Source organism: Rhipicephalus sanguineus, chromosome 10, assembly GCF_013339695.2.
Source record: "Rhipicephalus sanguineus isolate Rsan-2018 chromosome 10, BIME_Rsan_1.4, whole genome shotgun sequence".
NCBI lineage: Eukaryota > Metazoa > Arthropoda > Arachnida > Ixodida > Ixodidae > Rhipicephalus > Rhipicephalus sanguineus.
The window spans coordinates 23,227,078-23,347,828 of record NC_051185.1 but is presented as its reverse complement, the minus strand read 5'-3'; the positions used below and the strand labels follow the sequence as shown (position 1 = coordinate 23,347,828).

The 120,751-nt window shown below is 45.6% G+C and overlaps 5 protein-coding genes across 13 annotated transcripts; 2 read left to right on the top strand and 3 right to left on the bottom strand.

The window, feature by feature from the left end:
- Positions 1 to 7,627: 7,627 nt before the first annotated feature.
- LOC119372404 (post-GPI attachment to proteins factor 2-like) lies at positions 7,628 to 9,409 on the bottom strand. Its single transcript, XM_037642876.2, has 2 exons — positions 9,219 to 9,409; positions 7,628 to 8,050 (listed from the first exon to the last, which is right to left on the bottom strand). The coding sequence occupies exons 1-2, from the start codon at positions 9,375 to 9,377 to the stop codon at positions 7,628 to 7,630; spliced, it is 582 nt and encodes a 193-aa protein (XP_037498804.1). The 5' UTR covers positions 9,378 to 9,409.
- A 3,873-nt stretch (positions 9,410 to 13,282) lies between these two features.
- Positions 13,283 to 31,819, top strand: LOC125760065 (uncharacterized). Its single transcript, XM_049419705.1, has 5 exons — positions 13,283 to 13,523; positions 22,942 to 24,567; positions 27,460 to 27,605; positions 29,090 to 29,127; positions 30,835 to 31,819. The coding sequence occupies exons 2-5, from the start codon at positions 23,012 to 23,014 to the stop codon at positions 30,946 to 30,948; spliced, it is 1,854 nt and encodes a 617-aa protein (XP_049275662.1). The 5' UTR covers positions 13,283 to 13,523; positions 22,942 to 23,011; the 3' UTR covers positions 30,949 to 31,819.
- Positions 31,820 to 32,895: 1,076 nt separating this feature from the next.
- LOC119407252 (uncharacterized) lies at positions 32,896 to 46,382 on the top strand. Of its 6 annotated transcripts, XM_037674135.2 has the most exons (5): positions 32,896 to 33,067; positions 33,499 to 35,333; positions 38,893 to 39,122; positions 43,906 to 43,946; positions 44,574 to 46,381. In XM_037674135.2, exons 2-5 carry the CDS (start codon positions 33,688 to 33,690, stop codon positions 44,796 to 44,798), a joined length of 2,142 nt encoding a protein of 713 aa, XP_037530063.1. In that variant the 5' UTR covers positions 32,896 to 33,067; positions 33,499 to 33,687; the 3' UTR covers positions 44,799 to 46,381. The 6 variants fall into 6 exon arrangements, with proteins under 6 accessions (XP_037530063.1, XP_049275593.1, XP_037530060.1 ...); XM_049419636.1 differs by lacking the exon at positions 32,896 to 33,067 and having other exon boundaries at positions 33,099 to 35,333; positions 38,899 to 39,122; positions 44,574 to 46,382; XM_037674132.2 differs by lacking the exon at positions 32,896 to 33,067 and having other exon boundaries at positions 33,099 to 35,333.
- Positions 46,383 to 50,653: 4,271 nt separating this feature from the next.
- Positions 50,654 to 68,205, bottom strand: LOC119407255 (ubiquitin-conjugating enzyme E2 H). Its single transcript, XM_037674137.2, has 7 exons — positions 67,998 to 68,205; positions 63,024 to 63,100; positions 60,890 to 60,964; positions 58,961 to 59,000; positions 58,081 to 58,133; positions 56,388 to 56,516; positions 50,654 to 54,981 (listed from the first exon to the last, which is right to left on the bottom strand). The coding sequence occupies exons 1-7, from the start codon at positions 68,048 to 68,050 to the stop codon at positions 54,863 to 54,865; spliced, it is 546 nt and encodes a 181-aa protein (XP_037530065.1). The 5' UTR covers positions 68,051 to 68,205; the 3' UTR covers positions 50,654 to 54,862.
- A 1,115-nt stretch (positions 68,206 to 69,320) lies between these two features.
- On the bottom strand, positions 69,321 to 120,297 carry LOC119407250 (FYVE, RhoGEF and PH domain-containing protein 5). 4 transcript variants are annotated; one of them, XM_037674128.2, is made up of 18 exons: positions 120,107 to 120,297; positions 108,614 to 108,791; positions 103,232 to 103,435; positions 99,614 to 102,402; positions 96,276 to 96,376; positions 93,554 to 93,721; positions 92,399 to 92,550; positions 88,764 to 88,920; positions 87,537 to 87,734; positions 83,191 to 83,262; positions 83,016 to 83,084; positions 82,083 to 82,246; positions 80,483 to 80,576; positions 79,555 to 79,804; positions 78,286 to 78,368; positions 77,364 to 77,549; positions 73,915 to 74,012; positions 69,321 to 70,931 (listed from the first exon to the last, which is right to left on the bottom strand). In XM_037674128.2, exons 1-18 carry the CDS (start codon positions 120,114 to 120,116, stop codon positions 70,892 to 70,894), a joined length of 5,013 nt encoding a protein of 1,670 aa, XP_037530056.1. In that variant the 5' UTR covers positions 120,117 to 120,297; the 3' UTR covers positions 69,321 to 70,891. The 4 variants fall into 4 exon arrangements, with proteins under 4 accessions (XP_037530056.1, XP_049275882.1, XP_037530054.1 ...); XM_049419925.1 differs by lacking the exon at positions 120,107 to 120,297 and adding an exon at positions 114,713 to 114,896 and having other exon boundaries at positions 96,276 to 96,369; positions 99,610 to 102,402; XM_037674126.2 differs by lacking the exon at positions 120,107 to 120,297 and adding an exon at positions 114,713 to 114,895.
- Between the last annotated feature and the right edge of the window lie 454 nt (positions 120,298 to 120,751).

Below are 120,751 nucleotides of genomic sequence, written 5' to 3'. Positions count from 1 at the left end.
AAATTCGGCCGTGAAATCCGAAAACAATGCAGTGAGCAAAAACAAGAGGCATACGCCGCCACCTTCAAATATTTTTTTGGCGCGCTGGGAGCGTTTCTTGGAAATAAAATTTTCAGTTCCGTGCACTTTGAATGTGCCCACACAACATATAAAAAACCCAGGCAAAACAAAAAATGCGACCGGACAGGCATGTTCGATCTCTCGTGGAATCACCCTTATGACACTCGTCTTCGAACAGTGAGGGCCGAAGTTCGAACCCCACCTCGCCGAGGATGTTAATTTTGTTTTAATTTTTATTCCCTCCGCTTCAATTGCACCTCCTCTCCTCTGTTGATAACGTGACCTTCTTCCTTTTCCTTTCCCACTGGTCACTTGACCTGTCAGCGAAGGCCGGACAACACAGGCGCTGGGTCCGCCAAGACAGCTTCTATGTAAAATACGCGCAGTAGGTCCGTCGTTGCAATGTGTGACGTCAGACAAAAGTTGAGCCTTATCATAGGTGATAAGGGCCTCAACTTTTTCGACTCGTTTTCGACATGTATTGCGGTGAATCTAACACATCAGGAGAACCTTCAGCTCCGCGGAAAGCTTTCATATAGGTATGTTTAGTCCATCGTTGCAATGTGTGACGTCAGACAAAAGTTGAGCCTTATCATGGGTTATAAGGGCCTCAACTTTTTCGACTGGTTTTCGAGATATATTGCGGTGAAGCAAACGCATCAGGGGAACCTTCAGCTCGGAAAGCTTTCATATAGGTATGTTTCGTCCATCGTTGCAATGTGTGACGTCAGACAAAAGTTGAGCCTTATCATGGGTGATAAGGGCCTCAACTTTTTCGACTGGTTTTCGACATATATTGCGGTGAAGCAAACGCATCAGGGAACCTTCAGCTCGGAAAGCTCGTTCTATGGGCATGTTTCGTCCGTTGTTGCAATGTGTGACGTCAGACAAAAGTTGAGCCTTATCATGGGTGATAAGGGCCTCAACTTTTTCGACTGGTTTTCGACATATATTGCGGTGAAGCAAACGCATCAGGGAACCTGCAGCTCGGAAAGCTCTTTCTTATGGGCATGTTTCGTCCATCGTTACAATGTGTGACGTCAGACAAAAGTTGAGGCGTATCGCAGGTGATAAATGTCTGAACGTTTTCGACTGGTTTTCGACATTTATTACGATGAAGCAACATATGAATAGCCCACTTTGTGGATAATTACTGGCATGGCCCCCTTTTCTATTAGAAACAAAAAAAAGAGGGGGATATTTTTAGGCATGTCGGGCCGCTTTTATGTGTTTACAAGTGCACATAAGAGTAACGAAAGTTAAATAAATTTGGGGCTCGCCCCTCGGTAACTTCATCGCTGTACAACTTTCTCGTTTCTCAGCAATGCCGGCGCTGAGATTCGAACCACCACCCTTTCGGGTATGAAGTGAGTACCATGCGCACTCACCTACCGACACTGCGCGGGAAGTCGTGTTTAGAAGTTGGTCTGCACATTATTATAGCCCGTCCTTAAAAATTAAACGGCGCATCTGTGCATTCTAGCCATTGTTTCCACATCTTTTATGGCGTTCTATTTTTTTTTCCATCAAGTCCTACAGCAGGACTCGAACCACCGACGTTTGGGTTGCCAAGCGAACACTTTACCCCATCGGCTATCGGAAAGGCAGAGTGCACATTGTCTGCATGTTGGTCTGTACATTATGCCATTCACTTAAAAATTAAGTGCTGTGGTTGTGTGACAGAAGTTTCGTCGCTGCGCGCACCACTTCATAACAAATTTTGATGTTCACAACAACTGTTTCGATTTTTCAATGTTTTGTACAATTTTCGCAGAAGCGATTGTGCGTCCATTTTTGACCAAAAAGGTAAGCCTATAGCATCTGAAAATCTTGTATTTTCCATTTTTTCAGTTTTGTCAAATTTAAGTAGAAGTGACTGTTGCTCCTCTTTTGACCAATAGGATGAGCCTACAGTCTTTGCAAATCTTTTTTTTTATGTGTTGTCGAATTTCGGCAGAAGTCATTGTGGCTCCACGTTTCACCAAAAAAGTAAACCTATAAGCCTTTGAAAATCTTGTATTTTTCGATTTTTCAATGTTTTGTACAATTTCGATAGAAACAATTGTGCCTCTATTTTGACCAAAAAGGTAAGCCTATAGCCTTTGGAAATCTTGTTTTTTTTATTTTTCTATGTGTTGTCGAGTTTTGGCAGAAGCTATTGTGGCTCCACGTTTGACAAAAAAGTAAGCCTTTGGAAATCTTGTATTTTTCGATTTTTGAGTCTTGCCGAATTTAACCATTAGTGATTGTGGCTCCTCCTCTGCCCATAGGATCCTTTTTTATTTTTTATGTGTTCTCGAATTTTGACAGAAGTGATTGTGGCTCCACGTTCGACCAAGAAGGTAACCCTGTAGTTCTTTAGCCTTTGAATTTTTCGATTTTTAATGCTTCATCGAAGTATGGTAAAATTGAATGTGTGTCCGTTTCTGACCAAAAAATTAAGCCTTTGGAAATCTTGTATATGTCGATTTTTCAATGTTTCGTCGAAGTTTGGTAGAATTAATTGCGGCATCATTTTTGTCCAATAAGGTAAGCTTATAGCCTTTAAAAATCTTTTATTTTTCGATTTTTCTTTGATCGGAATTAGGTAGAAGAGATTGTGGCCCCATCTTTTATCAAAAAGCACGCGTTTCGAAATCTTGTACTTTTCGATTTTTCAATGTTTTTTCGAATTTTGGTAGAAGTGAATGTGCCTCCATTTATGACCACAAAGGTAGCCTACTGCATTTGGAAACATTTTATTTATTTTTTTTTGCAATGTTTCGTCGAATTTCGGTAGAAGTGACACATGTTCCACTTTTCACCGAAAAGGTAAGCCTGTAGCCTCTGGCAATATTACATTTTTTTAGTTTGCAATGTTTCGTCGGATTTTAGTAGAACTGACTGTGGGCGAATTTTTAATCAAACGGTTTTCGATTCACATAGATACATGTATCTATGCACCCAAAATAAACTCTTTCAAGTTCGACGACAGCTTCAAAAAACTGAAAATTTTGAGAGTTCCAAAGGCTACGTGCTTACCATTTTGACCGTAACTGGACCCGAAATAATTTTGGCCATAGTCGGTGAAAGCTTTAAAAAATTCAACACTTCCAAAGGTTACTTACTGCTTTACCAATTTGGCCGATAATGGAGGCAAAATAAATTTTCTCCAAATTGGACGAAAGCTTGAAAAATAAAATACTCCCGATTTTCAAAAGTATAGACTTACCATTTCGGTCAAAAAGAAATTTTCGGTTCTTAATGGTCAACCCATCATTTCATCTCATTTATTGTTTTCAACAAGTAACATGTGAAGGGAAGGTACGACCAAAGACAGATTACACTGCCTGACAATGGACTTACCACCCATGCACTGCTCAGTAGTTGCGTGAACATTTATGAAGAAATTATACAATAAAAAGCGGATGCATTGAACGCGGGAACAAAAAGTCACAGTTTCACCGCAAAGGCGAAGCAATGAATGCGATGCCAACAAGTTTTAGTGCTACACGAAGTGAGGCTGTTTTGTATCCAATCTCGCGAAACTACAAAACGCTGGTGGAAGAGAATACGGCCGCTCCAGGGAGAGATGATCTCTGCATAGTGACTTCGCGTTGAGAGCGCAGCACGTAGAAGGGTATACGAGCCGCCCGCTCTGATGGCTTTCGAGATAGCGCGCGCGCCAGCGATCGCGACCGCGCCCTCTGGTTCAAAGTTCAAAGAGGCTGCTCGTGCGACAACCCCTCCCCCGCCTCCCTCCCCCTCCCTCAACCTCGCGTCTTTTTTCATGGTCGTTAAAGACGGACGGGGCGTTTCCTGTCTGCTTCGACGGCAGGCCTTCCGAGCGGGGTGATGTTATCACATGCACCCTCCGAGCGCCGGAAATGGGCCGGCTCGTTTGATCTCTGCTTCGGCCGCGTTCGTCGCCCTCGCTCGCGCGCTTTTACCCGCGGTAGAACATACAATTCGCGAGGGGATCTTATCAATTTGGACTTCATACCGGAAGGACATGACGGCAACGGCGACGGCAAAAACCCGTCGAGACTGTCCATATAATTGCTGTCGAAATAAAAGCGTGGTATGATTATTCATCAGCAGCAGGAGCAACAGCATCAAAGTGTGAAGCTGCGTACGTGTGCATAATGCCTTACGGACGCGTGGTGGGTACACTTCGTTAATTCGCAAAGTAATTACGGCGTAGTAGGCACTTCGCAACTATACCTGCAATGAGTCAGCATCCCGGGACCGTTTACAACGGCCAATGTTACGCGCATAGACGTTCCTTTGTTGGCGGCATAGTTGGTGCCCACCGAGAATCAAACCCTGGCAAGTGAATGAGAAGGCGATGCGAACGGTACCCGATTACGCTGTGGTGTCCTGTTCTTGAAGGCGAAGTTCAAGCGTCAGCCAAGTTTTAGAATATTACGTCATATAATAATAAAGTTCGCCATGGGTACATTCGTGCCAAAAATGGTAAGCGTACAACCTTTGACAATCTAGCATTTTTCGATTTTAGAATATTTCGTCGCATTTTAATAAAGGTGGACGTGGGTGCATTTCTGCCAGAAAAGGTAACCCTGCAGTTCTTGGTGAGCTAGTATTTTTCCTCTTTGGGATGTTTCATCCCATTGTAATAAAACTGGTCGTTAGTGCATTTCTACAAAAAAGGTAAGCTTTTTGGAGGTCTAGTATTCTTCGGTTTGAGAACGCTTCGTCGCATTCCAGTAAGTTCTATCGCAATAAAATGCAAAAAGAACACTTTTATAAGGAGGCTTTGTTGAAATATTTCGTAATGGTGGGATCGAAGCCCTATCTAGGAGAACATCTAAAGTTGGCATGGAACGTTGTGGACGTCTGGAAAATTCCTACTTTGAGAAAACTTAATACCAGGTACGTGTTTCGATGATGACGGGATGAGCCTTTCGTTGGGCGGTTCCAGACGCTGGCAACGCCATACACAAGAAGACCGATGTCGGTACAGGCCGTACCGATGTCGCCTAAAAACACAGTTCCAGTAAAAGCCGAAACCTTGGACATTCCTATTGTAATACTAATGTCTATTCTCGCCGTTTCTGGGTAGCTATAAAATGTAAATTACCTGTGGTGCATACCCGTGTACCACGGCCCGTGGTACACGGGTACGTACCACACGTGTCTGGAGGAAAGGGTTTGACGACGTACGCGACAGGATTTTCACTTTATCCATGTCATGACCAGACAGTCATATTCGTCAAATCCTCTTACCCTCCCATGACAATTTTGGTCTACACTAAGTCAAGGGGGCGATCACGAGAGCACCCAGGCGCAGGCGGATAGATAGATAGATAGATAGATAGATAGATAGATAGATAGATAGATAGATAGATAGATAGATAGATAGATAGATAGATAGATAGATAGATAGATAGATAGATAGATAGATAGATAGATAGATAGATAGATAGATAGATAGATAGATAGATAGATAGATAGATAGATAGATAGATAGATAGCCTTGGTTTCGCTAAGAAATGCTTCGCACTTAAAACTCAACACTTATACGCATCACTTAGACAACACCCAAAGAAGATTCTGCGTGGAGTTTTCAATTACCCATGCATTTATATGCCGACTCATCGAGAGAACTAATATAAGAACATGAAACAAAGAAAATGAGGCTTCCTATCTGTGCTGGGTTTTGAAACCACGCCCCCAAGCCGTGAAGGCAAGTGTCGTAACCCGCATGCATGCATGCAAGTGGCTACCCACGCATGCATGATTATGTGTCGTATGACACAGCTATATGCAATCTGTACCGTATGAACATATCTTCGTCGTATGAATGCATAGTTATGGCGATACAAAAAGAGGAGGTGTCCTTCGCTGCGCTTAAAGGGACATTAAAGTTAAATAAATTAGTTTATACTAATAAGTTGTACTCTGAAAACTCTAGTGTCGTTAACTGCACTACCACACGTTAATAATACGTGAGAAAACCAATGTCAAAAGTTTCACTCTTAAATTTCCCGCCGAAATCTCAGATGGTAACATCGCGGATTTCAGTGTTTTTTTTGCTTGTTTGTTTTTTATTCGTATATTGGCCACATTGGATCCTTGGATCAACGAAATTTCTCCTGAAACTTAGTATGTGAAGTCTCTGGTTCCCTGGTTAGAGTAATTTGTGACGTCATGGGATGGCGTCATCGTGGCGTCACATGATGACGTAGTGACGTTACTGACGTGCTTTCCACTTCATCAACCTGCCGTGTTTCGCTCAAGGGGCCGCTCAACGAGTCACTCAAGGGTTTCGCCTTAAATTCGTGTCACGCTCTCAGCATTTCTTTTCCGGCGTCATCTTTCAGTTGAGAAGAAATTAAACATCGAGGTTCAATCATGCGCGACGTAAAAGCCGTGGTATATACCCGGGGCCTCACCTTTTCCGGAGCAGTTCGTACGGTGCTCGTTGACGTATACGAGCATGGCCGCAGCCACGACCCCTGCCAGGGTCACGAGGCACAGCTTCAGACGTAACGACCGGCGCGCCTGCGCAGGTTGTCAAGCCGAGCGTCAATAAGTGCAACATCTCATCTGCGCAAGCTCCTTCATGTGGGTGTATTACTTCACTCAGAAGCACCTTTTCTCTGGGTGTAAGGCGGTGAGTTGTTGCCGCAACAAAAATATGGGAAACGAAGTATACGGGGTGTTCCAAGAAACGTGTCCGAAAATCCTCAAAGCTAAGGAAAGTGTAATATTTGCTCGCTGCCTTCAATATTACTTTTTCTGCAGCGGCAGGCACCTCAAGGTGATTAGAGACATCAAATACGGCAGTAACTAAAAAAAACTAAATTATTTGCTTTTTAATTAGAGAAGACATGTAGGTGATCAGGTCAAGTGTGAGAATTTTAGTCGTTCCTGAGAAGAGCCTATCACCGCTTGGAGATTTCAAAAAAGCGGCCTCTGATAATTATTGCGCAGTAATGAATTTCGAGCGAATTCCCCGGCGAAACCAAAACCAAATCGCAGATGAGCGCAAGTAGCAGAGTACTAGAATGACGTCAGTGTTCGCGACAACGAATGAAATGGTATTAGCTCTTTTGCATTCGTTAACGTGTGCGCCGTGCCTGTTATAATCGCAAGCACAGCCCTCGCGTGAACCCACGAAGCGATGTCGATTGATGGTTGATTCTACGATGCTCACTCATTCTAGACGTATCGGAAGCGTATGGCAGTATCGCGCTTTCGTGTTTCGGTTTCGGTTTAACCGGCGAAATTTTCTTGCCTTCATAACCCGGTAACAATTACGAGATGCCCTTTTCTAGAAACCTCAAAGCGGGAATGGGCTCCTCGCAGGAATGACTTCATTTTTCCCATTTGATCCAATCGGCTGTGTCCACTAATTAACAAGTTAATTGATGGCGTAATTGATGTCTCTAGTCATCTTAAATTGTCTGGCGCTACAGAAAGAGTAATCATGAAGGTAGCGAGCAAATACTGCATTTCCCTTGTTCTTTGGGATTTTCGGACACATTTCTTGAAACACCCTGCCTGCTGGCAGAGTCCTACTGGTATAGTAACTAGTACCAGAGTCCTTCTCTGCTAGTACATACTAGTGAGGGGTATTTGCTAGTTTACTTCCCGTACGTCGCGTTTTGACACTCGCCTTGTGCCCCTGCTCGTGCTGGCACATGCGCAGCGACAGGCACGCGCTCAGCATGAACATCAGCGAGGAGACGACGAAGTGGGTGTAGATGCTTTCGTGCGCCGGGTACTCCTGGTAGTTGCGCAGTCCGGACACCAGGCTCAGCGACAGCGTCTCGGCCACGTGCAGCGCCAGGCCCCCGTGCGTCACGAGCCTGAAGAGGGAGCGCTCCTGCGGAGCCACCAGCACGTAGCGCCGGCCCAGGTAGTGCCAGTGCAGAAAGGCGAGTACCAGCCGCGGGTTCAGGTCCAGCAACAGGGCCAGACTCCAGACGTGGCGCTGCGGCGCCACTCCCGTCACCAGGTCCACTGAGGGCAGCAGGTCGTAGACCTGCGTTGCGAGGAACGGGTAGGACCGTTAGGCGAACAGCGATACTTCTACCGTTAAGTAGCAAAATAGCTAAAGAAAGTCAATCAGAGCCGACTCAGGTTATTGTGCCTATCCAATGGAATCAGGGAGTTCAAACTTCCCATTAAATATTGCAGTTTTCATGTGTGTGTGTGTGTGTGTCTGTGCACGCACGTACAAATACATGCACGAACATACAAAAAGGGCGGCTGAACCCCTCCCCTGCCCCACAAAAAATTGAGGCACTAGTGATGAGAAGACTAAAGAAATAGCGTAGCTATGGAAAGCATAGCATATACTTGTATAGTATGGTATAACAATGGTTGGGAAATGGAAGTGAGGTGGAGGGAAGGCAGGAGGGGAGAGGGTGAAGTAGAGCATAGCCATGTGTAGTATAATGTATCAAGGTAGTGGTAAATATAAGTGAGGGTGAGGAGGAGGGGAGAGGGTGAATCATAGCATAGTCTTCGTATAGTATAGTATAGCAAGGGGTGAGAAATAGAGTTACTGTATATGCTACCCTTAGGTAGCAGAGTTGCGCATAGGTCTGGCTAGCAACCACACCTATGCGGTGAAGTTGCACTCCATTTCTGCAGGCGACATGCCTGCCATGTCGCCGATTAACATGTCTGCTATGTCGAATACCGGCGATAAACATTGACTATCCATGACTAGTGTTAATTCAGTTCGCTGAGCGGCGGCGTCGAAAAATAAAAAAAAATTGGCCCGAGCGTAAGCTTTTCCGCAATGCATGGTTGCTAGCGGCGTTTGGAAAACAGATGCGCAACTCTGCTATAACATATACGGTAACTCTACCCCCAAAAAGTGCGTGCCGCTCCCTGGGGGCCGATCTAGTTAGTTGGCAAACCGAAACCAAAACACCACACAAAGTAAGTTGCAGCAGTCGGAAATGTTTAGAATGCCTTTCCCGTGACGGAGAAGGCAGACATTGTGCTTATGTCATTTCCACTCGTACTAAACCATTACAATAATGTTTCACCATGTGTTTCGGTAATATATTTCTTTGTGTCACATCACTCGTTCCACAGCGTTTCTGTTTTGAGACCGAAGGTGGTTCAGAGCTTCGTCGCTGGGAGTCAATATATACGAATCAATCGGCCACAGGTGAGACAAGTATGGAATCGCTTACCACGCAAGTGTTCGTGCTCTCCGCGGCACCCCAGAGCAGTATGGGTGTGGCGAAGCTGAGCAGGAGACCGAAGAAGCGGAGCCCGAAGGACAGGTACACGATGGTGTGCATCCGGAACCGGAGCATGATGTCATCCATGGGAATCGCCACTGCTTCCATTTGTCCAATGGCGCCGGGGTTCTTCGTCCCAGGTCTTTTCAGATTGTGGCGCGGGCTGAGGGTGATGACGACAACAGGACAGCACAAAAAGCACGGCGCAGCACCGAGTAGTCGACCTTTTCGAATCTTCTTGCCACGCGCGCTCGAGAAAGTTCACGCGTATCGTGCCACGCAGCTGGCATTCGAGATTCGGTAAAAATGTGCCAGTATATTTTGCTTGTTTGTTTGTTCGTTTGTTTTGTTAGTTTGTTAGTTAGCTTGTTAGTTTGTTTGTTTGTTTGTTTGTTTGTTTGTTTGTTTGTTTGTTTGTTTGTTTGTTTGTTTCCTCAACACTATAACACATACCCATACTGGGGGCACCTTAACATTTAGACGATAACTTGAAGAATGCATGTTGCCAGTTGTTGTTTTTGTTGTTGTTGTTGATTATTATTATGATGATGATGATGATGATGGCCTCTGGCCATGGCCCATACCCAATGCAGGCGATTGGCCGCGCAGTGGGTGGATTTTTCCGTTAAGTTCTATAGGATAACATTACTAGATGCTATAGTTAAATATATGTTGACCTGAATTGCCTATTATGAGCAATGAAATATTTAAAGAAGGCAGAATTTAGCAAGGCATTCTTTTTAGTCTCACTGATGAATTCCTCAATGGCGAAGAAAACATCCCTGTGGCTGTACCCAGAGTAGCGGCCCCTAATGAAATAATAACTGGGTCAGTGTTAATACCAGGTAAAAAGGAAGCATGCGAAAATTTTGCGGGGATGGAGAGTGGGGAAAAGGGGGGGGGGGGGGCAGTCCCCTCGGGCTCCCCTGGCGCCGCCACTGCTCACCTCTGGTCGACTAAGAAGGGAACACGTTTAGCCTTCTTGTGTCACACAATGTTGGGCAAATCCCACCACTCGCCGCTGGTGCACTAAAATATCGTCGAACGGAAAATGCGGCAAAAAGAAAAAAAGAAAGGATTCCTCTTACTCAAATAAAAAACTTTTAAAAATGCATGCGCGAAATTCAAAAGGGACTTCCTGTACCTTTCATGAAAATTCTGTGGCTTTCTGCACCTTTCGCCAAAATTCTGTGTCGCCTCTGTGCCGTGTGCTACAACACAGCATCTCAGGGCATCCCCCTTCACAAAGTGCAATGGGTCGCCATCTTTCCTCTAAGCCAATACAGTAAACGTACATTGTTTGTCTCAACCGCTAACCAGTTGCTACCACCTCCAATTGCTTTGAATATCAGGGCCTCTGAGGGGTGGTCGCCTTCTGCGGTTCCTGCTGGGTGATTAGCAGAGACCGGATTTTAGGCAAATGCCTATTTTGTTCCTTGCGTTCCTATCCCACCACTTTGATATATGAGCATGAATTAGAGGCTAAGAAGGGCTTTTGTAGTGTTCTTATAGTGCCTATAAATGTCTATTTTCGGCGTTTGTGCCTAAATTCGTATAACTGCCTATAAATGCCTATTTTCGAAATCGGCGCTTATATGAGCAGTATTTAACCTCAAATTTCGCTTTCGAGTGCAGTTTGAGACCGTTGTTCACGTTACCGGGCAACAATGACTGTTCAGAACTCCATGGGGTTCAACATCGTCCTCTAGTTCGACCTAAGGCTCCTCTATTTTTGAAAGGTAGCGACAACTACATGCGCGGCTTCTCGAGGGGTCCAAGGAGTAGCGCTAGCAGACAACGCGCCGCTTGCTCCCGTGCATCTTGTAGACGCGTGAAACCAAATTGACTGCGCACTTGAAAAGCTCAGTTATTAACTGCTGGGGCCTAAGATACTCAGCAAATATAAAACTACAGGGACAATAACTTGGACGAGCCCGGAGCACGTTAAACGTTGAAATAAAACGCGTGCGTTTCCGAAGCCGCTTCTGAGCAGTTTCCCACAGCAGCTGTCATGCAGGGCATTTGTTTTTGCGTTCTGTGCACGTTTTGAAATTCAGTTTACCTTGAAGTAGAGGTGATATTTCGGTGAGCTTGTTTTCTAGTTCGAAAAGAAAAAGATAGGCATTTTGGGAGCTTACTCCTACTTTGGGAAACCTCACTGGGTACCTAGCGCTTTTGTAGTGCGCAGTGCAAAATAGGCACTAATTTTGGTTTCATTGCATTTGTCAGCGTTCAGAAGTGTTCCTATGGCTACACGGTATTTTTAACTAAGCTTATTGCGTTTTTAAACTATTCTAATAGGTTTACTTTGGAGAAAGAGTTGCACTGCATGTGTGGAATGTCAGCAACCAGAGTACATTTCAAGATCTAGCAAATATAGCATGCCCACTAGTGTCTCGCCCATTTTAACATTAAACTGTTTTTAAAGAAATGCATTTATTCAAATCCGTCCCCATTTTAGTGCCTCCGCCGTCTCTATGTCCTGCAGATATAAAGGTATGTTGCAATGTTACCCAATGGAATTTCGAATACATTTGGGGTATCTATACACCTACAGGCCCTAAACCCGGGCTATGACCAGAAAAGCTCTGTTAGGTGTCTTTTTGTAGAGATGCAAGATAGTAATCGAGCACTTATTTAAAAGTGGGTTTTATTGCAGTAATTCATAGCAAACTTTTTCTTTGGAACGTCTGTTGTCTTTGGAAGCCCGGCACGCTAGCCCGTCACGTTCCAAGCATTCGATTCAAACACAAAATTCCCGCGTCCACTCAAGCATCAGGTACATAGGCACATCCAGTTTGCAACAGCAATGCGAGAGGTGCGTGAGGTACTCCCTGCTTCCTAAAATGGTCCAACTCTACGCTTGAAAACACAGACACCCTACCTAACACCGGCACAGTGCTGCCGCCGCTGGACCCTTAGGGCGGGGCGCAAAGATGAAACGGTCATGTGTTGCCAACTGGCCTATCGCAGGGCGCGGCGGCTGGATAACCTTTCGCTAGTTTTGAAAGATAGAGGGGCTTTAGGCTCAACGAACGTCCGGAAAACAACCGCTAGCAGCGACGAAATGGGACGCGCCGGCCACCACACGCCGTCGCGCTGACATGGCGCGATCGGTTGGCGAATGCGAAACCGTGGAGGGCCGTCAGGGGAAACGAGAGTGAAGATCAAAAGAAAGAAAAATGTGACGCGCACGCGGCTTTTGTTTTGTTTGTAATTTACTTCTTGAGGTGCTCACCGACATGGGAGAAATTGACCCCACGCAATTAGAACCGTCCAATACGAGGCATCCCTCCCTTCAAGTCTTTTAGCATTTTGGCTATCTGCTCCTGTGCTGCCCTTCTTATCCATGCCGAAAAGACAGAGACCCAGCAGTGTGTTTACTCGACAGTGTACACTAGATTCACCATGCTAGAGAATAAAAGGAGAGACCGTTTTCTGCGAACCGTGCGAGACAAAGGACAGTGGCACGGCTATGTTCAACTGTTGGCACCTTTGCGGCATCATAAGCAATAACATGTTTCTGCTTTCCTGTCGTAGATACAGGTCGCGCACATCTTTGTTTTGAAATTCTTTCCATTTATGTAAAAATTTATTGTGCCTACATTTATGACGTTGGAGGCCTAAAGCGCGTTTGCCTGCCAATTTTTGGCGCCTAAAACGTTGTATTGCCTGCCTATTTTTGGCGCCTAAAATGCGTTTTCTTTAGTGCCTAAAGATCTGGCCTCCAATTATCAGTATTACAAATATCTTAGCATATTCAAATGCCGCGCCACAAAATAAACAACTCGAACAATGCACCTAGCGCCGTCTGCGGAGACACACACAAAGTTCGTGCTGACGCCGAGACTGCCGAGACAGCAATCGGCGCGTCGCCGCTATCTCGGAGGCCATTTCACACGTTACGTTAGAGTTACGTCATTGGCAGTCGAGTCGACGCGCGAAGACGCAGACTGCGCCGACGGCTGACGGCTCGTTGTTTACGTGAACGGGATATGCAGGGATGTTTCGCTTTTTTTTTTTTTTTTCAACGTCGCGAGCCAGTCGGTCTCTGCGACTTGAACACTGCTGAAGCGTATTGCGCCTGGGTGTCCGTAGATAGATAGTTTGCGTTTTGCAGTCGTTCTCGACCTTCGTGACGTGTGCATCGTGCTCGATCGCCGAACTTTCATGTTTGCCTGGCGAACGGGAAGCGGCACATGCTTGGGAAGCGAAACTTCTGCCGCCAACTCCGCCAGCGCTTGCACGGGTGAGGTAAGAGCTCTTGCGTACGTGTCGGGGACCTTTCGAGAGGCGTTCGTGTTGGCAACGGAGCGCAGTAATTGTAAAGAGAATCGTTGTAAAACTTATAACTGCTGCCCAGTGGCATGCGTTAAACAACATCGACTTGCATAACCTCTTTGTCGAGCAATGTAATTATTCGGTCTACACGTTGTGTCAAAATTTACCGCACTATGAGGTCGCGGGTTCAATACCCGGCGCTACCGTGGCCGCATTTCGATGGGAGTCAAATGTGGTGCACGTTCAGGGAATCCATGCGGTCAGAGTGATCCCGGCCGGGTCCCCCATTAAGGCGCGCACTATAATAATGACCTGGTTTTGACACGTTAGATAATAACTTAGTTTTTAACTAACTGTAAAGCTACGTCGGTATATTCAGTGACCGTAACTGATGGAGTGAAGTGGGTAGTGCAAACGATATGCACGGCAAGCATTAGCTTAGGGACTAGTATCGATAACAATATGCATAAGCAGGAATCGGCTTTCTTAACTATTACGGCTGCGCCTAATTCGATTACGTTTGTTGCCTTTAAGAGATGAGGTTAAAACCTAGCAGAGAGCGGGTTTTAAAAAGTTAGGCCGTCGATTATTTACGACACCACTTGCGTGGAAATTTGAGCAATTTTGGAAAACGAAACTACCAGTTAAGTTTACTACTTTACAAGTCAGCAGCGAAGAATCATATATCACAGGTTTGGAAAACTAAACTTAATAATATGCATGTAATGCAGACAAAAAAAATGATGTGTTGTAAACCGCCGTAAGATATTACTTTAGTACTCGTATGCTAATGTGCACAACCCTTGTCAAGAAAGAAATAAATTTCAACGTAAGCCGTAAATTCATATATCAACTATTTTTCTCCTATACACACGCAGTTTTACAGGCTGCGATGTGTTGCCAGTTCCGCTTATAAGCGGATTTGGGCTTCTTATTTCCCCGAGTCGCTTGTAGAATTTTCCAGTCGCAAGTCGCGTTTTTTTTTTTTTTTTGCTTATTTGAATTTCTCTAGTAAACGTAGTTATTTTAGTGATCATCACGTTCATTAATACAGCGTTTGTCGTTCTCTAATAGCGCGTTTGACGATAACATTGAGTAGTCGAGTGTTGAAGTCAAACGTTCGCTGGGGGAAATCAACAAGCAGCGTTAATCATGCACTGGCAAACGTGCATTCAACCGAATGGAGACTACCCTGGAGGCAATGTTAAAAAGTAAATATGTGCTTTCGTTCATAGTTGCGCATATTTTTGCTGTGCATAATAATGAAAGTGATTTTTTTCAACTTTGTTTAATTATAATTAAAAATATTTTCAAGAATGCGAGAATTAATTAATTTCGCGCTTCTTTTGAACATCTTCCCGTAAGTCGCGAAGGTGTTCTTTTGTGATGATTATTTGCTTGTTAACTCGGTAGAATCTGGCAACTCTGCATGGGTGTGTGTGGGTGGGGGGGGGGGGGGGGTTGTGCTGTTTTGTGCGATTTGGCAGAAACTGTAATAGTACTAGTACACACGTCGCCGGCGCAGACACAACAGAACCTGAACGTCAGATGTTCCGCTCAGGTTGCGTTGTATGACAATGAATATTGAAAAAAATATGTCATCGCCAAGTCTGTCTCCCAAAGAGGCCGTGTGTGCTATCCCCTGGCTGCGCCACTGGCTTCCATGTTGCGCCCTCGTGCCGCCTTTGTCAGATACCAATCGCGAAGGAGCATCGCGTAGTTTAAGTAATTAACGGAGATAAGGCTAATCGTTATCGCCACCGTTGCAAATGAGGGCAAGCGTCTTGTTGAAAATAAGCCGGAAAAGTGAACATCGCGACATCAATATACGTTACAGTTACTATTACTACATCCACTTCGCACATTTCAGCGCTGGATATGTTTACCACGCGTGCTTACTGCATTTATTGCATTTTGAACGGTGACTGTTTTAAAGGGACACGGTTAAATAAATAGGAACTGCACTCGCATTGTCAAATAACCCTTCTACGATATCGCAGCACCCCAGGTGGCGACGCCACCTTGAAGTTCCAGCAACAGATCGCCGTGACGTCATAGGTTTTGGAAGCCGCCTGCTAATACTCATATATTCATCCTTATCTTTAAATTTATTTGCGTTCTGTTGTGAGGGAGGTTAAGGCATTATATCGCAAGTTTAATTAAGGAAGTTTTATTGAGCAAGCGAGCACGAAACGCGTAAAAAAAGAAAAGTCTTCGAAGTCAGTGACGTCACACTTTCATAGCTGAGGTAACGACGCTAAATTCGAGAGCGAAACTTTGACCTTCAGTTTCGCTTTTGCACCTATGATCGCGGAGGTAGGTACAGTAGATGATGTAATAATTGCTGGGTTTTAAGTCCCCCAAAAAAGAACCACGATATTTAAGTACAGCAGAATGCACAAAGAACAATTTATCAGTCCAAACTGATTTAAAGGGGCCCTGCAACACTTTTCGAGCATGCTCAAAAAGCGCTGCCGATCGGTAGTCGAGGCTCCTGAGAACACGCGAGCCAAATATTATAGCGATGCGCACGGCCTGGAATTTACAATAAATTCTCAAAGTCAGCTGAAAATCGCTCCCTCTTCTCTCAACAAATGATGTATTAGTCCGCAAAATATGACGCGATTGTCGGCAGTTCCACCATTGGCTGATGTTATAATCACGATAACACCCTCATTATTACTTTCGTTGTTAATTTTGAGTTCAATAAGTAGATAATATGTATGTTTATATTCTGTTATCGCGTTAAAAACACATTAATATTAGCACTTCCGGTCTCACCGACAGCTCGTCTGCTCGTAGTTGCGTGGTTCCGTTTTCTTCGCCATGCGCAGTGCCGAAAACGTGAATATTTCTGTGCTTTTGACCATCGCCGGTTGCCGTTGAGAGTGGCAGCCGTTCGAGTGTTGCCTCGTCAGCTGGGAACTGCATCGTCGGCACGTTCTCACGACCGACCGAGGCAGCCGTGCAGCATGTCTCCGATAACAATGCTGGCGTCGGGTAATGGCGGCGCTTCGGGGTCGTCTGCCAGTGCCGTCTTACGAGGCGGTGTATCGGAGTATGGGCCGAAACCGATCTCAGCTGTCATTCGTTCCAAACGCGCGCGCAGGTTTGCTTCCATGGTTGGCAGAGCGATGAAAACACTACGGCGTTCGAGGTGCACATCCAACATTACCAAACCGACGCGCAGTTTTCAAGCACGCGCGATACACATCGGCTCCGCTCGACGAGAACGACGCAAGCCGACCGGAAGTGGCGGCACAGACCACGTGGTTGCGCCCAGACGTCAGAGAGAAAAAAATGAAGAAAAAATTTCCGCCGGCGCTCTTGGGCGGAGCCTCGCTCGTCTGCGCTCCCTCCCTCGAGTCGCTGCCTAGCTCTCCGCGCGCTCGCGGCGTTGAGTTGAGGGAGAAAGCTGCGGAACGTGATCTCTATAATTTGGTAACACCACTTAGACTTGACGGATTCGAAAAATTTTTGCGGCATATGACTCGTGAAGAGTCATGTCATACGTCAATAATGAGACTATTTCAATATAACTAAGAAAGGTGTTGCAGGGCCCCTTTAATGTTTCCATTTAGTGGACCTTTGATTCGTGAGCATTAGTACGGGGAAAGCGGTTAAAAAGTTTTTCAGTTTGTGTGAAACCCGATAGGCTGATTGGGGCTGGCCTATGGCTCACGTAATAGCTGAACTCTCGGCTGTCATTGTGATTGATGGTAATTACATGTAATTCATCGCAATGATAACGCATCTGTCTCGCAGTTACTGCTAAATCGTACTCTTAGCCGATGAATTAATGAAAAAAAAATTCTACTGTCTAAAATGTTTCTGGGCGAGTGGTTGGGGTCCTCAGTCCAGTCCAGGACTCCACTAGTCTTTGCGGCTCGCTAGACTTGGTCGAGCAGAGCCAGCTGGCTCTCCCGATTCTTGTTAATGTTACAGAGCTATTCGCTCGACGCCCCTGCGGGTGTCTAAAATTGGCTGCACGTTGTCGACAATTCTATCTAATCACATTCCGCATGCCATGCGAGTGGTAGTCGAATATTATCGAGCCTGCACTTGTGCACTGCCGATTATGCTGGACCTGCCATGTGTAAATAGCGATCGAACGCGTTTAATTAGCGCACTAGATATCGACGACCGACCATTGTGCTCGCTGATGCCAATTTTACCTTTTCTTTTTCTTTTTTTCCGGCAAAAGAAAGTGCGGCCAATGAAGAGTTAAATTCGAACCTACGCCGTCCTGGATCTCCGTATACTTTTCCAACGCCACTGCTGCCGGAAACAGAGTCGACAGCGATGTGCCGTCACACGTACTTACACCTGTTAGCAAAAGTTTACGGGGCGCAGGCCGCAATGCGAATTTCTGCGCTGTTGTCGCGCAACACTTCTGCTCGAGCTGGTGACTCTGTCGTTTGCAATCCGAACTACAGGCTGCAGTATTTGTTAGGATTTCATGTTCCCAGAAAAAGCGAAAATATAGCTTTTTTTTTTAATTTCGCGTCGCGTAAACTTTTGCTGACGGTTGTACGTGACGTTTCTGCTGAGCCTGATGTTCCGCTGTCAAGCGCTTTAGGATATATGAAGCACGCCGCGTCGTCTCGTGCTCATCTGAGCGTTTTCTTACTTGGATATAGGGCCTATAGACGATTTTATGTTAGACACATGGGCGACACCACCTTGGGCTGTGAAAGGAAGGTTTGTACTTTTTCTATCTCGTGACGTGAATTGCTAAGGTCATTGAACGCCGAATGCACCAACCCATCCGTTTTCATGCGTATGCGTCTGCCGTGGTACCGCTTGTTTATTTTTCATGATACAAAATGTTCAAGGTTGACAGCTCACAATATGGCGGCACCGAAACCAATCCTTAAAACAGTCTATAGTGTAAATGAATGAGCATGAAGGAGCGTGGTTGCATGTAGATTCAAAACAGGGCGCGTTAGATGTTCTTTTTTTTTAACAGCCGAGATGTTTAAGCTTTTCGTTTCTCCGTATCGCTGACCAGAAACGTCGTCTGGCTATGACATCACTGCGCGTTGCCTAGTAACCACTTGGCAAAGCTGTGCCTCGCTTCGCGCAGCTCCACCAACGTTCTGCACCGCCGTGCCGAGCTCCGCGCACCGGCTCCGTCTAGCCATGACGTCACTCCGCGTCGCCTAGCATAGCTGCGCCTCGCTTCGCCTAGGCATGTTATCCCACGGTCCGAAGGTGAACGTCGTAACCACTCGGCTATCCAGGCACGCTAGCTCAACAAGTATTTATGGTAACCATATGATTATGTTGCTACGGTTGCGAGAACGAGAAAAAGAGAGAGAAAAGGAAAGAAAGAAAAAGAGAAAAATAAAGAGAGAAAGAAGCACTGAGAAAGAGAGAGAAAGAAATAGAGAGATAGAGAAAGAAACAGAAAGAGAGAAAGAAAGCATAGCATAGCATATTAAGTGTAGCAAGGGGGTGGCATAGGGAAGTGAGAGTGAAGAGGAGGGAGAGGAGGAAGGGAGAGCCTAAAGCATAACATAGTCATGCATACTACAGTATAGCAAGGGGTGAGAATAATAATAATATCTGGGGTTTAACGTCCCAAAACCACCATATGATTATGAGAGACGCCGTAGTGGAGGGCTCCGGAAATTTCGACCACCTGGGGTTCTTTAACGTGCACCTAAATCTAAGTACACGGGCCTCAAACATTTTCGCCTCCATCGAAAATGCAGCCGCCGCGGCCGGGATTCGATCCCGCGACCTTCGGGTCAGCAGTCGAGTGCCATAACCACTAGACCACCGTGGCGGGGCAAGGGGGGTGAGAAACGGAAGTAATGGTGAGGAGGAGGGTAATGCCACCAACTCCGCTGTTTCCAGTCTTAATTCGCACCATTTCTTTTTTGTCATTATTATGCGAGCGATTAAGGCCATCCATGTCCTGCTGTTCATCGAAGTCTGTTCGCGAAACGCTCGAAACGTGTTACAAACACGCGCATTCTCGTACAAACAAGGATTTAAAAAGAAAAGAAAAAAAAAAGACGGGACGACGTACGCGGTGGCAGTAAACACATCGTTCGCGAGCCTTTGACCCTTGCAGGTTTCACAGTGAGTCGGCGATAAGAGCTTACGCTCGACCGCTATACAACATATACAGCCGATAAAAAACACCTTTTCGGAAGGGGAAGAGGCAAAATGGCTGCGAGCCGCGACAGATATGGCATATCGATCGGGGCGACGCTTTTGAGGCCTTTGCGCAAACGCTGCTTTTGTTCGTCGCAGATTATAATCGGACTACAGTGCATGTCGCGAGTAACAGCGAATGCGCATGCGAGAACCACGGCTCCTGGTGCGTGAAGGCCAACGGGCACAGGTCAGGTGACTCGGGTAAGCAACGCTGCTTGGTCAAATACCGTGCCGACTGTACCGCGACGTAGTTATCTGTATTAGCCTGTATGTATGACGTACACTTCGTTTGTGTAGAGGCAGTGGAGTGTACACATCACGGTGGTCTAGCGGTTATGGTGACAACAGGCATAATTAATTAGCGCAAAAAAAAAAATCAACGGACAATGTGAAGACAACAGACAGAACGCGTCCTGTCTGTGGTCTTCACCTTGTCCGTTGATTTTTTTATTTTTATTTTTGCGCTAATTAATTACGCCTGTTGTCAATACGCAAGCCCAGCTCGCTTCTCTAATACTAGTTATGGTGTTCACGAAGATGGCTTGGTGGGCTAGTTGGCGCTGTAACCTTTTATGATGGTTATGGTGCGCGACTGCTGACGCGAAGGTCGAGGGATCGAATCCCGGCCGCGCCGGCCGCATTTCGATGGAGGCGAAAGTGCTAGAGGTCCGTGTACTTAGATTTAGGTGCACGTTAAAGAACACGAGATGGTCAAAATTTCCGGAGTCCTCCACTATGGCGTCCCTCATAATCACAACGTGGCTTTGGGACGTAAAATCCCAACAGTTATATTGTATAGAGACAGGAGAGCACATATTACTTGAATTCACCGCGTATATCGCGACGTGAGATAATTGTTTGAGCGACAAATGAACATGGCTTACCACGATCCGTTAACGTTACGCAGCATATATCAGGTCCAACGCCCGGCCCTTCCAAAGAGCGACGGGTTTTAGAATCACTATTCAATTACCTGTCATAAATCGGCCTAATCGGAAAGCTTTAACGATTCACTATATCATATAGAAAAGCCTAAACTTACCTGACATCCTAGTTGTAAATATTATAATCAGGTTCACTTGTGCGTTTCATATTCGTTTATATATTCTTATTATTATTTTTGCTCTCTTCTGGAATCTTTTACTCCCATTCCCCATCCCTATACAAAGTAGCATGCCAGCGGTTATATGCATGCCGGAAAAAAAAATATATGTTTTTCCAATAAAGACCTTATCTCTCTCTCTCTCTCGTATTCTCTCGCTTCTGTATCAGGCCAATTAGCACCGTATAGTCCGAGTCATCGGTAGCCGTTGGCGTTTCCAGTGTGTAGCCCCTTTTATGCGTGACTGATGTGTGTGCCACGAGGAGTGAGTGGCCAGATAGTGTCGCGAAGTGCCGGGAGGCTGAGCGGTATACAGCTCTTTCGGGAATGCAGATAGGAAAGTGGAATTTGAGGACTCGATCTTAATCACGTTCTCCAGTGATGGGCGCTCGAAGGCAGCTCCAGACGTATGCAGGGCAAATAAAGGGTTACTGTTCTTGCAATGGGGGTTTCTTTCTTTCTTTTTTTTTCGAAAGCCTGCCCTTAGGCATAGTAATTAGTGGTGCCAAAAATACACATGCAAATTTGCTTCGTGTATGAAGTGTAATAGTGATCGGTGATAAGGTCTACGGATCCATCAGTCGAGGTCGGATCGTCGGCCAGGCCTGAGGCCCCTTGCACGGAGGTGGCGAAGACGGCTTATATAGTTGTAAGATTGTGCAAGTCCACAACAAGTGTGTGGCAGTCACATCGCGGATTGGGGCGTCACAAAATGAGCACGATGTACCATACGAGCCGCGGTAACGTTGCGCCCAAAGAATGGTCACAGATGTGGTAAGCGCGACCCCGACACGCTTACAAGCTGAAGGGAAGTGTTTATCTGCGTTTGGCATGCGCACTGGATCGAGCGGCCGTGGCACTGGTGTGGCTGACTCCCTGTATATGTGTGAAAATACGGCTCTAATAAATCATTGTAAGTCAGCGCTGCAGTGTGTTCCCGTTCTGTGCCCTGGTCGTTCAGGTGCGCTGTTTGATTCGTAATGTATGCAGAGAATTCGCATAGAGACATCAAATAAGCAGGGCTGCGTGCATTTGTTTAATGCCCATTCGCAGTTTTTGTGTGTGTGAAAAGGATGCGCGGACATTCGCACTCACGATGTCTTGAACGACACGCCGACGGTCATTCGGGTTGAACCAGCCGCTTTATAGATATGCAAGTTGGACAGCAATGAAAGAATCGTTAGTGAAGTCCACAGTTCCATTTTTTTTTAAAGACGATAGTCTTTCTTGGGGAACTTAAACGCAGAAATTTTGGTCTGTCTGTCTGTCTGTCTTTCTGTTTGTCGGCACGTCCCTTGATTCAGCCAATCGGCCAAAGTTGAACCCCTTGCACAAGGGCCAGCCATCGTGAACGGCTCACTAGGTTCATACTTGTCTACATGGTTGATCAAAAAGCAAACATTACGCATATCTGAGGCGCAACATCACTAGGTAAGTATTAGGTGGTGTGTTCCTTTAATAGAAAATACATAGATACGTAATTCTAGAGACCCTAGTTTCTTAAGCTGCGCTGAAAATGCGACTGCGCCGAAACTTGGCTTCCTTTGTGCCCTCTGCGCGAGCTCATTGTTGTGTTTCGGTTTCAGTTCAGTATCGCACTGTACGAGTGCCATGGGGCGCCGCTCTGGCATTCCTGCTTTACCCAGGCGACGTGAATATAAAAGAGTGTGTGGAGAGTACTCGTTGAGTGCGGACGTTTCTTCTGCTTCGGCGCTTCGCGCCAAACCGCGTGTTCGGGCTGGCTGGCGTCCCCGCCGGTCTTGCCTGCTGCTGCGCCGGGACTACCAGCCCGCAACACAGCATTCACGTTTCCCGACGTATTGCCAGATGGCGTTCATATCTCACGCAGCGCCTCTTCTATCGTCTTTACACGACATTTGCAGCGAAGCACGCAGATACGCGGCCATTTTTTACTACATCGCGTTTCATTCACTCTTGTGTATCGTGTTACTGTGTGACACGTTATACGGCGTGCTGTACAATCATACGGGCGTGCTGCCTGTGTCCGCTTGTTTTACTTGAAACACTAAAAGCACTGAAACCGGTTAGCAGTCTATAGACACATTGTTGTCATGCACGCGTTTGGTAACCTTCAGCACTCCTTTCTCTTTTCACTCCCAGGATCCCAAGTTAACGGCGTCTGCGCCAAGATCGCGTTTACCAGAAGAGCCAGACGGTATACTAAAACACTATGGCCACAAGCAAGGCGAACAGTGCGACGAACAAATATCAGAACGTCAAAGGTCGAATCTACAGCGTCCACCGTGTCTATGGCTTCATAGCAGCGGACATTTCCCTAAAAGACAATGTATACTTCAATCAGGAGACGTTTGAAGACGGCAGGTACGCCGACCTTCTCGACTCGGGCCTAAAGGCCGGCGACTTGGTCATCCTGGACTTCATCCAGAGACCCGGCACTGAGCTCTACCGCGCGCTGAGCGTTCGACGCGTGGGTTACGTCCCTCAGCGACAGAAGACAATCGAAGAGAAGATTCCTTCGTACTTGGACAACGAAGAGGGCGTCGTGTGCGTGCTCAGGGACTCTCACGCGTTCGTGAGGGTCTCCAGGTTCCGTGGAGTGACGGGGAGCTTTCAGAAGAGCGACCTCGAAGCGTACATGGGAAGGCGAGTCGCCACGTTGCGAGACGTGCTCGAGCTAGGCGTAAAGCTTCGCTTCGATGCGATGTGCAACCCGGACGATCGGTCGAAGACCAAGTGGATCGTCGAGAAACTGCGTTCGGTCGAAGGCGTCCCGCCGGCTGCTCCTAGGAGCGCGGTCCCGGCGCGCGACTCCAAACCCAACAGCCCTGCAGCGTCAGGAACGCTAGTCGGACGCTGCGGTCGCGTCCAAGAAATCTTCCTGGACCACGCCGTTGTCAGGTACGGCGCGCGTCGTTCAGACACTGCTTACCTGCACGCCAGCGTGGTCGAGAAGTCCCTGGAAATCGACATCGAAGACCTGCGTAACGTTTTGGAGGAAGGCAGCAAGGTACGCTTCGACGCTGACGCGAACGGTTTCCAATATGGCCGCGGGAAGTGGCACGTGACGCGCGTGGAGCTACTGGGCTCGAGCTCTTGCGCGAGTCTTTACTCCGCGCCGTCGTCCGCCGTTAGCCTCGAGGCGCTCACGATGAGCAAACTGTTCGCGGACGGGTTTTCGGGTGAAGCTGACGCCGACGAACTCCACGAGTTGTGCCTGGAACCGCGCTCTCGCCTGTGCTCGGAGGAGGAACGTTGTGACGTCACAAGCGAGCGGACCGACGTCACGAACACCCGCAGCAGACGAAACGTCGCCGACGAACGCAGACAATCGCCGTACCTTTTCAACGACGACGACGAATTTCCGGCGCTACCGTCGCGTGAGCCTGAGAGTAAAGAAGCGCCGTCGGTATCCATCTACGAGAACGTGGCAGCCGTTGTGGCGAGAATCACGTCGAGCGCGGCGACCTGCTACGTCAAGCAGTCGGGTGCGACGAGGACGGTGCAGTTCGGAGCTGGCTGCTTCTACAGGGACGGCGAAGCCGTTTCTGGTAGCCTGGACCGAACGCTCGGCGAAGGGGACCTGTTAACGCTGGACTACATGGTGGGGACCCGACGCGAAGGTGACGACATTGTTCACTGCGACCTCGCCTGGCAGGGAGACAAACCTCGCGGAGTGCCCAGGATGAGCGCCGAGGAGTTGCTGGAGAGACTCGACGTCAACGGGCAGCTGGTCAAGAGCGAGGACGAAAGATTTCTGCACGAAATGTGAGTTGCAGGTTTTATGCTGAACCACAATTGGCTTTTCTTTTATTTTTTTAATGCATTAACAAATGGAGTGTCACAGTGGAAACGATGTTAATGAAGTATAGTCGCATGCACTCATTCGAAGCCTCTAACCTCTCGTTAATTGTAGACCAAGTGAAAGTCAACTATATTCCAAAGGGATCAACCATGCAGAGGTGGCCAAGGTCAGTAGTGAATGCCGAAAGTTGCGATTGGAAGTGAAATTATTGGCTACCATGGGGTCAAGTGACGGACTGGAAGTGTTATAATGGTAGTTTGGTAGGACCCGGAAGTCACGTGATAGAAGTGGGAGTTGACGTCAAGGGGAGAGGGAAACTCGGACCCTTGACGTAACCCGTGTTTCTCTCCCCCTTGACGTTATCCAGAGCTGGAAATTTGTGCTCTTTCGCTCTGCCTGTGTTTTTTTTTTCTCCGTGGCATGTGTGCCTTGTAAGCGCCATCAGAGAGAGAGAGAAAGCAAGACGACGAAAGTCAGGGTGGTTAACTAGACGAACGTCCGGTTTGCTACCCTGCACTGGGGATAAGGCAATGGGGAATAGAAAGAGGAAGAGAGAGGGGAGACGAGCACTGTATGCGATGCATCATTAACAACGTCCTATGCAGTTTCATTCTGCCTTTGCACCCTATACATGGGTGGGGCTCCAGATATGCGTGTTGGAACCTCAATTTAAGCCGCAGTTGCAAATGCATTCGAACCTGAGACATGGAGAGGTGTGTATCTTTAATTGAGTTTATTCTTCTCAACCTAATGAATGAACCCATTCAGTTTTTACGTCATTAATGAAAGCTGGAGGTACGTGCCTTTATATAGTGGACGGCACGATACTCCAGGTGTTGAATGAAAGATGTCATATACCTATAGTGATCGCGCAAGCACAAAAATGTTAACGCGTACGTGCGTACATCAACAACACTTAAAGTAGGAGCGGTATCACATGCAGTGCGCAAGCAGTTCTTTCTTCAACAAGCCAGGAACGTCCAGCAGTCTTGAGTTTTGTTACAAATGCTACGCGGCCATCAAACATTCTCTCTTGATTATGAATATTCCACTGCAGACACAAGTAAAACGGTGCTTGCCCACAGCAACGCGTCATACTTAAAGGGTCACTAAAGGCAAACATTAAGTCGACGTTGATTGTTGAAATAGCGGTCCAGAAACCTCGTAGTGCTACTTTTGTGCCAAGGAAGTGCTTATTTTGAAATAAAATCACGTTTTAGTGGTCCGCATCGCGTTAGCGCACTTCAAATCACCTGCCTGAAAGCGGTCTTTCTCACGTCACTGTTGCCGTGCCCAACGTTGCCCGCCTTTACTGCGCGGCGGCGTGCACTGGCTACGTGCACCATTCGGGCATCCGACAACATCACATGCGTGCGGCATTTTGTCGAACTTTCTGTCAGAGCGACTTTCACGAGCGCGCAAAACACACGCGGCAGTACGCGATACCGAAACTACCACTGAGACGCGACCGCGTGGGCGAAGCAGGGCGCCGGGCGAAGCGCAGTTCGGCGAAAACGGAACCTTTGAACCAAGCGCGCCGTTCCCCATGGCAACGCCAAAGAGCTTCTTTTTTCCACGAATCAAACAGAAACGAACAGGCTGATTTTATTTTTTATTGCAGCTAGTTTGATTACGAGTGATTAATTGTAGTCGGACTCTCTCACGTCATCGGCATCATTTCCAAAATATCCCGCTCGTGGCGCTCATCGTGTGATGCATTTAGCTTAATTTCTCTGTAAGTAGGGCACTGCTGTTGATAATACTGCCGTTTTAGACGTTGTCATACACTGAGCTTTCACTCCGACATAAATTGTTATTTGCCTTTAGTGTCCCTTTAACACGTCGGCGTATGTATATAGTAACTGGAGTTTTGCGTGTAAAGCATCGTGTTAGTGAAATCGCCTTGTGCGGTAAATCGCTTTATCCGGGATATCACTCGATTTGGAGTTTTTCGCGGTCCCAACCGTCAATGAACCAACTTTCAGACCGGATCACTCGCACTGCAGTGCCGCCGGGCTTCGGTTCGTGTTAAGCGGGAAACCCATATGGTTTCGTAATATAATAATTGTTGCGGTTTGACGTCCCAAAGCCATGATCTGATTATGAGAGACGCCGTAGTGGAAGGCTCCGGAAATTTTGACCACCTGGGGTTCTTTAACGTGCACCTAAATCTAAGTACACGGGCCTCTAGCATTTTCGCCTCCATCGAAAATGCGGCCGCGCGGCCGGGATTCCATCCCGCGACCTGCGGGTCAGCAGTCGAGCACCTTAACCCAGGGGCGTAGGCAGAAATTTTTTTTTGGGGGGGAGGGGGGGCACGGGCCCGGTGTGCCACCCCCTGGCTACGTCACTGCCTTAACTATTACACCACCGTGGCGGGTGCATGGTTTCGTAATAAGAGTGTCTGTATACGTGGGCTCTCTCCCACTCTCTTCGGGCGCACCTTCCGAGAGAGAGAGGTCGCGCGCGGCCTTTTATTTTAAGCAAAAAGAAAAACGATTTTTCTCGTATTATTAACTTACTCTTTCACGATACCCAAAACACCACGCTTGCTGCGAGGAGACTCTCGGTAAGCCAGAAAACGCGCAAAAATAAAATGCGGGTGGCGCACCGGTCCCGGTGACGTCAGAGATCGTAGGCCTATGTAGTTCCTGATCGGTAAAAATGAGGTACATTGCCTTATAGGGAGCCAGGTACTTAACATACTAAGTTTCGGGAAATTTCATTGAGCCAATGTGGCCAAAATACGAAAAAAACACTTTGAAATTCGTGACATCACCATCGGAGGTTTCAGCGGGAAATTTAAAAGTGAAACGTTTGATGATCTTCTCCTCTTTTTTTTTTTTTTTTTACAGGATTGGTGATGACGAACTGAGTGAACTGTTGGGCGAATCGTTTGTGCCTGATAGCGACAAGCAGAGCAGTGCGAACGGAGCCACTGAGGAAGACTCTAATGTCAAGGCCCCTCACCGTTCCAAAGCTTCAGTGAACGGCATGCAAAGTAAGCCCACATGTTGCACGAGCGTGTCGTCTGGGGCACTGTAATAGAGTGTTTTAGCAAGTTACGGAAATACGGTACGCAAATACGCTAAGACAGTACGGTAGTGCTCCTCCTTTCTCGCGCGTTGTGCTTAAGCCGCTCCTAGTTCCAGTGACTGTGCGTCCCTCGAACGACAGGTTCCTGCGTAGGCTGACAGGCAACAATGAGGCGTGACAACTCCACAGTAACATTTTTTAAAAAGATTTCGTGGTGTTGGGGTGCCTTTACTGGCAAAAGCACAACGACCGGGAATTGAGGAGCGGTACCGTCATACCGCGTATTTGCGTACCGTATTTCCGTAACTTGCTAAAAGACTCTAATCGCATCGGACGCGTTATTCGAAAGTCGCAGGTTCGGTCCCTGCCCGCGGCAAGCTGTCTTTTCGTCCACTTTTCTTTCTTCACATTTATATTACATTTACTACTAATAACGTCCCCTATACTTTCCTTAGCATTATTGTCTGTTAGTGCTCATTAATATTGCCTCTAATATTCAGGGTGTCATATACTGTGTGTTATGTTATGTTTCAATAGTATTTAACGATATTGATGATGGTTTCTTCAGCATTCGTTCTTTCAGCAACGCGCCCACAACATAGCCGATCGCCCGTCGCACACAGTCCGTGATTGATTCTCTAGCTGTTTCTAACGCCAGCGTTGCAGTGATGTTATCTTGTAGTATTGGATGCGAACGCCACAGTTAGACTGATGAATTTCCCCATCTTCATCGACAGGATATATAGGAGATAAATGCTTTAGCACTACGTCCAACCTACAGGTGGCTTGCACTGACTTCACTGAAGCCGCCATGTTGGAGTACCAACATAACGGGACGCGCCGTTTGTGATGTCACGTTTAATGCTATCAGTAAATTGCGTGCACCTTCTTTCGTTATAGATGCCGTAGGCCAGAGACATTCCAGCGACGTCGTTATCACATTGAAGCATGGTTAACCACCACGTGATTGACTTTACATCATTCAAGCCGCCATCTTGGAGTACCGTTACGCTAGTTACACTAAGAACCTGCGTCCATGACGTCACGTGCACGCTATCAATTTAGCTTCGATATTCGCTGCGTGGCAGCCCTCACGAGCAGTGCAGACGTGACCTTCGTCGCTTGTTCGATGGAGATCGCATAGACGTTCGGACGTTCGCTCTGCACGTTGGTTCAAAACTCCTATCATCCTTTCTTTTCTATGTCCCTATCTTCCTTCCCTGTGGCTCTGAGTCGTGCTATGTTAAGAGCTGTAGGAAGTATAGTACCACTTTTCTATCAATAGTGCTTCTTTACAAGCTCGGATTACTGAAACATTCGATCATCTTAACTTCAGCAGGGAAGTGCAGGATGTCAATGGGACGACAAAGTGGCATACGTGATGTCAGATAACCTAACGTAACAGGGACACCTGAGTTGTGTTTACTTACATGTATTTTCTTTTCGCAGGGACGACCATCGGCAGCCACAAGCGATACATGCTCACGGTACGTTTGTGTTATTTTCGTGAGGCGTCACCCGCGCGAGTACCTTGAATTGTGTGGTTGCTACAGCACGTGAGAGCGAAATGAGATGTAGAGGAGGAAAAAAGGTGGGCGGAGTTGCCACGCACAGCGTTTCGATAAAATAATTGTGGGGGTTTAACGTCCCAAAACCACGATATGATTATGAGAGACGCCGTAGTGGAGGACTCCGGAAGTTTCGGCCGCCTGGGGTTCTTTAAAGCGCACCTAAATCTAAGCACACAGGCCTCAAGCATTTTCGCCTCCATCGAAAATGCGGCCGCCGAGGCCGGGATTCGAACCTGCGACCTGCGTGTCAGCAGTCGAGCACCATTACCACTAGACCACCGTGGCGGGTGAGAAAGACAGATGAGAATGATAATTTATTTTTCGCAGATAATATATACACCACACGTGGTGGTGTTTTTTTAGTATACGCTGTTAAAGGGGCCATGAAACGATCACCCAACAAATTGCGTTTTTCAGCGAAAAATAGAAGTAGCGTGTCTATTATGCCTATGCATGTATGAAAAATGGACTGTAAAAGAATATTTCAGTGCAAAATAAGCCATAGAATTCGCCGGCTATAAGCCCCGCCTACCGCCGACGACGACCATTTTGCCTTGGCGTTGTGACTACTATATATCAAGAGCAATATGAACTGGAACATCGAGTTCATGTTCATTCAACGATTACTTGTAATCTACTGACATGACTGCGACGTATTGAATTGTAAAAGAAACCTTTATGCTTGAGCATTTAGTCTCATGAACAGTTTGCGCTTGCCAACTGCTTTTAGCCGCTATGACCTCCAAAAGGTATTTTCAGCGTTCCAGCTCATATTGCTCACGACTGTACATCATGTGCTACATGGAGCCGAGCCGTGCTCTTCTACCAAGGTTTGTGCCGACGCAAATCGTTTAATTTCAATGTCAAGCTGAAGAAAGCTGAAATAGCTCGACTTGCACGCGCAGCTGACCTCGGAACGAAATGGTTCGCCCGAATGCAGACGCTCGCACAGCAAGCGGCTCGTTACGTCTCGGCTCACGAGTGCGCCAGTGTTGCCCTGCTCTCAGGCCGCTCACGTGTTTATATAAAAAAGTCTTGGTGGACCCCGGCATAAAACACTTTCGTATTAAAAAAATAAATTATAAGTGCTCGACCACATGCGCTAAAATTTCGCCAGCCTATCAGTAAACACGCAAGGATTAACTCGCATAACATATGATCGAAAATTGGGTGTCATGACCCCTTGAAGTGACAGGTGCAGCCTTTGGGGCGTGTTTTTGTCCCGCTACAGTAATCATCTGTCCAACGTGCCTGTATACATTCGCTCACGAATGGCATACGCGCTATCAGCGTGACGTAGCGTTAATTGTTATGGAAAAGTGGGCAAGCGCAGAGTTTTCGAGAAAGGAAACCTAAGCAAGCCGCAGATGATCACCATAGAAAAAAAAAAAAGAAGAAAAAAAAACTCCCCAAGAGGTGTAAACTGTTTTTGACGTTTCACGGTTTAAACTGCAACGCGCGAAGTAGGTATACGCTTATAGATAGACGCATATTGATATGTGTTCTGGCATAGTCGTGTATAACACAAACGAGGAAGCCAGAGGATAAACTCGTTATAACACCCGTGACGGTAACCTTGCGCGCTGGTGAAGCCAAATCTGTTGTCATTCTTTCTTTTCTCAGGAGGAGCAAGTGCCAGCCTTCGCACGGTTGATCCTTCAGCAGCTTGAAGCGAGCCGCAAGTCGAACAGTCGAGTCATCCTTCGGCACGCCAGCACCCAGACCGAAGAACAATAATCCCTGCGTCAATGCGGCTTCGAGTTTAAAATCGATCGCGAGTGAATATTCTTCTTCGAACATTCCAGTCAGCACGCGCACGAAACAGGCCTGTTTTGTAACGTGTACAGGGGACGATTCTGCGATAGGTATTTTAGGTAGGGGAAGTTTAGAGACCGCGACGAAACTTACAGTAATTGTTATAGCGGTCATTTTATTGATTGATTATTGATAGGATAGAGTAATCAAATTGATTGCTACAGCCGTCTACTACGCAAAAGATACCCAAGTCAAACTCGGATCCGTCCGCTCACAGCTAAGGTCATCAAGTCTTTGGGCGCAGGCCGCGTGTTCTCCGACGTCACAATGGCGTAAGGCTCGTTTTTTTATTATTTCATCGGTCTCCCAGTGCAATGAACGCTCCACGTCAATCGCAGTGTGCGATACTTCACCTGAGTTCACCCCCCCCCCCTTTCCACACGCACTCACACCCCTTTTTTTTTTGCGTAGTACTACGTGCAGTCTCGAAACCTTTGCTCTCAATTGCATAGCGCAGTGCTCAATTAAGCGGTCCGAATGGATACAACAACGAATATTTGTCAAGAAATTAGCTAGTTGGCCAAAAAGTATGTTCCGCGAACCTTTGGCTAGTCGACTGTACTGGGGACACATTGAAGCAGTGAATGAGCTTAGCCGTAATAAAGTGCACTTCAGAAGGTTCCCAAAAGGTTCATCACTTGAACAAATGACAGTCATTTCGAGCTAGCGCCGAAACCCGAATGCCGATATGGGTTCTGCGACGTGACGTATCTCAAAGTGTTTTCTCGTCATATGTGGACCGCCAAGGAACACGGGTTATCAGAACGCGGAGGATGTGGATGAATGCCTCTCTTCAGGGATGGGGGGGGGGGGGGGGGGGGGAGCATAAATGACTGATTGTAAGGACACTAATCTCCTGACACTGCCATGGTTCGGTACATTTCGCGAAGGTTGAATTGACAGCACGATGAAAGGGCTAAGTGAAGAAATGTGGCCCCAACATCTCCGGCCTTTCAGAGTTAACTACTTTCTATACATAACATATGTTGCATGGCTGCCAGGCCAACATCTCCCAGCTTTCTATTAAAACATTTCTTTTTTTCTCTCTCCTTCCCAAACTGAGCCATACAGTTGGTAGTTAATGCACAGCCCGCAAGACAAAACGGCTCTGCGCTACAGCGAATGGAGTGAGAGAAAATAAAAGAAGACGTAGAACATTTTTAACGAATTACTTATCATGCGGAGGGGGTGTGCGCACTTGGGTCACAAGAGTGGACTTTTGAATGCATTCCACAAGTGCGCGCGTCCTAGACGCGCCCTGCGTTGTGCAGGCATACAACACAGAACCGCCGCAGATGGCCGGAGCATTCGCCGGATAAAAAAAGAGCTCCGTAGGACCGTCATCCGGTTTCTCCGTCCGATCGTATTGCATAACTCCGTGCCTTATCTCGACGCGGCATGCAGACCGCAACGCGCGAATGCAACCAGGCAGAACCAAGCGCTAAAACCGGAAGTTGACGAATCAGCTGCATCCGCTTAGTTACAGTGTACGCTATGTACGCTTAGTAGAGCGCGCCACTCGTCGAGTTCTTCGGTACGACACGATGCGAAACCCCGTAAATCCAGACCACCACGGACCACTAAATAACCCGATTGTGGCGTTACCTGTTGGCGAAGGAACAAACTTATAATTGACATTTTCTTACACTTCGTTCACTCAGAGCTTCAAGCTTGATGAAGCGAGTAGTGTGCTTACGGCTGCAGCTTACGTTTGGCAGACTTATTCGCAAATTCATTCAACCTCTCTTGCCAGTACCGGTTACTCGCTCTCGGCTAAGTTGCGGTAATTGGCGCAAAAACGGCGAAGACTGCGGCGATGCGGTGCGTTTTATGTCGTTGCTCCCAGGTGGCTCGCCGGCTCGCTAATCTAAACGACATGTTTGGATTCCGGAGCACAGTTTCGCAACCAGTCTTGTTGAGGAGCTGTGAATCATCGAGCATGTCGAGCCGGCTGACCCAGCCGGCGGGCAGCGGGTAACAGAAACTAAGTCTCGCCGGTTGTTGATCGCTGTCGGGTCGACGACGTCGGATCGCTACATGGGTACGTGGCCATATGTGGCGGGATCGCGTTTATTAGCGCGTCTTTTCGCTCCCATTGTTCCGCGATTTAATAACGGCACTAGCTACCGCGTCTCGCGACGTACCGGTAGCGATGTGGGTGCCTGCTTTGCCGCGTGATTTCAATGCATGCACCGTGAGCGCGCATGGCTTGCGCTTTCGGCCGCGCCTGTGGCTCGGTGCAGATGCTCTGGCTCGGTTGCTGCGCTCTTTCCTCGAGATTTCACCGCTTCTAGGCTGTGCTTTCCTGTCTCTTCTGCTCTAACCCTCTTTGTCCCCCTGCTGTGTCTTTCCTGTCTGTCGCTTCGCGGCATCAGCGCGCAAGCCATGTCTAGGCAACGGAGCAACTCTAGCGAGGCTATGGTGAAGTTTCTGAAGGACCGAGTAGAGTCTAACCAGGGAATCTCGCTTCAGAAGCTGACGGGCCACCTGTCCCAGCTGCCGTCCGACCTGCGCACCAAGTACGGCTGCTCCGTCAAGTCGCTCAAGATCTTCCTGCAGCAGTTCCCCAAGGTGTTCGTCATTCGCAACCAGAGTAACGTGTATGTGCGTACCAGAAGCCGACGCGCGACGACCGAGGAGGTGACCTCGCTGGAAGGCAGCATGGAGAGCTTCCAGACCTCCGCCTCGGACCGCGACGACGACGACGTGACGAGCCTGAGCAACGTCGTGGGCACTGTGTACCGGATCTTCAACGTGTACGGCTTCATCTCGGTCAAATACCCGATCAAGACGAGCGTCTACTTCGACGTCCAGGCCTTCGAGAACGCCGAGCACAGCAACTTGCCGTCGTCGGGGCTCCAGGTCAACGACACCGTCGTCCTGGACGCCAAGGCGGGACCCCGGGAGTGTGAGGCCAAGTTCAGGGCGAGCCGCGTTGCACGCGTCAGACAGACGTCGTCAAATTGCTCTTCACCGGCTCCCAACAGCGTCACCGGCAGCTGCGGTGGTGGTGGCAACTTGGGGTTGCCGATCGTCAACCAAAACGGCGTCATAGAGACTGTCAAGGCGAACTACGGATTCATCAAGTTCGGCCGCAACCAGAGGGAGCGCGCCTTCTTTCATGCCAACAACGTGGACAGGTCTCTGGGCAGGTCCATCAAGAACCTGCCAGACGTGTTCACCGTTGACGACAAAGTACGCTTCAATGCCAAGCCCAGCAAGAAGCCGTCCGATAAGGTCAAGTGGGAAGCCACTACGGTGTATCTGAGCCAGAAGTCGGGGCGGGAAGGGACCTTTGAGGATGATGAAAGTGGCAACGAGGTCTTCATGTCCGACGACGAGTCGGATATCCACGATATGCTTCACGACAAAGATACTAGCAGCTGTGACAGAGACATAGACGAATCTCCTGCCTTGGATTACCCGGACTGGGACTCATGCTCAACCAGGGCAGATTTCAGCGACACTACATCTACTCAAGGAAAGTTGGATCTAGTTAACTCGCCCCTGTCGGGATGGGAAGCCAGGCAGAAAGTTTCCAGCGAACGTGGCTTCTTTTACCCAGTATCCGAGACCGAAGGAACCATAAAGTTTGGCGTCAACAAGGCAAACACGGCTAGTGCGACAGTGGCCGTGACCTTCCGTGACAAGGAGCCGCTCGAAAATCTACTCTGGGAAGTTAGTGACGGGCAAGAAGTTAGCTTTGACGCCGTCGATGCAGGAGATAATGAGTGGGTTGCGACACTAGTGTGGATAGGGCAGAGGCCTGCACTGCCACACGTGGGCGACAGCGAAGACATTTTCAACAAGATTGTCAACAAAGGCACAGATGTTGACGGAGAAGACGCCAACAGTGTGCAGGAGCCTGCAGACGATTTTGGCCAACAGCCAGACTTCGGGCGGTCTTCCTCGCTATCCCCACCCCGTTCGGTCCAGCCGTCCGTCTCCATATACGAGAACGCCGAGGCTACGGTATTGAAAAGCATGGAGTGCATCGCGACATGCAAGGTCAACGAGTCTGGAGTCTTTAGGAAGATAGACTTTACAAGTGATTGTTTTTACAAAGATGGAACCATCTTCTTTGGTGACCTGAATGAAGTGCTTCATCAGGGGAGCATTGTCTGTCTCGACTATATGGTTGGTGTTAACAGAGGAGGCAAGGAAATCGTGCACTTTGACGTTGTCTGGCAAGGAAGGAGGCCGAGAGGCGTCCCACAGCTGAGTCCCGAAGAGTTCCGCAAGAGGCTCCGAAGGGATGGCGACACCACTAACAGCATCAACACTTTCGGAGACTTCGAGCCTGAAGCGTAAGTATCTAACCAAATTAAAGTATTAACAAAGGGTTACTGAGAAGGTTGTAGCAGAACCAGGCCCGTAGCCAGGAATTTTTTGGGGGGAGGGGGCACTTGCTGAAAACCTTGACTATTTGAGAAAAACACCTATTTTCTTTATTTTCTGCAAAACACCCCCTTCATAAATATTTTAAGTGGTAGGGGGGGCTAGGGCCCTCTCTCTGGCTACGGGCCTGAGCAGAACAGCACAAAATACAGGACAGTGAATGAAACACACAGGACATAGCGCTATCAACTCGTCTCGTGCATTGTGCAGTTCTGCCATAACATTCATTAATGAACTAGCCCACCTAAGTTTTGCCAATCCTACGGACTGCCAATTGAACAGATGTCACAGTCATTAGGGAAATCAATCCTTACTATTTTTACGAATCAGCGGTCCTAAAAATTGCACATTACTATGTTATGTGAGCTATTGATTCAATGGAGTAACATTTCACATCACTCAGTCGTGCATGTTCACTTGTGCCTTTAGGTTTTTGCTTGCTATTCACACTTGGATGATTGCAGATGGTGCCTAAACAGCTAGAGACAGTATGTGTCATCAAAACAAAAGTGTCGTGTACAACTGCATTATGCATGTTCTATTGGATAGTGTGAAAAATTTTGGGCGAGAATTAGTGAAGGTGACTAACACGAGTGGTAAAAGTTATCCCTGATATTAAGTAGTAGCGTGAAGTATTTTTCGCCTTAATACCCAACATGATGGATTACCAACTCGTCCGATCTTGCACCTAGCTAAGGTTGCGATTATTCCTTCACCATATATACGTGCACAGTGCAGTTGCTCGTGCAGGCATTCAGGCAGTTGAGAATTTTATTTCCCTTCCACGAACCTTCCCTACACCTTGTTGCCTTCCGCACAATTGATTTGCCACATTTTCTCTCTACTGTGAAGGAAAGTGTTGTTACAGCTGTTTCACAGAGCTGCGCAATACCCAAAATGCAGTGCATTTGCATAGGTCATTTGATGTGGCCATATGACGGAGCTAGTTGCCTCGATAACGCAGCACCACTGATATGCCACGTCTTCGACCGCAGATGCAACATACCCCGATCCAAGGCACGCACAAGTCGACCGGCAGATAGTACTTACGAGTTTCAGTAGGAAGCACAGAGAGTACTACTACCCGGTGCCACACTCGTTATCCATTTACAGATCTGAGGCCCGTACATGAGCATGCAAAAGCAAGACATCCTACTGCCCCCTGCTTCTTGAACTGCATTTTCTTGGGGCCAGCAAGTTCCTTTCTGTTTAAAATAAAGCAGTGAGAAAAAATTGTGGAAGAAAGTTCATTGCAAATTATGCACTGTCATTCTACACACTGGATAACATCTGTAGGTGATGTTTTGGGGATAGTTGTGTGAATGCAGCGCAGTTAAGGCCAACAAAGAATGCCTTGAGAGTTGGCAGCATAAAGTTAGGCAAGACACAGATACAGAAATAAACATCCTCTTTTTGTGTGCGTTAAAGACTTACCAGACTCCGTAGCATGTAGCAATGCTCAACCAGTGAAGTTAAATGGCAAGAATACACACAGCAAGGAGGTTAAAAGAATGCGAGATTGGTGGTACTAGTTACGACTTTAAGAAAAGTGCTCATGAAGTGCACCCCTTCAGCACCCTTTGTCAAGGATTAAGTACAGCCACTGCAGTGTAATTACTCACTGATCACTAATTGCAGACCTTACTTTTGCACAAACTACAAAGCAATGGAACGAAAAAACCAGACTTATTGCTTTAAAGTCCAAATGGAACAATAGTTTGTTCTGTGTAAAAAAACCTTAGTTTTATGTAATGTACGCATAGAGCAGCATATTTTTGTACATACTGTGGGCCCTTGTGCCTAAGGTTCAAAGTCGCAGCCATAATACAAAAAAGCAGCAGGAGAACCTGTTACAAGATTATAGTGTAATATCAGACATAACACAAGGCTGAACAACATAGGAATATGTCTCTGGAAATGTGTGATAACAGCTTTACAACAGAGCTTTAGTATAGCATAAAACGCTTACATTAGCATCTGCATGCGTCTCAATGGTAACGCTAACACAGGGCACACTGTCTTTAGACACATTAAATGTAGTGAAAAAGCACCAAAAGCAAAGACTAGTTTATGCCATGCAGTGCACTCCGTCTTAGCATTAGTGTTGAGACACGCACTAACTAAAGCGTTTTATGATTTATTAGGACCATCTGTTAGCAATACGCTCAAACCTCGTTATAACGAACACGGATATAACGAATTATTGGTTATAACGAAGTAAGTGAATAATAGTCTTGTCATAGCTACAGTGTTACAAATAAACGTTTATAACGAATTTTCGGATATAACGAAGTTATTTTTGTGGCAGATGCAACTTTGTTATAATGAGGTTCGAGTGTACTTTGAAATGGTGCAATGACTGAACTTCGGTGTTGCAGCAAAAACTAAGATGATGTCTGGACTAAGTTGTTACAATCAGAAACTATGCATGAACAATAAGTGTATTACTTATGAGTTACTATTCTGGCGAAAGTAAGGGTTACAGAGCCCGACGGTGCGTTGTGGGTCTGGTTAGTAAGGGTGAAAGATATCGCAATGGGTCCATCACCAGTTTACAATTAATGGAAGCAAAAAATTCTGAACTGCACTCGGCGTACTTGAAGAGTGGGATTACTGTCTGCGATCCATTATTTTAGATGGAGGGTCAAATCGTGAGAAATTTCTACAAATAAGCTGGACTGCTTTCCTTTGTACTCTTTCAAGACACTTGATACCTAGTAATAAGTACAAGCCTCAAACTGTGCATGCATTGAGTTGCTGTGCACTGCCATGGAACATGGACCCTGCCGATAGAATTGTGGATAGGTTTATCAAAAGCTCCGATGTTGCCCAAATAACATGTTTGGCTGCGGATACTCTTGATCGTGTTAACCCTTTCAGGCACTTTGCACATAATTGTGCACACAACTTGTTTTTGCTAGTTGTGGCGACTAGTGTCTGAGAAAGAGCAAGACACATTGAGGTTTGTATGAATTGAACCTCCTCCGTAATAAAGGTGTCTTCGTTTAACTTCTGTTATACGTGATCACTTTGCTGAAGACACTACTATGTTCGACGAATCGTTCGACGTGCCACTTTCCGCGAGCCACATCAAAAGTATAATATTTATTTGCTCGAAATTAACATAACTGTAAAGGAGACTACACTATATTTCAAGCTTTAGATTTGATTCTAGTTACGCAAAAACAGAACACGAGTGACTGCAGGATAAATAGTTAATTACATTTTAATTCAGATTACTTACTATAAAACATAAATCAACGTTGCAATAGAATGCTGAGTGCTAGAAATAATTTTGCGGAAACTTGACGCACTTATAGACAGTTCTTCATCGGTGGCACCTGAAAGGGTTAAATTGGGTTTGTAAACTATGCTTGCGTGCATAAATTATGCAATGCCCGTGGCCCTTTTGCTACATTTGCCTGCTTTTCCAAACTCAACACGTCGTCTCCTTTGCCCTTTGAGCAGCGACAGTGTGGAGGATGAGGAGGAGCCTCGCACGCCATCTCAAGCGCCTTCCTATGAGGCAGCCATTGAGGACGACGAGGCAGCCGTCGAAGACGACGAGCCGTGCAGACTGAGTGCACCCAGCGGCTCCACCTCAACATCCATGACGGGGATCCCTCTAGATCCGTCCCCGGATGACGCTAGTCCTGTTCGCTTTGAGCACATTCCAGGAAACCAAAGAGGAGGTTGTGGTGCGTAACTACGGCACCGATACAGCTCTTCAATATTCATGTTTTCTTTGGCGATAAAGCCATAGTTCCTTAAAGGGACACTAAAGAGAAAAAGTATTTTTCTCGTATTAGTAGTAAATTACTCTTTCTCAATTCCAACGTCACCATGCTTGCCACAAAAAGGTGCCAGGTAACCGAGAAAGCGCGCAAAAAAAATTACACCATCTCCCGCTAAAGGGGACCATGAGGCGATGCGAAGCCGGAGCACTTGCACGATCGCGTTCCGTTGGCGTTCGTTGGGCATGCTACCGACCTCGCGTCGTGGGACGCGAAGAGGGACGCTACGCGCGTCGTATCTTCCATCTAGCCTGGCCGTTAATTCTCACAGGGCGAGCGGGGAACGCGGTCGACAGGCGGGCGAGAGGGGGCAGCGTAGAAGAGGAGAGAGAAGGGGAGGGGACGCGCATGCGCTCGAGCTCATCGCGGCGTTGCGCAGGAGCGAATTTCGGCATGTCGCCCGCGTTTCAGAGGAAGAGTGGAAAGGGGGAGAGGGAAAGTGGAGAGGGAGAGTGGAAAGGGGGAGTGGAGAGGGAAAGTGGAGAGGAGAATGGGAGAGTGAACGTGGAAAGGGGGATGGGAGAGGGAAAGTGGAGAGGGGAGGGGAGAGGGAACGTGGAGAGGGGTAGGGGAGAGGGTGAGTGTAGAGGAGGTGTGTGGAGAGGGTATGCGCATGCGCAGTAAGGGTGGTCACGCCGCACACCACCACCACCACCACCACCACCGGATTGAGCTCCGCCTTAAGATACTTCGCATCTAAAAGAAAATGCAAGTGGCAACATCACCTTAAAATTTCGACACAGAACGTCAGTTGTCATATATTTTGATGGCATTTAGTAGGTACTACATATTTCCTAATCGGTAAAAATGAATTACGTTGTCCTCTGCGGGAGCCATAGACTTAACATACCAAGTTTAAGGAAATTTTCGTTTGGCTAATGTTGCCAAAATATGAAAAATGCACATTGAAATCAGTGACGCCACGCGTAGAGGGTTCGGCATGAAATTTAAAAATGAGTTTGACCTTGATTTTCTATTAATAAATATTATGGGGGGTGGTGAAATTAACGGCGTTAGGTTTCGCAGAGTACAATTTATCAATCTAAACCATTTCGTTGTTTTACTTTAACCCTTTGCGGTCCAAAACCTTTACCCACTTTCCGGCTCTAGCGGTCCGAAACTATTTCGCCAGTTTCTGGCGCCGCGAATAAAAACACAAGCTGTGGAAGAGAAACGCACAGGATATTTATTTTTGCTCCTGCATTCTGCAGGCAACTCTTTTAGTGATATTTGGGCAACGTATGATACCGCTCAAAGCATTCCCCTGTGTGCAGGCCAGGGTTATTACTGCAGGTTTCCACCGCCGCCGTCGTCGTCTTCGTCACTCACTTCTGTCGAATCACTGTCATCACTGTCTGGTGGAGGCACGTAATTCTCTTCCTCACTAAAGTCATCCTCGCTTTCGCTAAAAGCACCGCCGTAAAACGCACGCGGTGAAAACGTGGCCATGCTTCTCAGCGAACCGCGCGCGCGAGTGGGTACGCTCTAGGCCCCGTGCTGATCATAGTGCTGCACCCTAGTGTCAAAAAAGTAAAACCTCAACAAACAAAGCTCACTTATTCCTCAAGAGATGGCCCTTCATGTATACAAAAAATGCGCGCGACTCGCGGTGAGAAAACAGCAAAATTTAAACCACGAACACCCTTGTCGGGCGGGGCCCGACAGCGGACCGCTACGGCCGTGTTGCGTTGTCGGGCGCTGCCCGACAACGGACCGCAAAGGGTTAATGTCCCTTTAAGGGGGGGAGACTGTTCTTAAAATTTTCAAAATTCTTGATCAATTGTGATGATGAAGCTTGCAAAGCTTTTGTATATTTGTGCACTGCTGATTTCAAATATGAGATTTTCTTGTTGCACATTATGTAGTTTTTAAAATGTCGGTCATTTCATGTACCTCTTTGGGCGCAAAATTTTTCCAATACTGGGACTGTTATAAATTAAGTCAGTATACCACAGTAATCTCAAATGAGAACTGCGCGTAGTAGAACAAGAATGGATGTTCTTAACCCATTACTAGCACAAAAGTTATCGCATGTTGAACATTCGTGAATGAGCTGATGTCAAGCTGAGATTTCGCTTAGTAATGTTCAACATACCACTTTTGTTTAGGTGGACTTAGGATATCCATTCTTGTTCTACTGCGTGCAGTTTTAATTCCAGATTATTGTGATAGGCTTATTTACTTTGTAACTGCATTGGTTAAAAAAATAATAATCTCGATCCCAATAAGGCACATGAAGTGCTTGGTATCTTAAAAACTATATATTGTACTAGAAAAACAACTGCATATTTGAAATCAGGAAGATACATAAACTCGGAAGTTTCATCAAAATTGATCAATAATTTTTAAAAAGTTTTCAAGTGCCATGTCCCTTCTTAAAGCGACGCTGTGTTTGCTTCTTCCTGGGGCTCTGGTGCTTTGTTGAGTCCTCGCCAGGTAGTCAGAAACTTAGACTACATATGCCTATGCTAAGTCCCCGGGTTTAGTATAGGCACAAAACATGAGAGCCTATGTAGTGCAGCAGGTGACATCATTCAGGCAGCCAGACTTTGCAGGCTGTACAAAGTTCATTAGTTGCATAGAATCTGCTTATTTCTTTCTGATGCTCCTAACCACAGTGCTGCAACGATTTCCCCCCAAGCTTCCTGTAGAACAATGAAAAACAGTTGTAATTTTCCTTTGACATACAGCCATCATGGTAAACTATGCACACTTTCGCTTGTTTTGATGGGCTTTCTTAACCCTGTGAGGCACTTTGTAGTGAGGCACTTTGTACACGTTTGTGTACACAACTTGCTTTTGCTACTTGTGTCGACTAGGGGCTAAGAGAGAGCAAGGTACATTGAGTTCTGAATTAATTGAACCTCCTGCGTAATAAATGTCTTCATTTAACTCCATTTTGCTGTGTATTCCTGCATATGTTCACTTGGCTGAAGCACTACCAAGTTCAACATGCCGCTTTTCACGAGCCACATCAAAAGTATAATTTTCGTTAGCTCAAAATGAATATATAACCAAAGACGAAATTGCTCCATATATTTCTAGCACGAGATTTGGTTCTATTTACGCAAAAACAGAACATGAATGACTTCAGGATAAACAGATGTTTAGTTGCAATTTAATTAAGGTCGGATTACTCAAAAACACGCAAATCAATGTATGACATTAGTCTTGTTGCAATAGAATATTGAGTACCTTGGCATAACGTTGCGTAAATGTGACGCATTTACAGTCAGTTCTTTTAAGTCGCGCCTGAAGAGGCTAAGCATCTTCTTTGACAGTTTACATTTTGGCGCTTTAGATGCTGTCAAGCTAGCAAACACCTTTGCACATGCGTATTCGAAACTAATATTGCAAAATAAACATTGCCTCAATTTACAAGCACTAAGGTTGTGAAAGAGAGCACATTGCAAAAGGATAACAGAACGCTTCAGAAGGTTCAACTTGATGCCATAAAGATATCAGAAATAAACCTAAATATTAATTTTAAAATCTGGCAAGAGAATAATGAAACTAAAGGAATGCAAATAAAACGGACAAGGTAGAAAACGGAACTGTTGACGACACCGCTCTCATCTGTCTTGTTCTTTGTATTTTTGCTTTTAGTTTTCGAAGTATAAGAAACCAATTTGTCCTACAACTTATGTGCTTGAATTTCTGTAAAACTGATCTGTCATTCACTCCTGGCACTCGCCGCTGTCTTCGGAAGGAGCTGTGACTAATTTTACCTGCCTTGCCTAGCTCACATCTTTGCAACTCCAAGAAAGGAATCGCTTGCGTCAGGTCTTAAGCGATTTGTTTCCCATAGCTGCCACAAATGGTGCACGAGCACCTTGGGGCATTTAGATGCGCAGTGCTCGAGGATAGCTCCGCGAGAGAAGTAGAAATGACGTTTCATAGTGCTGTTGTGCCTCACTCACATCGGCCGATTGCATCCTCTGCTTGCAGTATCTGCTGTCTTACCGTACAATCCACCTTTGCTGTGGATTTCATTCATTTTCATTCGTTATCTCTGCACTTATTCTGTAAGTCTAATGGGACACTGATTATCTGCTCTTTGTGTAACATGGCTCGTGTTGTGAAATGCATCCAGCGAGAACGAACATCGAACAAAAGTGTACAGTAAGTAGAACCTTCATATAAGGAGCATGAATATAATGAATGGCACATAATGAAGTAAATATAAAAAGATTTCCTTAACAACTGCACAAACGCATGGCTTCGAGCACAGTTCAAATTATGAAAAGGGAGGAGTAATACGACAAGCAAATGGGAGCAACCCCCTCCCCCACACACACTTTTCCAATTTGATTGCCTATTACACTGCCACATTGAGAAACCTTTTCTTGGCAAGGATTCATGAGAAGATGCACTTTGACACAAATTTCAAGTTCATCAAAAGACATCAGTGTGCACATTTGTGGATGATCGAATTTTTTTTTGTCATGCACTTGCACGATTGCACGACGTGCAGCAAAATGTACAGCACCGCATGCGTGTGTACTGCCTTTCTCTGCTTCGGTACTGCATGCTGTGTTCGTTGTCAACAATATGTATATATAGACTTCGTTGAGTGAGGCACGTTAACAGTTGACCTATACATAACTGCACAGTAAGCTACACAGTTCGTTGTCTTGACAGCACGACGTGCCATACTGAATTTGCTTTGCTTGTGCATCTGTTGCAGGTGATATGGCAGGGGCTTCCTTCTTCACGTCGGATGTAAATGTGAGTCACCGTTTCTTTTATTTTGTTGCATCATGAATAAACGATTCATTTGAACTAACGATTACTTGAACTAATTCCTGTTCTAAATGCCTATTGCACTTCCTAAACTATTTGACAATTACATTGTGATATAGTATGGGGCATAAGTTAGGATGCCTCTAACCCTCTTGTCGCTCCCATAAGTACTCGCCCACCCTTTCTTCCAAATGGCTGGGCGCATGGGAGCCAACATTGGGAATGCCCAAGGTTGGGCCTGCATTGGCCCAGCTTCATTTTCTGCTGGGGCAATACGTCGCATAAAATAGGATGCCTATAACCCTCTCATCACTCACATAAGTACCCCCCCCCCTTCCAAATGACTGGGCACGAGGGGCTAACAATGGGAATGAATGCCCAATGTTGGGCCTGCATTGGCCTAGCTTCATTTTCTGAGGTAGCGATTTGTAATTAATGCAGGGACGCGTTATATTAATGCTACAGCATGATGCGTGGCCCGCGCATTCCTTCTTGTGTTCATGTTTCAGCACTGTGCTAAACAGAATTTTGGCCAACCTACTGCTTTGCAATTTGCCATACTGAAAGCTTCGGCCTTGCACGTTCATTTCTTATTGCCGTACTGGTTTGCAGGATGAGGTGCTCCAGCGACTAGCGAAGATGGTGGCAGCGGAAATCACCGCCGAACGAGAGAGGACTCGAATCATCCTCCGTGACATTGGCGTGCAGACCGAGGACGAAGACTCGTTGCTGTTGTCTTTGGTGAGGGCAAAGGGCAAGCCCCCGACACTGGTCAGCTCTAGCACCCAGACACTGTCGACAGGAGGCATCAAATCGGAAGAGCTCTTCATCAACTGAACGACCACACTGGGGTGCTTTCCTCGGGGACTTGTATCGAAGCGGCAGCGCGGCGTTTCAGTCGTTGCCTTCCTTTTTTTTTTAATTGTTCTTTTTTATAAAGCCTCAGCCCTTACACCTGTTGCCAGCCAGTGGAGAAGAATGCTCATTAGGAATGAAGAGACACCTTCCAAGAAGATTCCATTTAATGCCATTCCATCGTTTACAACAGTTGAAAAAAAGACCTGCCTGCAAAGCGGCGAGGGCAAGATCGCAACAATGTGTGCCGGTGACCTCCCACTCCCAAAAAATGCATCCTCCGGGGAGGCTTCACTGTTTTTTTAAGTACTCTTGCCGTCGAAGGCATGTCTTCCAAGCGTTTTTGCAGGACAGCCAACGAACGCAAATCGACAGAAGGCTGCCAGTGCTTTGCCCTGTGTTATCAACTGCGAAAGCCCACAAACTTTTTTCTTTTTACCCGTCTTTCATGTCTAAGCTTCTTGCTGTTGGGCTTCCGTGGCAATAATTCATCAATTTTTAATTTACAAAATGTGGCGGCCAAGAATACTACTTTTTGTCATCATATAGAGGCAGGTGGCAGTTTTCCTTCAAGACACCCTTGACAAAGCAGTTCCTTGCAGTCAAGCCATTCCATCCGTCGGCTAAACAAGCGCAGAAGTTCTCTTAGCTTGTCAGGCACTGTTTGTGTTTGACTTGGACCGAATTGTGTAGTGTGAGAGATGCGCCAGCCGACAGTGTGATCTGTCGTCATGGGACTGGAGTGTTGAAATGCTCATGCCTCAACAGACCCTTGTGATCGGACTACATTGGCAGTGTAGTAGTCTTGCCAAGCATCTTTCTTGTACAGAGTGTTTAGTAATGTTTGTACTTGGCCGGATATGCAGAGTATTGCACCTGCAAAATAGAATACCACCAAATGGCATTGCGCAAAGGTCGTTCAGCAGCCAGCGGCATAATATCAACAGCCAATCACCATTTTCCTGCCCGGTGCTGCCGCCCTAGGAAGACTACTCGATACAGTCATGTCTCTATCTGCGCGGCATTGCGTCTTTCGCATACAGCGGGACAGCAGACAGTCTTCACTTGCGATGATTTTTGTTGCCTTTCATTACATACCAATACGTGCCACTCTGCATGTTTCGCGACAACCCAGAAATTCTAATAAATTTTAATTGCAACACTATCCAAAATGTGCCATCAACGTTTCTCGTGCACGTTAAACAATTACGTGCAACCTCTTCTGTTCAGATGCGACAGAATAGTTTTGTAACTATGTCTAGTATACGCTTATGTTGGTAAAGAGACTTTTTAGACTTACTTTGTTACAGGTAATAACTTGTTACATATCTATTCTACCTGCATAGAGGAAAACGCTAAATCACACTTAATAAATTATTCATTGATAATTCTGTCATTAGTACTCTGATCATAGGAACAGAAACTTAAGGTCAAGGTATCACTTCTTAAATTTGAGCTTGCACCATAACCTGAACGTCGACATGATGTAATAAATTTCGATGTCTTTCTTTTTTCATTTTTCGTATTCTGGCCGCATTCGTTAAATAAAATATTCTGAAATTTGCCATATTAAGTCTCTGGCTCCCTCGGAACACAATTTGTATCAGTTTTCAATGATGAAATATTCTGTAGACCCCTAGGAGATGCCGCCAAAATCTAAGACCTCGTGGTGAGCTGGTGCAGGAAATTTCAGGCAGCGTTGCCACGTGTATCTTCTTGTTGCGCATTTATGTCGCAAGAAGAGTGCTTCAGTGTTCCTCTGTAGCGTCCCTATACAGCGTTTATAGTGTTCCTTTATAGGAACACTAGGTGCCTATGAATAGTTCAGGCAGTCAAGCTCACGTTTGGCATGGGTGCACGAGGAATATATGGACCAGCTTTCAAGTCGCTGCATACCCTTTAAAACATAGCAGAAACCCACCGTGTGAACGACAGGACAAGAATGCGGTATCATAAAAACGACAAGATACATGAAAATACGTAGGAAACATGTACTAAAAGGGTAACTGATAAAATGAAGGTTAATTCAAATAAAGAAGGTTTACAAAGCAATGCAAGTTACGGTAGACAGCCTTTAAAAAAGAATGATGTAAAACTTTGTAAAGAATATATCTGAAGGAAAGCAAGGAAATATGGCACAGAGTGTCTTGCAAATTTTAAACACTACCTTTTGTGCACTGTTGGTATTGGAACATTTCAATTTTATTAATGATAAATGCTGGCTTATGCACAAGGGCCATTGCATACTGTAATAACCACACTAATTTCAGGCATGCAGCATCTACAGAAGCCAAACCAAGTTGACTATTCAAGCCGAGGAAATAATCGTTTAAAAAAATGTCAATGTTTAATCGTTTAATATTTAATGCCACTTTCAAATACATCCCAACATCCATCCTCAAATGTCTTGTGCATAATGTATGTACTCCACGCATTGTATAGATGCTTATCGCGTAGTACACTGGGGCTCCTGTTGATTGCTGTTGCAGTTAATAGCTGGCTATTGACTTCCAAGTGTTGCAAATTTCGCATCCTGACATGCTAGTTTGTCCATGGTGCACTTTGCACATGAGCGCACATCTGTGTAGTGAGAGAGTTTAGAGCTACTTTCTGTAGACTGCCTGCCTTTGCATGCAGGCAGTTTTGTACTGTTGTTTGGCAAGTTTTAGTTGCTCCTAGAGCACATGCAATGTATTTGGGCACTCTCGACGATAATATTTCGCGAACTATGCACATATAAACTTTAGTTTTAACAGCAAAGCTGTTCTAACTCGGCGTAGGTGTCGACCCTGCCACTATCATCATCATAAACGGGTATGTGCCACAGAATTTGGGCGAATCCCACTACTCACGAGCACCGAGAGAGAGAAAGAAAGAAAGGAAGAGAAACAAACAGAGAGACTGAAAGAAAAATAAAGAAAAATTCTTCACAAGGCAGGATTCGAACCCTCGTACCCTCGATCCGAAGGCAAGCGTCCTAACCACTCTGCTATCCAGGCACGCTAGCAGAGCATAGCATAACCTTGTATAGTGTAGTGTAGCAAGGGGGTGGGAAAGGGAAGCGAGTGTGAGGAGAGATGTGATGGTGAGAAGGAGGGGAAAGAGTAAGGCTTAACACAGAAAGAGAGAAAGAAAAGGAGACAGATAACATTAATGAAAGAGAGAAAAGAGTAGAGAGAGAAAAAAAGGAAGAAAGAGGAAGCAAGCATCGAGTCGTCTAGCGACCAGATACCGCACCACCTGGCCAAGCCGCGCATGTGCAGTAGCTAGGCCACACTCGCAGACTGAGACATTGCGCGCAACCTCCGCTCCATATTGCATAGCCTGGCCGCGCCCAATCGTGTTCAGAGAGCCGTGGGACGTCCTAAGAAAGTGCGTACTCCCAAGGAGGAAGCCACACATCTTGAAGCTTGATGGGGAGTATGAGCGACAACAGGCACGTGCTTCACGGTGCCAACGTATTGCGCACGACTTAGGGCAAACTGCCCACATTCTTTTTAAAGTGAAGTTTTCCTTGTTGGCTATCCCAGGTTTTGCGTTACTCCCTCTCGATCTTGCGTAGTAGGACATCGGAAACCATACTACATAGCTCGAATTTTGACCATCAAAGTAGTGCCAAAAATAATACACATCAGTTCATGGGCACATCCAAAGCACAAGATCTCTTAATGGAATGGCACGCATCATTCAACGGGCCATTAGGTGCCAGTCTATTCATGGCCTATTTTTCAGAAACAGTGTTACACGCCTTGTCATTCTTTTCTCCAAAGCATCATACATTGCTCTAGTCCTCATGAAATTGTTTGCAATACTTGTTTACAATTCCAACATGACTGTTGGATCAGCAATTTTTTTCTTCTATTGTGCAACATACATATGTTCAAAGTTAAGCTTTATGGTTTTGTTAAAATTCAGCACTGGGAAGAATGTGAAAACCACCTTTGCAGATATGTGATGTATCCAGGGGGACACAAAGTGAGACAATAATTATTTCTGTCAGATGCCCAATTAACTAAGATTGAATAATTAATTTTTTAATGAGTGCAGCAAGTGGGCATGTTTGTATTGAAAAGTTGGAGGCAGTCTCATTTCTACACAGTTCCACTTGGAAGAATTCTTCTAGCATGTCTGTGCCCCGAAATATCCCACTGCAAAGTTTAATTACGGTTTGCATGCAAGACTGTGAGAATCGGCACAATGTTCCTCCCTGATGCGATGAGCAATCATTGCTTGCTATCAACAGCCAGTAGCAAAAGGGTAACCATTATAATCTTTGCCCATGCCTATAATTTTAAAAAGCAACAATGGTGGAGAGAATACATTCAACTAGTTCAAAATGAGGAACCAACGATGTGTTGCCACAAGATGCACAACTGCTCAGCAAGAACTGCAGCTTCCATCAGAAAATGTGAGCAGTAATACAGGAGGTACAGTACTCACGGACTGAAACGGGACAATTTAGGGCCTCGTAAGGCACATACTTTAGTTTCCACCGTTTTCGGTGTGGGTTATATCGGTGTAATTTCCACTTGGAAGAATTCTAGCATGTCTGTGCCCTGAAATATCCCACTGCAAAGTTTAATTGCGGTTTGCATGCAAGACTGTGAGAATCAGCACAATGTTCCTCCCTGATGCGATGAGCAGTCATTGCTTGCTATCAACAACCAGTAGCAAAAGGGTAACCAATATAATCTTTGCCCATGCCTTCGACCCATTGTCAGATTAAATGTCGCACGCAACTGCCACGGCACATCGGGGAGGAGCTTTGTGCCAGTGCTGTCTTGCATGCGTAATCATGCAAACCACAATTAAACTTTGCACCGCGATATCTCTGGGCACAGACATGCTAGAACTCTTCCAATTGGAACTGTGTGGAAACGAGACTGCCTCCAACATGCCTGCTTGTTGCATTAATTAAAAAGCTCATTATTCAATGTTAGTTGATTGGGTGGCTGACAGCGATAATTATTGTCTCACTTTGTGTCCTCCTGGATAAAAAACTTATCTACAAAGGTGGTTTTCATGTACCTCCCAGTGCTGAATTTTAAGAAAACCACAAAGCTTAATTTTGAACATCCTGTATATGAAAACATAAGCATATACAATGTATGTGTGTATGTCATATGTACGTATACACATACGTAAGAAAACATTCGCCATTTTGGCATACCAGGACAATGTAGGTATGCTTTGCCCATGAATCCAACAACTCAACTGCTGCTGTTGAGACTTGCGAGCCGATTACAATGAAAAAGACAGCAATAGAAGCTGTATAGAGGCTTCTCGTAGTCGTCACCTACAGGGGCGGGCACATGTTTCCCAAATCAAACGTATTGTTGTTCAATTACTGCCCCTCGTCCCCAACAAATTTTGTCTCGACTATAATTTTAAAAAGCAACAATGGTGAAGAGAATACATTCAACTAGTTCAAAATGGGGAACCAACTGCACCAACAGCTGCAAGATGCACAACTGCCCAGCAAGAACTGCAGCTTCCATCAGAAAATGTGAGCAGTAATACAGGAGGTACAGCACTCGCGGATTGAAACTGGACAATTTAGGGCTACGTAAGGCACATACTTTAGTTTCCACAATCTTCAGTTCGGGTTATATCGGCGTAATTTTGACTCGTACGCGTAGATCACAGCCAACGTTATCTTTAGAGACCAGATTCATCGCGACATAATGTGGTTATCTCGAGCAATTGCACATTCCAGTCGTTATACCAAAAACATTGATGTCGCGTTTGAATCTGAGTACTGTACATTGCTCAAACGATAACTGGACAAAATTTGCAGGAAGGTAAGTGTACCCGAGAAGCACACACAAGACATTGCAAAAAAGATGGATATAGCTTTATTTATAAATTCATATAGAACTATGGTGTCTTCGCACTCGCACACACACACACAAAAAAAGGACTATATAGTGATTGAGACAAGCAATGGTTTAAGATGCGTACGTTCACACTGGCAATACTACTCAAGAAGCACGGCCCCTGCCAGACAAAGAAAAATAAAAGCAAACCGTCGCCAAAAAAAAAAAAACCGGTCCGCGAATGGTGTCGTACAACTGCTGCAGGACCGGTCGAAAATCCAACTACTTTTTTTTTCACACGCTGACTGCTGCAAACTGCCGAAGGAAGCCTCAGTAAACGAGACGGCACTGGTGAGGAGAAATAAACAACTGCGGCGGAGGTGACCTTGCTACTCAACACTGCGGCGCTCCAATCCCATGCGCGCACGCGCTTGCAACATGCCGGATGAAGACGAAAAAAAAAAAAATTGCCGCCTTTTGAAGGCACACCTCCCCCGCAAAACTGTGCGTCAGAGAAACTTGTTTACAACCGTCGCCTTCGAGACATCTTCCACTCGCCGTCATGCCGGCGGAAATGTGCGCGCGACTGTGTTAACGAGGTACCACTTTGTGCAATGTGATCAGTCATTTACTAAAGCAGCAATACCCACAGGCATAATGTTTCATAATAGTACACTAGATGGAAATCTGGCGCTAGTGTCTATGGGAGCTGGAACGCACGACGCTTCAGCCAGCATGGGAATGAAGGGTAGTACATGGATTTGCCTAAGCTTCATTCTTTCGGCTCCATGTGGCCTGTAGCTGCTTTGCCGCAATGCAGCGTAAGTTCGGCAGTTCCACTTCACTGCTTTGACCCTTTTAGGTTGACCAATCCAAATCTGTGCACGAGGTTCACAATGAGCCATTCTTTTATCTGAAATAAAAGCCAAACCACAACAACAAACAAAGCCACAAGTGAGCTCGAAGCTGCAGGCATGAACGCTAGGCAAATCCATGTACTTCCCATCATTCCCACGGTGCCTAAATGATTACAGCGCCACATTTCCCTCTGGTAAATATTGTAGGAAACTATGCCCACAGATTCCCACTGCAATATCAAGACAAGTGGAACACATTTTCAATGATGCATAGCTGAGTGTCGGTATGTATGTTTCATATTGTGCAAGTTGTATTATAAAATTTATATAAGTGAATACGATCAATTAAGGTCGACAATTAGGCATATAATTTCAGCAGAGACGAAAACAATCATCATTAGGTGTAACGTAAATGTGTTGATGCCGTGCACCATGAATATGTCGCAATTACGTGTCCTGCATGTAGATTACGCAAGCAAACATTATGATATCATCAACATCAATGTGTGCTACAGGAAGCATCAAGTTTAAAGCTACAATAGGTATTTCAACGCCGGTTCCTGGAGATGGAAGAGAGTCTGCTTGTCTGTCGTTTTCTGCAGCTTATTAGGAGAAAATGTATGTAGAACAGAATGCTTTAAGGTGCAAACACCTACTTTATAGATAGTCTGGTGCCGGCGATATCAGGAAGGAAATTTTGGTAACACAGCCACCACGCACACAATTCCACTGGCTGTTTACGAGATTGCACTGCTTGTGAGACACGCCACACCAGTCGAGCACAAAAACAATATAGTGCCGATACGCGACGATTCCGTTAATATTGATGTCCAACTTTTGCAGTAGTAAGATACGCAAGAAACGACAACAATACGGCACAACTCCCAACAGCTTGCGACAGTTAAAGGAAATTGAAACAAAAAACTGGGGCACGCTCTGCAATCTCTTCCCTGCAAGTGGCCACTCTTAGTGAAGTTATCACAGTTTGGTTTGTTTGACGCTACCGAGCACAAAGAAAAAAAAAATCTTCAATCATTCTTCCCATAGTTCCCCAAAGTGCCCGGTTTTCGCAATGAACCCAGTGCCACACGTCGTGGTAATGAAACAATAACTACAGTGCATGCTGTCTGCTGTGTTTCTTATTGAAGAGCCATTGCATGAGTTGTGTGATGTGTTTCGAAATAAGTTAAAAAAACAAAAATGCTCAAAAAAGCACTTTCTCTCATTCGCAGATGCGCCATTTTTCTATCTGCCCATTAATCACTCGGGCGTGCGTTGTGGAGTAGTGGGATGAGAGACATTCACAAATGGTGAAAAGCGCAATTTCGTTTGGTCGGGCGTTTCAAGAATACACGCACACGTGACCGTTCGGACAGGACGATCGTGACTATGGAGGAGCTTGAATGAATCGTGTTTTTTTTTTCCAAAAACAATCCCCCCCCCCCCCCAACCCCCTTTCCTCAGACAAACGGAGAGCGAGGCGCTAGAAATGCACACTAGAAATCGCGGACAGCAGGGCGCGTTCAACGACGCACCGTGGTTTATCTGACATTCGCGAGTTGCGCGGCAAGACCACGGTTCTAGTCGCCAGCTAAAGGGCTAACCGTTCGAAACAAAAGCCATCCGGAACGCCAGTTTCAGGCAAACCGAGTGAAGCGCTGCATTCTCGGCTAAGCAGATACCAATGTGATGCTAGGTCAAACAATTGCTACATAAAGGCACAAATTACGCATTCAAAATCATCCGCCACAATGATCGCACAATCTATAGACGCACTAAAATGTATTGGAGGCAACGAACTGACACCATAGCTACACAACAGCCTTGGAGAGAGAGCCTGTCGTTCCTCGATTCATTTTGATTATACAACTACCAACGAATACACATTTACTGTGCTGGACTCAAGTGCTGACAATGAAGTTGGCCCATGCTAAACCCTGCGTGACCCAACAGCCAACAATATGCACTCATCGACGATTAAAAAAAAATAATTTACACACCGTGCAAACGAATAAAAACTGGGGCCCCAGCCCACGCAACTAAAAGTATTTAGACAACGGAGAAGAACCTCGCATGATGGCAACATTAACTGTGCAGCAACGAATGAAAAACTGACGAAGAGAAGCACAATCTTACGGAACTCAACGTCAAAGAGGCTCGGCTAGTAGAACTGCCTTGATCCTCAAAGGCAAACCAGTCAATGGATGGTTTGAAGGAAAAGAAAATAAAGGACGAAGCGTCGACGAAAGAAGCAACATTCAAGCGAAAGTGCTCAAAAAGTTGCCATACTCCCGAAGATCAGGTGAAAAATAAAGCCTCCTGCGAAAAAAGAAAGAAAGCTTTTTCCTTCAAGACTTGCTGTAATGCTTCTCTAGCAGAATAGTCCTCGATAAAATATTAGACTGCATGCACAACAGCGAAAGCCACATTATCAAACCGGTTGTTTCGGGGGGGAGGAGCTACTTCCATCTTCCGCATCGCGCTATGTTGAGTGCGACAGGTATCCTGTCGACGCAGCCAAGGAATGCCGCGATGCCAGAGAGTGATGCTGATGAGAAACGCACCACTCTTATTGTTGCATCCGCTTCTACCACGTCACATAATCAGCGCACATCAAAACGAAGATGTCCCCCGGAACCCCTGGTAATGACCAACCGAATCCGTGGCCCCCGCGAGAAACGCGAACCCAGAGAGAAAAAAAAGAGCTAAAAGTGAGCGGTCGAGAAGCGGGACATTCTCTTGCCACGGCTATAGGCATGCAGAGGGGGGCGGCGAGAGTGGGACACAAGCGCATCCACATGAGGCACGCCACACACACACACACGCACGTACATTCCCGGCTTGGCTGGCGCTTTTCTCACCACCCGAAGAAGCAAGTAGAGAGTGAGGGACGCAGGGGAACACCACGACGACACGCACGCGGGGAACACGACAACAAGACGCAACGTTTTTCTTGCATGGGGAGCAGGGAAAGTCCCACCACGTGGTTGCTGTCTTTGCACGTTCCACTGGCAGGAGGCTGGTGATGTCGAAACCAGGCAGAAGATTTCACAGTGCCACGGGGTCGAAGCCGGCGAAACGCACGACGTTTCCGCCGCGCCGTGGCAGCTGGGTGCAAGAAGACAATGGTGGTTGCGGAAGTGAAAATTCGGCTGCGGAGGATGTGTGGTGGCCAGGAAACGGGGGGTGGCGCTCGGGAAAGTGAGAAGATGGCGCTCCGATGGCAGAGGCAGGTGAAGAAGGGAAAAAAGGCGATGGCCGCTCTCGCGTCTTGTCTCGTTCATTTTTCCCCGGCCTCCGCGCTTTTCTCTGTTATGTGTGAGTGGTGTGTGTGTGTCCGTGAATTTTGTCGGGCAGACTGGTGCACGAAGTATTACAGCTCCATGTCTTTGGTCTCGTCGTCCGAGAAATCACTCATGGAGCTCTCGCTGCTTGACGACTCGTTGTCCTGCTCCCGCAGCGCCTCCTCCGTGGCAAACCTCTTGACGTACTCTGCGCGAGCAAATGGGACAATCGCGTCAGCCCGACATGGCTGCAAAGTGGTGAGGGACCATCGCTGCACTTGGCAACCTGTCACCTGAACTAAACTCAGCACCTTGAAAAGTAAAGGTGCATTCACACCTGCAACTAACACCGGTTGCGCAACCACGTAAGTCACAAAGCGACCGCTTTGGCTCAGTCACTCGCTGCTCGATTTTTCAGTTGTGCAACTTCAGTCGCAAACCTCTGAACCAATTAGATGCGCAGGAACAGGACGCCAGCTTATTTTACGGGCAATGGCAAAGCGAGCGGACGTGAATTCTGTGTGACAATGAGTATATAGGTAGCACGCAGGTGTGAACACTGGTTGTGTCGAGTCGTGTTTTGATCGCCAGTCGCAAACGGTCACGGACCGGTGCTAGCCGCAGGTGTTAATGAGCCTTGACACTCATGAAGACTGAAAACCAAAGACTGCCGATACATTCAGGGGAACAGTTTCTGACATAAATACTAGACTACATGAGAAACACTGTTCTGGTTGTGAAACATCAGTATAACCACTTTCATGCGCAAAAAGCATACACAGGGGTTGACGCCGTCAATAACACCCATGACGGCCGCTGGCCGATGCTTCTGTAAAACAGTATCTTGTCAGAACTAGAGATCTAGCTTTATCTTGTAATACGATGATTGTTCACATTACAGACATTTCTCTTACGCTGTTTGAACATGAAAATTTTCTAAACAAACTTGCGAACATAGTAACATTCCACAGCCCCTTGGTTTACTTCCGAAGAATGTTTCATCCTATTCGTACCTAATGTAATACCACTTCAGTTCATGAGAATAGAATATAGATAGTATTGGCACTGTTAAAGTTTTGCATCGCTTACTAGAATATTTTCAGAGGTAAGCCAAAATCAATTATGGCCTGAGGCTGTGTACCGAAAAGGTAATGCATTTAAGACAATGTCACCTGCGTGCTCAATTTAAAAACAACTACAGTTATCTCCAGTTAGCATTGAGTATTGAAAACTTTGGGACAACAAGTTTGCAACCCTGCCACATTACAATGACTAGTAACATCATTTGATATGACAAGGTTTCATAACTCGCACCAAACAGCTAAACCTAACGTCTGAACTACACGTACCTTACTCCACTTTTGCATTACTGTTCTTGAGCGTCACACTCGTAAATGTTCCAGCACACCTAGTCTCTGACAAACAGTCATTTTTATTGAAATTTCTTCTAAAAAACGACTTCTAAAATTTCCTAATATTGATTGATTTGCCACTATACTACCAATTTCACACGACAAGACTCGTCACAAGTCATTGCGTGGGAAAAGTGACAAGGTAAAGGAACGTCTGACCGGTCCACTTTTTTTTTAGAGCTATAAGAAGCACACTATTTACCTTGAACTTTTTTCTTGTACTCCTCTGGTTTGTGCAGGTACATCGCTGCTGCATCACCATTCAGAGGGTCAATGGGGTTGGGGTAGGTCAACAGCTGCGGCAGGAACGACTCGAAGATGTTGGACAGATCTGCGCACGACAAAGACGGTTCGAAGTAGTAGTTGAGTTAGGCTAGGTATGAAAACATTGATCACGAGTGCTGAGATTATTCCTTTGGGCAGTGTTTGTGCGAGGCAGCCGCAACATACTTTAGAGGGCCTGGACTTTCACACCAGGCGCAAACCTATTTTAAGAGCGCAGTTGTTTAAGCTCGGAGAAGCCCTGTTAGTCGCGAACAGAAATTATCGTCATCATAAACCGGCACCAGCTCTCGTCCTCTTCTTTACCTGCTTCACTCCCAGAACATGTGCGCTGATTTGTCCGGTGTGGGATGCAATAACTCTGATGGGCAAGAAAACGAGTACAGAAGAAAAGAAAGAAAGAAAGAGAAATTCTTGGCAAAAAGAATTTCTCGGTGAGGCAGAATTCGAACCCGCGTACCCATGATCCAAAGGGGAACATTGTAACCACTCGGCTATCCAGGCATACTAGCAGAACAAGTATTTATGGGAACCATATGATTGTGATGCTATGGGCGAGAGAAAAGAGAAAATGAGAGAAAGAAGTAGAAATAGAGCGAAAGAAACAGATAGAAAGAGACAGAAAGAAAAAGCATAGCATAGTCATGTATAGTGTATTATAGCAAATGGGTGGGAAAGGGAAGTGAGGGTGAGGGAAAGGAGGAGGGGAGAGAGTAAAGCATAGCATACTCTTGTGTAGTATAGTATAGCAAGGAAGGCTACCAGCTCCGCTGTTTGTTCAGTCTTCGCACCACTAGTGCGCAACTGCCCCAATTTTTTTGTAATTCTTTTTATTGCGATGCACTAAAACCTCAATATAATGAACACGGATATAACGAAATATCGGTTATAACGAAGTAATTGAAGAATAGGCTTGCAAGAGATACTGTGTTAGGAATATACGTTTATAACGAATTTTCGGATATAACAAATTTATTTTCGTGTGAGATGCAACTTCGTTATAATGAGGTTTGAGTGTAGCAATTATATGGACACTCTCGGCGGGTCTTTGCCGTCAGCGTGTCGTTCCATATATGTATAGATATGTATAAGTAGATTAAGCCCACAAAAAAATAAACTGGCCTGAAAACTTTCCTGAAGCGCGTGACCGGGGGATCCGAACCTGCAACCCCTCGCTCCACAGCGCAATGCGTTAAGTGCCTCAGTCAAGAAGGCATACATCCTCCAGCATACCAACGGACAGCCTGTGCTCGCGCACTTATCTCTTGAGGAGGGTTCAACAGATGGCTCCTAGCTTCGCAGGCGTTGTGCTTTCATCGCAAAGTTTTCAGTGAAGCCACAGACTGCATGAAGGTCCTTTGCTCGCTGCAGCAGCCACATTCGCAAAGGAATGAGCTGCTAGCCTTTCTTCGACCTTGCAGTGAAACTGTGACTCAAGTATACGTGATTAGTTACATTACAATGAAAACTCTTTCTCTTTTTTTTTGTCTTTACACCTCTAAACTTGAGGACGTCTGCTCGAATTTGAGAAATTATGGTATTTCCAAACTCAACACAGCTTGTTGTGCGGTATTAGTGGGAGTTAAAAATGTCCATTCTTGATGATCACTCACCATAAAGCGCCGTCCATGCTTGGTTGATGACGTCCAAGCACACAGTGCCAGACCTAGAGGCAGGAAAAATAAAAGATGTAAGCAACACTGATCACAATCTTACATCTATCGTACGGTCAACAACTGTTTTTTTTTCCAATGCCTGATTGAGACGTGTCCCACAATTTGGATGGCCTTGTGGCATTGCCACCTATCTCGCAGAACCGATTCATAAGGACATCCCCTGATTGAGACGTGTCCCACAATTTGGATGGCCTTGTGGCATTGCCACCTATCTCGCAGAACCGATTCATAAGGACATCCCGCAATCCTTCGCAGTCTACCTTTCAGACTGTATACAATAATTATGGGCCTTAAACGGCCACCACTGTTTCGCAGCCACATGTCAGCCTACTCATGTGCAGAGATGCGAAGGCTCAGAAAATGATGGAAACGAAGAAGAGGGACGCGCAATGCGCCAATAACCACTCAGGATAGAGAAAGCATTACATAAAGAGTGTCACATGTGCAACCAAAACAGAATGAAATCCCATGAAATATTTTTATTATCTACCTAAGTTTCGCCAATTTAGCTTTTCCAACACACACGAGGTTCTGCCAAACACTTAACCTTAACATAAGCAGCTGTAAAGTTAAGAACAAACATGCATGTAGATCATCCTAAAAGGTGCACTAACTTCTGCACAAGCACAACCTTTCAAGTGTTGAAGGAAGGCATGCCAGGAAGGAAGGCATGCCAAGAAGGCATGCCACAACCAGATGCACTTAGTACCAGCGGCACAAGATGATAAGTCTCTCCCATGAGCAAACTATAGCCTGCACAATTTCATCGACTGCGAACAGACATCATTTTGAGAAACTCAAAAGTGAAGACACTCACACTTCATCGATGTTTGGGTGGTAAATCTTGTTCATGAACCCTGGCGAGAGAAGAAGACAGCATTGAAACAACAAATAAGAGTCCCCATCACTGGCCCATTAAAGAACACACACAAGAACACAGAAGAATAAGGAACCGACGACACGAGCGCTGACTATCAACTGAAATTTTTATTCACCACACACATACACGTGTGTGCGCTGTGTTAAGATGAAGATTTACCAACTTGCCCAAATAGCTGCCTTACCCATTAAAGAAACCACAAGACGTGTGCCTTGTACTCCCAAGTTTTTTTGTTTTTTTTTGCAGAATAACATCAGTAAAGCCAACAAGATCCCTCAAGGAGCAGTAAGAGTGTCTACAGCAGATCAACAAATCATATGGATGTCGATCTGTCAAAACATTAGCCAACACAGCTCAATTTTTCACAACTGCAAGCATGTTCAGGGCTAAAGAAGTTGTGTAAACTGGCAGCTTTAGATGTAATAATAATTATTTAATGTGTTGCCATGCATCTTTGGTGAATGCTGGCCACGCAAACCCAGTATTAAATTCTATTGATGTAATGCATTCAAGCAATCGTCATGGTAAACAATTTCTTTGTCTTCGTACACTGACTTTGTGCTCTCACACTGCAAGCATTTATTCAAATGACAATGTGCACTCCTGCGGTCACCAATTTGATACGGCTGCAGTGACGCTGTCGTGACCACGTTCTAAGGAAACCTATTCCCCATCTACAGCCTACCAGAGGTGGCTGGCACGAAATGCAAAGAAATTTACTGGGAGTGCCAACCGAGTAATGGGAATCAACTTCGCGCACCGGAGTCCTTTTACGGAGCATCCAACCTCTGTTAAGTTCACTTAAAGGGGCCCTGCAACACTTTTCCAAGTAACCAACAATTGAACTCACTATCAGAGTTTATTGCTTCACGAATTGACTGCCGCAACAATTTTTAGAATCCGTCAAGTACGAGTGGAGTTACAGGGATTTGTTGCACACTCTAAGCACCTTCTCTCTCCTTTCATCCCAGCAAGTGCACTGAAAGCTAGACAAGGGGGAAAGAAGCTATGTCCGTATGTCAGTGCACGTCATGACCTTGAGCACTTCTCTTTTGTTTTGCTTTGAACGTGTGACTCACTTTCAAGAGTGATCCCGAGCGTGCTGGAATAGTAAAGCGCGGCGCGTGCACATCGCGACGGCCGTTGTAACTATGGAGCTCACGATGCTCAAATAAGCCAATGGCCATTTCTATGTCCTTTTGGGTATATGACATTTGCCTAGAGAAGAGCGTGCTATTTCTAGCTGGCTTTTAAATGTAATTGTAAATTCCATGCCGCGCGCTGCAATATAATGTTTGGCTCACATGTTCGCAGAAGCCTCGACTACCAATCGGCACATGTTTCTGACCACGCTCAAAAAGTGTTGCGGGCCCCTTTAAAAAAACACCGAGTGGTGTAAAGAAACATAGTGGGGAAAGAACAGAACCTAACCACAAAGTAAAGCAAAAATAACATGCACAGCCAACGAAGGAACACCAAATGAAAAATTCATGCTCAACCTGTAGTGGTTCCCACGATGGTTGAATAATGGCAACAGATTTTTCTCTCTTAAAATTAAGTGAGAGGCTAGACGTAACAATACTTAAGAATATGGTGAAGTGTTGCAAGCTCTGTTCAGGAAAACCCAGCACAATGACCGGACCGTCATATCTGCCACACCATTTTTTTCTTTCATTCCTATTCCAGTAAGTTCTGCAAAAATCTACAAGGTAAACGGAGTTTCACATAAGAAAAGTATTGCCATCGCATCCTGCTGTAATGGGAATGCTACAAGGACACGCTGAGTATCCCTTCTGCTGTAAGCAATGGCACTGGATGATCAAGGTAAAGAACATCACATAGCAAGAAGAATAATGCCAAGCTCACCTATTGATGGAGACTTAAAAGGGTACTTCTCGGGCAAGTCGACTCGGACTTTCCAGACGCCTCCCTCGTAAGGTGCTGCAAAGACGGGGCACAAATGGTATAAAGGGGATCAGCATACGCTCTTCGAAGTAAGCAAATTCACAAACCATCTGAATTTTTTGAAAAATCAAAGTTGGAGCCAGCCCTGATTCTTGACTTAGGTGTTTGGTAGTGGCACTTGCATGTCGGCATTCGTGTGCCTGGGTATATTCCTTGGGTTACACTTGTGTCTCGTCATGCTGCCAAAGCATATCTCGGATGCCACGCAGAAAGAAGTGCATGGTTGATATCTGCTACGCCAGGTGTCGCAACGATCCCATCTGCTCACAAAACCGTCTGCTCTTTCAATCAACTCAATTAATTTTCATTAATTATCCAGACAATTAATAGACCCTTATCATAAGTAAACTTAGGCTCGAATATCACATGCATCCAATAAACTTTTAACCTCAACTAGAGCCATCGACTTTGTACCATATTTATTTTTTAGAAGACTTTCTGAATATTAAAAAAAAAAATGGAAGTAAGTGCTTGACCAAAAGTGCTTGAAAGAGAGACAAGAATGTCACTCGATGCTAGTGCCCCTGAGAAACATGGCAGATGCAGCGGCTCCAATTCCCTTAACTCGATTACCATGAACCGCAGTTATGCAAAGGTCCTGGCTCAAGCACTCAATATTCCTGTTTTCTCTATTTGTGTTGGCACACTGCATTCATAGCGAGGGCCATGCATAGAGCTTATATTTTTTAATATGCGAGAGCACAGCCTAACGTATATGCACTAGATCCTCAATATAACTAAAGCACACCAACCTCTTAATGAAATCGCACATTGCATTCAATGAATTCTTCGGTTTATCCATTCGGTATGTACCATCAAATGTGTGCTTAATTTAGGCCAATTCCTCTGAAATGGGATTGTGCTACCTGTGCCAAAAAGATGCACGGAATCCTTTAATGAACCCAGATACGTGTTTCGTCGCCTTTATTACCACTTCATATGCATCACTCAACGCCTTCGTGACATCTCTGCATAGGCATCCTACACTATCTGCGCGTCTCGTTTATCATTTGCACATCGGCATAGCTTGTGAGTGGTGTGGCACGCAAAACATTTTAAAAATTTATAGAAAAGTTTTGACCTCTGTGGCGGATAAACATACAACATTCCATGACATTATGCGATGCATGGGATGAAATGCTACTTATACGCATTGTGTTTAGATGTGTAGCACTTCACTAACTGAGTCTCCAAAGCTCGGTTTCCCATGAGATTCCAGCGATGAGAGTTGAACCTGTGTATATTTTTTCACAGTAATCTCTGACCCTCCAACCATGCATTGTAAATGCAGTATCGATCCACAGTCAGCCAGGGGTGTACATGACATTAACTAGATTACAACAGTAAATGACAGTCGAATGCATGCATGGAGTGGTGGTTAGAGTGATCAGCCTAATGTCACAGTAGCACCAACTTGATTCGCCACACTGCTGCACAATTGTTAAAGAGTTTTAATAAAAATCATTTGCAATTGTGAGCTGATTGAGAGATTTGGCCCAGTGAATAGCTCTTGGCTGTTAGCAGAAAGGCATTGTGTCATGAGCCCTCCCTCTCTGGTCATTTTATTCCATACTTTTCAATTTAATTGAATGAGCAGCAATGTACACAAAAGGTAGTCACAACACTAAGATAATAAAGTCTAACTTCATGAAACTTGACCGGAGCAGGTGAGATGCTGAGAATGGGCTTTTCAGCCATCTAACATCAAGTCAATTGATGTGACTACAGCAATGTTCCGGTGCTTTCTGCGACTTTTCAAGGTTTGGCTGTTAATCGGAACATGGGCAGATCCAGTTATTGTTGAATTAACAGAAGTGGAATATGTGTTAAGGAAGCGCATTATGTTGCACGTTCGAACTGTTTCATGTAGATTTTAAATGTGAAAAATAAGCACATTACATACAACCAACAGCCTCGTTACAAGTACACCAATGAACAGAACACGAAACTGCGATTGCTGGCAGCTTTGCATCGCTCGCAGGAGAACTCTGAACACTACAAATGAAAGAAGTCTCAGTATGTGCATTCAACTCACTTGCTTTTGGGCCATAGAACTTGACGCAAAATTCATTCAGGCCTCCGAGAATGGTGACTTCGTGCTTGCTTTCAATGCTGGCTTTTAGGTCAAGGAACTGTGCCTGTACTGCACTTATATTGCTAGCCATTGAAAGCACCAAAAGAGAAAACACACAAGCTGCTAATGCGCTCTAAAAACGGTTGCACAGTTTTTTTTGTGTGTGCACACCCTTTTAGGGTGTGTGTTAATGTACACTCTTTCAGGTGTATGTTAGTGTACACCCTTTGGGATGTCCACAAAAATACACCCCCAAAGAATATTTTTGTGTACACCCCAAAAGGGTGTACATGAAAATATACTGTTTGAGGTGTACTTATTGACATACAGCAGTAATCATTTATTCCGCATGGCTTTTCTCCCTTTAGCACCATGCACCTGATACTTCCCAGTTGCAAACGGCATGACAAAGCATTCTTGAAAGGAAAATAGCAAGTGCAATGTTTTCGAGGAAGGGAGCACCAAGAAGTCAGATGATTGCTGTTATGCGACAAAAAAAAAAAAAAAAAAAAATGCCTCAAACAGTGCAATCATTTTTCAGAGAGTTTCTAGAAACATTCACAACTATAAAAGCACACCTTGAAAAGCAGCCTTCATTTATTAAGCTAAGTAAAGTAACAGTTCGATACAATGAGCATATATAAAACGAAGTATATCTGTTACCAATATAAGCGAGTAACAAATATTTGATAAAATGAAGGTGTTCTGTGACATAAAGTTCAATCGTACTCTCGATATGAAAACTAAAGAGCTTCACGTACTAGACATGTATAAATAGCTTCACACTTTCACGACTGTTAATAATCTGAACTTGACAGCTCGTTGGTGCAGCTGCATGAACACTTGCAATCATATGACATGTGTTTAGCTGTTTCGTTGGGGGCCTTCTTCGCTCGCATTTTAAGGACTGTGCACAGTCACTAAGGTGTCAGCACACTCATTGAAGAGCAAGCATTTCAATATGGTAGCTCTTGCATATCATGTAGCAATAACATTGTTATTGCTACCTGAAAATTTGCATAAGGGCAAATGTAACCTTTCTAAAGGTTCAAACGTGTATGAGTCACGGCGCCGTCAATTCTACTTCACTATTCATCAGTGAGACCAGACAGTTCATTTCATCCAATGCGATCGCCAAGCTACAGGTGCGGTGAAACACCATGTGCCTCCGACCCGGCATTTACTTTGAATGTGAAAGCGTGCAGCGGTGAAAATGCCAAGCAGCCAAACAGTCAAACTGAAAAACAAAGATCCAGCACAGTGGAGTGCCCACAGATGTGGAAACAAAGAATGGTTAGGTGGAATAGCTGGTACTGCACTTTAAGTACGAAACTCAAAGCACAGGATAGAGGTTTTTGTCTATCCTGTGCTTTAGGTTCTACACTAAGAAAGCAAAGAGAGCACGCCCCGCAAAGCCGGACCATGAACGTTCCGATGTACCGGAAACAGCTCCAACGTTAGTCAATCGCGAAGTGTTCTCTTGCTGAGTATGCATTTCCAATATGCTACAGACAAGTGTTAACTGATGGGTAGATTACACCTTCCGCGTAGCATGGTTTCATGAAAGTGAAGTTTTCCGTTGATGTCCTGTATGGGGGGGGGGTGGCAGAGAGCTGGAGAAAAGCAACGCTTTTGCCTGAATCTGTCTCAGGCACTTGGCATAAAAAACGCGAACATCCTGCACTAGATTAGGCTGCCTTTCAAGAGTTTTGACAGTGCAATAAACAGCTGTTCAGCACTGGCATCCTTTTCTCAGTGCATCATGTGAAAGCAACGCTGCTTTCACAAACCTTGCACAGACTTGCACACGGTGCAGAAAATCTAATCTATGAAGCGTTTACACACATTCAGAACAATAGTGCAATTCACAACTACAGAAAGTGGTCTCTGGTATGTTGGTGAGGTGGGAACAGGCCACTTGCTAAGCAGAAGAAAAAAATTATGGCAAAAGAGTTAACGTAGCTGAAAGGCTTTCTTACATTAAGTGGCATACAGAATTTTGAAGATTAAAAGGTAAAGATAAAATTATTCAGTGGTATTTGCAATAGAAGTCATGTTCTATGGTGCAGCATGCGCCTGCAAATGTGGTTATTTACCCGACACGCATATATAAGAGTTCACAGATACAGGATTACAATATCTGCAGGACTGCACACAGATTAAAGCAGTGGAAAGTAAAGGACACCTACTGGGCACACAAGATGATGCAGACTGATGTGTTAAATGTTCAGCTCTTATGGAATGCCAGTGCTTTAGAAATAGAAGCTGCCAACGTACATATATGATACTTTGGAAATAGGCTAGGAGCTTGGCATGGAAGGTTTCACATGCTGGATCTTAATTGGAACGAGCTCCCAGATGATATCGTTGGCATTAGTGGTTCTGTTGCGCTTATATGCTTCATACTAACCACCAAGCACCATCATAAGTACCGCTATGTAAGAGACCGTGTATACCATGGTTATTGTAAACCAACTACCACTCTACAGACGCTAACCACCCATGACTGCGTGCAGTATTGCCTAGACAAATTTTTACCTATAATCACATCACTCATTTCAAAGAGACTTCATTGCTGCACAATCAGAATTGCAAAACGAATACAGTGGCTATTTATTCTGCAATAAACCCTTCTTAAACTCTTATCCTGTGCATATGTTCCATGAGTGTGTACGTGTTTTAAAGTCCTCTATAAGTCGCCCCTCAGAGGCTTGCGTTGAAGCTAGTTCGAATAGCGTAATTTCAGTTAAAATACAATGCTGCAAAGTTTAAAAGAAAGAATTTGTAACAAGCACAGACCAACATCCCTGCATGTGGTAGTTTTCAACTTTGCAGTGCTGTACTGCATCTACAAGTTATAAGACCGAGGAATTTTGTAAATTATAAATAATAATGGTAGTTTGGCAGCCCGGAGCCAGGCTAAACTAGCTGGACAAGGAGAGGAGCCAGAACACGTGCCTACGAAACCGTATAGGTAGGTGGCCATGCTCATTGCGGAAGAGGCGCCACGACGCAAAACACGAAGGCGCTCGCAATCTTGGTGCACAGCCAGCTGTGAGCGACACTTCTACGGGTTTTTTTTTTCTGTTTTACGTGTCTTATCGCCGAAGGGATTTACAAGACCCGCTGTACGCCTACGCTCTCGTCCGGGCAGCTAGCAGCCGCCGCACGATTATTATTATTTTTTTTTTGTCATTTCCCTACGGACAAGGACGTTAGGAACAAACAAAAGATAGCTCGAAACGAACATGACTCAATCGCTTTTGAGCACGTGAGCAAAAAAAAAAAGTAAAGTTGGCTATCGAGCGCAGTTTCTTTCGTCGCGATGTCCACATAGCGAGATTCCAAGAAAACGCCAGGAAATTCGTTGCATTCGGGTCGGAAATCTTTCTGATTTACTTAAAAGCTGGTCTTACGAAACAAGCCGAATTGGCTAGGAAAAGACTGAGTTTCCTTTTTTTTTTTTTTTTGTCACGAGATTTAAACCACAGGACACTGGATTATGGAGCAAAAAAAGACAATTAAATCCGAGTACGAAAAGCGAAACCTACTATGCCAACGCGTAGCCAACGTAACAGTGTACCAACGTTGCGCACAGGATCAGGTACTGGGTTCGTCTCAGGACTGATGGTTAATTAACAGCACATTACCGATAACCGGGAGAAGCAAAACCTAAGCCAACGAGTAACCAACGTTGCGCGCAGGATCACATAACTGGGTTCGCCTCAGGGCAGGTGGTAATTAACAGCACATTACCGATAACCTGCGAGATAGTGGTTAAAGCGAGCTTTAGTGTGTGCGAATATACGGAAATGTATCCGCAAATGCGCTGCACTATGGAACGGACAGGCATCAGAACGTGACGCAATTAAAGTACGCGTGAGAGCTAAAAAGAACAGCTGCTTCAATGAAGTACGCGTCCGTCCGGATGTCATGACCAAGGTAAAAAAAAGTGCCTCGGTAACCCGGCCTCTGGAACAGCAAAGAAATGAAAGAGCGGGGAGTCGCAAGCAACGCGGAAGGCTAAGCAACCTACAAGTAGTGAAGAAGAGCATCGTTTAAGAAAAGGAGGTCAGAAACGCGCTTGCAACGGTGTGCGCTTAGTCGCGCAGCAGCTGATCGGTAGGGGCAGCAAAAGATCGAAGCCTTGTTGTTTGTTTGCTGTTTGCTTTCAAAGCTGCACGAATGCCTCGTCACATCTTCCCTCCTCTGTTCGTCACGACGTAACGCGAAACGTCGACTAAATGAGAGAGTCGACGCGTCCAGATGTTGCCGTTTTAGACAGTCGTAAAAAAACCAGTCGTCGAGTAGCCTTGCCCCCCTCTGAGGAAGTCCGCGAACAAAACACGCACACACAACCGCAAAACACCCGTACGAACAAGGGCCGAACGAGCGCCTAGAAACAAGGCCCTGCGTGAAAAACGTCGAAAGGGTTGCTCAAATCACCTGGAGGTCACGGGCTAATTTTTTTTTTGGTAGTTGGATCTCTTCAAAACCGCGTTCAACACACGCATCATTTCATGCGTGCTACAGCGAAAAGTTGTGAGGGAATTTCGGGTAGCAACAAACAAAGGGACCGATCACGCCAGCGGGCCCTCAAACCTGATTAGAGCCAGCTGAGGAGAGAACATGCCTAGCGAAGCAGCAATACGGTGGGTCGCAAGACTTACCTAAGGGCATGTAGCGAAGGTGCAGTCACCATCCCAGGCATCGCTGTTCCTGCGCGCAGCGTCGATTCCCTAAACAAGTCGCGCACTAGGATCCCAAATACACGCACATTTGGGCCTCTTCCGTGCCCCTACCCAAACACCGTGATCAGCAAAGCGACCAAGCAAAGCGAAGCAACGCTTCAGGGTGTGTGAAGTGCGCTGGTGGGGGCTATATTTTCTCCCGTTCGTCGTTTCACGGAGGTTCAGATAGCGATGAAAAGGATACAGTTTAATGACGTCGGTATCCATACGCCTCTTCCCAGCGCTTGGAGAAGACATCGTCTTGTCTTACCTCACGGCCAGGAAGCTGCGTAAGAAAAACCGCTCCTGCGGACTTCGCGCGGTTACCTCAGAGAGCTGCTCAATGCTTCGGCTCACAATGGCGAACTGCTGGTCTGGACTGCTCTGCTGCAACACCACACGTGACGTAGGCGTCACGTGCCCCGTCCTTTTTCTTTGGGATTGGGGGAGAGATGGCTAAACACGAAGAAGGGCTTGGCGGAACACTCTGACGCATGTGACGTGCCCGATTTATCTGCTCCCCGCAACGGAATTTTTCGAGGAGCTGCCAACCCGTCGACGGCTGCGTCGATTTCTAGTAGAAACGCTGCGTTAAAACGACAAAACGACGACGAGGTTATGCGAGGAGGCTGTGGGAGGAGGAGCGAAGCCCCGCCCATCGCCTCGCCCAGTGTTGCCCGTAGCTTCCCGATCAGCTGGCGCATGTAAACAAACACCTCACGTCATTTCTTTGTTCGCGTACGCGCTGCGGTTTCTCTTTAACTATTTCGCTCGCGTTTCTTTACGTGGTGCGCACGAGTTTTGGCGGGATCTCGCGTTATCCTCTCACCGCTGGCAGGCGTTTAGAAGAGCCTCAGAACGAAGCAAATGCGCAACGTACCGCTATCCGAAACCAACGCATATCGACTGCCAGCCAGATGCTAAACGCACAGCAAATGGCGGGTAGGGTTTCGTCGCCGATATCGAGTGGCTTCCCCGAGTTTTGGTCTTTAAGTCGTGAGCTGGATCAGAGGTCACACTCGTAAGCTTGTGGAATGGCGCTTCAGGTCCCGTATGTATCTGTGTTATTACAGGCATGACATTTCTGAAATCAGCTTTGCCGATTGCTCGGAACTCCCGTGTACCGCCGTTTTGCGAAATTCACTTAACTGCTTTCGACCTTGAGATGTGAGCGGGCGCGAATCTCAAAAAAAAAAAAAAAAGATTTTTTTTTCAACATTCATGCTGTTCAAATTGGTTACTTAATTAAAATGGCAGATTATTAACGGAATCGTCGCAGAATAAAAGCTCACGATTCTGAATAATGTTGAAAACCATATTTACCCATGGCCACCCGTGAACTGTGGAAATTAGTGCGGCTTGGTAGAAACATAACATTTATAAAAGACTGAATAACACTATATCACATCCTTAGATTCTATTTTGGTATTTCGAAGCGCATCTTTGGAAACCAATACGCATCAACTGCAGGATCAGGGAGTAACGTTCAAGTTTCACGCTTTATAATAAAGTGATAACAGAGCAAGTCCATTGGCAACTGTTTTATTTACAAAGCAAATATATATATATCATATATATTATATACTATCAAAAGATTGAACATTCAAACTGGTTGAAAAAAAATTTAACAACTGCCTTCCTCGTTTCGACATTGCATACAGCCCCAACTAACAACTTGGATTCGCGTAGCATCCTGTTAAGTTATATATAAAAAAAAAGGCACGGTGGTAATCACAACTCTGTCTGTGTAGTCTCTAGCTCGTCCGATGCAAAAAGGCATGGAGTGGTGCGGAGCTGTTCGTAAGCAACAATCTATAAAACGCCTCCACCTTTCAAACTGTCTGTGAGGCGGCTCAAAAACACCGTGAAGTAGAGCGCGATTCTCGCATCATTACGCAGATAAAACTTCATGCAAAGCAATTAGCTTCGCATGCAGTTTTGCTGCTTTGCGTGCAATCGGCCTCAATGCGGAGGTAAAACAGGTGAACAAACCCGAGGAATTGACGTATTCATTTGACAACGTGGTATCCGAAGCAAGGCTTCATCACAACAGGCTGGAAGCGAAGCATGGATGCTTCCTTAAACTGTTTCTTCTGGCTAGACATCTCGGCGCGCAATCAACCTGCAAGTGGGGTGGACCATTTGACAAGATCGCCGAAGATCGGTACTAAAAACATGATACGCATCGTTAAAATCGATCACGACCGCTTCGCTAAAACTGAAACTCCGTCTTCACAAATGATCAACAATCTACGTAAAAATACACGATAAGTAAGGCTCCTCGCAATTGCACGAACTATCGGTGAACACTGCAAGACACGTTCAGGAAGTAAGTGTACGCAAGTTTGTACAAGGAACAAACGAAGTTAGGAGGGCTGCACAAGCTAACGAGGCAATGCAAACGTTTTTTTTTTTGGCGATTTTCACGCCGCGATGGCAGCAATAAATTAAGAAGCGCGGCCCGGGGGAATGGCACGATATGCTGATGCGAGACCCAACATCTCACGCGAGGAACCTATGAAGGGGGAAAAAATGAAAAATGTATTGAAAAGAGGCAGATACGTAAAAAAAAAAAGAAAGAAGAGCGGATGTTAAGATGCCCCTGCATGCCGATGTCAGTCGGTATGTTTCGAGTTTTCACACACATACATACACACACAAAAATACACATACGAAAGAAGGACCGTTTGATTTTCCTGCTAGCAGCCAGTTGTGTCTCCAGACACCTCACCAACTGTGGCTACGCCTCGTTTTTCACGTGGACGGGAAGGCGGTTACAATTCGTAAGGCACGACAACTTGCTGGCGATTCTTTTTTTTGCAGGATGAGATTGCAACTTGCGAGGCCGAGGCGACGTAAGTGGATAAGGCGTTCCCTGCAGCCTCGGCGTTTCCTCTTTTTTTCTTTTTTCACCCAAAGGTAACGAGGCTCTCTCGACTGGTTTGCTTGATGCCGAGTTACAACTGGAAGAAAAACTCCCAAACGTGGTTTTACAATGTTCGAAACAGTCTCGTCGACTCTCGGCTGGAACGGACACCTTCTTTCGTGAGGCTGCTGCTGTTATGATCTGGTCGTTTTTTTGCAGTGATTACTGTTGGCTCAGGTGAGTTTTGTCGCCTCTTCCATCGCCTCCCGCCATCTGTAAAAAGGCCACAGGACACACTTCTTAAAACAGCGCCTAAAAATAGTTTCAAAGCTGTAAGTACATACTATCACCGTATGCGCTTCGCACACAAAAGGATGGAACTTAACAATCATCAACTTTGGCAAACATGCTATTAATTTGATCCTAAAAGTTGGAATCGAAACACTGGATCAACAATACGTGAGGTCAAGAAATGTTCCTTGAAGGACAGTTGGGATGGCTTCAAGAAGGCGATTGCTGAAGACTTATTTTCACCCAAAATTTTCCCCTGCATACTATACACCAGAGCACGCCTGTCTCGCACCCAGGCTGCTGGCGAGCCGAGCGGATACTCTCGCACCCAGACGCCGGGCTGACCGGGCTGCCGAGGCGCGCGCGGGCTGCACCAAGTAAACGGCAAGCTGCAGTTCTGAGACTTTAAAGTGCGAAAAAGTACCCGTTCACGCCGCTTCAGCGTGTAAGAGCTCGTCTGGGCACTACTGCGTTGTCTTTGGATGCCAAAACAAGCAGCGCGATAAGAGGATATTAGCGTTGTCTGCGACGATTACGACGCGCCATGGAAATAGTGCCGGTGTGGTGTTTTCAGCTTCGCCGCGTGTGGATAACTGTGATTCAAGCAAAAAAACTAGGAGCCAAGTGAAAATGCGCGAGTAAGTACACTAATTGCGTGTATTCTGCAGTGTGATGCCCACCTATTTCATTTTGCGAACCTAATTTGCGTGACACGCAGCTGGGTTGAAGGCAGGCGCAAGCTTTGTGTGGGGGTGCACTTCATACCTTTGAGCGTCTCCTTTGACGAAAGTCTCGTGCAAGGTAGTGCTTTCAAGCCCAAGCAATCAACATGCTTTGCCACTTTCAACGGAGTATTAAGCTTTAGTGATTTGATGGCATCCACGCCTTTGAGATTTCGTCTTCAAAAGGTAATAAATGGCACGGTGCTCCTCAACAGCTGGTCAGAATTTCGTGCTTTCATTGCAGTGTTTGATGTCCCCAAATTTATTTGGACACGAGGCATCCAGCTGCACATTATACATATATTGGCACGTAAGTAAACAATACTCGCGCCAGTGTCCTTTACGTCGCAGGCGTAGCTAACCGGCTTAACTAAGAGTAGCACAGTTTCGCTTGTAATGCATCATCGTTACAAGAATAAAATCGCGCAGGTAGCTTCCAAATGGGATCGTTGAACGATACTGCAGGTTATACTCTCTGATAGCACGCTTTTGTGAGCAAGACGCATTATTGTAAGAGCGCTCGTGAAACAAAAATTACGTTCCGCGAAACTACCCGTAAAGCGTACTCTAATTATTACGCGATGCATGCTGAAATGATCACATTCCACAAAACTTTGTGCACAACTTGTAATATGGCGCAACAAAACATCGTTTCACTCTTTCGCGAGCTGCACTGCAATTACGATTCACGCGTCCCACAGTGAGAACGTTTTTTTACAAATGTAACAACGTACGTATCTGACGAGGTTGCTTCCGCAGCCCACTCAGCACGTACTATATACATTGTGGACTTGCATGAGCAAGATGTTCTTGATGTTCCAATAAAATCAGCGAATATGTCCAGGCTAGAAAAGACTCAAAACACGCTCTCCGACGGGCTGAGTTTCGGGAGTTTCACGTTTGCTCTGCGTAGCGTCTGCTGGCGTGGCAGCCCGCGCATGTTTTTCGTCGCGTGTGCGATAGATGGCGCGACGCGCGATGCAAATATGGCGATGCGCATGGAATTCTCTGTGTTCTGGTCTATAGAGGAAATTTCTAAGATTTGATGCACGTTTGTCCCCCTCGACTTTATACCAGGTGTAGACTATAGTCAGAATCGTACAGAAATCAAAAGGTAGTATGAATAGTTAGGTGACAAAACTAGACCAAGATTAAAAGGAGCTTGCGAGGCGCACATAATTCACAAAAGGAGAGCAGCTTGTGTTAGCGCACCATAGGTAGCACTCTTTTACAAAGAAATTAGCTACCTTGAGCCTCATTTGTGATCACGCAGCTTGTTGTCACATGCTTTTTTTTTTATTGTTCCTGGTTGCAGTTTTCTAGCCTCGTTGACACTTGCTTACAAACCCTTTTTTGTTAAACCGTGGCTCTTGGGTTTTGTTGATTTTTGAATGTCCGGTTTTAGCTGTTTTATACCGGCTAGGGAAGAGAAAACCACGTGAGGTGACGCTATGATACAAAGATTGCCGGCTAACAACGTCAGGTTACAACACACACGGGCACTTTTGATCGCAATCAGGGTCAATCCGGATCGGACTTCTTGATCGCAATAACAAGTTGTTTGCTGCTACATGGTACAGCTTAATCCAGATCTAGTTTGGCGCAGACGTCAGCCAAATCACGATCACGGAACCAGATCGCAATTGTCTCTTGACCCTGATCTGGCTTGATCGCGATTAAAAGTGACTGTGTAATCAGCACCTGATCCACATCGAGCCCAACCCGGATTGGCCCTAACCGCGATCAAGCGAGCTCGCATGACACCGGTACTAATCAATTTTGTACCTACAGCCAAGTCATAGTCCTTCTGGGCCGTTTTTCGCTCATGTTTACGATTTCATGAAATCTGCTTTTGCCTGCATCAAACAAACCCTCATCGAAATTGATAGTTATGCCGGCCGGCCAAGTCACTCGATAGCGTTTGCGCCATTTTTGGCTTTTTCGTTTGTGATTGTTCACCTGCCTATATATTCTCTGCCTTTCCAATAAAGAAACCAGTTGATAGACAGCGCTGTGTCCTGCGTGTTCTTCGTCCCGTTTTCTGCGCTGTTCTGCCCCAATGTTCATGAACCAACTAGCCCACCTAAGAACCCTTGTGCTTGCCAGGCGGCGTCAGCAAGGGAAACATTCGTTGTGGAAGACGTTCCAACGGGCAAAGTTGCTTTAAAAAAGAAACAAAGGGGACCAAAACAAAGTCTATAAAAACTTGTGACTACTGCTACAGCGAAAAGTACTAAACATACCTTGCTGCAAGATCTGATGTGTCCGCATAGAAGATAAGCGGGTCAAGTCCCGTGTGTTCTAGAAGAAAGAGCTGCTCTCGTGGAACTTCTTCGAAGCCCTGAAAGAATTTTACACAGTTCACACATTGCCAGAACAGGAAAGTTACCTAAATTCTGGGGTTTGATGTGCTTAAACCACTGTATGATTACAAGGCAAACCATAGTGTGGGACTCTGGATTAATTTGCACCACCTGGGGCTCTTTAAATTGCACCAGAATGTAGATACAGTCCACACAGATTAAAACTAGTGTAACAACTGCTATGAGCAACTGCTCAAGATAACCATGTCATGTCACTACAAATCTGGTTGCTTGAGGTAATGTTGGCTCTGATGTAAGTGTTCGAGTGAAAATTATGTCGATGCAACACCAACCGATGACGGCGGAAACAGAAATACACGCATTACTTAGCTCCCAATTTTAGCGCTTCAATCTACGAGTGCTGTACATGCACGTAGGTGTTTTTTTTTATTTGTCGGCACCTGTGCCCCTGCGATCAGGTATTGGTCATCATTTATAACAAAGGACCTGCCAGATAAGTTCTACACGCACGCATCTAGGTGTTTCCTACACGTACGTGAACGCACTCGCTTGCAAGTGCCGGGGCTAAAGAGCTCGTCGATGCAGCTATAAACCATGGACTGGACAGTACGCGGCATCTTGATTCGACAGTTGCCTGCCGCACTGAGCGCCTGTTGTTTCGTTATGGCATGAATTAGCTCAATAAACAGTCGCCGTTTATTGCTCGCCGATGCCTCGCTGTTTTCATGCCAGGGCACAATTACCACAACGTGACAATGCAACGATGGGATGCGAACTACAAAATCCCATTTCTTCAGCTCAGTCCAGAATACACATAGATGAGCGCCTTAAAGCCTAAAATAATGTCAGGAAGTAAGATGTGGTAGAATTGAAAGTTGGGCGAGTGGGTTATTATTTGTGGAGAAGTCTCAGCGCGCGCAAAAGACACCTCCATCCTGTGTCCATGTCTCTTGTGCGCGCTTAAATTTCATCATGAAGTAAGGTGCATTACGTTTGTGTGAGCTTCTCCAAGTACCCAGTCACCCGACTTATCAGCACTAGCCAGCACTCTAACGAAACCACTTTGAGGTACACTCAAGCCTCGATATGACGAACTCAGGTTATAATGAATTATCAGTTATGACGAAGTAAATGAAGAATAGTCTTGTAATAGCTACAGTATTAAGAATATACATTTATAACAAATTTTCGGATTATTTTCATGTCGGACGTCACTACGTTACATTTATTTATTTATTATGATACTACAAGGCTGAAGGCACTGCTGTGTAAGGGATGTTACAGAGGGAAAAATGCGAATAATGATTACAATGTAAACACGTCAAGAGCCAACACGCCAATAGTAAACAATAGTGAGGTTTATAATTGTTGTTGGGGTTTTATGTCCCAAAACCACAATACAGTCGAACCCGCTTATAACGAACTCGAAAGTGTCGCGAAAAGTGGTCGCTATATCAGTAGTTCGTTGTACATGGACTTGCCTTTAAAAACGTGCACTCAGTGGCCAAGCCGTTTTTTTTTTCTGTGCACTTTTATTAAAGTGCTAACAACCCCTCCAGTGACAAGCTAAGCCTTTCCGCGTTGTGAAGCGACGCCTACGTGCTCATGAGTGAATTACCCGCCTTTGCAATGAACTGACACCATTTCACCGAAGCGCGGTACTGGCACGTGGTGCCGATCATCCCTGGCTAATTGCGTGCACCGTGTCTCCTACTCTGCTCGCGGAGTCACTGCCGGGCCGCTTGCTGTATGCTGTATGCGCGCGTTTGTACGTTCTTCGTGCCTGCTTCACTCCGGACCGTGCACGTGTGCGGCGAGTAGCCTGTTCGTTCAACGCGGCGAAAACAAGCATTTTGCAAGCAACGCGCACTCTACGTCTCCGCGATGCTCTCGCGGCCCTGCACGACGATGCACGGCGCACTTGAGTTGTCACCTAGTCAAACACGCAGTATACGCTTGCTGTCAGTGCATCGACATTTTTCGGTGCCCGTACCGCGCAACAACAGCGAGCTACTTTCATTTCTACTAAGCGCTGCGCACTTTAAAGCGGTCTCGCACGACGCAGCGGCGGCGAACTTGCGAACGGCAGCATGGCGCGCTCGTACCGCCGTCAATCCGCACAGTGTACGGTGTACGTCACACGCGCAGCCGAGTCATCTATAGATGACTGTGATATAAGGCTGTCGGCTATAAGTCATAACTGCACGTTGATCGACGGCCACCACCTTGCCTTCGCTCTTTTCTGATGCTTATCCGCGAAGGCATCGCCGCAATCGCGCGGAAGTCGTTATCACCGATTGACCGGTCTCTGCCGTTACCAAAAAGACGGACGACCTTTTGCGGCACATTGTGGCGTGGACGAGTTTAGGGACGCAGCGAACCTTTATGCGATGGAAAGTTATAGCGGTTATCACTTCTTGCATTTATGCCTTCTTGCGTTCCAAGGCATTAGGCAGTTTTAGAATAGCGTACGCAAAGCTTTGCGTTGGGTTTTCGCGCAACTGCGCATGCGTCATACGCTAACCGCTTGCGGGCTCCCGTTAAGTGACGGAAATAGTGGGCCGCAAACGCTAACGCTAACTTAGCGTACGCTATTCTAAAACTGCCTATTGTTTGGTTCATTGTAGGCGGTCGTAGCTGCAGAGAACGGCGTCAGGAAAGGTTACCGTGCAAAAGCTGACCGCCTTCATGCTGCCTCCCTTTTTTTTTTTCCTCACTGCGATTCTGCCACTGAAGAAAAAGGCTGGAAAGTGATCGACCTCGCTCGCAGCGTCCGAAATCTGCGTGCGGTGCTCGCCGATCAGGGATATCTTAGTCGCGAGTAAACTGGAGCGGGGCACTCGCGAGGACGCGCCCCTCTCACACTTTACAAGGCCTGTTTTAACTTTTTTTCGCTTCGTATGCGTCATATTTTTACCGTGACCATGTCTCAAGCGTTCGTTGTAAAAGTAGGAGGCTTTGAAAAATGTTCGCTATATGTGGACGCAACTTCAATGGTTAGCATTGGAAAATCGTAAGTGCACCCAAATATGGTCGTTAATAACCGATAGAACGTTATACGTGGGATCGTTATAAGTGGGTTCGACTATGATTATGAGGGATGCCGGGCTCCGAAAATTTTGACCATCTGATGTTCCTTAACATGCACCTAAATTCAAGTACACGAGCCTCCAGCATATCCTCTCCATCGAAATGCGGCCACCGCGACCGGGATCCGATCCCTCAACCTTTGGGTCCGCAGTTGAGGTTAAATTAAGGTATGAGTGTACACCAAAGACTGGGAACATTGACTTTTTCATTTAAGTTAAATGACCTTGGCCTGTAGGTCTCAACGCTTTGGCTGCCGCCGAAGGAAAGAAGTCACGCACCTTACTGACCGCACCCACTTGGTAACCGAGAAGCGGCACCGTCCGAAGAGCGGCCACGTCCTCGCTTGCCTTGTAGACGTACAGCACGTGTTCCTTGATGACAAACCACTGTCGCTTCCAAGCTTTCTTAGACCAATAATGCAGGTAGCCACTCATCGACGAACCCAGATCGTTTGCCGCGACCTCCTACGAGAGCAAGAAAAGAAAATTAAGGGACACGCAGCATGGTTGCGAAGTGCTGTGGGATAGTGCACGAGTACTCCTGCTCTGGCATTGCCCAACAGCTTGGATAATTGCATGCAAGAGGAATGTGTTTCTGCCTTGGCTTGGGATCAACATGTGGTCAATTCACACTTTTGATTTCCTGTGCTGCCCTCTGCCATTTTAGTAGGGTTTTGGTACGGGCCGGGACAACCGTAGAAAATGAGAAACAGCACAAACAGGACAGCACAAACTTACAACCCCGTTGTCTTTGTTATCTTGCAAATCCACTGATTTGGGTTGCAAGTCAGCGCTTGGTCCACCTCTCTCCTGTTCGTGCTTTTTCTCGTTCGCTATGGACATGCACCAACCGGCCCAAACAAACACTCCAGTGCCGGACAACCGGTATCGCCAGAACAAAAGCCTCCGAGATCAAGAGGCGTTTTGAGACTTTTCTGCTAGGGGAAGGGTGCATGCGCCATGGCATCGCGAAAAAGGCAAATTGTCATGCTTCGATGGCACATTCTGTGAGAGCAAATCACCTTCCCATTTTTTGCAAGCGTGCCTGCATTCACGAGTCTTCCCTTGCAAATCACTCGGGTGTGGGTGTCCAGCATGTGGCAAACATTACTCCCTCGATATACCAGTGTAACGATTTCGTCGCAGCTGTCGAAAGTCATCCACGTTTGACGCACAGCCGTGCAAGCAGACGGAAACATACCTGGAGAACTCCACCGTGTTTCTTCCTTCTCCCCTGGCTTTGGTCACCGTCCCCATCTGCCTCTGGGTGGTCCCTCGGCTCACCTGTAAAAGACAGAACAGATATAAATTTATAGTCAGGAGGTTGAAAGAGGCAACGCGGCAATGTTTGCTCAAAACATTGCCCTTAAATTCTGGGATACTTCGGGGATTGCATGCATCCAGAAGGCCCTACTCCAGAAGGTCCTACTCAAATCCTCAATACACAAAGTAAAGTGAACAACAATCAAAGTGAAGTGAACAACAAAACCACCAAAGTTAATAATGGTTATCAGGTGGGCTATTTGCTTTACGTCTGTCATGACGAAACAACACAGATGACAGGACATGTGAAACAGACAAGATAACAGATAAATTTCCCAGTGTAACAAACACGTGGGCATTTATTAGCACCTTTTACACAAGAGTAAGCCCAGCAGCCTAATCATACAAATAACTGCAGTAACATGACAAATAACACACTAGAATGCGAATATAATACACATACACAATGTACCACGAATGTGGCAGCGTCGACGTTCGACTCGCAATAGGAGTCTGTGGGAACGAGCCGTGGAATCACTCCCACAGACCTCCCCACACCAAGCAGTGCCAGGAACCAAAGGGAGAGGGCTCCGTTCCTCATGACCCCGCATAGCCTCGCTGCCCTGTGGCAGCACTGGCAGCACCACGAGAGCACAGTGCCAAATCTCACTCGGCGGTGACCACGTTAACCAGGCTGCTGACTACGCTAACTACAACGCGCGGGCGCCATGGGGTGAAAACTTTACAGGGGGTGCAAGCACACCCCCCAACCCAAAGTGAACTTCTTTTTGCACAGTGCACTGTTGTCAGCAGAAGTGGTGACAGGCTCACCGGTGACATATAAAGGAGGCAGAAAAGATATCTTGATTAGGTGCAGCCTTTGTCAGCACCCCATTTGCATGCCTTTCAGATAAAGATACATGCTTTCTTACAAAGTAGTGCACGCATGTGCAACGGTGATGAGCACAGTATCAACACGCGTGGTGTCAAACCTTTGTTGGTAGTTAGCGCTTGTATGTCGTCTCGTGTCTTCGTTTGTGTCAGTGTTTCCTGCGCTACACATCGATTCTGATGTACAACCAACAGCAAAAGAAGTCATGAACGAGTACCAACTCGCCCAACTTTCAGTACTGTTGGTACAACCAACAGGCCCAAATCACCACAATTTCAAAGCGAAGCCCTCACACAAATGGTCAGAATTACTCACCGCCACACTGGAGGGAGCGGAAGCAGTCGTCGCAGATGCGGACGGGCTTGTCGCTGCCCAAGTAGGGCAGGGGCAGCCGGTGCGAGGAGCAGGTGGCACAGATGACCTTGCCGCAGGCGCGGCAGTGGTGCCTCCGGTGGGTGAAGGTGAAGCCGCTCGTGCACAGCTGGCACATGGTCACCCGCTGGTCGGGAATCCACACGGGCGCCTCACGGCCCAGCTCGGAGCTTGACGAGGACTGCGAACCCTCCTGCACATGGTGTGATGGGGAAGTGAACATCTTGCACAGGGGTCTTACACGTGGTCCGTGGGCCTTTCGCTAGCAGCCCTGCCTGCACATAGCTGTCTTCGTCCCATTTTTTTTTTGTATTTTCTCAACATGTATGTTCAGGAGCTACAGACATGACTGGTCTCAAGCATTTCTTTCATGACACATCCCATGCAGTCAACATGTGTCAAAACATAACCAGGAAACAAAAACTACACTTCAGAATTCAGAATCCAGATTCCAGACTTTAGTCATTCCGGAGATCGGTATCGATATGCTGTTCGAATCCTGACACCAAATTCCCTTCAGAAATGACCCATGTATAAGATATGGGAAAAGTCGCCTTTCAAATTGCAATGTTAGCACACATTTTTCACCCCCCCCCACCAGCATGCCGCAGATCTCAGAGGGCAAGCTTCACATTTATCTGCTTGTGCCACCAGGTGCCGGCACAAACCCGGCAGTTCGCAATTTTTCCTCTAGTGCAAACGGTAGGAAGCCAATCAGATCGCTCGCACGAGTGATGTCCCAAGGGCGAAGCCACATTCCAGAACAGGGGCGGTTAAGTACTCGGCGTGGCAGAAGCTTCAGAGAAGCCTTGAAGATGGAGCGCATTCGTGAGAACGCGGCTGTAAGACATCGACGAAAAAATTTACGTGCCTTTTTGAGGACGTGGAAAGAGCTCTTGCGATGAATGTTGTCCTCAATGGCTTTGGTCACGGCAGATATCCACTCCTCCCGTTCCTCTGGTGAGCTGCAGGAGAAAGAAATTTTTTTAAATGTGACGATGAGAATTTCGCGAATAGATCTGCAGTGTCACATTTGCATAAAGAAGCAATTAGAGATTAGCTTCTGCGAATTTACATAGTACTTATGCAAATATTCTGTCGTTTATTATGCTGCATTCCTTGCCATTCGTGAAATTCCCATGTCTTCTGTGAACTCATTCTCTGTAATGTGTATAAAAGCGTAGAAGACTGTAGGATTAGGCGTGTTGGTTCAACATGATTAGGAGTGGATATGAGCGCAAATGACAAGAAGGGAGAGAAGAGAGGACACACAATGCTCTGTGTCCTCTCTTCTCTCCCCTCTTGTCGTTTGCGCTGATATCCACTCCTAATCATGTATAAAGGCAGTCGTGTGTGCAAAAAGTGTCCACAAACTGTTGCTGCCACATGAAGTGGCAGAAACACCAGTCAAGGAAAATAAATTGAATTCAACAAAGTTATGAAAAGTGAACGTTGTGTTTATAAAGAAAAATTAACGGGAGTGTTGCCCAACTTTCTGTCAGAGCTTGCATGCGACAGCCACAGTGATCGCAGGACCAGAGTGAGCCAGTAAGCACATCAAAACCTTGAAGATCACACTTTGATGTTCCAGTGGGTTTCGTTGTTTATGGAACCACTAGAAACGGTGAATGTGAAGCGCACGTTAGGCCTGATTTACGCAGCTGTCAAAATGCTACGTCACGTCACCGTCACGGCATCTGTGTTCGTCACGAGACGGCATCTTCTACCCACTTTTTTTCTTCAAAAATGGGACCCCAGCAGAGTTGCTAGTTCTGCTTGTAATAATCAGACTTCAGCTTCTTTTTGCATCGAGTCAGTTGTAGAATTTTCAGGTCGCTTGTTGCATTTTTCGGGCTTAATCGAGTTTTTCCTTCAAATATAGTTATTTTAGAGCTCGTCGCCTTCACTAATAGTGCGTTTGTCGATGAGCATTGAAATCAAACATACGTTGGGGGAGTCAACAAGTTATGTTAGTCATGTACTGGCACATGTGCAATAAATAGAGTCGTGACTCCCCTGATACTATGTTCATAAATATGCATTTTCATTCATAGTTTCACATTTTTTCGCTGTACAAAAGAACTAAAGTTAACTTTTCTACACTTCCTTCGTATCTGAGAAACATTTTCAGTATAATTAAAAATATTTTCATGAATGAGAAAATTGATTAACTTCTGCTTTTTTTTAGGCTTCTTTTGGGATGATCGTTTGCTTGTTAGCTCAGCAGCGTCTGGTAACTCTGGACCCCAGTGAAGTTAATTAACAGCATTGGCCAGCTTCACCATCGTGTCATTTTTCAAACAGTAAGACGCTGTCTTGTAACAGACGCCAATGTTGTGACGGACGCCAATGTCATGACGGACATCATTGTCATGATGGAAACTAATGTTGTGAAGGAATGTGTAACAGCTGTGTGAATCAAGCCTTAGAGGGCAAGAAATGCTCGAGTCACTTTTCTAGCAGATGCCCACCTGGCAGACAAGATGAAGGAACGCTTTGTGGTGTAGACGCTGAACTCGTTCTGGTAGTCCTGTTGTGGAGGCACCATCACCTTCATGCCCGACAAGGGGAGCTCATAGTTGACCCTGTAGAACCCCTGGGGCGTTGGCACTAGATACAGGAGACTGTCGCTGAACTGTTGAAGATGTAAAACAAACATAGCTAAGAGAGGGCGCTTAATCCAAACCAAGGCATACAAGAAGAGCCTGAACAAACAAAACAGTGTAAAACAGTCCTTCTGAAATAAAGTCGCACGTGAAACCGATGCTGGCAACACTGAATTTGGCAAAAACTTACGATACTGCAATGAGCCTCTGAGAAGTAAGAGCCACTGTTGCTAATTGTGAACAAGGTTCCCTGAAACATCACGTTTCAAGTCAACCTTTTTAGCATCACTTTTTAGCAAGTGTTTGTTTTATTTTACCATGTTTTTCCTTTCCCAGATCGGTTTCACTCAATCTCATGATTATGTATGAACCAACATATTCAAACATGAAATTTAGACTGATTTTGATCGGCCAGCAACGTGTGATGACGTTTGACGACTAGTGACAGGAACTGGTCTGAGTGATCGGCTCGTTGAAGTAACTACACTCAAACCTCGATATAACAAACTCGGATATAACGAATTATCGGTTATAACAAAGTAAATGAACCATAGTCTTGTCATCGATACAGTGTTACAATTAAATGTTTATAACGAATTTTCGGATATAACAAAGTTATTTTCGTGGCAGATGTGACTTTGTTATAATGAGGTTTGAGTGTATATCAGACAGGGACGCTGTTTACTCACTCATACGACCAAAAAGATAGAGTGGGAACGATCAATAACTGATCCTGATCCCCTTCCCGATGCCTACAAGTTCACATGCAGAGCTAGTTAATGATCAGTGACAGCGTACCAGAACGAAGTACCTTGGCTGCATCTCCTTGCGAGAGACTTTCATCAGCTCACCTTCCTTCAAGAAAGCCTGCGGGCCAACAAAGAAAAAAAAAAAGAAACGACAACGGCATAAGAGAGAACACTGAACAGTGCACTAAACTACGCGTACATTCGCGATGAAAATCTCTGCTCACCCTTCCCGGTTTCAGCACCTCGTAACGGTTAGAGATCCTGTTTTGGAGCGACATAAGTTTGGAGAAGTTGTCCTAGAAAGAGGCAAAAAAGTCAAACGTGACTTGTACAATAATGACACATGAGACCTGACAACAAAATCTGAAGTGATGGCAACAGTTCAACAGGAACCTTCTTTTTTTTTATTGAAGTAGCATTGTGCTACACTCAAACCTCGATATAACGAACACGGATATAACGAATTATCGGTTATAACAAAGTAAATGAAGAATAGTCTTCTCATAGCTACAGTGTTACAAATAACCGCTTATAACAAATTTTCGGATATAACGAAGTTATTTTCGGGGCAGATGTGACTTTGTTATAATGAGGTTTGAGTGTATTGTCAGGTAAACAATTTTTCGATTTCATGAAACTTTGACACCTTGTAAACAACTTATTTTCTATACAGCTGAACCGCTTTATATGAGGCAAGCACTGGGGAGCAGTTTACGTCTCTTATATGCAGGGTACCACGTGCTTATTTTCTGATCAACCCCTCTTTTAATGTAGGTGCACTGATTAACTGTAGAAACAGCGCTAAAACACGGGACGACCGAGGAAAGGACACAAACAACGGCGCTGACTAACAACCAAATGTGTTTTATTCTTCCAGTCTGCATTTATATGCTCCGCCACAATCTCAACAAAGCAAAAGGCAAAGAAACATAGAAAAAGATGATTAGCCTGCGCAGAGGCCAAAAAATCTTCAAACAGACAGAAACGTTAACTCCTTCGGAAGGAGGGAGATCGAGGGGAGGCTGACACATGCCTCTCCGCCATTATAGATAAAAGTGGTCAGCAGGGCAGGCGTTAGACTGTTGTTTTCTGCCAAAAATAAGCTTGGTAGCCTGTGTCAGCAAGTAAATCGAGAGACCAAGACGAAAAGATGCAGCAAAAAGCATCGCCAGAAGTATGTTGAATGTTGTGATAGTGTTGTGTATAAGATACCTCTTTCTTGCGGCCGTTACTATGTCGGCCAAACGGGGCGGTGCGCTAATGACCGCATGCGCGAGCATGCAAACAACTTCCGTAAACAAGCCAGAGATAGTCAATTGTCGCTTCACTGTAATGAATGTGGTTGCCAGCCATCTTTTAAAGATTCCATTTTCCTGTCGAAGTACCATGATGAACGGGCGCGTGTCATTTCTGAAGCGTATCATATCTATAATGGCGGAGAGGCATGTGTCAGCCTCCCCTCGATCTCCCTCCTTCCGAAGGAGTTGACGTTTCTGTCTGTTTGAAGATTTTTTGGCCTCTGCGCAGGCTAATCATCTTTTTCTATGTTTCTTTGCCTTTTGCTTTGTTGAGATTGTGGCGGAGCATATAAATGCAGACTGGAAGAATAAAACACATTTGGTTGTTAGTCAGCGCCGTTGTTTGTGTCCTTTCCTCGGTCGTCCCGTGTTTTAGCGCTGTTTCTACAGTTAATCATGAACCAACCAGCCCAAATGCGTACCTTATTGTAGGTGCACTGGTGTCTCTTCTACTCAGAAGGGAAAACAGCGCTGAATTTTGGACGAACACAAAGGAAGACAGAAGACGACAGGCACAGCGCCTGTCGTTGTCCGTCTTCCTTTGTGTTCGTCCAAAATTCAGTGCCGTTTTCCCTTCTTTGCACAATGAACCAACTTGCCCAAGCCTTAACCCTAGCAATCGTCTACTCAATTGTCTCTTGTAAAGGGATTCACCTGCATTATGCGTTAACGTGCTTGAGTTGTCAGTTATTTCTGCTTTACTTAGCAATCTTCTAACCTTCCAGTTACCTTGGATACCAAGTGGTGGCTATGGGAAAGCAATGGTCCAAGTTTCAATCCCCAAACCAGGATGAACTTTTTCAAATCGAGAAGGTGGCTTTCCTGTGTAACACTGCGCTGGGTGGTTGCTGTTCTTTTACCTTTCACTATGCCATATGACACTGCAGAAAGGCCATTTTGCCATTTCAGCTGCCCAATCAAGCCAGAGCGAGGTTTTGAATAACCTGTAGACAGTCAAAGTATAGCATAACAAAGGGCACTTCTAAAGATTAGGAGTAGAGCTGTGCGAATAGCAAAATTTTGGGTGCGAAGCGAATTCGAATACCAAAGATTGAGTGCGAATCGAATCGAATAATTTCGAATAATTTTTGAATATTTCTCAAACATTTTTCGAATAATTCGAAGTGAAATTACAGAAAAAGTTGCAGAGAATCCCTAAGTATGTTCTTGTGAGATCGCAACATGAAAGTGTTTCTTTTCACTAGGTTGATGAAGCGCTGGTGGGGTCATATTTCGTAGTTGTCTTTCTTATCAAGAGTGAGGCAATGTTGAGGCCGAATTGCATTTATGTACATGATTTGGTGCAACCAAAGTGTTGCCGACAACACTTTACATGTGATAGGCAAATATGCCATTTCCTCAGCCTCTCCTCCTCTTTCAACTTCTGTGGAAGGCCAACTGATGTGACGGACAAGGGTGTGCTCCCTTCAAGTCCGGAGTTCCAAATATGCCTCGTAGACGTCGATATATAAAAACATCTGAAATTTTGGATGCTAAAAAGCTTCGGCGTCTGATTTTTCGGACTTCCTGCCCAAATTTCAGGTCCAAAACAGCATTGAGTCCCCAACTCTGCCACATTTTTCATCTCCACATCGGAACCAGCGTTTTCTTGAGTTAATACACTTGCGACCGTAGCGGAGCTTGAAAGGCAGCTTTGCCGCATTACGGGGGTGTGATGAGGTGAAGCATATTGAAAATCTAGGGACCACTTCCAATCAGACGTTGACTGTCTCTTGGCTAAGTTCGACCGCAACGGAGCTTGAAAGGCAGCTTTGCCGCAATACGAGAGTGTAATGAGGTGAAGCATAATAAAAATATGAAGGGGTCACTTTCAACCGGACGTTGATTGCATTTGTCTTTGGGAAGTTCGAATAGTTCGAATAGTAAAATTTCAATGCGAATCGAATCGAACAGCAAACACTATTCGAAAAATATTCGAAATTTCGAATATTCGCACACCCCTAATTAGGAGCCCTTCCCCTATCAGGAAAATGGGGGGCAAGCGAAGTTTGGCATGAGTGTGCCTGACCTACTATTTTTATTTCTTTCTTTCATTGACATTGTGCAATGCTCCCTCCTAATTTTTTTCTTCCTCCATGCTGGGAATTGGACCTTCACCCAGGCGCTTAGCAGCGCAACACTTTGTTGCAACAGGCAACAATGACGGCCATGCGTGAAACAATGAAATGCAACCATGAAATGTGGCAACACAAATTGCCAAGTGACCTCGATAAAAGAACAGACTGCCATATCAGAAATGGCTGATTGACGATAAGCCCACAATCGAGAGAGCATCAGTTATTGGAAAACGGCGCATACAAATATGCATGCAACCGGCGCACCGTCGAGGGCCCCATTTCTGTACACTCGCAGGTGCTGGGTTTTTCATTAAAGGGGTACTGACACAAAAATTTTTGCCTCGCGTTTTTTTGCTGCAATGTGTTGCCGGGGGCCTGTTAGTCATAACACGGCACATCGTTTGCTGCAGCGCGCGACAGATAATTAATTACAGGCTCCTCATTACCGACCAGTGTCAGTTTCGGTTTCAAAAACGACAAGCCTCCGGGTGCAACTATCACCACCTAGCGGCTCCAGCGCTCGATCACGTCAGCACACAGAAGTGTGACGCACTTCCGCGCTGTTCGCGTCGTCTCCTCGCATTCGCACGCTTGCCGCACGTGCTGCGCGATGTCGTCGCCATCATCGTCCTCGTTATCATCGTCCTCCTCATCGTCGTCTGTTGGCGACGATTTCCTTGAGACACCAACAGCGCAGCGGCGAGCGCGTCAAAACAGAAATGGCGGCTACGACGTCATCATAACTTGTTGTACCGGCTACAACGGTTACGTAGGGGAAGTAGGGGGGTCACCTCGGGTCACCTCCGAGGGTGTCAATGCAACTGGTGCGGCCTAGAATGCTGGATCGCGCACCCGAACTTCAAAATTCGTATAAAATACCTTCCAAGCTTTATTCGCTGTCGATATTTTGCAGATGGTACACGCACGTACACGGAAATCGATCCAGCAGGCTATCTCGGCCGCGAAATTTTGTGTCAGTACCCCTTTAACAATGCTGCCGCCACCAATACCTGTAACTCATAGAAGCTTCGCTTAAAAGAGATAGCGAGCATACGTGACTGTTATGAATGGAGTAATATATGGTTCAAACAAACCTATATCTGGTGACTATTGATCAGCACACGTTTCTAAAGTGCCACTGCCACAACCACCACCGAAACCTGTAATTCATAAAAGCTTTGGTTCAAAGCTCACCCCAAGCTTCATGGTCTCATTGGCATGCTCGGCCACCTGGGAGACGATCTCAAGAGCGGCGCAGGCGTCGCTGTACTCGGGCGTTTCCACTTCCAAGTTCTTCACGTAGTCAGTGAGCAGAAGTCGGTACTGGGGTATCCGCTGGATTGGCTTGAGCATGTACTGCGGTAGGGTCAACTGCCGGCAGCGAGGGCTTTGCTGTAACATAGTTTCATAACAGTTCACTAGAGGGAAATCTGGTGCTGGAGCCTATGGGAGCTGACACGCTTAGCGCTTGAGCTGGCATGGGAATGATGAGTAGTACATGGCTTTGCCTAGGCTTTGTTCTTTCTACTTCATGTGGCTCCGTGTGGCCTGCAGCCGCTTTTTGTTGCAAGACAAAGTTCAGCAATGCCACTTCACCACCGTGACCCTTTTAGGCTCACTAACTAAAATCGGCTCATGAGGTTGACAACGAGCCGCTCTTTTATCCGAAACAAAAGCCGAAACACAACAATAACCAAAGCCGCAAAACCGTCTGAAGCAGCAAGCATGAAGACTAGGCAAATCCATGTAGTACTACCCACCATTCCCATGGTTGGCTGAACGATCGCAGTGCCACAGTTCCCTCTAGTAAATACTGTAGGAAACCCTACGGCTGCATGCAGACACATCTTGGTCATGAAACGAAAACTACTACCTAATGCTGAAAAAGTTGTAAAGTAATCAGAGAGAAGTGTTATGAATTATTTACAGCAAGAACCTTGCTACTGACTCCCCCACTGTGTTACTGAAAGATAACGGTGGTTGACCGCACAGCAATATGAATGAAGAAAGGTAGATCATAGCTTCTTTCATCAGTACTTCACGACAACCTAGCCCTACATCCTGCACTACACTTACCTCCTCTAATAAGCAGATGCAAGCGTCGCTACGACTTCCAAGTTTTCTTTTTTTTTTTAATGGATGTGGGCTGAGTGAAATCAATTAGCTCAAACATTTCTCATGCATTTCAACTAACTATCTCAAGCACCTTGGCTACAGTGTATGTGCGTAAGAAAAGTGCTTGACGCCACAGAAGTGAGCAAACGTAATTTGATGGAGCATCTTTGCAAATTCCCTTTGGGTAGAACAGCAATAGCTGTGGGCAGAGCTTATGTCCTTTTTTTTAGGTTGTGACCGACTGTACTTTAGCAGTAATGTTAGCCCGAGACATGTGCCACTGCGCACAGTGAACCAATTACTGACCTCGAAAGTGCGGACAACCTTCTGGAACTCTGGGTACTTGCGCTTGGCCTCCTCCAGAGCAGCTGTCATGGATTCAAAGTCCTTGATGTACGACGAGTACAGCTTGAGGAATGGACCCATCTTGATGAGGACGTCAGCCACCTTCTCCCTGCCTTCCCTGTGAAGATGAAACAGTGAAGCAAAAATGACAAAGACATTTTTTTCCCCTTGTCAATCAAGGCGAAAAATATCAACAGGCAGAAAACGAAAATACCTCATTGTTGCTGTTACAAGAGACTGCAAACGCCTAGTCAGCGATCGAAGTAATAGCGTTGCAAGGACCCAGATTAATTCAATAAGGCTCTGCAATTGACTCACAACCTACGATCAGATGTAATGTAGCTGAAATGCGTTCACACGCCCCTGGACACTTATCTAACAGAGAACTGCAGTGCGTGACACCGAACACAATAAAACCAGAACATCAAGCTGCTACATTGCCTGACACGTGTTGCCTGACATGTGGTGCCTGACACGCGGTGCCTGACACATGGTGCCTGACACGCGGTGCCTGACACCTCGCCTCTCCAAACTGCCAATGAGAGGAATGAACTGCCTAAGGACACCTTCTCCCGAACAACCAACTTGAACTTTGACAATAGATTAATAGACGTGTGACTAAATATGTAATTTGTTCTAACCGCACACATCTTGTTCCTTTTTGTTGCTGTACGCATTTTTTCTTTCACAGCACAGAAAAATGTGCTGCCTGTTATGTTATATTTGTCACAGTACTCTTTTTTGTATGTAAACTTGATTTCCACTGCTCTAACATCGTCACCTTTACCCCCGGTATAATGCTCCAGAGAGAGAATGTCGGTTTGTATTAACAAAAAATAACGTTTGAGGCTATGCAAACAAGCTGGACAGGTTTAACAACCATCTCACGCAGAGCCACAGCGCAAAATGGCAGATGCCTATCATCATCATCATTAGCATGACTGCGCCCACTGCAGGGCAAAGGCCTCTCCCATGCTTCACCATTCAACCCAGTCCTGTGCTTGATGCGGCCACGTATATCCCCGCAAACTTCATAATCTCATCTGTCCACCTAACTTTCTGCATCCCCCTCTTCGCGCAATGCCTTCTCTCGGAATCCACTCTATTACTCTTAATGACCAGTGGTTATCTGGCCTTCGCCCTACATGCCCTGCCCATGCCCATTTGTTCTTGATTTCGACTACAGTTGAACACGGATATATCGAACCCACATATATAGAATTGTCGGCTATATCGATCTCGTAAATTATCCCCTTGAAAATCCTTTGTAAAAGTATAGAAATTCGCACGTTTATATCGAACGGTATTTTTACCCGCCATCGGATATATCGAACGCCACGCGAGCTGGAAGGTGCGCCTCGGCACTCGCTGCACCCCGCGACCTTCGCGGTACCGCGCCTCCGCCGACACCCAAAACGCTCGAAAAACGTGAGGGCGAGAGGGCTTGGACTGTACTCTTGTTGGGCGCGTTCTCCAACTTGCGGAACGGCTTTTTTTTTTTTCTTTTGTCTTCTCTCTCTCGTTCTTATGCTTTCTCCGCGTTACCGCAGGTTACCGTCGCCTTGGAGAGCAGGAACGAAGGAGCCGGCGGCCTCCTCCTTCCGCCTTTTTCTTTTTTTTAGAGCAGGAACGAAGGAGCCGGCGGCCTCATCCTTTCGCCATTTCTTTCTTTTTTGTTGCTATTTTGTGAGTTTTGATCAGCCAACCACAGCCCGCGCCTTTCGTACTTGCTCAGCCAACCACAGCTCTCGCCTTTCGTATATCGCTGCTGCCCTCGCAGGTAGCCGGGTAGCCTGATAGCCATCGCCGCAATCGCGACTGATTGCAAACACTTTGTTGGCGGAGTACACATCCGTGAGTTTTCGCATACCACCGCATTCCTCTTTTTTGTGCGTGCTGTGCGTGCTGTGCAAAGGCACTGCGGACTGCTTGAATTTTAGACTTCTCGTGTAGCAATGGCCAGTGTCAAGAAGTGCAAGAACCTTGACTTTGCTACAATGTTGAAAGCCATACAGCGTGTTGAGGCGGGCGAAAAAAGTTCGACGGTGGCGGACAACATCGGGATACCACGGAGCACCTTGTTGAAGAACAAGGCGGATATCAAGGCAAAGGCGGCGAAGCAGCAAACGTCGGGAACCTGTCGTCTGCGCGCTCCTGCCCACGGGAAAGTAGAAAAGGCACTCTATGCCTGGTTCAGAAGTGCGCGCAAAGAACATTCCTGTGGATGGCCCAATGCTGATGGCTAAGGCCAAATGGTTTGCCGCCGCACTCGGTGAAGACGATTTCGCCGACAACACCGGGTGCAAACGATGGCAACCGACATCGTCGGCAAACGGCGAGCGCATAGACGACACGTTTCGTGAGCTGGCGTCCCTCTTCCCGGCTGCCATTCCACCTGAAGTGTCTGCGGACGATTTCGTGGAAGCGGACTGCAATGTTCAGGCTGTTGCGAGCCTCGCTGACGAGGACGTTGTAGCTGCGGTCGCAGGGACCCAGGATGCCCAGGCCGACAGCTTAAGTGATGAGGAAGATCGTCCAGACGGGGCGGCGGCTACACGCGCGTACTCCGCCGCTGAAATGGCGGCAGCATTCAGTTTGATTCGCAGTCGTTGCGGCAACATGGAGGGAACCGGGCGCACCTGGACAGCCTCGATAAGATCGAGGCCAGCGTCTTCAACTTCATTTCAAAGACGAAGAAGCAGGCCAAGAGAAGCGATTTTTTTTCACGCAAACAAAACGTTCTGTTGCATCGTATGTGCGGAATTAGTTGTCAATTCTTGAATGCGCCGATTGTAGGTGATCGTCCGCCACTGGTAAGGCCTTGGGGTCTGTATTTTTTTATAGCGCATTTTTCTTATATCAAACTAATTTGCGATCCCCTTCGAGTTCGATATATCCGTGTTTGACTGTAATACGTCCTTAACACCCGTTTGTTCTCTGACCCACTCTGCTCTCTTGTCTCTTAAAGAGGCCCTGCAACACATTTTCAGCATGGTCAGAAAATACTACCAATCGGTAGTCGAGGCTCCTATGAACATCTGAGCTAAACATCATAGCACAGCACACGGCCTGTAATTTACAATTAATTCTCAAAATCAGCTAGAAATCACTTGCTCTTCTCTCGACAAATGATGCCATAAAGCCAAATGGCTGCACCAGAAACACAAAGTCTGTGGCCATTGGCTGATTTGAGCATTATGAGCTGCATAGTTACTGCAGCTGCTGCGGGATGCCACCATGTGACCACACAAGTACTGCCATCAAACTAAACTGCACATTCAAGGAAAAAAAAGTTCTCAAGTTCATGACGTGCACTGACAAACAGACAAAGCTTCTTCACCCCTTGTCATCCCCTCAGAGGGTAGCTTTCAGCATGCTCCCTGGTATCAAAGTAGAGAGAAAGCACTTACAGCGTGTGACAAATCGCTGTAATTCTGCTCACACCCGACAGATTCTAAAAATTTTTGCAGCAGTCGATTTGTGAGGCAATAAACTCCTTTAATGAAGCCATTCGATGATTACCTGCAAAAGTGTTGCAGGGCCTCTTTAAGGTTACACAAATAGACTAGAAAGACACAGTCGAATGAAGGACCCACCAGTTGTCTACACGCTCTTGTAGCTGCCCGAGGAGCTCCTCATTCAAGTCTACCAGTTGAGGCAGGTGCTTCAGGATCTGGTCCAGGACGTCGTCAGGGACGATCGGCGAGCCGCGCTCTTCGCTAGCTGCTCGTACGGCTTCCCTAAAGTCCTGCAACCAAGCACAGGATCACAATTGTTCTAAGGAATGTTGACGGTGTGTTCTGTAACCCCCCTCAACAATGTGAAAACTCTGAGATCGACAATTTGTCTTTCCATTGGAATGGCAATTACACAGAGAAACAAAATGCAATACTTAGATAGTAGGATGCATCTTAATGAACCTGAGGTGACAGATATATTCCACAGTTCATCAAAGTGGCATTCCATACATTCAGGATGCTGTAAATAGTAAACAAGGTGTCCACTCATTTTATGCGCTTAAAAGCCATGTGCTGTTTTACATACTCTTTTGCCTATTATTAGCAAGTCATCCCCGCTTTAGATACTTCTTCAATGACAAGGACATGATATTTCCACCTTTATGAGTGCTTTCCCATTACAGGTAAAGTCTTATCACTTCTTTTAGCCATGAGATATCACAGTGGAATGTACACAAAGGTAATTTGGCCTTTTTATTACTTTCAAACTGTAGTTATGTGATACGAGAACAAACAGTGCTCGTCCCTGTTGTTTTTGTTCCGTCAGTGTGTTTCTTGTGCTGCGGTACACGCAATTATGTACCAACACACCCAACACCCCACTCCAATCTAACCGTAGCTTTTGGCCACAATAACACCTTGAAATTCAAAATGGTGCCCATGACAGGAGACCAGATGAAAGAGTTAGACACAGCATCGTGTCTTCATCATCCCTCTTATGGTCTCCTGTCCTGTGCGCCATTTTAAATCCCATGCATGCCGTAAAACTCATTACCCAATCTTCCACTTTGGCAACAGTAACACGGTTATAAGAATCGTCGAAAGTTGAACTAAGAGGGAAGAGAGTTGGGCCAATTGGTACTGGATGACTTGAGACATAATGAAATAGCGCACAACAAGACGATAGACTAGGCGAAAAAACAAACAGGACGTCCTGTTTGCTTCTTCGCCTGGTCCATAGTCTTTCTGTGCGCTATTTCGTTATGTCGAAAGTCAATGAAGAAAGTTGATCACCGTGTTCAGCAGGTGCAGGGCATCGACGAAAGCCTGTTCTGAGCTGGCTATCTCCCGGGCAATGTACATGCACTTGCGCTTGCGACGGTGTCGGGCAGCCTCGTCCAGTGACATGTTCCGTGTCTCCTCCCCATCGCTCTCCTCTTCCGACGATCCCTGCCAGCTCACCTGTGAATGGCATGGTATACATAACTATATCTTTTTTTCAAAACAGTTGACTATTTTTCCGGTTGCACATGCGATCACTGAGAGGAGTTTAAATTAACACTAACCCTTTGCAACACGCATTACGATTGACTGCCCATAAATGCGTGAAATTTAAATAATTTGATGTCAATGTTTTCAAGACCAAATTTAAATAAAGCAAGTGAAAGTGCTTGAATAAACTGTAGTGCATTCTACAGCAATTAAGCGTAATTACAAAATAAATAATTATCTAATTTATTGTACAGTCAATGATGCTATATATCTTAATAAAGCAAACTCAACAACCCACTGAAATTACATTCAATAGTTATCTGCTAGCAGCGAGCATTCCTAAAAAAGTAAAAAAAGATATTCTGAAATTCTTGTGCTGAAATAGCCAGCGTCCAACATCTCGTTAACCATGCTGCTGCATTCACCAAAGAGATCGTGTGTAGCAAAATTTTTCAACCATAAGTGATATAAGCGAACTTAAGGCAACAAAAATATTTAATTTTTAATTTAAATTTTTAAATTACTTAAATATACATTAGCTCAATGTTCGTGGTCTCTTCCTTGCCAATAGAGCACAGGAATGGCAAAAGTAACTCCCACCTCCAAATGAGGACGCCATGGCGCAAAATGCTAAACAACGTATCCAGTTGCTGCTAATTATGGGTGTGCGTATAGTAAAATCGTCCAACTTAGGCAAGTATAAATATTAGGAAATGGTGGGTTCCAAATATCAAATCACGTACGAAATATATTCACATTTCTAATGAGACAACGAATATGAAGAATGTGCCGAATTCACTTGATGCAATAAGAATTTGGGCTTACATATGTAGACACATTTATGTATAAAGATGTTCTACACGCACATGTACACGTTAACAAGCGAACGCATGAGTAATGACACTATCCTGCAGAAGAATCATCCAAAACAGCCCTCACATCCATTGTATTGTTTTGTCTCGCTCAAGACTCCAATGAGTGTTGTATTTGTTATGAAAAGATTTGACAACTTCAAACAGGGAACTGTCGAATCGAAATACGCATCCAATGACACGAGCTATTCAATCCGTATTCGAACTTTCGAATATTAACACACCCCTGCTAAGCTTTCAATGCAACAAGCAGTGCCCAGGGGTCCTTGAAAATAATACCACAACAGTAGCCGCTAAACAAATGAAAACCTTAACCATGATGAATGATTCCTTCCCACTGCTCACCGCTATGTAAACCAAGGTATGAACCGTTTAGTGAGATAACTGCGAAAGGGGAGTTGCCAGAAATAGCAACAAATGACCACATCCTGTGATAAACACAGAGGAAATACAAAGGTTACAACAATGCATACTAAGGCAGGTGAATAAGCTGGGCTGTGTAAGCATTTAACCACTATTGCCCTTTACATATTGAAAAAACTTGCTGTTACAGCGTTAAAGACAACGTACCACATTTTCTCATATCTAAGCATTATCCTCCCTTCTCTATTTCAATTCCCAGCACAATGAAAGATAGTGAAGCCATTTACACTTGAAGCAAGTCAACCGGAGTGACAAGTCTGCCAATGAAATATTAAGCGTAGCACAGTCATTTCATTTTGAAAACTATACGCGAAATTTGTTCAGGTAGATTAGGCAGGCTAGGCAAATGTATGGTGATTATGTTCCACTAGAGTCATCAAAAATGTGTAAGAATAGCTCTAGCAATTGTACCCCCTCCCCAACCACTCAATTTGTGAACAGTGAATGACTAGCAGCACTGTCCTGGCATACCACATTTAGTTTAATACTACCAGCACTGGTTAGCACTGACCAATGCTGGGTAACGTTGGCTAATAATGGATAAATAATTACTAACACTAGCTTGCTATTGGCAAACGTCAGCTAGCATTGGCTAAATTACGTAAGTATTGGCTATCTGCTGCTGTAACAGTAGCATTGTCTTTGTCGAGTATAAATCCAATGATGCTTCGACGTAAACATAAACAGTAACCTGACTTGGTTCAGTATGAATTTTTCTTTCATTACTTCAATAAGATCACAGACACATGAAAATTTTAAATACAAAAGTTTTCATACATCTGTGAACAGTTACTAAAACTAACAAGTTATAAATGTGGCCTTATCTCACTCATGTGTGTGTGCTTGGGTCAAGAATTCAAAACCTGAAAGAAAAAAAAAAAAAGACTGTTCTGAACAAAATTATATTTTTTAAAACATAAACTGGCATACACACAAAATTCTCCACAGTCGACTTGCATAAATAAAAAAAAAGCAATCACTGCCCTCTCAATCTCTGTGGGCAAGCAGCCAGGTTTGAAATAAACAATCGCTCACAGCACAGCTAAATGATTCGTTTGTTTTGTTTTTTTTTGCACAGCACAAGCAAGCAGCTTTGTGGAGTAGATCACCAGAAGACAACTATAAGTGCTACGCAAAGCCAACGTGAGTGAGCAGCTTAAATCACCACACACACAGAAGTAATGAAGAGACAATATGGGAGTCTAGACTTCACACACTGCTTCTCTCACCTCTGAGGCAGACGAGTGGGTGCTGGGGAGGTCCTTGCGAGGCATGAGTGAAGGCGAGTCCTTCTCTTCCGTCAACCGGTGCTCCCTGGATTCGCTCTCCGCTGCACACACAGAAAGTCGACACGACACCTTGCAGCTCTTCGTCGGCGCACGGCCGGCGGACGTGCCCGCCGCATAACAGATGGCACTCGAGCCTCCGCGAGATATCCCTTGCCGTACAAACGTGAAACTGTTAAACGGCGGTCCAAGCATTGTGCAAGAACTCAAGCGCGGACCGTTGTTTGAGGAAAAACGTTACTTCGAAAGCGAAAAAAAAAAGTATTGCGACAGCTTCGGAACGGTACAATCCATTTACGAACCCACGCACTAACTGGAACGCGATTGTGACGAGGGTGTGCATGTGTTTCGTTTTCTTTTTTCTAATCTCCTTTCCACTAAATGCAGCAACGACCTTGCCTGCCCACCCCAAGCAGTGGGTTTCCCGCTGTGATAAGATAAGAAGGACTTGTATAAAGCGACTACCGTCAAGGGGAAAGAATATGAGCCGCGAGATCAGCGGCACCCATTTTTTCTCCACTCATTTCAATGGGATGCTTCGTGGTTTGCGAAAGGCTGCGAAAGTTCTTATTTGAATATACATTGATGGACAATGCATCGGGTTGCGAGCGTGCAAGCAACCTTGCAATCGGCCGTTGTAAACGACAGGTGGCAAAAGATAACCGCTATCTCAATCGTCCCTGTGCCGTACTTCATCGAAAGAAAGATAAGTGTAAAAACCGTTTATCTTGTACTTAAACTGAAGACGTTGATACCGGCCTTTCGACATATGCGTTTTTGCGATGCACGTACGTTTTGCAAAAGCATGAATGTCTTAATACTGAAAAAGAAAGACACCTTTTCTTTTTTACCAAGAAAGTAACCACAGGTAAGTAAAATTATCATCGTAGCTTAGCTAGATATGGCACAGCGGCACAGTGCAGGGGTTTTGGATTTAACTTCCTCTGGCAGTCAAATTCGTTACCCCTTTTCTTACGACATTTAACCAACACTTTGTGTTTACTTGCACATTTTATTAAAAACTCAAATTGGTTGCCCATAACCTTCACTTGGTCTCGCTGTCCAATGGCTTCACGTTGTTGCACAGTCAAATCTCAACATAATGAAATCGCACCTCACAGTTAACTGTGCTATATTCGAAAATTTGTTATAGGCATATATACGCGACACTGCAGTAAAGGCGAAGCTAATGTTCCTCTACTTCATAACGAATAATCCGTTCTCTCTATAGAGTTTTGACTTGTTATTCAGTTGCTTAGAAAGACCATAAATCGTTCTTTAAACCTCCATTGCAACGCAGGCATTGAACTAGAGAATATCATCAGGCATTGCATTGCCATAATAATTTTTGTTATGCTTTCTTAGCATCATCCCATCAATAGCTGACGTTCATTAAGCAAACCAATTATTATTACCAATTAATTAATCCTTCATGATCGCCTTTCACTCTCATAATTCACAGCTGCTCGCAAGGCATGTGGGCATGCCAGCCTCATCAGCACCTGATAAGGTACTTCCCTCTTAAAAACAATTTCCGGACCGCTTATCAGTGAGCCGATAGCACATTGTTGATTGAGTTTCTTATCGCTGCACTAATTACCAAAGCATAGCCTCAGTGTCATGTAGAATTGAGTCACTTCACCACCTTTTTCAGTGCTTTTTACCTGGCTGGTACCAGGCATATGTAAATTTCAAGACATTTAAAGGAAAAATAAGTGAAATACAGGATATTTTACACATCAAACAGTTCGAACAGGTTGAAGTACGTAGCTTTTAGCGTACAGTGATGAGTGTTTGGCAGATATCTTTATAATGTCAGCGACACCGCTGAGGTAGTGGTGAAACGGTTTATAGCAGACTGTATTGACTGCTACTAACTGTGAGTTAACTGTCTCGAACAGAACTGAGAAGCCCAGTGATCTGGCCTAACTGCATCACAAGGAATTGTGTAAATCCTCAAACTCGTTTTACATCTTATTTATTTTTTGCAAAACTGGTCACCAACTTCCTCCCCTGCTGACAAAATCCTCATTACTATCTCATTTCGTAGTCCTCCTTCAAGTTTTTTACTGCGTAAGACTACATTTAATTCATTTTTAATTAGAGTTCTTTTTTCTTCACAACATGTCAAAAGTGCAAAGCCTGAATGAAGGCAATTGAAATAAATAGAATACATCTTCATTAACCCTTTGAGGTGCTATGTACACAATTGTGTAAACCACTTCTTGTTACTATTTGTATCCACCAGGGGCTAAAAAAGAGCAAGATTCATTGAGCTTTGGGTGAATCGAACCTCCTGCATAATGAATTTGTCTTCATTTAACTTCATTTTGCAGCGTACTGTTGCATATGATCAGTTTGCTGAAGGCACTACCATATTCGACGAGTTGTTCGATGTGCCGCTTCCCGCGACTCACGTCAAAAGTATAATTTACCTTCGCTCAACATGGACATAACAGAAAACGAATTTGCAATATACTTCTAGCCTGAAATTTCATTCTACACTCAAACCTCGATATAACGAACACGGATATAACGAATTATCGGTTATAACGAAGTAAATGAAGAACAGTGCTGTCATATATACAGTATTACAAATAAACATTTATAACAAAGTTTTGGATATAACGAAGTTATTTTCGTGGCAGATGTGACTTTGTTATAATGAGGTTTGAGTGTATTTATGCAAAAACAAAGCATGAATGGCTTCCAAATAGATATTTGATTAGAACGTAATTAGGAATGATTACTATAACACACATAAATTAGCATATTACAGCATTATTTTTGTTGCATTATAATACTGAGTGCCTTGAAATAACACTGTGTCGATTTGACACATTTTCAGAGTTCTTCATAGGTGGCGTCTGAAAGGGTTAAGAATATCGCGTTCGTTAATAATTCCTGGCATATGTGCACTTGCGATGGCACAGTTGTCTGCTTGTAATAAGTACCAAGAACAACGACAATAAAAAAAACATTATTTACAGAAATACTGGTCAAATATTTGTTCTTTCACCTATTGTCTCCACAAGTACACTACAAGGAACACAACACTAATGTATTCATGTTGACGTGATGGAGGCAATAAACCTAGACGGTACATTGCGCTCGTCTCGTTAATGTGCTCCTGTAGTTGACTTTAAATGCACAGAAAATAGTGCTTTCGAAAATGTACCAATTGTCCCACTAAGTTCAGGCAAATGTGCAACTCTTTCTGCAACCTGCTAACTCAATTTCAACGCACTGCAAAACAAACTGGCGTTCGAGTCGACACTCACCCCTCTGCGCCGACAGCTCGCTGTCAAACGTTTCGAGCAGCCTCTTCTGTCTTTCCACCAACACTTGCGTCATCTCCTTCTGCAGACCTTCAGCCATCTCGAGGAGTTCATCCGTGTCTTCCCCTTTGTTCTCCGCCGCCTCGAGCGCCCTGTCTGAACCGCTCGCCCTGGAAGGGGTGCGTGGTGGCACATCTCTATCCGTCGAACTTTCCCGCTCCCCCTCTACGTCACAGTAAAATTTCGCGCTTGCGCGTTTCTTCTCCTTCAACCTCGTCTTCGACCGCTGTACTGAGCCAGGGGAGGAGTCAGACCTGCGTGAGCTGACTGCGGGGTCAGTGTCGCTGGGCACGGCCGGCGAGTCGACATCCGCGACGTCGCCTGACGCGTCGCTGTCGTCGTACCAGCTGGACCGAGACTTCTCGCTGCTGGCGTTGGGCTCTGTGCTAGGTGACTCGGCACCCCGTTGCGCCTCTGGTGGAATCTCGAGCGGCGGACCGTAGAAGGTGCTGTTGGAAAGCCGGAATGACTTCGGCTCCCCGTTCTCCCAGCGAACCTTCGGAGATGTGCTTCCGCTCTTTGGGCTTTGCCGGCTGTGCGGTTCGGACTTGGAATCGCGTTTGGAATCACGCTTGGAATCACGTTTAGAGTCACGCTTGGAATCGTGCTTAGCCGGACTCGTCCTCATTTCGACGCTTTCGCGTGCTACTGGGCTTTCGCTCGGCTCCTGGGCGGGAGCTTCGATCGGATCGGCGCTCGGAGGTTCACTTTCAGCTGCTGGAGGCGTTGAAGGGTTCTCGTCGAAAGAACTTGCAGCAGATGAAGTCGGTAACTTAGATCTTCCTCGTGGTGGCGGTGGAGGAGGTGGAAGGGGTCTGAAACGCATTCCAGTCGTGGGCGTTGGCTTCGGAACCTCCTTGAAGCGACGGTCTTTCGTAGGGGCAACTGTGACGTTCGTGTACAGGTCCTTCAGCTCCTTTTTCGTAAGAGGCGACTCCAACACCATCACAAACGTTTCGGTTATGGTAGCTGCAACGTCAGAACTCTCTCCTTGGCCTAGCCTCTGGGCCGTCCTGATTCGAATATCGGCTTCAGACAGTGAGTGGCTCCTCCGTGGTTGCCTGCAATGCTCGTCTCCTGTGACCCTGACTGCCTCCACCGTCCTCGAGCGCTGGCGCCGCTTTCGCGGTGGAGCCTGAGGAGTGTCTTCCATTTTGATATCAAGGGTTCCGCACATTGAATCCTCGGGTTGCTTAAACTGATGTGCGGCTTCCCGCGCCATTGTTTTGAGAGACGCCTCGATGCACGACACATTCTTCACTCGTGCAGCTTCTTCTGCTTCCCTCTGAGCCAAGAGGGCGTCGAGGTCAGCTACGATGTTCTTTGCACGAAACACTACAAGGTCGTCCGTCTGACTATACTCATTCGTGGCAGACTGAACTGCTTGCTTTGATGACGACGGCGAGACGACCTGTCGCTGCAAAGGCACGGGCTTCTTTGGAGTTACAGGCTTTTGTGAAACCACTGGCTTTTGCGAAACTGTCGGCTTTGCCGCCATCTCAGTCAATTTTGGCTTGCACTTGGGAGGTGGCGGCCTTGGCGGAGGCGTCCGCTTCTTCCGTGGCGTTTCACTAGACTTGGAAGCATCCACAGTGGTTTTTGCTGCAGCGGATATCACTTCGCTTTCTATCACAGGTTCCTGAGATACAACGGGGGAACACGAAGGCACTTCAGTTGGAATGACTTCAGCTTCTTCTTTAGCGACTGCCGAAGGTTCGGAAGCAGCACTTTCGACAAGTTCTGGACTCTTGCTTTCGTCTGTCACAACGGGAGCACTTTCAGACGTCGTAATCGGTGCAGCACTAGCGGGTGAAGCTGTTGGCTCCTCCAGGGAGCTGGGAGGTGATGAAGGGGGAGGCGGTGGCGAGCAAGTCGGATGAGTCGTCGAAGCGGGAATTTTTGGAGGGGGAGGTCGCTGGGGCTTCACCTTTTTCGTGGGAGACGACTGCGGAAACATTGACTTTGGCATCTTGGTCGAAAGTACGGGACTTGGCTCTTCCCTCTCCTTGACTCGGACGAGAATGGGATTTTCCAGAGCAGGCTCCTCTTGCGGCTGTTTGTCCGAAGGTGCGTCCTTTGCCAAAGCCGCTTCCGCGTCAGCCGGCACCAACTGAGACACACTCGATTCAGTCGCGGTGCCTTTCTTTTTCGCAGCCATGGCAGCAATGATGTCGGAGGGAAACACCTCGACACCAAATCTGACGCGCGGCTTCTTCGCCGCTTCCGGCTTGGGTGGTGGCGGCCTCTTCGGCTTTTCCAGAGACCTCGTCTTCTTCTGGGTAGCCTCGGGCACGACGCTGGACTGCTTGGTCGCTTCGTCCTCTACGATGACCATGATGGGGGCAACAGGCAGGGGCGTGGGTTTGATCTCCTCACGAGGCGCTTCGACTATTTCGTACTCGTTTTCTTCAACGATTGGCTTGGGTGTGCCTTCCTTGTGAACTGAGACAGTAGTCACCTCTGCGACCGCAACCTTACTGAAGTCTACATCCTGGTAGTCCGAACTGGCCTCGGTGTCTTCATCGGCGTAGCGGATGCCGTGCCTCCCTCCTGGAATTTCGTCGCCGAAGCTTTTTGTTTGTGTCAGCAGCGCCTTGCTTTCCTTTAGAGGCTTGAGTGGTTTAGGCGGCTTTGTCAGGTGAGTGGAGAGTTCCTTTGCCTTGCGGTGAATGAGCTGCGAGAGTCGTGTGCAGCAGGCTTCGTCTCCCGACTCAACGTTGTCCTTGATGGACCTGCGCATGTGGCCACGAGTTTTCTTTTAGGCTCACCAAGACTACAGTATTAGCGTATCGCTTATTTGCAGGACAAAAAAATTGTTAAATGCATTGTACTGCAAGGCAGTGCAAGAGTTATACACTTTGAACGAGTTAAATGTGCTATCAAATCTTTGGCAATAAATTGGCAAGAGTGCTGGCAGTGTGACTTTCATGATCTATTTCAATTATTAATTCACGATCATCAATCACTTATTGAACCTTAAAGGACAACAGAAGGGTATTCCATAAGGGCGGAGCATATACAAAGATCTTTTGCAAATATAAAAACACATAACAATACAGTCAGAAAGTGAAGCCATGATCAATGCTACATATGACTAGACTCAAGGAGTGGTAGAACTCAGTAACATTGGAGCAAAGGTTCATGAAATATTACCAATGGTTAGGTCACTTAATGTCAACAGGCAAAAGCTGTAAATTATCAAGAAAGCAATAAGTGAATGTAATAGCAAAAAAAAAGATGAAGCTGACCTCGGGAGGGGTTAGCAGATCGAAAAGTCAAACTCTATTACATTCAACAAAGCAATACCTGTCTTTCACCCAACATCTGTGATAAGCTCATATCCATTACACGATGGGAAAAAGGCACTTAAGTTTACTTCCCTATATTCGATAAATATCCATCTTCACCAAAACGAGGTTTGGAAGTACCATAACATCCCAAGTGCTTAAGAAATGAATAGATGATCCAAATTATAATGTCAATAGTAGAGCACAGCAACCGCACGTAGAATTTAAACACTGTTGACAAAAAAAGCAAAAAAGAAAAACAACAAACACCTACCAGTCCTCTGTTATAGTATTTCGTTTGCTGCTATCTGAAGGCTGCTGCGTATCCTTGGACTGCGCTTCAGACTCGCCATTTTGCACTGGCTGTGCGCTAGTGCTCGGAGTGGGGTCGACTTTGTCGTCGGTCGCAGGCATTGCGTCGTTCGAACCGTTGCACAGGGCCTCCGCTTCTGCTCGGTGCTCTATTACCACCGTCACCCTGCAAGCAAACAAGACCTCCCGTAAAAACAGTGCAGATGCTGGATGAAAATGGAGGATGCTGAAGCACAGGTCCTGCCTGCGATGCATGCCGAGGTCACCTTGCTTTTCAAATTGATGCAGCGAAGCTGCACGTTTACGCTTTCCCAATAGCCTTAAAGGGATATTGAACAAAAATAGGAAAACACGGCGAAAACATCGAAATTCTACTTGGAAGACACGACTTTTCTGATAAACAGAGCTTATTTCACATAATTTTGAACAGTTGGCTGTATTTTTGGAAGATTGTCAGCGTGCGGCGGCTACATGCCAGCGCGAGCCGTGACGTCACCTGTCGCCGTGGCGGATGAAGGATGGAGGTGTTCCTGTCCTGCTACTTCCCTTTCTCTACCTCTCCTTTTCATCCCACTCTCCCCCTTCTACAAAGGTGCTGAGACGTGCACCACCTCTTTATGGGCTTTATCCCACCCAAGTGCATTGTTCGCTGCCAGCGCCGTTCATAGTGGTTCTAGGAGCAGTAGGGGGGGGGGGGCTGAGCGGGTTCAGAGACACGGACGACGGCTGGCATTGTTGGCATGCCCGTTTCGAGTACATCACTAAAAGTCACCAAACGTCACCTCCTTTAGTTCCCAGCGCGGCTGCTAGATGTGTTTGTTCGTGAAAAACAGATTAAATTCGTTATTTTCCACTAGTTTGTGTGTAAAATGAATGTTGCGTCTACTGATTTCAGCACCGAGTCTTTAAGTTTGCCTGAAAATCTCGGTGGCAAAAATTTTGTTCAATATCCCTTTAAATAGTATTTCTAAGTTGATTCACCCTCTACTCTCATTTACACTTGTGTATCTAAACTTTTACGACAATAGCTGTTATAGGGACATCTTAACCCTTTAAGACGCCATGTACTAAGAACTGTCTGTAAATGCGTCAAATTTACACATTATTTCATGGCGCTCTATATATTATTGCAACAAAAAATAATGTCATAATATGTTGATTTGTGTGATTTATAGTAATTAATATGAGTTAAATTGCAATTAAATATCTATTGATCCTGAAGTCATTCACATTGTTTTGGCTTAAATAGAATCAAATTTCACGCTATAAATAAAGTGAGAATTCGTTTTCGGTTATGTTCATTTCGAGCAAATAAAAATGATACTTTTTACGTGGCTCGCACAAAGCAGCGTGTCGAACGACTCGTCAAACATGGTAGTGCCTTCAGCAAAATCACCAGGTGCAACAGTACGCTGCATAATTAAGTTAAATGAAGAAACATTTTTTACGCAGGAGGTTGAATTCATCCAAACCTGAATATATGTTACTCTTTCTAGCCATTAGTCGACAAGACTAGCAAAGCATCTCTAAGGGTTAGGCGCATTTAACTGCATTCATGGTGTCAGCATTGGAATGCTCTTTTTAGAAATCTGTGGCATCACATTCTCTTCAAGTTGTAAAGAGTAATGAACGGCTTGAAGCTCGTAAACTAACAGCACGCTGTTCGTCTACAACCACAAACAGCAATTTTACCACTAACCATTCAAATCTCAAAGCATTACCTTCACATAATAAGGGCCGCGAGTTTGTGTAAAAATAGTGTTCTTGTTACATCCTGTTACAACTGCTATCACCCAATGCTGTTTCACACTGGTGCTCATGGTACCCAAATAGTGATATCGGCATTACTGCAAACACTCAAGCTAACAGAAACAGGAAACAGTTAACTGATGTATGACACAAATGAACTAATTAATTGATTTATTGGCTTGACTGAGTTATTGAGTGATTGATTGATTTTCCAAGTAACACAGGGGCTACAAAATGTGTCAAGAGTGGAGAGCTTCAGATGACATTAGACCACTTGAAATCCCTTAACGAGCACCAAAATAAAAGTGGGTGATCAGTAGTGCCTTTCTCTCTATCTAAATGAAGCTGCAACTTCAGTACACAGGAATTGAACCCAGGACCTGAGGCTGATAAGCACAACATCATATCCACTGAACCCCACCAGCAGGTGAACATAGCTGAAACAAAATGGTGATGCTAACCCAGCATAACCAACCTAGCCCCAACTTAAAACCTTTTTTATAAGTCCTGCGAGCATATCCTAGGTAACGAAACAGCAAGCACAAGATGAACAAGGGAAGCAAGAATGCAAACTGATGCCATGGGCATGTGACAAACTACAGCTGACACTAACAAATAACAACCATAAAACCTGAAATTTACTGTTTCACAGTCAAACTTACCAATACCAAACACCTGTCCGTCTACTTTCAATGGCACTACAGAAAACAAGGAAGTCACAGACAGCCTGAAAGTGCTTACATAATTTTTTCTACAGCCGCCTCTTTCACTGAGTCACTTCCTGCCGCAGAGGCTTGTGCAAAGCTGTTGTGCAACTGCACATCTGCTCATAAAACAGAATGTTGCTTGCTATGTAACAGAGAGACGAGAGTTGGAGCAGACCACACGCAACCATCATCGTCATCCGAGTCAAGTGATGTTCTAGAAACTTTACTGACAACAGCCTTTTCTTCTAAGCGTGGCACACAGTAGGCAATGACGAACACACAGTGAAAACCCATTACTGTTGAGTGTGAACTGTGGGGCAGTGAATCATCTGAAGAGTGGAACAGTTTGGGAACTTTTGTTGAGTTCCCTGTAGGCTCAGTATGCTTGTGCTAACTTACGCTTCTCTCATAAGGCAGAGAAATCTTCCGAGGTCTCTACATCTCTTAATTTAGGAAAATTCGAAAGTGTAAGGAATGAGCTGAAACAAGACAAAATGTTTAGCAATACACTAGGTGATTTGCTACAGGCAAGGGCACTTTAGAACCTTTGTTCAACGAGTAGCTTTACCAAGTAGCTCTGCCTGAAAATTGAACGAAGTTTATCACCCAATGTTTACACCCGAGCAAAGTTCGAAAACTACAAACAACAGTTAGTGAAGGGACTTCGTGGGAGAGGTAAATGTGTGCAAGATTGGTGTCATACATCTTGACATACTTTTAAACAGTTACTCATTGGTTGAATTTCAGCCCACTGTTGACGTGAATTGGTATGATGGTACATGCTTCAAAGACCATTAACATACACCTCCAGCTGCTTCATGAAGACCATCTGTTTACTACAACGATGTTTGTCCCCACCAAAAGTGCCGGAATTCAATTAAGATCAGCTCTTTCATTAGCTCAAGCGAAGCTTTAATGCAATAACAATTTTTAACACACTCTTTCTTTACTACAGTCATCAACTCTTTTAAACACAGCTGTAATGCACTATAAGCTCCACTAACATCACAGTGAAGGAGCTGCAAACTGAACTGAGGCTGTGAAGGAACCACAAGAACACTTCAGGGCCACATGCGAAGGGCACATTGCAAGGCTTCCGCGCCCAAACACAAAATGCTGTGCCTGCAAAACTTAGCAAGACTAGAGCTCGCAATGGAAAACAGGTCTACGAGAAAGATAAACACACAGGAGCTGTGTTTACGCCTCTGGACAGTGGGCAAGACTCACCAGGATTCATGCGGGGGACGTATGCAGTGGGCCTCTCGTGGCTAGAACAAACGCCAGCGAAACGACTTTCAACTTCTCCGTATTTCCGAATGCTAGGAGGTGGCCCACACGCTCCAAAATAGAACCGCCGGAGGCTCGAAAACCCGGCCCGCGCCCATCGATGCCCCGAGCAAACCTGGAGGTGGCGAGATGCCAGGAGCGCTGGCGCCGCAAATATAACGGCGCCACACTTTTGAGCAAACAAGTGGCTCCCTCTCTTGTCGAGCACGACAGACCCACTGACCGAGTGGAACGCAAACACACAAACCGCGCATTGCGGCAGACTGCAGTTGAGTGCAGAAGGGGCTTGCTTCGACGTGTTGGTCCAGGTGATGCAATTTGTCTTCTGCTATGACATCGCTTCGCTACTGAATCCAGCTTTATATCGGCCATCCTGGTGGGTGCAGACTATGAAGATATTTGCAATTCAAGCAGCCTGCCTCAGTTGGTGTGCACAGAATGTAGAATTGCAAACAAATAAATGTGGAACCAAAGCCACAGTGAGAAAGGTTAACTTTTCTTATGTGTGTGGAATGCGCAATTAAAATAAGGCACAAGTTCAAGTGAAGATGAAAGCTTGGAGAGGTGAAAAGTCCTTGAACACGAAGTCTAGCTGGAACAAACGTTTCGACAAGTGGTCATTTCTTCAAGGCAGAAATTGTTAACGCACACATAGCAAATATTATCCAACAGTTAGCCAAATATTAGTCAGTGCTTGTATCATGCCAGTAAATGCAATAAGCCTCACACAAACTATAAACTTTTTAAAAATTAATGTACCAGCATATAATTCATTCTGAGTATACTTATGCATGATGTCCTACTTCACATCCCTAGCAGCTTTTCTTTATTTCCAATTTTAGCTCGTAAAATGTCTTTTTTTTACATGCTGCTAAATCACTGTTTCTGAAACACCAGTTTACTTCCCACGTAATGCTTTCACATTAAAAGGAAGAGTCGTGCGAAAACCATTCACGATTACTGTCGATGTAAGCAAAAGCTTACGACCTCTCAGGTGGTACAAAAGTTCTCTCATGACAGGACGTGCGTCTCAAAAATTTATAATAGTTGGCGTCCGACAGCAAACGTGCTACGCGACTCGGATGAGTAAAAGCACGCAACTTTGACTTGGCAGTGAAAGTTCGATCACAGCCAAAGCTCATTATAACGAAGTGATAAAAATTCGTGAACATGGAGTGTCGCTGGAGCCAAATTTCGCAAACTCCAGTGAATTTTTCAAATTTTCATCACCTCAAGCTACCATATTCCCCTGAACTTCCTTTTTTGGAATATAACAAAATGGCATACGGCTTCGTTATATCCGAATGGAATTTGGCTTCGTTATATCCGAAACTTTGTTATAATAGTGTATTCATAACACTGTAATGGCAAGATTATACTTCATTTAATTCGTTATAAATGATAATTCGTAATCTACACATTCGTTATATTAATATTTAACTTTACTGACCACCACGAAAATGGGCGAAAAGAGGCAAAGAAATGACAGTGCTTGCCAGGTGGGTGACGCAAAGAAGGCGACACAAATCAGGTAAACAAGGCAATTCATTTCGAAAACGCGGGCACATTGGCTATGTCGGCAAAATCGAAACCAAACTCACTCGTGAGCCATTTCCTTCTTGCAGGGGTCTTCCAGACTGTCACCTTCCTTCGTGATGCCGTTGGCATGACTTTGGCCGGTCGTCTCGGTCAGCGGCGACACGGTGATGACTGGCCGGCGGTTGCCTGCCTCTGAGAGCAGCGTCGTGGGCTTTGGAGGCACGGGAGGCTTGGGCTTGCCTGTCAAAGAGATGAAGCGCACAGAACGGCACGTCACGCTTCGCCACCATCTCACGACGTCACCCGTTCCCTTACGTTCAACGCCACGCATTGCTGAACAAGTCTTGTCAAGATCGCTATGTCGCAAGCATCGACAGCCAACTGTCAACGTGCACGAGCTCTATACCGACTGTCAAGCTGTCTTCGATGACTCACCCAGAAATGTCGCAAGCAGGAACCTCTGAGCTTTATGATTAGATATGATTATGTTGGATAACACTTGAGCTATCACAGTATCATGTAAGCAATGTAACAGACAATGCCATTGATTAGACTCTATACAGAGCCGTTGGCTTTATAACACCTTTAGAACCCCACCATATTATCAACCCCTCCAGGTCTGCTTCTAATTATAATTACTAGTTACCACCCATTCGCACTAACCACAGTAAAAAAAACATCTAAATTTACTCCCATTCACTTTTGGAATAGCTTACCTGTACTACTTAAAACTGTGCCAACATTTTCACATTTCAAGGCTTCATTGAAATCGTTTCTGTTCATTTCTGATAGTGCGCCTTAGTCGATGTATGTCTGTCATTTCTTATGTAATTTTTCGTTTCTTTTGATTTGCATTTTCTTTTTTCTTTTTTTTTTCTTTCCTTCTCTGTTTTTGTTTTCATTTTTATTATGTATGTTTTTTTACTGTATTGCATTTGATTTTGCATCGTATAATGTATTTTGCATCTTGCATTGTATTTTATTGTATTCCTATAATTTCATTTCATATTTCAACTGTTCTTGCCTGTTGACCACCTGCTAATCTTCTGCCACTTATAGAACTCAATTTGGCCGAATTTCTAACTGAGAGTCCCATTTTCAATAGTTTTTAGCATTTACACTCAGGGACCCTCATCTGTATAGAAGTATTTTGTGACTGATGCATATGTAACCAATAAAATGAAACTGAAGCAACATGTCTTCACAACTCGACACCTGCAAAACACGACAATGTGTAAATGTCAGATCAGCCTGGATAACACTGCACAAGTGACGTACTGCAAAATTTATGAAAGAGATCAAATTCTGGGACTTCTCGTGCCAAAATCATGATGTGATTAGTGATTATGAGGCACGCCATAGCAAGGTACTCTTGATTAATTTTAACCAGCTGGGGTTACTTAATGTATACATAGGTAAATGCAAGTACACAAGCATTCTCATGCTTTGTGTGTGCCGAAATGCAGCCACTACAGCTAGGATTGAACCCACAACATAGAGCTCAGCAGCATGATGGCATGGGCACTGGGCTGCTGTGGCAGGTTAAGTCATTTTAAGTCAATGTTAAGTCATTTCACTTCAGTCACGAATAATCCACTCCCATGACTCCTTTAAGCGTGGTTGTCTACATAACAAAAATTCCATATTTGTTAAAACCCTAATTTTTTGTGTCTCGTGACTTTACCAGACTGACAGTTAACTGCGTATCAATCTGTAACCCGTTGACAGAAAAATAAAGAGATTGAATTTTCTGGTCCTGCTTGCTGACACAACGGAAAATTCTGTCGTTTGTCGCTTAGGAACTAGATCATCACATATAGGCTTGCAGTCTTGCTGGGATAGTAGTTAGAAAGTCACTTTATCGCCCACTAGTCCCAATCACCACTGTCATCATCACCAGCCTATTAAGTGAAGCGTTTATAACTCACAGATTTCAGTGGCGGCGGCGCACACGAAAAACCCAGTGCCGGCAAACGTACAGAAATGTGCCCTTCAGAGGGGCACCAATCACATGCATATTTGTATGCGCCATTTTTCAGTAATTTAAGCTCTCACAATCGTGGGCTTGTTGACGATTGGTCGTTTCTGATATGGCAATGTGATCTCTTATCCGTCATTTCACGGTGCCATGTGTCATTGTTTCACGCACGACCATCACTGTTGCCTGTGGCAACAGAAGTGTTGCGCTGCTAAGGATGTGGGTGAAGGTCCCATTCCCAGCATGGATGAACAGTTAGGAGGGAGCATTGTGCAATGCGATATAAAGAAAGAAAGAAATAAATAAAGAAAGACAGAAAAAGAAGTAGTATGTCAGGCATGCACATGCCAAGCTTCGCTTGCCCCCATCATAGTGCCCCCATTTTCCCGATAGACTGTTGAACTTTTTAATTTGCACTGCAGGACAAAGATCTTTCCCAAAGATCTCCGATTCACTCCATCCCGTGCGAGCCGATTCCATTTTTCCATTTTTGTGCCTCCGATTTTCATAATTTCATCATCCCACCTAACCTTCTGCTGTCCTCAGCTGCGTTTCCCATTCCTTGGTGTCCATTCCTTCGCTCTAACTGACCACCGGTCAATGGTACTGCGCATTACGTGGCCCATTACATGGCCCATTACGTGACGCCAAACTGAAGTATCATTACACAGAGGAATAGGTAGACTGCGCTAAACAACAACAGAGATGTTTTCTATGTAGCACTGTTACAAATATTTGTGAGCAGTGGCCATACTGAAAGAACTGATGCCAAATCAATGCAAGTTAAAGGGACACTAAAGTGGATTAAGATTTTTTTCGTATTAGTAAATTACTCTTTCACGATACCAAGGACACCACGCTTGCTGCGAGATGACGCTTGGTAAGCGAGAAAACACGCAAAAACAATATGCGGCTGGCGACGCCACCTTGAAGTTCCTGCACCAGTCGCCACGGTGACACGTAGATTTTGATGGCATCTACAGGGCCTATATAGTTCTTAATCAGTAAAAATGGAGTTCATTGTCTTATGAAGGAGCCAGAGACTCAACATACCAAGGTTCACAAAATTTCGTTAAGCCAATGAGGCCAAAATACAAAAACACACTTTGAAATCTATGACTTCACCATCGGAGATTTTAGCGGGAGAGTTCAAAGCGAGACTTTTGATACTGATTTTTTCATCTATTAATAAAGCTATGGTGGTGAAATTAACGACACTACAGTTTTCAGGCTATACTTTACTAATCTAATTTACTGCTTCACTTTAGTGTCACTTTAAAAGAAAAGAACTACCCAGGGTAACACTGCAGAGGTATACAAAAGTAGAAATAATAATAATATTAATGATAATAAAACACAGCCAACAGCACCCTCCCATATATTACTCATACATTAATGCAAATGCAATCTGAAAAATTTTTTAGAGCACATCCAAATGTGTCAATGGTACAACAAAAGGAATAAAACAAACGAAGCCCAAAGAAACAGTGTAGTCTCATAGAGGAAGTGCTCTTTCAGTTAAACATAGCAGCGTATCCTTGCTGTGATTGACTGATTAAGTGATTGATCCTATGTGTGCACCAGTAGAAAGGATGCCTGCACACTGATGAAAAATTCCATGGGTGGCAAGGCACCAAATACGTTAATACACATGACAAAATCGTAGATATTTATAGAGGTGCATAACCCGTCGTACCAATTGATTTCAACTAAATTATCACAAGCGAAAAACTTACGAACTGACAAGTAATCCCATGTTTATTTACATCTGTCAAGCAGATGGTTATGATATTACAATTGTCAAAACATATGTGTGTATGTTTTTCCCCCCATAAAGCCACCCTTAATAACTAACAAGACAGAACTAGGTGAAATGCCAATGGGCTTTGTCGCATATTACGGTGGAAAGTACATAAAAACTGGTGACAACCTATAAGGGTTCTTTCACTAAGAGTAACATATTAACAGCACTACGTGTATGGGACACAGTACAAAGAACACACAAGGTGGAGACTTGCAAATGACTGCAAATGTGGCAATACTCAATCTCACAGAAAGAAAAAACCACTGCATGTGAAAAAACAAAAACGAAATGGGAAACTGATTACATGATTCAAAGGATGCACAGTATGCCTGTACAAAATTACTGGTGTGAGCAGCGTTTTCTATTTCATATTTTTGTTGCTTCTTTCTCCTGAGCATTGTTAGACTTGCCATCCTTTCACAGTACAATATGATCACACATACACAATCCATTCCATGTAGTTCATGTTCTTTGTCCTGCCAAAACAGACTATTATATTTGTTCCACTATGCAAAAAAAAAATCACCTGAGTCACAGCAGTAGGTCGAACTAAGCAGATGTGCATTCAGCACCAAATGGTTTCAACTCTCCATATCCAGCGCAAACATTCCAGTTTTATTGAGATGTTTATTGGCGGGATTCAGTTAATGAGCTCATGGCTATTAAAGCATAGTGATGCTTACTGATGCTACAAGTTTTTGACCAGCAAAAATTATTGTTCCATCCCAAGCCCCCCTGCTTCTCGAATCCAAAGACAATCACTGCCAAAACGTCTTGCACATACAAGGACTCGGTCATCATTAGCCTGTGGTATGCAATAAAGCTTGTATATGTAACTACCTACACACAGTATGGCCCAACCTCAAAAGGAACACCTATCCAGTAATGAACCCATTGCAATTTCATCCATGGCTGGACATATACATTACGCTAATATCTATGCATTAAAATATACTTGGCATGCCATCGTGATATTTTTTCAGCTTTAACCAGTAGCTACATACTGTGCTCCTTTTAAAAGTGAACCATACTGCAGATGCAATTGAAGAAAAGCCTTTGAAATGTCAATGAGGTGCAAACTGAATTACAAAAGGTTGGCTTATTGGTGGAACATTATCTCAGACAATGAAAATCCTTTTTTTTTAGTGCACAAAACTTTTAAGCAAATGAAGACAGGTAAGTTGCTAGTTTGTGCTCTGCCCTGCCACCTCCATTTCATTCAATCTATCATGCATATTAAAGAAGTTTTTCCTTGTCTGAAGTAAGCGGTGAAATAGACAAAAACTGAGCCGATGGTGAACCTGCCCACCAGATCATAAATAACTTAGATGTCTCAGTCAAGATGGAAGAAGCTAGCTGCTGTTGTAAGCTACACATGCACCAAATCTAACAAGCCCGTGCCTTTGTAAGAAAACAAGACAGTGACCCAATGGTTTCCTTGAAAAATCATAACAGGTTCATAAACAATTCAATTTTCAAGCTAGAAAAGTAAGAAAGACCGTCCAAGCAGCTCATTGGTCAAGCAACCATGCATTATTTTCAAGCTTCATAAGAAAGCAAGCCCTAACAGAGTGAAATTCCTAGTCGAAATGGCTCCACACTAAGGCTTCGTGCATTATGACTGATCGCTGCAAGTGCTACGCATGCCTAAGATACAACAGATCCATCTTCTTTCCGAGTGCTTTCTTAAAATGTTTTAATACTTCCAAGTTGGGAAAGTATCCAAGAAAGCAAACTGCTTTCACTTTTTTTCAAACAGACAAGGATACGAGAAAAGTTGGATGGAATGAGGAATTCTTTAAGGATGGAGTTACGAGCGCGTGCTTTTTGAACGTCAGCCAAGCGTGCCGCAAAAACAAAGCTACACCTGAGGCATCAATGGCCCCCCATGGCTAAATACATTAAACTTCAGAGAAAAGATAAGTTAGAAAGGCTAAGGAACTGCACAACAGCCTGCTAGCACAACAAGAAGCAGTGAAGAAGATACTCATTGGAAAAACAGCAAAGGAACCACTTCACTGCAATAGTATTACACGCAGAAAAGCATTACCTCAAAGGAGACCTCACAAGCTCTTTTACAGGGCTACAAGGTTAACCATGTCAAGGTGAAAAGCAGACAGCAGGAGCAAGCAAAGTAACTAGCACAACAAGATGTAGTCAACAAAGTGCCCAATGGAGAAGCATCAAAAAGATGCCTTCAGAGCAAAAGTATACATGTAGAAAGACTTTGAGTAGAAGAGCTCTTAAACATTTACAGTGCTGACCACGTTGAGGAAAAGGGCGGTCACCATGAGCCAGCAAAGTGACAAGCAATGGCTGTCAGCACAGTTGACGGAGAGTCTGAGAGAGCGAAGAAAAGACAGTGAAAATAGACATCACCTAGGAAGGATCTGACCCAGTCCCTGGCCACCTGGACGTAGAGCGAGATCACGTACGTCAGGCAGCACAGCGAGACGGTCAGCAAGGCTGCACCCGCCAGAAAAACCACGCCGTCCGAACACTCCTCCATCGGTGTCGGCCTGCCGGCGGGTGCGGCCTCGGAGGAGCAACAAGGGGTGAGAACCCCCTGTCGAGCATGTGTCTCCTCCGAGCCCAGGTGGCCCAAAATAACCTCCTTCCCCCTCCCCCCCCGACCGAAAATGTGGTGTCACGTGTCAGCGGGGAGGGGGGTGGTGTGCGCAGAGGTAGGGCTGGGAGCGATGGCATGCACGCTCGCTCGGAGCTGTGAGAATATGTGGGAATGTCTACATAACGTGGGAAAGGAGTGATTGATCTTGCGCAGATGGAAAGAGTGTCTTTGCCGTTTGCCCCTGGCACTGTTTTATGCAGCTAGGACTGTGTGGGGTTTTTGTTTCTGCGGTTTACTAACCAGTAGGTCAGGTAACCGTTTACAGGGTTGAAATGACCAAGGACAGCACCCAAAAGTGCAGTTTCAGTGTAACTGGAGGGGGGAGCCCTGAAATTTTTCAATTTTGCATGTATATATAGTATATACATGCACATATCATACAAACACATGCACGAACATTGGTAAAGTCTGGTTGAACCCCCCCCCCCAACCCCTTGAAAAAAATTTCTGGCTACGTCCCTTAAAAACGTGTACGGTGCGCAGGGGCGTAGACACGTTAGGGCACACCTGGGCCCGTGCCCCCCCCCCCGAAATTTTTTTTTCGCCATAGCATACAAAGCAGAAAATGACACTCGACCACATCTGCCTGCTCGTCCCCACTACAGATCAAGGAGGTGCCCCCCCCGAATAAAATTTCTGCCTACGCCCCTGACGGTGCGTACTACTATTCCTTAGTAGACTTCCTACACGAAACAAATGTTCCTGTGTGCTTTTAAGCATATCCTTGTGTTATGCTTAAAGGTAGGTTTGCCGAGGAAAAAAGAATGCAAAGAAATAAAGAAGCGTGCATAGAGGACGCCCAATGAGTACAGTTTATCTTGGGGCATCTCCGATTCCAGATTGATATTGTGTACATTCATGTGCTACGTTGAAATAGGTATTTGATGCCCGCACAACTGTCCTACGTTCAAGAGTGGATGTTCTCATTTTCACGCGCAGTGAAAATAAAAGTGCATGATATACACAACAGTACTATGCAAGAGACCATAGGCAAAGCAGCTGCGCACACTACAACCCCTTTTGCGATGGCTATAACACCGTCTAACTTTCACCGACAACTTCATCACAACAAACAACCGCTTCCGTAGCTCCGCGTTACAATACCGCTACAACACGTCTACAAAACGGCTACGGCGTGCGATGGCAAGTGGAAAGGGTCATAACCGTCTGGGTGCGATATCCGCACTTTTTTTTTTTTATCGTGCAGGAGAGAGGGGGTCCACCTTAAAAATAGACGCCGCCGCTTCGCGCAGTTTACCGTTTGATTTGTCGGCCCACGCCCTCTAGCGGTCTGTCGCCCTCTTCCACTTTCCTCCTCTCCCGGCAGACGACACAATAAAATATCGGCGGCAGTTACAGCGACGGCTAAACGACGCTTGCGCAATGGCTCCATAGTGCGGGTGCGTGTTGGTATGAGTCCGCGATGAGTGAGAGTGAGAGAGGAAAACCCACACTTTCCGCCAACAAAAGGCGACGCGCGCGACAGCTGTGTGTGCCACCCGACCAGCAGCGCAGGCCAACGACATACGGAGCAACAACTGCGCACTTGAACGAAAGCTTCGTCAGCTCGGGGTCATTTCGGCGTGCTGGTGCGCTGTCTATGCGTACTTCGGACTCGATTCTAGGAACAGGGGTTGGAGGGAGAGAGAAAGAGAAGGGGAGGGGGGTGCGAGGAACGCGTAATGAGTAAAGCAAAGCCCGCCTGCAAGTACATCAACGCCAAATTGTGAACGTGTACGTTTTTACGCTGGAATGATTGAAGGTTTTTGACCTCTAGCTTTTGAATTAGCAAGTGCATTGTAACGAAGCAATGTGAACTCGCACGTGTGCAGCTTGTTAAGGCGAGAGCCTTAGACACCTCGTCAAACACGAGTGATGAAAAAAAAAAAATTACCATCACGTGTCGACGTCACCATGGCTTCACATATCGTGACGTCACATGATGACGTCATCACACATCATCGCTTTGTCTAAGGTGGGCGGATCCCGGAGGCAGTGCAAAACCACTTTAGGTGCAGAAAGCTTTTGGAGGGGGGGGGGGGAGGATCAATAAATCATGTGAGAAAATAAAAGACAGCTTTTGCCTTCGAGTCGTCGTAGTCGAATACATAAGAGATTCTGTGAGTTTTTGTAAGACTAATGAAACGGATGTTACGACAGAGGTAGGAGGGGATGGGAGGTGCCAACTTTTAGTGACAACTCTCGAACGACAATGAATGGAAGCGTATATGCAGTACATACGTACAGTACGTTCAAGTTGACTCACATACTCAGCGCTAAACAATGCTTCTGAGAAACAAGGAGAGGTATATGACTTAGGTAAACAAAAGACTGGACAACTGCCAGCATTTACGAGCACGTGACGTCCGCTCAGAACAAAACGTCCTTGATCTGGCTGTCACGAAAGATTGAATTAAATCAACACGGAAAAGAAATTCGATTGGTGCAAAAGAGTTACGGGCCTCTCTTGCTAACGAACGAAATAGCAACATCGCGCAAAGAGAAAATCAAAGGAAGAAGGTCAGCGTGAAAAACCAATAATAATAATATCTGGGGTTTAACGTCCCAAAACCACGATATGATTATGAGAGACGCCGTAGTGGAGGGCTCCGGAAATTTCGACCACCTGGGGTTCTTTAACGTGCACCTAAATCTAAGTACACGGGCCTCAAACATTTTCGCCTCCATCGAGAATGCAGCCGCCGCGGCCGGGATTCGATCCCGCGACCTGCGGGTCAGCAGTCGAGCGCCATAACCACTAGACCACCGTGACGGGGCAGCGTGAAAAACCAGAAGGGAAATTCACGTAACTGGTGATTTTCCACTTCTCCGATTACCACTTGCGTAAATCATGTTGGATCGGCGGAAACGTTGGATTGCAGCCGTTCGGCGCGCCCTACCGATAAGCAAACGCATCCTCTCATTGGCGTGACCAGGGGAAAGTCACTGTAGAACACGAACTTTCTGAAATGCTACGGGTTGACACGCCGAAAATGTGTTATGCTGCGCTTCAAAATGCAAAGTAAAAAAACAATTCCCGATCATCTGCCGTTATTATGTCGACGATTAGGCGGACGTCACTGACAATGAATTATAAACCCGACTACTCGACTATGATCATATGTTATATCAAAATAATGCTCGTTTCTTTATTTTATTTCGGAGTGCGATTTTAATCTTCATACGATTAAAAATAAAACCTACATCCATAAAAACAAAATGACCGCCACTGCAAGATGTGCCCCCCCCCCCCCCCCTTGCGACGTTTCGGGATTTACGTGACTGCTGATTACAAATTTAGCCGGCGGCTAGGAAAGTGAGCTATCGCTTTCAGCGAACGCGCGTGGTCACACATTAAACGGGAGCGATCGAAAGATAAACAGGATGTCAAAGGGCGAGGTGAAAGGGAGCTAGGCGATGATTGGACGCGATGCAGAGTCCAATCATCGGATGGAGCAGCAGCGCTGTAATTTCAATCTCATCCGCATTAAAAAGGAGAGGCACCGGAAGATGACTACAAGGCAGTTTCAACCCAACCCCCGCGTGGGAAGACGATCTGCTTGCAACGCGACGTTTGTGTTCTAGCTTAGGCGCTCCGTAACAAACGTGAGAAATTATACAAACCAGAAGAGGAAGCTGGGTAACTCTTGATTGACAGTTGATTAATGTTGCGGGTTCGATACTGGCCGCAAATTATAAGCGGGTGCAAAATAATTCAGAATAGATTTTTTGGTACACTTCAAGAACCTAAGCAGGCACTTTTTCGGTATTCGAGTAAAATTTCATAATTAAATTACCAGCAGTGATTCGATCCCTTTTATCTACATAAGAAACAGTGTAGCCGGGAGGGAAGGTCCGACCCCCCCCCCCCCCCACCCGAAAATTTCAATTTTGCATATGTATATATACACGCACACATACAACGCGCGTACGAACGTAGTCCATACACTTGCAGTAACAGTACTGACAACTGGGCGAGTTGATTCATGACTGGCTGCGCACGTCATGATTTGCGCAGCCAGTCATGAAGTAGTCCATAAAAAATGGTTACAGCCACCTCCCACCCCCCCCTCCGATAAAAAGAATTTCTGGCCATGACAACAGCTAGGTTCCCAAAGAGAGATAGGCTATATGCATGCCTTATCAGAGTGTGGAACGAAAACTTCTAAAAAAAAGACAACTAAAAAGAGTGAGCTCAGCGCTCAGATAAGACTGGCCGCTGTGTGTACTTTTCGACAAGCTATCTGCAAGCGCTGGCACAGACCATGTGCACATATTCGGGTTTCTCTAGCAGGCACGTATACGCTATTGAAACTTTTTTCGATCCTTTTTGGAATTCCTTTTGTTGTTGTTTTCTTGAACATACACTGAACGTGTGTCACTGCCGACACTGATCACCACAGGTACGGAACAGTCGCCGGTGTTCCTAAACTGCGGGAGTTCCAAAAGCAAATTAAAAAAGAAGTCCCAACCCGTCCGACGATCCAGGAGCTCTGCAAGCGAACACCTCATGTTTCTGTACTACTCATTTTTTTGTTACGCGTGTTTTGTTTTCCGGCTCAGTCGGCCACCTGTCGTTAAAGCAGGTTACGTTAAAGGCAGCACTGCAAGTGCACGTTGGAAAGCGGCAATTTTCGCTGCCAAAACAGCGGACAGGGGTTGTCTTCACGACTACATAACGTCGCTAACGGCATTGTTCTCCCTTCCAAATGATCTCCCGACAGCGCCAATCGTGCGTGGCGCAAAACACGCGAACGTACGGACCCTCCTTTCCGCTTCGCATGAACGAATTCGAAAGCAACGATTCGAAAAACGCCCCTCGTACACAGCTCGCTCGTGCGATGACACCCATCGGCAAACGCATCCGCACGCTGGTATCTCGCACCTACTTCTATGTCGCGTGAGCTGTACGGTTGAGTCAGCTCGCAGATCCCGTGAATTCACCCTCACGCTGATCGAGGGGCCACCGCGGCGGATTTACAACGACCAGTAGCACGATATCGAGAGACATGGCCAGCGTTGACCGGTAAACACGACCGTCTCGCTGGCGCGGAACATTGTATAAACACAAGGCGATCGGGAGCCCGAACACGATACGGACGTACGGACGAATAGGGCGATACGCGGAAACAACGCAAACTTACCTGACGCCATGAACGATGCGCTTGTCAACGCTTGCGGGACTCTTCATTACTCGCACGAGTTACATCCGTGCCGCTTTATGGCACTGTCAGGGCGCTTTTGAGGCACTTGCTTCAATAAAACGATCACAGCAGTCCGCAACATATTCAACAAGCAGTAAATGCGTCTGCCATATTTGATGCACTGGAGAGATGACAGATAAGTAGGGAAGAGTAATAGACGTACGAAATCCCCTTAAATGCGAGCTCAGAGGCCCGAAGCAAAATTTTGTGTTGCGCTTTCTAGTAGCCAGAAAATTTATTTTAAAGCGACATTGAATGAACGTAGATAATTAGTGTACTAAGCGCTGCAAGTATTGCTTTTGTACTTTTTGGTACTATCATTTTTTTTTGAACGCACAACAAGTGTCGGAGGCCATATAAGTAGTGACCGTAATAATATAAACATTGACGTTCGCTACATTTCATAGAGGAATAAAACATGGTTACGTTTTTTCCACGCCCCAGTAGAGAAAGCGTTGTACTATATGTTGACTACACGCTGCCGACAGTGAAATTAGTGATCACAAACGCATGACAAAAATCTCGGAAGCCAAACTTATAGCATAGGAAGACATTTGTTCATAAACGGCGCCACAAGACGGCACC

Coding starts and splice junctions, on each gene's coding strand:
- LOC119372404 (XM_037642876.2), bottom strand. CDS start 9,377: ATGGAAGCAGTGGCGATTCCCATGGATGACATCATGCTCCGGTTCCGG. Junction 8,051..9,218: donor AGAGCACGAACACTTGCGTG/GTAAGCGATTCC, acceptor CTCGCAACGCAG/GTCTACGACCTGCTGCCCTC.
- LOC125760065 (XM_049419705.1), top strand. CDS start 23,012: ATGGCCACAAGCAAGGCGAACAGTGCGACGAACAAATATCAGAACGTC. Junction 24,568..27,459: donor GAAAGATTTCTGCACGAAAT/GTGAGTTGCAGG, acceptor TTTTTTTTACAG/GATTGGTGATGACGAACTGA. Junction 29,128..30,834: donor ACAAGCGATACATGCTCACG/GTACGTTTGTGT, acceptor TTCTTTTCTCAG/GAGGAGCAAGTGCCAGCCTT.
- LOC119407252 (XM_037674132.2), top strand. CDS start 33,214: ATGCACCGTGAGCGCGCATGGCTTGCGCTTTCGGCCGCGCCTGTGGCT. Junction 35,334..38,892: donor GGAGACTTCGAGCCTGAAGC/GTAAGTATCTAA, acceptor CCCTTTGAGCAG/CGACAGTGTGGAGGATGAGG. Junction 39,123..43,905: donor AAACCAAAGAGGAGGTTGTG/GTGCGTAACTAC, acceptor CATCTGTTGCAG/GTGATATGGCAGGGGCTTCC.
- LOC119407255 (XM_037674137.2), bottom strand. CDS start 68,050: ATGTCTTCTCCAAGCGCTGGGAAGAGGCGTATGGATACCGACGTCATT. Junction 58,134..58,960: donor CACCCAAACATCGATGAAGT/GTGAGTGTCTTC, acceptor TCCTGCCTCTAG/GTCTGGCACTGTGTGCTTGG. Junction 56,517..58,080: donor AGCATGGACGGCGCTTTATG/GTGAGTGATCAT, acceptor TGTCGTGCGCAG/ATCTGTCCAACATCTTCGAG.
- LOC119407250 (XM_037674126.2), bottom strand. CDS start 114,842: ATGGAGGAGTGTTCGGACGGCGTGGTTTTTCTGGCGGGTGCAGCCTTG. Junction 87,735..88,763: donor AGGTTGTCCGCACTTTCGAG/GTCAGTAATTGG, acceptor ACTATGTTACAG/CAAAGCCCTCGCTGCCGGCA. Junction 78,369..79,554: donor CCGCTCCCTCCAGTGTGGCG/GTGAGTAATTCT, acceptor TGTCTTTTACAG/GTGAGCCGAGGGACCACCCA.